At 35.7% G+C, this 144,179-nt stretch overlaps 1 protein-coding gene across 1 annotated transcript; it reads left to right on the plus strand.

Moving 5' to 3' along the window:
* Positions 1 to 20,724: 20,724 nt before the first annotated feature.
* On the plus strand, positions 20,725 to 100,019 carry Bche (butyrylcholinesterase). Its single transcript, XM_052180356.1, has 4 exons — positions 20,725 to 20,849; positions 27,194 to 28,721; positions 90,899 to 91,065; positions 99,408 to 100,019. Exons 2-4 carry the CDS (start codon positions 27,202 to 27,204, stop codon positions 99,530 to 99,532), a joined length of 1,812 nt encoding a protein of 603 aa, XP_052036316.1. The 5' UTR covers positions 20,725 to 20,849; positions 27,194 to 27,201; the 3' UTR covers positions 99,533 to 100,019.
* Positions 100,020 to 144,179: the final 44,160 nt, after the last annotated feature.

The raw sequence follows: 144,179 nt of genomic DNA on the forward strand, positions 1-144,179 counted from the left end.
ATGGCCATTGGTGACAGCACAGACCAAGGCGAGCATGGCTCTCAGTTGCATGGCTATGGACACAGATAAGACACTTGAGGCAGCATGGATCTTGGACCACTCAGATTAGTATTGTTTCCTGTGGCATCATGGTCAATGGGAATGAACGTGACATGAGTTATAGCTCAGACCAGGAATATTTGAATGGTCTTCAATGGCAACATGGTCAAGGACATCAACTCAAACTCTTGTTGCAGTAAGAACACAAGTGTATACTTGGCCCTCATAATACCTACATTGTTGCAATAAAAATTCTTATTGAAAGACTAAAGTACCCACACTTTGGTCTTCCTTCTTCTTTAGCTTCATGTAGTGTGTGATTTGTATCTTGGGGTATTCGGAGCTTTGGGGCTAATATTCATTTATGAGTGAGTACATAACATCTGTGTTCGTTTATCTTACTAAGGATCAGTCACCAAAAGCAGACAATATTGTGAATGCCAAGAAATGCATGCTGACAGGATCATGATATAGCATCTCCTGAGAGGCTCTGACAAATACAGAGGTGGATGCTCGAAACCAGCCATTGGACTGAGCATGGTGCCCTGAGTGGAGGAGTTAGAGAAAGGACTGAAGATGCTGACTGGGCTTGAAACTCCATAGGAAGAACAACAATATCAACCAACCAGACCCCTCAGAGCTCCCAGGGACTAAACTACCATCCAATGAGTACACATGGAGGGACCTATGGCTCCAGCTGCATATGTAGCAGAGAATGGCCTTATCTGGCATCAATGGGGGGACAGGTCCTTGGTCCTGTAATGGTTTGTTGCCCCAGTGTAGGGGAATACCAGGGCAGGGAGTCAGGAGGAGGTATGTGAGGGAACACCCTCATAGAAGCAGGGGGAGGGGGGATAGGATAGGTTGTTTCCAGGGGGAAAAACAGGGATAGGGGATAACATTTGAAATGCAAATAAAGAAAATATCCAATAAAAATTCTTATTGAAAATTTTGCATTTATATTTGCTCCTTTTTTCATTGAAATTCAATATATTTCTTATTGATTCAGACACATCGATTAGTATAGGCCTACATAATTTACCTCTGTATTCTTTATAAGAAAATTCAGTTATTAATAACTATGCCAGAAAAATTAGGAGTGTCCTAGAGAAATATTGTATGTACTATACTAAATACCTTAATACTAAAGTAAAACAAATCTTACCAAAACAGTTTTCAGAATATTGATTTTAAAAAACTACAAAAATTTTCGAATGTGGTGAATTTTACAAAAACCTTGTTCAAACCAATAGTACCATACCACAGTCTAATGACTGATATCTGTGTGCCAGAATGTTCCAAGGAGTATTGGTATTCTATTCCTGACTGCCATAATCAGCACAAGCCACCTTAGAGACATATCTGACCAGGTTAAGAACATCTTCCTGAAGAACCCAGGTATCCCTTAACAGAAGAGTGGATGCAAAAAAAAAATGTGGTATATATATATATATACAATGGAGTACTATTCAGCCATTAGAAACAATGAATTCATGAAATTCTTAGGCAAATGGATGGAGCTGGAGAACATCATACTAAGTCAGGTAACCCAGACTCAAAAGATGAATCATGGTATGCACTCACTAATAAGTGGATATTAACCTAGAAAACTGGAATACCCAAGACATAATCCACACATCAAATGAGGTACAAGAAGAACGGAGGAGTGGCCCCTTGTTCTGGAAAGACTCAGTGAAGCAATATAGAACAAAGTCAGAACAGGGAGGTGGGAAGGGTTGGGTGGGAAAACAGGGGGAGGGAAGGGGACTGATGGGACTTTCGGGGAGTGGGGGGCTAGAAAAGGGGAAATCATTTGAAATGTAAATAAATATATCAATAAATTAAAAACAGAATATCTTCCCAGACTTCTTATTGCTTTCCTGAGACAAAGGATTTATATCTACCCTTCAAATAAGTTGTTCTGAGAGCATCCAGTTGGAATACAAGTAGTTTTGAGTCCAATGTAGAATGGTACTGACAAAACTCCAAAGTAGATAACCATCTATAGCAGATGAAGAGTTTCAAAAGACATCCCCAGCAATGAGAAACACATTTGAACTCTTCATTTTCTCTTCATAACAACAACATCCTGTCAGAGGAAGGAGAACCCTGCACAATTAACAGTTCAAAGGAAAAGCATTCTTCATGTTTTACATATTTATTAATCTTACAAAATACTTTCAGGTTTCTCTACTATTTATATAACATGTTGCCAGACATTTGAACAGAGCTGTAAGTGGGAGACAAGCAACAGGATGGCCTTCTCGTCAAGCACAGGGCTGTGCCCAAGAAACCCAAGCTTTTCCTCAGCTGCATGCCCTTCTGTTCATTCTCTAGATACTTCCTGTACCTTATTCACAGAATTTTTTCTTTTACAATTTTTAATTCGATATATTTTTTTATTTACATTTCAAATGATTTCCCCTTTCCTGGCTCCCCACTCCCTGAAAGTCCCATAAGCCCCCTTCCCTCCACCTGTTCCCCCATCCATCCCTTCCCACTCCCCTGTTCTGGTATTGCCCTACACTGCTGCACTGAGCCTTTCCAGAACCAGGGGACACTCCTCCATTCTTCTTGTACCTCATTTGATTTATGTGGATTATGACTTGGGTATTCCAAGTTTCTAGGCTAATATCCGCTTATCAGTGAGTGCATACCATGACTGAACTTTTGAGACTGAGTTATCTCACTTAGTATGATGTTCTCCAGATCTATCTATTGGTGTAAGAATTTCACGAATTCATTGTTTTTAATAGCTGAGTAGTATTCCATAGTATAAATATACCACATTTTCTGTATCCATTCTTCCTTTGAGGGACATGTGGGTTCTTTCCAGCTTCTGGCTATTATAAATAAGGCTGCTATGAACATAGTGGAGCATGTGTCCTTATTACATGCTGGGAAATCCTCTGGGTATATGCCCAGGAGTGGTATAGTGGGATCCTTCTCTGGTAGTATCATGCCCAGTTTTCTGAGGAACCGCCAGACTGATTTCCAGAGTGGTTGTAAGATTTCATTTTTAAAATAATTTTATTGTTAATTCGAGAATTTCATACAATGTTTTTGATCATAATCAGTTCTCTTCTCTAATTCCTCCCAGATCTGTGCCCACATCCCTCCCTGCCCATCAAACAGCATGCTTTTTCTCTCTTTTAAAAAATATCCATTTACTCCAGTTTGTGCTGCTAGATAATCTTGGATGTGCAACCTGCTCTGCAAACTGTCTAATTACCAGGGGTCATATCCTTAAAGAAAACCAAATCTTTTTTTCCAGAGAGTATCAACTGCTACTAGTACCTCCGCTGTGGAAAAGGCTTCATGCCCACTATCCCCACTCCATAGTAAGATTTTGCCTGGCTTGAGATTGCAGAGTCTGTGGGTATGCTATCCTAATTGTAGTGGGTTCATATGTGTACCTGTTCTGTTGTATCCAGAAAACAGTTTTCTTGAATTCACCCTGTACCTCTGTCTCTTACAGTGTTTCTACCCTATCTTTCACCATAATACCTGAACTTTGGAAGATAGCCTAGGACAAAAACACCCTATTAGCACTCTGCAGTCCAAGGTCTCTGTGTTATTTACAATCTACTGCAAATACTCCTACTCCGATAAGGTTTAAAGGATACATTAATCTACAGGTGTAAGTATAAGCCGATAAAAGTTGTAATAGGTTCTTTTGTAGAATAACAGTATTAGTTTTCATTAAAGGTCTCTGACCTATTTATCCATAAGTTCTTGGCCTATATAATAGTATTAAATATGGGTTTCATCTAATGGAGTAGGTCATAAATCAATCAAGTTACACTTATACCATTAATTCTACAATTCACCAGTGGTCATGCCTTATCAGTAGGGTTATTATATTTAATGGGGTTTATGGCTTCACAAGCTTAATGGTTATTTTTCTCCACCAGCAGCACAAAACACATCATCTAGCAATATGAAAGTTAGCGAAGATAGATGAAGTATCCAGATCTGTCCTTGATTTTTCATGTATTTGTGACTCAGATGTGTGATGTATTTAACAGTAGGACCTTAATCTCAAGTTCTTGAGGGTGACAAAAAGCAGCAACAATAGTCTGCAGTAAGAGTAGGCCATTGAACCCATTGGTTAACAACTCAAAAAGAGGTATTGCATTCCTGGTAACAGAATTATTTGATAGAATGTGGTATCTAGTTAGGAAATTGTACCTTGATAGAGAGTAACTGCATTCCAATTCTTTACAAGTGCATATCTATTCATTTTAGAAAACTTCTTCAATAGTAGCTTTCCATATGGCATTTTCAAGAGACTTAGTGTTAGCTTTCATTCCCCACACCACCTTCCCAACACTCCCCTCCAATTATTCCATTATAGTAGCAGTGGGCATATCTTATCAGGAGAGTTATTATAGCTCACAGGGTTCATGGAAAGTTGAGATTAATGATTATTTTTTACTCCAAGAGAATATATAACATCATTCAGAACTGTAATAGCTATCAAGGAGGAATTGTTTCAATCTCTTGCCCCCTTAACCTTTTCTCCCTCAACCCTATTCTAAGTCCCATGCCACTAACTCCATCTATATTCTCTCCCACTTTCAAATTGATAGCTTCTTTTACTCAAATTGCTAAATTTATGTGTGTGTGTGTGTGTGTGTGTGTGTGTGTGTGTGTGTGCATGTATACACAAATATGTAAATATGGTAGATTCCATTTTTGTTGTTTTGTGTATATGATTTCAGGGATGACCTCATTGTATTAGGCAAGTATAGTGTGAAATATTAAAAGGCAATTCACACTACTGCCCGCATGGCACAGGCGTGCTGGCTGGCCGGTTCTCATCTGGACATACTCTCTGACCCGGAGCTCAGAAATCTCTCCACCCAGCTCGCTAAGATCCCATGGCGGGTTGCTGTCACACCAGCACCACACATCCAAATTTCCACAGTTTTTTTTTTTTGAGTGTATTTCTTGCAAACCCTTGCTTTGCCCTGCCTTCCTCTCTGCAACCCTGTTGAGGCGGCTCATGAAGGAAAACCGCCACACAATCTTGGTTTAGAATCAATAAGTAATTCAATCTCTGGGTGAAGCAACTAGCATCCTAATTTGTAAGCCATTCTAAATCTTCTGGTAGTGGATCCCAACTGATCCTCCACCTCAACCAGGGGCCTCCACTACCTACATTTTTGCCTCCATGTTCCTGTCTACCTCTCCTCTTCCCTGATCCCAATATCCGACCCAGAAGCCCCACCTACTCATACAGTGATTGGTTCCTTGAAATCTTTATTCATTAGGGGTAGGTTCACAAGAAGTCACCTGAGTAAATGATGCAGTCCCTCCTGGAAAAACGGAAGTAGCGTCAAAATACAAACAGTTCCAGGGCTATCCAAAACACTTCCTCATTTTTGTCCAATAAAAAGACTCATTGCTCAGATATATATTGCGCACAACTATTAACATTTTGTAATTTACAAAGTATAAGATATTGTAGTTGTGTTCAATTTATATCTGAGAGTAATTTGGGGCCTCATCTCTGGAAGAGGTCAATTCTTCCAATCTTAGTTGTAATCAGTTACCTATAGTTATTTGTCTAGAGGTGGAATCCCATGAGAAAAATTCATTCCGTGTGAGAATGAGTTTTGATATTGCCATTGTTCAGATCTTATTCATGATGTCATTTATATGAACAGCTGTTTCACTTGAGACATTGTTATTTTAACTCTTACACACTTCCTATGTCCACTTCGCTAAGCCATAAATGCAAGACCTATGTTGTAGATGTGTCCACTGAGCCATCCTCTGCTTTTATAATTAAATTATTTTCTTGATGCCGTTTTGTTTGTTTTTAGTTTGAGTGTTCTTTGTAAACTCTAGGTGTTTTTCCTATTCTGTAGGCTGTCACTTGAGTCCTGGTATCATCTACTGTACAGAGACATTTTAGTTTCATTTGGTTCCATGCATGAGTCGTTGGTCTGAATGCCTGTGCTGAGGGAATCCTGTTTAGAAACTCATCCTTTATACCTCAAGTGCCTTCCTAACTTTCTTTTTTATCGGATTCAGCATATCAGATCAGTCCTTGTTTCACTGGGAGTTAGGGTTTTTTTTTTTCAGTTTTTCTTTTATTTTTGAGGTTATAATAGTATAACATAATTTCTTCCTTGCCTCTTTTCTCTCAAACCCTCTAATATACTCCTTCTTCCTTTCCTTTTAAACTCATAGACTATTCATTGATTGTTATTATATGCACATATCTATACACATGCTCATATATATCCATAAATATAAGCTGGTTAGTCTGCATAATGTTACTTATTTGCATGGCTGTAGGCCTTACCATTTGGTATTGGATAATCAATTGGTGTGTTAAAGAATTCTATTTCTCCCACTATGAGAATGCCTTAGTTGCCTAAAGATGAAGCCTCCTGTTTTTTCTCTTTCTGTTTTATTTATTGCATCTGTCATTTTTCAAGACTTTGTGGGTGACACTTCATAGTCTCAGAGGAAACTCTCTGACCTTCTGGCTCCTACAATCTTCCTGTCTCTTTAACACAGTATTCCCTGAACCTTAAGTGTTTAGTGTTTTGTAGATGTTTCCATCAGGACTGAAGCAACAACTGTATTTTGATTGGTTGTAGTTCTGTGTTGTAGTCTCAACCAGTTCTAAAGAGACATTACCCTCATGAAAGTGAAAACTACATTTATCTGTGGGTATTAAGACCATTACTGTGTGAGCTCAAATATAAGTATTTCATTTCTTCTCCTACCTATACCTATTCATTCAGCACTATTTATTAAAGAGCTGATTTTTCTTCATATACTTTTTGCCATCAAAATATCAATATTCATAGCTAGGTAGATACACTAAGGTCATTAATTATATTCCATTGATTGATGTAACTGTTTTTATGCCTGTATCTATTACATAGTTTAAAGCCAGAGATTGTAAAAGTTATAGCAATTCTTTATTGGGCAGCATTACTTTGGTTATGCTTGCATTATTTGTGTTTCCATATGAAATTTAATATCTTTCAATTTCTCTCAACAATTGTATTAGAATTTGATGGTGATTCTATTGAATCTGTAAATTGATTTTGGCAGATAGGATTTGACAAAAGTTGCAGGTCAAGCAGGTGAAACTTCTCAGCCTGCAGCAAACCTTAAAAGATTAATGAATTATATTCAGAACCTACCTATATTCAGAACTCTGTGTAACTCCCATCAGGTGTAACACAAGGTTTGCTAAGTCAGTATGGGCATGCATATTATTGTGGGGGAAGGGGGTAAGGTGCAACATGTCACACCTTCCTCAGGTTTCAGTGGATGAAGTTAGGCCGATATTACCTGTTTGGCATCAGAAATCCGGTACACTATGCAGCCCCAAGTTTTCTTCTTAGTTGAGGTGAAAGACTGATTCTGTGAGATTTCTATCTGGGGTTCAGGTCACAGAACTCCACAGGGTCATGCAGTCCCCTATATATCCATTTCCTCACTGATGTTTTCTTAGTATGGTACCATTAAAAATCAATTAGAAACTTAGTTGATAATAAAAAGTTTTAGAAAATTGTCAGAATTCCATTAGCCTCAAACAAAACACCAGGTAAAGATTGTTGCCAGTCTTACTCATCCCAGGACTTAGTTCTTTGTCCTTCAACTACATTAACATCTTATGGCTAGTTTTATAAGAAATATTTGTATGATTGTAAGAAGCAATTTTCATTTTAATACATCTACAGTTGCTGTTTGCAAGGTTTAAAACATGGAGAATACTTCATTAATATTATCATAATATCTCATTCTTAAAAATTATATGGGTATAAATATTTAGGTTATTATTGCCTTTAATTTGCACCCATGATATTTTCTGATAACTGCACTGTCCATTGCATTATGTTTTGCTTATACATAGAAACATTTTCTTATATACTCTACATTTTGTACCTAGCATCTTCTTTTTCAAAGTAAATATTAAGTCAACTTACGCAATCGTTTTCAAATATTTTATTTGGACCTTGAATTTCCTGCTCAAATTTTGTTTCTAAAAACCTTCTGAGATTATGTTGCAACTTTGATTCATAGCATCAACATGCTGAATTATTTAAAAATATTCCTCAGTTCACAGTATTTAACAGGTCCACACCCACATTTAACTTTCTGTCCCTATTTGTATCATTTTGTTTAGTAATCTCTTTTTGTTCAATTTACTGTTTGTTCCACCACTTTGTATTTCAGTTTTGTAGTGCTTTGCATTTCTCTTTTCTTTCCTTCTCTACTCCTCTCTCTGTCTGTCCCTGTCTATCTCTCAGTCCATCTGTGTGTCTGTCTGTCTCTGTTTTCTTTGTGTGTGTGTGTGTGTGTGTGTGTGTGTGTTTCTATTATCAAAGACTGACTCCACCACTTTGTGCATGCTAAATACATAAGAGACTTTGCCACTGACCTACATCTGCAGCAACTGTTTTTTTGTTTGTTTGTTCTGTTTTGTTTCTTGTTTGTTTGTGTGGTTGATTGCTTTGGGTTTTGACTTTTGTTCTGTTTTGTGCTTTTGTTGTTTGCTTGTTTGTTTTTGTTTCGTTTTTCTTCATTTTTTTTTCATTTTTCATTCTTTTGTTAGATGCTTTATTCTCTTAAAAATTTACTTATTTGGGGACTGGGGAAATGGTTTATTTGGTAAAGCCATACACGTATGAAATTCTTAGTTTCAATCCCCAGATCACCCATAAAGCTGAATGTGGTAGCAGACTGTTTGCAATCCTAACTGAGACTATAGTGTGCATTAGTGTGATAGGAGGATCGCCTCACTATGAGAGGATGATATTGGAAGTGGAAATAGAAGAATTCTTGCACTCTCTTAGTCTAGCTAACTTGTTGTAAAGAACAGAATAAGATGGGCAGGTTTTGTCAAGTAAGGAAGAAACAAGAAATAACACTTAAGGCTGTTCTCAGAGCTTCATGTGATGCTAAGGATTGCACACCTTTGCACATAGAAATGATCAGACCCAATTTAAAATTTGTCTCCTTTATGGACCCTTAGATTTGCTTTCTCAGTTTCATGCTTGGAATTTCATTCCCCATGTGCTGCCTTGACTGACCTTCCAACATTGGTCTTCCTCCACAGCTGAGACCTCAAATCTTTAGCAACTCTTGATGTGTTTATTCCTAGACTTTTCTTTATGTGAGATTCCATAGTGGACTGGATTATTAAGCCCTCCCAATAACAAAATTTTTGAGTTTTCATTTGTTTCACTCATGAGTCTGCATGATTTCCTTGTCTAAAGATTATTTCTCACAAACGTTTCTTAGTGTTTATATTCTATTCACAAGAAGCATCTAGTGCCTCAGCTCTTTTAGGACACAGTCACTTATTTCTGGACAATGTAAATAGAGGAATGTTCCTGTTAGAGTTTAAGTGGATGTGCTTCTTCATTTGTTTGTGCATGTGTCTCTCTATCTGTCTGTAGTTCTGTATGTGCCTCTGTATGCTTTCAAATCAGTGAATAAATTTACACTTAGAATTCTCTACTGAAACCACATTCAGTTTAATTCACAGCATTATTTAAGAGTCTTTCAGTTTCTGACTATGTAAACCAAAATAATTTTATCATAAAATATAGGAATTATATATTAGGTCTAATACCATGTTAATAAATTAAAATTTTCCCACTCCTCTAAAGTAGGGCAAAAAGAAATTTTGTAACCTGATATATATATTTAAATATATCAGCCAGTTATGAATAAAAAACACTAAATTCTAAACTATACTTTAAACCCCAGAAGCTAATTTATGATGAATTCCTGACAGCATAAGCACACTGATAAGAAATAAGTTAGGGATATGCAATGATACATAATGTATGGCCATATGAAAATATCTTATAATAAACTTTTCTTTGCATTACTTCACAAGATTACTTTTCCCAAGATGAACTGAAATAGTAATGACAAAATGCATAGTCCTTCTCTGAGATTTGCACTAAGTGCACCAGAGAAATAGCACAAATAAAATAAAGAAGGACACATAGATATAGATAGACTACACACACACACACACACACACACACACATACACACACACAAATTCATATATGTATATGAATATCTATATGAATATATATATATATATATATATAGAGAGAGAGAGAGAGAGAGAGAGCGAGAGAGAGATTACAAAAAAAGCCTTACTATGGATAAGAAGCCATACAACATGTTATGTGTGCATCAGTGCTAAGAAAGACAGTAACATAATTTATATTGTTATAAAGTCTTAAAATCCAGACAATGTGGGAGATCTGCTAATTTCTAGGAATAGGTTAAAGGATGAATTGGTAAGGTGCAAAACCACAATTAAAAACCAGGGACTGTGTTGTTTGAGTCCAGATGGTGAATGCTCCAGCCCTGGAAGGGAGAGTGGATACTACCCTCTCTCATGCTTTTTGGCACATTTGAGCAGGTCTTCAGGGGACTGGAAAATTCAGTCCACATTGGTGTACACAGATCTGCCTTACACAACCTCCTGATTCAAATACTATATTCTTCTGGAAACATTCTTATTCATAGTTCATAACTCCTGTCTTATAAGACCAGGCTATTCATTAGCACAGTCAAACTAATACCAACAATTGCTCACTCACATGCTTTCTAAGTTTATCGATGTCAATATATCAACCCCAAATAGCCATAGCTTCATCAATGCACATGCAAATGTAAAGCAGTTGTATATGTCCATTATTCAAAAGTATTTGTGAAGACCTTTTGGTGTGGAACACTGATGTGCATGTTTTATGATACATCAATCACTTATTCAGAGGCAAAGTTCTGATTTCAAAATAACTGAGTTCTCCCTTTGGAAGATGACTCAGAGTGTAAATTGTGTGCCATGCAAGCATGACTTGTTTAATTCAGTGCCTGACCACCCATATAAAAGCCTGGTCTTACAACGTCTGCAGTCCCAGAGCTGAGAGGAATGTAAAGGCCAATCCTAGGTGACTAGTCCAAACTAGATGTCCCAGGTTTAGTGAGAAACTTAGTGTCAAAAGTAAAGACAGAGAGGGGAAAACCATACCTCATTTGACCTCAGACCTTCACATATGCACACATGATTTGAATGTACCCGAGTTACAAGAAAGGGCAAAGGTCATATTTGATAAATCCCAAAGTAAAAAGTATTACTTGGAAATAGGAAATTATTTTGTTATTGTGTCATAAACATACATAGTGATTCTATTTTGAATATACACTAAGTAAATCTATTTTATATAATAAAGGCATACTGAGACTATTATCTCTAAATGAGAAGAAATGACAAACTATGCAAATTGTAGGAGGGACAGAATTATCACTTGTGTGGTTATACTTAATTGTGCTAAAGTCCTTGTAATTCAGTGCTCAGTGAAATGTCTAGTCATAAACATAATCTCCGTGCTTGAGTTATAAAGCAGAGGTGGACTCTGCCGATCACCTCTCTGACATTTTGATACTATTATTTCACACTGCCTCCACAAAACAATACATTTGGTCACTTGTAAAGTCAATTTAAGGGAATGAACTAATGTCCTAAAGAAATAGCACAATGACATATGTGAGGAAATATGACCACATGCCATAGAAGGCAGAAAGCTCACCATCAGAAGTTAAAAAGTCATCTGAAGGGACAAATTATTAGTTTTGAAGATGATTCTCTGACATAGAAGGTGCTACTTCTAATTACAGTAGCACTACAAATGACAAAATTCATCATTTGAGGTTACTTTTATTTAAATTTATTTGACTTTTTCAAATTTAAAAATAAATATAGGTTTCAAAATGTTTCAATTCCCTACCTCTCAAATCATTTAACTACTTCACTTCATACTAAGTAAAAATTGAGTGTTTTTTTTTCTTTTCTACCAGTCTTTCATATTTAACTGGTTAGTTATGTAACCTGTGTGTCTTGAAATGGGGACAAAAAAAGATGCTCCCAGGTGCACACAGCCCACATGCACATTTGTCCCAAAACTGTTGAGAAATTTCTCCATAAGTATTGAGTATCTGAATATTATTAGGAGAGATTTATACTCTATCAAAATTTCTCAAAAGTGTTTAGGGCATGCATAGCCCACACATTACACCTAATATTTGGAAAGTCATATAATGTAAGCATATGCACTCAGATATTAATGATGTTTGGTTATTACTTTTAATTTTACATACTTTAATAAGTCTATGTCAGTTCATGTTCCTTTCATTGTTGCTTTCACTATTCCTAACTTGTTTTGCTAAACATTTATTATCTTTTCAATAGTATGAACAGGGCAACTTTGCCTTTTCCTGATTTAAGATAAATATTAAACTATTTTCTTAATGTTCAATAAAAATGACATTTAGTAGGTCATCTGAGTGTAGGCAGCCTTAAGTTAAATATTTTTATTGCAATATTTAGAATTAATGGTTATACAAAAAAAATGTTTTCCACCGCTGACAAGTGTAAAATCGAGACACAATTATTTGCAGTTAAATCTCTGCATGCTAACTATACAGCAAGTCCTGGGGTGTGCATGTGTGTATGAGTGTGTGTGTGTGTGTGTGTGTGTGTGTGCATAAATCTATTCCCTGGTGGGTTCATAATCTCCATAATGTTCTTAATATATTTTTTAAAATAAAAAATCACAACCTTTTATGAGTTAATATTTATTAATCATTTAAAATTCAAAAATTTACTATTAAAATGTCCTTTGAACCTCTTTCTGACAGAGGCGCACACTCTAGTTAATCATGTCCTTATATTTTGTCAAGGTATCCACTCACCCAATATTTCCCTATTCAGCGGAGGAAAAGACTGACTGAGAAGACTCTGATTGTATGAGCTAGCTTATGCCATTGCACGTGTCATTTTCTTATTTTTTTCCATTGAAAGTAAAATTTGAAACTTAAAACTCAAGAATGAATACATGAATGAACCAAGGGAAATTAGATAGAGCAGCTGACACTGTGTGCCAAATATTACACAGGTTTCAACACAATTGATTCCCAAATTGGCTCTGCTTGAGTTAGGGAATTCTGCATGAAGTCTGCACAGTTTCTCAGGAGTAGGAGTCCCCCTCTCTCAGTCATACACCTTGTGGAATTTATCAGCTGTTTGTTCTTTTTGAGTCAATATTTCATCAAGTTTGTATTTTTTGTTTCCAACACATTGTTTTCCCTAGAACATTTCCTTCTTTAAAAATCAGAGCTGTCCTTCAATAACAGGACAATTTTGTCTTATAACCTGTTCATTGAACTCTCGATAGAATTAACTTTGTGTAGCTCAGCCTGACAAAATTTGTAATCTTTTCTTATTGGAATGTTTGGAAATAAAGCCTCATGATAGATACAAACACATTTTAAGTAATTCAGAGAAATGCATGCATATTTGTATATTCACAGAGACAACACACACAAACACACAGAGAGGAGGGAGAAAGATATTCTTCTGTACTTCATCTGCTGATTCATCTTCTCAAATACAGATACTACTCTTTTAAACATTGATTTTGGGCTAAATGTGCACAGACATTTTCTCATCCTGATATTCTAAATATTATTATATATAGTCTTTGTAATGTAATAGGTATCATAGGTAGAAATAATTTAAAGTACATGGCCATCAGTCTTAGATTATATGCAAATATGCTACCACTTTAGATAAAATATTTGTATATTTGCATATTTTAAAATCAATGGGTGTTATTTATATGTTTTTCTCACAGAGAGTGACAGAAAACTAAACAAATTTCATTAAAATATTCTCATGTGGCTAATCTGCATAAAAACTTCATAAGAATTTATAAAATATTACCTAAAAGGCTTATAATTATATATATTATATGTGTATACATAAACTTACACTTCATAAAAGTTACAAAGATATCAAAATATGCTTGATCAGGGGAATGTGATAAAATAATTTAAAAGTTAATTTTATCAAATAAGAAAAACTGGAAAAATTGAAGCAAAAATATTTTCCTAAAAGAGGCATACATTTTCCTGTACTTTCAGTGTAAAGACTGCTAACTTTCATGTGGATAACTGATTATAAAGATCTTATCTATAAGCATAAATACCTGCTAGATAATTGTGATTTAATATATTATTTCACAAAATAGATAAAATTGCATGAATTTGCTATTTTTTTTTTAACAGAGTTACATGTACTCTATACTTTCTTCAAAATTACTATGCATCCAAGTCTGCCTTTGAACTCCTGGTTCTCCTGCTACATAAATTCTGGTATTTATAGTCCTATTTCTATGAGAATTTCCTACATTTGTAATAGAACTATATTAGCAAAACTTACAGTATATTTATTGAAACTGTTAATATGCAGACAATGAAATGAAAAAAATGATAGTGTATTGATTAGTTTTATGTCAGTTTGACACAAGCTAGAATCATCAGAGAGAAGGGAGACTCAATTGAGAAAACCCCTCCACAAGAACTGACTATAAAGCATTTTCTTAATTAGTGATTGATTGGGGGGGGTTGTTGCCTATTATGGATAGTGCCATCCCTGGGATGGTGGTCCTCTGTTCTAAAAGAAGGGTGGCTGAGTAAGGAAGCTAGTTAGCAGCACCTCTTCATGGCCTCTGAATCAGCTAGTGCCTCAAGAATCCTTCCCTGACTGAGTTTCTATGCTGACTTCCTTTGATAATGAGTAGTATATGGAAGTGTAAACCAAAAAATCTATTTCCTACCCAACTTGCTTTTTGGTCATGGTATTTGATTGCAGCAATAGAAACTCTTACTAAGACAGAGAGTGATTTGAATAAGCTTAAGATGACTATCTTAAGACACAGATAGTCACAGAATATGAGACACAGATATGAGACACAGAATATAGAGACATAGATATGAGACACAGAATAATAAACACAGATATAGACATAGACACAGATATGAGACACAGAATAATAAACCTGAAATCATTACAAATTAGCTGAAAGCAAATCAAGAACAAAGTATATACCTATTTGGATTTCACAATCTCAGTAGGCCAACTTGGAAATCTCGGTCCTGACCCACTAAAATCAAAGCAAAATGCTGAATGACTTTATGGATGGCTAATGTACACTTTGGCACAGGAACCCCATGTCTTTTAAAAAGTTTTGTACCAGTAAATTTAAGCCAATAAAAGAAAGTTAGAACCAAAATGTTAACTTGTGTTACTCTTTCATGTGTGTGAGTGTGTGTGTGTGTGTGTGTGTGTGTGTGTGTGTGTGTGTGAGTATCAGTCTTATTCCTCTTCTTTTGCAGGCCAATCAAGCTTTGGGGTTAATTGTCAGATTTTGATTCCCTCGCCTTTCTGCTTGTATAAAGCACTTCTTGATACAACTTGCCTTTCTGAGATTTGTGTGGATACAGGATTTATTTTAGTGTGCTAAGCTTTTTATTAGTTTCTGGTGTCTTCAAATCTCTTTTCAGAACTTCCTTTAAACAACCTTTATATATACATTAAAACAGCACCTTACCCCAACACACACACATTTTTTTCCTTTTCCATAACCTCAAAAGACATATGTTATCCCTCACTGAAGTCACCACCTACAGATATTTCATAATATCTGTCTGTGTTTTCTCAAAGCATTTACAATTTAATGGCTGAAAAGAAACTGCTGTGTTTGAGAAGGAAGATTCATACCATTAGATCCAGAGATATACTGAGATTTATTCTGACTACCATTAGCATTTTTATTTTATAAAAATTGTTGGAAATTACTATTCCAGACTTCTTGGAGAATGTGAGAATTCTGAAAATCTAGTTTGTACAAGGCACATTCATTAATTTGAATTCTGAAGAAATATATTAAGAAAATGAACAAAGATGAGCCATGTCTTGTCTATACAATTCCTGCCTAAAGGACTTTATTTCCTACTCCAGAGATATTCACTCATACCCATTTATTACCACCCTATTTACAATGTCTGGGAAATGGAAACAGCTGATGTTCATCAATCGATGAATGGGAGATGAAAATGTGGGGTGATAGCAAATCCTGCTAATTAAGGTTGAAGTCTACCATGTCTGTATAGCTCCCCTGAGCTTGGCACAAAATTAAGGATTCCTTTTCCAGCAAGGCTTCCTCTTCCCTACCTTATCTGGGGAGCCCCAACACCCCCACTCTATCTGAGGAATGTCACATAATTCTTGGCAAAATTACAGGTTCAATTCAACTTCCATGCAAATAAGGTATCCCAGAATGTTAAACCTCATCTCAGAAAACTACCCTAAGAAGAAACCCCAACCACTTTCCAAAATTTAAAATCCTGTTCACCCCAATAAAAGTATATGCACACAAGCTGCTTCATTGAATACTATTTGAGAGAGTTGCATTTTTGAACATCCTCTAAAAATTTGTAACATCCTAGCTGCCTAGAAGCCAGTATTCTGCTATCAGCCTTCAGATAAAGATGTGGAATTCTTAGCTCCTTCTACACCATGCCAGCCTGGATATTGCCATGTTCCCACCTTGGCAATAATGGACAGAACCTCTGAACCTGTAAACCAGCCCCAATTAAACGGTGTCCTTATAGGAGTTGCCTTAGTCATGGTATCTGCTCACAGCAATAAAACCCCAAGACAAATGTGAAGGAAAACTGAAGTAGAAAAACTGATATTGAGTGAAATACCCTGGCACAGAAAAACAAACCAGTCAAAACCAAAGCTTGACTTGAGCCTCTGAGACCTTAAAACTGTTCTCTAGTGATGCAATTCCTCTAACAACCCCAAACCTACTCCAACAAGGCCTCAACTATCTATAATGCCAGTCCTTATGAGTCAATGAAGCCATTTTCATTCAAACTGCCATAATCACTGAGCTGCATCCTGGCCCAGAAACACTGCTACTTTCTTCATACTGTTATCATCGTTATAGAGATTGAAAATACTTATGAATGCCCATGCCATGGTAGTCATTGGATTATTTCAATTGATAGTTTACATTACTAGGTAAAAAAGAAATAAGAAAGCTACAAGAAACTATGTGACTTTTTAAATGTGACTATAAAATAAGAAAGTGGTATTTTCCTGAACTGTGTTATATAAAATGCAAAAATGCAAGGTGTTTTTCTTTGTTATGGATACTTTGAAAGGAAAAGAAATTGTTCTTCTTAAAAATCAATGGAAGGGGAGAGGGCAGAATGTCACATATTGCCTGAAATCAGAAATGAGGCTATTGGGATAAGGGATGGAGGAAGAAGAAGAAAAAAAGAAGAGAGTGAAACAAGGAAGAATTGTTTGAAAAATGCTATAAAGATATGTAGTTCCTTGCAAGGTAATTAAAAATGCAGAACAACAAAATACCTCAATAAAAGGTGAAGATCAGAACAGTTTTGTTAATGACATTGCCTAAAACAGTACCTTGAGAGGTGCTGTGACTGGCTATCTAAATAACCTCATCGAGGGCAGCTGACCAGGCCAATATGAGTATTAGGAAGGAGGAGTCAAGGGTTGTTGGGTATTCCATGAGAACTACTTGTAACCAGTACAAAACATGGGCCAGAGTGCTGAGAAACACAAGGCTATGAGGCAACGGCAGGCAGCTTGGCCGCCTGACTCAACAAGCCTCAGGGTACATGACCAATATCATCACACTGGAAAAACGGGGAAACGATCACAGCACAGAAGCCAAGTGCCTGTTATGTTGTGAGCCACAAGAGAAAGATCAGTAACACAGGAAGAAGACATGCTTTAAGTAGGAACTAAGGTAGTGCACAGCAATGTGGGAGAGCTGAGACACCCAGACACAAATGGACTAAAGGAACTAATGGGCCTGGAACCTAAGTCCTTCACGGAAGTAAAAATGCTCAACAAAAGAAAAAAAATCGGTTCCTTAATCCCCTAATATTGTTTGTGATCCATTTTCAACATGAATTACAGTCTTCTAGTATATGGATTTCTTATTTTCAGGACTATTTTGTAGTTGATTAATATATAATATGGAGCAGACACGAGCAGCATGCAAAAAAGTTCAGATATATTGACTCAATAAGATCAGGCTTGCATTTATGTCAAACTTTAAACTTCTATAGAAAACAAACAAGTGTGGTTGTGTTGGGCAACATGAGAGCCTGAAAAGGAGTTGAATGAGAACAACCATAGATTTGTGGATGAAGGATGAGGAGTGGATGAAGGATGAGGAGTGGATGAAGGATGAGGAGTGGATGAAGGATGTGGAGTGGATGAAGGATGAGTAGATGAAGGAGGAGGAGTGGATGAAGGAGGAGGAGTAGATGAAGGATGTGGAGTGGATGAAGGATGAGGAGTGGATGAAGGATGTGGAGTGGATGAAGGATGAGGAGTGGATGAAGGATGAGGAGTGGATGAAGGATGAGGAGTGGATGAAGGATGTGGAGTGGATGAAGGATGTGGAGTGGATGAAGGATGAGGAGTGGGTGAAGGATGAGGAGTGGATGAAGGATGAGGAGTGGATGAAGGATGAGGAGTGGATGAAGGATGTGGAGTGGATGAAGGATGAGGAGTGGATGAAGGATGAGGAGTGGATGAAGGATGAGGAGTGGATGAAGGATGAGGAGTGGATGAAGGATGAGGAGTGGATGAAGGATGTGGAGTGGATGAAGGATGAGGAGTGGATGAAGGATGAGGAGTGGATGAAGGATGAGGAGTGGATGAAGGAAGAGGAGTGGATGAAAGATGAGGAGTAGATGAAGGATGAGGAGTGGATGAAGGATGAGGAGTGGATGAAGGATGAGGAGTGGGTGAAGGATGTGGAGTGGATGAATGATGTGGAGTGGATGAAGGATGTGGAGTGGATGAAGGATGAGGAGTGGATGAAGGATGAGGAGTGGATGAAGGATGTGGAGTGGATGAAGGATGAGGAGTGGATGAAGGATGAGGAGTGGATGAAGGATGAGGAGTGGATGAAGGATGAGGAGTGGATGAAGGATGAGGAGTGGATGAAGGATGTGGAGTGGATGAAGGATGAGGAGTGGATGAAGGATGAGGAGTGGATGAAGGATGAGGAGTGGATGAAGGAGAGCCAACCAGGCTCCAACACTACACAAACAAATAACGGACAACTAAGAAATATTGAAATTCCTTCCCTGAGGGAGACCGCACCAACTGGCATTACACTACCAAACGGTCCTCCCCGAAAGCAAACAACCAAGCATACAATATACAGACTTAGCAGGCTCACCGTACATATTTAAGAATACATATCAATATACATATATGTATGTCACAGCAATTACTGAAAGAAATAGTGCACTTCTTAATATAGGTTTGTCTTGTGACTACAAAGGCTGTGTATTATTAGATATTAGGAAAGTTTGTGATTATAATGCTTGCCATCTAATCAATATTGCCAAAGTAATACTTTCTACAGAAAAGATAAGCAGCTAATAAAAATATCTGTTATCTGGAAAGCATTTGATACAAAATGATAGAAAAATGTATAATTTGACATTTTTTATGGATTTTTTTTTTTCGAGACAGGGTTTCTCTGTGTTGCCCTGGCTGTCCTGGAACTCACTCTGTAGACCAGGCTGGCCTTGAACTCAAAAATCCACCTGCCTCTGCCTCCCCCAGTGCTGGGATTACAGGCGTGCGGAACCACCGCTAAGCTTGAAATTTTAACCCCCAAAAGTTAGTATGACTAGTAACATAGAAAGATGTTGAGATTTTGATGACATCAAATCTCAGTACCTGGAAATTTAATTAGTCATGCTAAATTCATGTTCCTTGGGTTAATATATTACATATAAATTATTAGTCATAACCACTGGCCAGAATCAAAGTTATATATTTATGTTTGAAATGTTACTTTCTATTAAAAATGAAAGCAGGCCTTCCTATAAATCTAGGTAATATGCTAAATCTCTAGTGAGCCTGAAGGCTGAGAGATTTAAGTAATGAAAGATGTCATTTACAAAAATTTAAAAGTGTAACAGCATTGAAAGTCAGCCCTTTAAAGTTTTTTTGAAGGTTATTTTTGTTTTTGTTGTTTTTTTATTGTTTTGTAAAAATATATATGTAAGGCAAAATATGTTTGAAAATGAAAATATATGTTCATAAACACTGTTACTGCCTGGCTGGAAATGTCCTTTTTTAAGTGTTTGCTGAAGAACTTTGGACTTTTAATGTGTATGATAAATCATGGGTTTTCCTCATATATCTGACCAGCAGTGACTTTTGAGAAGTTGTCAGGACCTGTGAAATCTCTAGGACTTAAATAAAGGTTGACATTTGGGGTGTAAGGAACGCGGGTGGTGGTAGTCAGTTATTCAGTTAGTGAAAGTACTCTTTTGATTTTCATAGTTTTTATTGCAATTATCTTGTTTCCTAAAAAATATTTTACAATGCTTTATGATTATATGATTTTCACAGAACTGCAGGTACACCTGATTCCAATAGCATTTCTTTAAAATACTGTGCACAAGGTTTAATACTGTAAAACTCTTAAAAGACAAAAAAAAAGGCCATGATAAACAATGAAAACAAAACAAAACTAACTAACAAAACACCAACTGTTAAAGCCCTGATAGTACAAACTAACTCACTCATTTTCTACTACTGAGGCGCCTCCCCTTCCCTCCTTCTCTCCTGGAAGCCTTTCTGTAGAGGAAGACCTGCAGCACTCTCTGAAGGAGTCACTGCTGCTTTTGTGTAAGCAGACGTCAGCCTGGCCAGAGCCAGATCAAGTTGCTGCTGCCAGCTCTCGCGAGCTTTGTCAGGAAGACTTGACTGAAATGTCAGAGCCCTGCAATTCACAGGCTGGGCAGCAGCTGCATCCCGCGTTTCCCAGAAGCATTACAAGACTGTCACTTTGCAAACTTCCTCATCCTTTTCTGCAGCGATTCCGGTGAGTTGCTCTGATTTTACAGATCTTGTGCTGAGGTTTCGGTGAAGATCCGAGCAAGAAGGGAAGGAGATGTTTTTTTTTTTTTTTCATCTCCATGTGTTTGTGGAGCCCTTTGGTGATCTCTTGGGACTAGCCCCTGAGGAGGGAATAGAACAGAAGAGTCAGGGGAGAAGGCACTATTTCAGAGCTTTCTCTTATTCCAGAAACACAAATTCAATCCCTTTTACTCTTGAGGACATAGTGAATTTGTTATATGTTGAACTAACAAAGTACCTGTAGAGTCTCTTATGTATGTATGTATGTATGTATGTATGTATGTATGTATGTATGTATGTATGTATTCCCTTTCTACAGAGACTTATTTTAGACTAGGTTATCCTTTAATGCAGAGGTTAATCAACCTCTTACCAGAAGTACTTGTTTGGGCACATGACAGTTTTCATTATCTTCTCTTTTGCAATGACATAGATTAATTTTCTCTTATTACTTAACAGGGCACTCTTACCAAGCAGCACTTTGTCCCCTGAAACTTTCACAACATCAGCTGGCAAGCAGAAATCGAAAACTCCTTCTATGCTCAAGAAAATATATTCTCTAATTTAATCTACAAAATGCTTACTTATGCATTATTGGCCAACTTTGAGTGTTTAAACTGGACTAAAATATTTTATGCTACTGTTATTTTTATAGGAATAGTATAAAAATTGAAAGTTTTGGCTCATCCTAGAATCCTGGAAATCTGTCATTATTTTATGGCATCAGCCTAAGTTCAGCCATTGACTATAAAATTTATAGGACCAAAAGAAAATTGAAACACAAACAAAATCATTTCATTAGGTTACTATGTGCTGTATACATTTTTTTTTCCTAAGCAGGTATTCTGTATCTGAAGGAATATGTTCCCACAAACAGGTGCAATGCTTCCTTTATACAGAATATAGAATACTTATAATAAATGTGACTAAAATTCACTTTGATAAAAGTCGTGTTGTTTGAAGACAGCAGGCCTTTAAAGGCAACTTAATGATTTGAATCATAAGTCTGGGAGTTTCTGTCTACAAAATACCCTCTCTTTCAGATGCCCAATAAATGTCTAGCTAGATTTACAAAGGCATGCTTTGTTCCTTTATAGTGTTATTTTTGTTGACATACAATATTCTGCATCTTGAATTGTAAGAAGATATCTGAAACTGTTTCAATATCAATATTTATAAAAAAATAAGCAAAGAAAACTTTATAGGGTATACGGATTTATTCTCCTCTAGAAATTTAGTCTTTGATTTCTTGGTCACAGTGATAATGCACTTTAAATTTCATCATTGATTTGTTTCAGTGTTTTTCTAACATCTGTTTTTTCTTACTGAAACTGTCTGTCTGTCTTATCAAATCTTGAGTTCACCGCCTTTGCCCTAAGCCAGGTTTGGCCACACAAGTCCTTATTAAATCTATTTAAAGAGCTAAACTAATAGTGGAAAGCAGAAAGGGTGGTGTGCTCAAAGTGGATACACTGGGAAGAGAGACAAAGCTTTCCCTCCCATTGACCATCTTCAGAGTCCCGAAGCAAGGCTACAGTTTAAATAGTGGCCCAAAAATGTGCTCATCCAAGCAGGCTGTTCAAATATGGTGCCATCCAGCCTTGACCCATCATTGTCTAGACTTCAGTCTCATCGTGTAAGGTGGTCCCACAAGTGGTTAGAACTGTATGGAATCTCCTTCAAGGACATAAGTTTTCTTCTGGATGATGTTTTCTTCTTGCAGCATGAGTTTTCTGGGGGAAATTCCCATCTCTTTGGGATCCATTGTTTTGACAGTATGATTGTCAGACTGAGATGACCAAGTGTATCTTTAGAATCTCTTCCTTTCTGTGAGGCAACTACAGTAAGAGGAATACAACAATAACAGACAGAAGTCACCTTCCGAAGGAAACCCGTCAAATCTAATAATTTAATGTTCAGGTTACTAATATGATCTTGTGAGTATCCATTGTGAATTTTAGTCATGAACAGACAATAGGTTCTAACAACTCCTGAACTGTTTGGATGTCTTAGCAGACATTCAATCCTCTACGGAATACCAGAACATAGTCCATTCATTAACACATTATCTCAAATTTCTTCACTTAGCCTGAACAGAACAGTACTTGATTGGGTGAAGAGACTTCTCTTTTAGTCAAATAGCATTCCAATGTTGCTTCTAGACCCTCCAAGTACTATCTAGACAGCACTTTATCAACATGGTTTACAAACCTCTATTTCCAAATAAGATCCACAGATATTAGTAATATTTTAAAAGCAGGAATATATGATACCTAAAGAACTGACTTGAGAGTCTTTTTTTTTTGACAGTTTCCCTTTTTTTCACATTTCCAGGATGGTTTATTATTTTAAATATTTGACAAAAATTACTTTGACAAATAAATGTTGATAAATAGTTTTTTATATTAGCATTTTAACATACCAATATCTTAAAATTGTAATGACATTATATATTCCCTCATAAAATTGTCTGGAGAATATAGATTTTAAATTTGAATTAAGAGTTAAAAATGGGGTATAATGTGCATTTTTATTTTAAAAAGTTAAATTTTTAAAAAGTTTGGAATTTATAAAATATTAGTGGTAAAATTTGATATCAATCAACATTTGTTAAACTTGAATTTGTTATCTAATTCCCTTTTGTTTTTGTTTTGTTTTTTACGTCTAGAACTTATTTTCTGTTGACTTATGAATAAAAACTCCCAGTCCCTTAGAAATATTAACTACAATTTAAAGGAGTGAGCTTCTCTACTTTAAGAGAGCTATATTCCATAAGAAAATTTTTCTTATTTTTTATGACAAGCTTGTGGCTCTGCATTTAATATTTTATGTTTTAGCAATTACTAGTTGCATCAGAATATATGAGAGACAAAGAAGTTTGTATGTTTTATATTATAATTGAAAATTTTTACTTTGAAATTTCTTTATTTCTGTTTTAATTGTTTAACTATGTGATAAGTACATATTAAAATATGTTTTTAACAAAGAGGTACAGTATGGTAAAACGTCAGATGGAGTAAAGAATAGAATAATGGTAATTTATGTGTAACCAATTTAGACTGTATTGAATATGGGAACATAGGCATCTTTTCATGTAACACTCCAGATTCATCAGTATGGAGAATAAACCTCAGCAGGCAGCATGCAGGGAAGAACTGCACTGACATCTTTAAATAAATGAAAGCTCTTGATGTTTGTTTCCATTGTTACATTATATCTATGTTCGAAAGAAGCTCATAGGTGTCATCATTGAGAACATGATTCTTATTCATTTAAATAGTGCTCTGGAAATTCTAAAATAAATACTAAATCACAGAAAAAACATTATATAAATATAGGTCAAGTAGAAATGCTGTGACTATTTTGGTGTGATAGTAACTGCTACAGGATATTATGAAATTACCATTGTTGTTAATTACATTCTCAGGAAATACACATTAGAGGTAATTATGCTTACTTTACAAGAAACTGCTGAAGCAATGTTTGTGTGTATGTGCAGTTGTGCACATGTTTGTGTGTGTGCACATGTTTGTGTGTGTGTGTGTGTGTGTGCCGTTCATGTTCAGTGTACTTGCATGTGAGCATGTGTGCTCAGGTATGCCCACATGTTTTATGGAGGTCAGAGATAGATATCAAAAGCCTTCCTTTCAGGTCTTTCCACTTTTCTTTCAGAAAATTTTCCCAGAGACCCAAGGCTCACAGATTCTGCTTGACAGTCTGGCCACTGAGGCCCTAGGAGCTCCTCCTGTCTCTGCCTCCTGTGCTGGGCCAGTGACACAGAGGGGAACCACCACACCTGGATATTTTTATTCGGGTCCTGAGGATCTGAACACAGGTCCTGTTTGTTCCACAGTCACATTGGCAACTGTGGCACTTTCCCAGGATCTAAACAAAAGTTTTAAATTATCAAAAACTACTAGAAATTCAAATTTCTAACAATTCCCATTAAAATTTATAAGAAAACATTTAAATAAATCAAGAGATCAACCCAGATTATCCTTGCATGGGCTAAAAAGGACAGAAAGGGAAAACCAGGGTCCAGTTGAGCTTATTGAAATGTTCTTAGAGCAGAGGCTGATTTTCAAAGACAGGAAAAGATGTTCCACATGAGTTTTTCTTTTCCACTTGTTTAAAAGGCTTTGTAATCACCAGGAATAAATGAGTCCCTGCCCCCCAAACAAAAATGCCAAAAACAGCAATCCATGACTCTTGGCCAAAATAGACATTGCCTTAATAAATGTCAGGTTACCAGACCCTTGATATTATTATTCAATTAAGTTTTATTCTCATTACTTACAAATTACACTCACTGTGAATATAAAACTTAAAAATAAATATATCCAAATTACACACATGAGTATAATGCTTAAATTATTAAAACATACTAGCCTACTCTAATAATATATTTGATGGCTCTTAACACATACCCAATTTTATCAAAACACAGAACATTTTAAAAGATCCTGTGACCTGATTTTTAAAACCTAAAAGAATCACCATAGCATTCAACTTATACATAGACTTATTTGCATAACATGAGTCTATTTTGGATAGACATAGATATCAATAAAATTATGCAAAAACATCAATAACTATGAAGTTTGAAAGTAAATGTACATTATGGTTTATTTACATATTTGTTAAGTTTTCATCACTAGATATCCTGTGAGCAGGGTAAATGATACCGGTTTAAGGTTAGCATCTTGTTATAAAGGGTGTGAAGATGTTTATGTGTGTAAAGGGTAGAAAAGAGATAAAATGTTGTGTTGTTTTCTGATCTCCAACTTATGTAGTGACATGTATCCCAGCCCACAATTACAAAAATTGATGTAATATTTGCCATGATCAGCGAACATAGCTCTCGTGTCCATTCCTTTTTCATAGCTTATCAAGACAAACCGGTTTATGCATACAGAGAGCTAAAGCCAGTGGTCTCTGCTGGTAGGATTGTTTTCCTGAACAGGCAGGCTGTACTTAAAATTAGAGCACTGGGACAAGGAACAGAAGGACAGTTGATTTGTCACTGCTGGACATTGATATGTGGATGCAAGCCAGTGCTTGTTAATGAATATTGTGATTATGTTCCTTGCAACTTCATACAAAAGTATTGATTCTTTTAAATGGTATTTTCATTACATTTTTATATTCCTTTTTATCATGTGTGCAGTTTGAATATTTGAGAAAAAAATCTCACGTCTTTGTTAAGAATTTTAATAAACCCTCGATCACACAAAAGAGTCTCTACATGACCTTAAATACTGTCTACAGTACTATATCAAATGCACACTATTTTGTAGGTTACAGAGACTACCTTTGCCCCTTCCACTTACCCCAGTAAATTTCTCAGCATTGGTCCTCTGATTTCAATGATTTTGTACACTCCAAATACATGAGTACCCATGACTCTGCTAACATATTTAACTAATTACATGGGCTTTAAGCAGTTACCAAATTAATTGTTACGTAAAAATTCCTTCTAAGCTAATATTTTCATCCACATGATTATCAGCTAGATCTCTTTCCAAGGAGATTGTGATTCAAGCAGATAAAAATAATCTTCATCTAATAAACTTCAGAGAACTTCCCTGAAACCATCAGAAACACATCTCAATAACCCATGTTTTAATGATATGCTTTCAGAGTGAAAGCTGGCCTGATAGTATTAATATTTATAAATAAATAGCAATAACTTAAATTTTTTAATTAACTTTCTGTATGTTGCCTTCATTCCCTTTTAGAAGCAAACTAAGAATGTATAGAAGAAAAGTATAAGTTTTTTTTAAAGGACTATGAAAACAATCACGGAACAGAGGAGGATGGCAAATAATCAATACCTACAGATTCTTCAAAGTTCTTAAGTGACTTTAGAGTTCTGTGAACTGTCATCCAGTCATGATATTTCAGAACGCACTTGTAATTTCTTCTACAGTCACATTTGAATCACTGCAAACATATCTACACCTAGCTAATTCTATACTTGATGTGGCTATGTATAGTACATGATGTCATATATACCTAGGACAAAGATACCCTTTTACTGTCCTGAAACTTCTTACATATCCTTAAAAATGGTATTTCAAAGACAAGATCACTAATATTTTTCTTGTTATGTGTTTCTCTTCCAAGTGGAAGCATCTCTGTTTACTTTTTAGTTTTTACACACATCCTAGGCTTGGTAACATATTTATTATTTTTCATAAATTTAGCATGTATAGGAACTACTGTATTTTAGAGATTATCATCATTGAACACAATACATAACAGCATAGACAAAGCTTCTTAAAGTCGATTTGCTTATTCTTTACTTAGAAATCAACATGCAGACTCCGCTTACCAAGGTCACAAAGACCTACTTCCTCCTACGGATTCTTCTGCTCTGCACGCCTTTTGGGAAGTCACACACTGAAGAAGACTTCATAATTACAACCAAGACTGGAAGGGTCCGAGGCCTGAGCATGCCGGTTCTTGGTGGCACAGTGACTGCTTTTCTCGGAATCCCCTATGCACAGCCTCCTCTGGGTAGCCTAAGATTCCAGAAGCCGCAACCCTTAAACAAATGGCCTGACATCCATAATGCCACTAAATATGCAAATTCTTGTTATCAGAACATAGACCAAGCCTTCCCAGGCTTCCAGGGGTCAGAAATGTGGAATCCAAACACGAACCTCAGTGAAGACTGCTTGTATCTGAACATTTGGATTCCAGTACCTAAGCCCAAAAATGCTACTGTCATGGTATGGATCTATGGTGGTGGCTTTCAAACTGGCACTTCCTCTCTACCTGTTTATGATGGGAAGTTTCTAGCTCGTGTTGAAAGAGTTATTGTAGTTTCAATGAACTATAGGGTAGGAGCCCTAGGTTTCCTAGCTTTTCCGGGAAATCCTGATGCTCCAGGAAATATGGGTTTATTTGATCAACAGTTGGCACTTCAGTGGGTCCAAAGAAATATAGGTGCTTTTGGAGGGAATCCTAAAAGCATAACAATTTTTGGAGAAAGTGCAGGGGCAGTTTCAGTTAGCTTACATTTGCTCTGTCCCCAAAGTTATCCTTTGTTTACCCGAGCCATTCTGGAAAGTGGCTCCTCTAATGCCCCCTGGGCAGTAAAGCATCCAGAGGAAGCCAGAAACAGATCCTTGACCTTAGCTAAATTTACTGGCTGCTCAAAGGAGAATGAGATGGAGATGATTAAATGCCTTCGAAGTAAAAATCCGCAGGAAATTCTTCTGAATGAAAGGTTTGTTCTCCCCTCTGATTCCATCTTAGCGATAAATTTCGGTCCCACAGTGGATGGCGATTTTCTCACTGATATGCCCCATACACTTCTCCAACTTGGAAAAGTGAAAACAGCTCAGATCTTAGTGGGCGTTAACAAAGATGAAGGGAGCGCTTTCCTGGTGTATGGTGCTCCGGGTTTCAGCAAAGACAATGAGAGTCTTATCACAAGGAAGGAATTTCAAGAAGGTTTAAATATGTATTTCCCTGGAGTGAGTGGATTGGGGAAGGAAGCAATCCTTTTCTACTACGTGGACTGGCTAGGGGACCAGGCACCAGAAGTCTATCGTGAAGCTTTGGATGATGTTATTGGAGATTACAACATCATATGCCCCGCATTGGAGTTTACCAAGAAATTTGCAGAGCTTGAAAATAATGCCTTTTTCTACTTTTTCGAACACCGATCTTCCAAACTTCCTTGGCCAGAATGGATGGGAGTCATGCATGGCTATGAAATTGAATTTGTGTTTGGCTTACCTCTGGGAAGAAGAGTTAATTATACGAGAGCTGAGGAAATCTTTAGTCGATCCATAATGAAAATTTGGGCAAATTTTGCAAAATATGGGTAAGTGCTGATTTCTCTAATTGTTGCCTGGTTTTGCTTTGCTTAGTTTTTCTTGACCTTTACTGTAGACTTCATTAAAAACAATAGATGCATTTCAAGTATTTTTCTTTGTATCTAAGCTCCCTTTGTGTCTCACTATGTGGTGAATTTTAGCTTTTTGTTTCTCAGTGCTTTAGAAAAATTACTAGATAATTTTTCTGTAAAATACTTTCTGATTTCAACTGCAAACTGTTGGAAAATACTTTAATGATGTTAACTAAGGTTTGGAAACAAATGCTTGCAGAATGTAATGAAAGAAAAAGGCTTTTCAACCTGCACTTTAAGATGGTTACTACATTTAAGAAAGAGGACAAATATATCTTCTCATTGTCCCAAGACAAGGAGGCAGTGGCATCTGATACAGCAGTAAACATGCCCCTACTTAGGAATATAAAAGAGCAAAAATGGTAAGGTATTCTACCCCAACCCCACTTAATTCTTAAAACTCATAGCACTCACTAACTGCCATTTTCTTCTAAGAGATTTTTCTCAGACCTGGTAGGAAAGCGGCATCATTTGATTTTTGAGGTCCCTGGTGTTTACCTAGATTGTTTTATTTTCCTGTTCGAAGAGTTTTTGTGGCTAACTTTCATCTTACTTTTGTAGTGTTGCTCTTGAACTCAATTGCAGAGAGATCCACTGAGGCTCATTCTGCTATAAGATAGTTCAGAGTTGATACTGTTCACTGGAAATCATACTTAGGATCTTTATATTTTTCTGGCTCAGCAATGTGAGGCATGAGAGTCTTTCAGGATGTTGGACAGCACTGGCAGTGAGAACTCAGCTCCAGCCCACACACCTCACAGCAAAGTAAACAGGCTCTTCGCATATTACCTTCCTAAGCTACAGGGTTTCCTTTAGATCTATTTTCAGTATTTCCTGCTTGCAATGTATTTGTCAGAAGATTACTCCATCATAAACCAAGAAAAATGTATAATCTCTTGGATCCCACCTTTACCTTTTTTTTTTTAAATCTTTATGATGGGTTTTCTGTATATAGCTCAAACTAGTTCAACTCAGACTTCTGCCTAAGTCTTAAAAATGCTGGCTTTCTAGGAACGTTACTGCCATACATGGCCCCAGAAGAGATTTTAAAATGTGGATTAATGTATACAAGTGAAACCCTAGTCTCTAAGTCTATAGATCCCAACGAACTATATGCATTATTGTGAATAATAAAAATTAGGACTAGCATACTAGATTCTTGAAATGAGTAGCTGTATATTTTGTAAACAGATTTGTTAGTATAATTAATGATACTTCAATAGTCTAAGAGAATATCAATTATAGGATTGATATCTGTTTTTCTTCTTTATTGCCTATTTAGACTATGAGTGTATATGTATGTATGTTTGTATGTGTGTGTGTGTGTGTGTGTGTGTGTGTGTGTGTGTATGCATGTGTGATCTGGGGAGGTCTCAGAACAGTTTACAGGAGTCAGTTCTCTCGCTCCCCCATGTGAGTCATGCGGATGGACTTGAGATAAGCAAGCTATAATACAAAGCACTTACATCCTGAGCTGTCTTATCCACTTAAAATTCTCATTTTTATCCTTAAATTAGACTTCCTCAAATTTGATGTCGCTGTGTCCTTCTACAATATCAGTTACTAGTAATCATTCCACACAGTATCACATCTGTTCATATACCCTCTTTAAATTAGAATCCTCCTGCTAAACTTTAAGGGACTTCTATATTCTTCATTCTTGTTACCGTATATATTAGCCAACAGGATTCAGCTATAATTAGGACATGTATTTAAAAAGCCGAAGCTTCAAAAGCGTACTGTATTGTGATCTGACTGTGATCACATATGACTGTGATCTGTCAGAGTAGTCCCTGTCTTGTCTATGTTCAGTCACCTATTATAAGATAATCTTTCTAAGTTATATTATAACTTAGAAATTTCTAAGTTAGCTTCTTGAAACACAAATGTCAGTATCTATGGATACTCATTAAAATCCCAGAATAAGTATATCACAATAAATGCTTGCTTAGCAGCTGAATGAGATTGAGTAATATAATTTTACTATTCCAGATATGTTAGTTATACTGTATTTCTGGCTTTACAATATGAGCCTAAATTTTTGCTCCAGGAAAGGAGTGCTTGTTTAATAGTTGTGTTAGATTTCTTAAGCCTCATTCTGTTCTCACTCCAAAGGCTGTGTCTGTAATTAGTCATTTACATATGTTCTTAATTTTTATTGCAATTCTAAAAAAAAATTAAAGAGAAATAGTCCTTTATCCCATCTGTTTCTCTAATTTTTAAATTAGAGAGTTAATATTTTCAAGTTGAAATCATCAGAAATTTTATGTTTAACCTGCCCACATTGAACAGTGTTAATAGAAATACTTAATGTCTTATTTATCACACAGACAGTACCAGATCAAAGGCAAGTCTTTGACATTTAATGGAATAGGTTGACTTTAAGTATGTCTATGGTGAGTGTGATTGCTTGGGATATATGAAGGCTGACTTATTAATTATAGTGTGAATCTTATAAGATGGTATTCATAAAAGTAATCATAGGAAAATAAAATACCCTGCAAAGTAGCATAATTATACAATACATTTCATTGGTGAGGTGATTTTTCTCAGAGGCCATATTTTACATTAGCCAAAGATATGTATGTCACATATGTTTCTAGCAGGGTTGAACAAATGATAATCTGAAGGGAACTCCAGCAGAGGCAAACTGTCCACTCTTTAAGTTAGATAAGTTTTAATTCAAAAGTTCTCAAGGATAAACTGTTTACCTAGTATACCACCCCATTGGACTTGGCGGACACTGGACACTGGAGTCTATTTTGGGGTAGGAACTGCACAGTGGGGAAGATAATATATAATGGTCAGGCCATTTTCCTGAACCAATATTTATTCATGCCAAGATGTTGGAAACACCAGGTTAAAAATCATATAATACTCTGTACTTCCAGACAATCCAAAAATATGTCAGTAGAAGGAAAATGAGTGGTATCTCTTTGTTGAAAAGCTGATGTCCATGCTGTCAGAGTAACAAGCTCTTTTCTTGGTGTTAAATTTCCTGCTTTAGGCTAAATTAAGGAGCAGAGAAGTAGGTCTTGAAACTGTAATTATATAAAGCAGAATTTTGTGTTTCCACCACTGTTCTAATAAATTACTCTTATGTGTCAGTTAAATATGTGTGTGCTGCTTATGAACTTCCTTTCATATTAGGAGCTATATAGTTTTCATACATAGTTCAATAAACTCTGACTAATACCTATAATTCATCATCTTGCAACCTCAGAGACTTCCATCCTGTTTGGTTTGCATGGATTTTTTTTTCTCATTTCTCATGCCTGTTCGGTGTAGTGTATAAACTTCATTCTGACACATTTTTCTCTACCCAATAAGCATGAAATATAAACAACAATTCAAAAGGGAGATTCTTTTGTCTGGTATTCGTGTTTATATTGAATGGACTTTGACTCATAGAGCGAGTATTGTCAGCACAGATTAAGACATTTCATTTAATAAATACATTTATTGTTTGTACTTGTGTGTATGGTGTGTGCACGCATATTGTAGTTTTTTAAGGTAGATATGACATTATGATTCTTTATGACTTTTTTCTTTTAGTGGATATTTTATTTACATTTCAAATGTTTTCCGCTTTCCAGGTCTTCCCTCCAGAAAACCCCTATCTCAGGCCCCTTTCCCCTACCTCTATAAAGGTGTCTCCCCCACACCAACCCATTATTGCCTTCCCACCCTGGCATTCCTCTACACTGGGGCAACTGACCCCCTTCAGGCTCAACAGCCACTTCTCCCACTGATGTCCAACAAGGCCATCCTCTGCCACATATGTGGCTGGAGCCATGGGTCCCTCCATGTGTACTCTTTGGTTTGTGATCCTGACTCCAGGAGCTCGGGGGCTCTGGCTGGTTAAAAATGTTGCTCTGCCCATGGAGATGCAAACCCCCTCAGCTCACTCAGTCTCTTCTCCAACTCCACCATAAGAGACCCCGTGGACAGTCCAACGGTTGACTGCAAGCATCCACCTCTGTATTTGTCAGGCTCTGACAGAGTAATTCAGGAGATAGACATATCAGGCTCCTGGCATCTGCAGTAGTATCCTTCCAACTTCTTTAAACATTCTTACAGTTATTTTACCTTCCTTTCTTTTTTTAATATTATTTTATTTATTTACATTTCAAGTGTCATTCCCCTTCCAGGTCCCACCTCCACAAGCCCCTCAATCCATCCTTCCTCCTCCTTACTTTTAAGAGAGTGTTCACCCACCCACCCACTCCTACCTCACCCTTTAGCATCCCCCTTCTCTGGGGGCATCAAGCCTCCAAATGATGAAGCTCCTCCCCTCCCACTGAGGCCAAGCCAGACAGTCCTCTCCTACACATATAGTGGGGACTACCAACCACTCCATGTATGAGCTTTGGTTGGTGGTTTAGTCCCTGGGAGCTTTATGGGGTCTGGTTAGTTGATACTGTTGTTCTGCCTATGATGTTGCAAACCCCTTCAGCTCCTTCAGTACTTCCTCTAACTCTTCCATAGGGGTCCGAGGGCACAGTCCAATGGTTGGCTCTATCTATATCTGCCTCAGTCAGGTGCTGGCAGAGCCTCTAAAAGAATAGCAATCTCATCTTCCTCTTTGCAAGCATACCTTGGCACTCACCATAATGTTGGAGTTTTGTGCCTGAGCATGGGATGGATCCCAAGTTGGGTCAGTCTCTGGATCGTGTTGCCTTAAGTCTTTGCTCCATTTTTTGTTCCCACATTTCCTTTAGACAGTATCAATTCTGGGTCAAAGAATTTGAGATGGGTGGGTGGCTACTTCCCTGAACTGGGGCCATGCTTATATACTACAGGTGGTTTCTTGAGGTTCCATCTCCCCACTGTTGGGCATTTCTGGTAATGTCATCCCCATTCAGTCCTGCGAGTCTCTCATATCCCTGGTGTCTGGGATATTCTAGGGAATACCCTTGCCCCCCACCCCCACAACCTGCGTTCATATTTCTATTCTTTCTCCAGACCATCTGGACTTCCCTCCTGTCTCACCCATACCTAATTCTGCAGCAATTTTCTCCTCTGCCACCTCACTCCCAAAAAGGTCCCCCCTTTCTCCCTCCCTCTGCCTCCTGTAATTATTCCATTACTCATTTTAAGTAGCATTGAAACCTCTCTTGGGCCTTCTGTCTTGTTAAGCTTTATATGGTCTGTGAGTTTTATCATGGGTAGTCTAAAATTTTGGCCTATTATCTACTTATCAGTGAGTACATACCATGTATATCTTTTGGCGTCTGAATTACCTCACTCAGTACAATATTTTCTAGCTCCATCCATTTGCCTACAAAGTTCATAATGTCCTAATTTTTAGTAGCTGAGTAGTACTCCATTGTGTAAATGTACCACATTTTCTGTATCTATTTTTCATTTGAAGGACATCAGGGTTGTTTCTAGCTTCTGGCTATTATGCATAAGGCTGCTATGAACATAGTGGTGCATGTGTTCTTGTGATATGGTTGATCATCTTTTAAGTATTTGTCCAGGACTTTTATAGCTGGATCTTCATGTAGAACTGTTTCCAATTTTCTGAGGAACAGCTAGACAGATTTCCAAGTGGTTGTACCAGTGTACAATCCAACTAACAATAGAGGAGGGTTCCTCTTTCTTCTCTCCTTGCCAGCATCTGCTGTTGCTTGAGTTTTGGTTATTAGTCATTCTGATTAGTGTAAGGTGGAACTTCAGAGTCCTTTTGATTTGCATTTCCCTGAAGACTAAGGATGTTGAACATTTCTTTAGGTGCTTCTTGGCCATTGGAAGTTCTTCAGTTGAGAATTCTCTGTTTAGCTCTATTTCCCAATTTTAATTGGGTCATTTGGTTTTCTGGAGTCTAACTTCTTGAGTTCTTTGTATATTTTGGATATTAGCCTTCTCTAGGTCGTAAGGTTAATGAAGATCTTTTCCCAATCTGTAAATTGCACTTTGGTTCTATTGAAAGTAACCCTTGTCTTAGAGAAGGTTTTCAATTTCCTGAGATCCCACTTGTCAATTGTTGATTTTAGAGCCTGAGCCATTTGTGCTCTCTTCAGGAATTTTTCCTGTGCAGATGTCATTGGGACTATTTCCCACTCTCTCTTATATTAGATTCAGTGTATCTAGTTTTATGTGGAGTTCCTTGATCCACTTGGACTTGAGCTTTGTAAATACTCCACTTGTACTCCACTTGTAAAAACAAGATAAATAGATCAATTTGAATTTTTCTATATACAGACTGCTAATTCTACCAGCACCGTTTGTTGAAGATGCATTCTTTTATCTACTTATGGTTTTGGCTTCTTTGTCAAAGATCAAGTGTCTATAGGTATGTGGGTTTATTTCTGGGTCTTTAATTCTATTCCATTCATTGACTTGTCTGTCTCTATACCAAAATGGTGAGATATTTTTTTATTATTACTATAGCTCTGTCATAAAGCTTGAGGTCAGGCATGGTGATTCCTCCAGAAATTATTTTATTGTTGAAAATTGTTTTCACTATCCTGGGTTGTTTGTTACTCCATATGAATTTGAGAATTGTTCTTGGTATCTCTGTGAACAATTGAGCTGGAATTTTGATGAGCATTGCATTGAATTTGTAGATTGCTCTTGGTATGATGGCCATTTTTAACTATATTAATCTTACCAATCCATGAACATGGAAGGTCTTTTCCATTTTCTGAGTTCTTAAATTTCTTTCTTCAGGTACTGGAAATTCTTTTCATGCATTTTTATTTTTACTTGCTTGATTAGAGATAAACTAAGGTATTTTATATTTGGTGTGACTATTGTGAAGAATGTTGTTTCCCCAATTTTTCCTCAGCCCATTTATCCTTTACTGATAAAGGATAAATTTAAATTTAGAGTAAGTTTACTGATTTTTTATGTAGATTTTATATCCAGACACTTGGCTGAAGTTGTTTATCAGCTGAAGGGATTCTTTGGTAGAACTTTTGGAGTCACTTATGTATAGTATCATATCATTTTCAAATAGTGATACCTTGACTTCATCCTTTCCAATTTGTATTCCTTTGACCTCCTTTTGTTATCTAATTTCTCTAGCTAGAACTTCAAGTAACGAATTGATAAAATAGGGAGAGGATAGGCAGTCTTGTCCCTGATTTTAGTGGAATTGCTTCTATTTTATTTCTTTTTAATATGTTGTTCGCTATGGGTTTGCTGTATATTGCTTTTATTATGTTTATGAATGTGCCTTGAACTCCTCTGAAAATCCTCTATCCCATCCCCCTCCCCCTACTTATCACCACCCCCCTACTTTCCTGACCTGGCATTCCCCTACACTGGGGCATCGAGCTTTCATAGGACAAATGGCCTCTCCTCTTATTGATGTCTGAAATGGCCATCCTATGCTACTGTAGCTGGAGCCACGGGGTCCCTCCATGTGTACTCTATTGTTGGTGGTTTAGTCCCTGATAGCAATGGGGGGTACTGTTGGTATAATTTTAAGTCCTCTATCATCATCATGAGATGTGATTTTAAATCAGAGTCTAGCTTTTCTGGTGTGTTGGGGTAACCAGGGCTTGCTATGGTAGAAGAACTGGGTTCTGATGATGCTAAGTAGCATTGGTTTCTGTTGCTTATGTTTTTGTTCTTGCCTTTTGCCATCTGGTTATCTCTGGTGTTAGCTGGTCTTTGACTGTGGCTTGGCAGTCCTGCAAGCCTGTGTGGCAGTACTCCTGAAAGACCAGTTCTCTCTAGGGGGAATTTAGGTATGGAGAGCTATGGCACAAGTTCAGCTCTTGGGTGCAGACAGAAACCAGAAGGATCCTGTCCCCCAGCTGATCCTTGGTTCCTGTGTCCTGATGCCTATGAGCAGGTTCCTCTTGGGACAGGATTTTGAAGAGAAGTAGTGGTCTTACCTGTGCTCGAAGGTGTGTAAGCATTACTGGGAGACCAGCTTTTTCCTAGTGGTATTTGTATATAAAGCTCTGTGACCCAGGATCAGCTCTGGGAGCAGACTGGTAAATTTGAAGACTCCTGTCCCAGGTAGCCCTTTGGTTCCTATATCCTGAAGGTTCTGGGTTGGTTCCTCTGAGCAGCAAGGGTGGTCCTACCTGCTCTCAAAGGCCTGTCTGCACTCCTAGAAGGCTAGCTTTCTTCCTGCACCACCTGGTTATAGAGCTCTATGGCAGAGGATGGTCTCTCCAGCTTCAGACAGAAACTAGAAGGTACCTGTCCCAGACTGCCCCTGGGTTCCAGTGTCCTGAGGGTTCTGGGTGTGTTCCTCTGAGCAGCAGGGGTAGTCCTACCTGCTCTCACAGGCCTGTCCGCACTCCTGGGATGTTAGCTATCTCCCTGAGCCACCTGGGTATCATGACGACAGGGTGTTGGATTTTGTCAGACTTTTCAGCATCTAGGGAGATGATCATACTTTCCTTTCTGCTTCTGAATTTGTCTCCCTTCTCTTTGTGGAGCTCCCTTTCCTGTTGTATTTATTAGCAGTTATTTTTGAAAGCAATTCTTCCATTTATATTTCTTTTATATGGGGTGTTTTGCCCTCATGTACGTGCTTCACATTTGCCTGGTGATTTCAGGGACCAAAAGACTGTGTTAGACACCTGGGTCTGTAGTTACAGACAGTTGTCAGCCACCATGTGAACACTGTGAATGGAAATCAGGTCCTTTGGAAGAACAAGAATCTCTTTTCATCACAGAGTGGATTCCAGAGTCCCTTTCTTCATCAGACAAAACTGAATTCTGTTTCTCACAGATTATACTTGACTTTTGATGTTTATATCTATAAGGGTTTTCTACTCTGGAATATTAAAAACTGCTTGTATGGATGTCTTATAAAATATTTTCTGGTGTGTTTTTTTCTTCTGAGAAATGAAGGAGGGCATAGAAGACTGGTGGGTTTATCCCAAGGACTTATTTTTATCCTCAATAGCACTTGTTGCTTCATTTTGTTTTTCATCTGTCTTATCTTTTCAAAGCATTTACTTGAGTGTTGGAGAGATAGCTAAGTACTTGAGAGCTCTTAGGACTCATTCTTAGGATCCAGGTTAAGTTAGATGCATCCACAGATGCTCAGACTCTTCTTTCTGTTCTCCATGGGTGTTATCATACATGTACCAAAAATACATATATGCACACACACACATGTACACAAAAATAATTATAATAAAAAGTTTAAAAATACAGGGCAGAAATAGTCATTAAAAATACACTTTAATATAGTTGTGACTAATTAATTTATTTAATTATTTATCTAATTTTATCTTCATCTACCTGCTTTCATAACTTACACATCTATATTATTTCTTTGTACCATATTTGCATTTAGTAAATATTTTTAATGTTGAATTTATTTTATGTTGACTTTTTATTTTTTATTTTTTTAATTTTCTCTATTCTTTGTTTGCATTCCAAATGATTTCCCCATTCCCAGTAACCTCCTCTCCATAAGTTTCATAAGCCCTCTTCCCTCTGCCCATTCCCCAATCAAACCTCTCCCAATTCTCTGTCCAGGTAATCTCCTACATTGCTGCATCAAGCCTTTCCAAGACCAGGGCCCTCTCCTTCCTTCTTCTTGAGAATGATTTGATATGTGAATTGTGTCTTGGCTATTCAGAGCTTCTGGGCTAATATCCACTTATTAGTGACTGCATTTCATGTGTGTTCTATTGTGAATAGGATACCTCACTTAGGATGATATTTTCCGTTTCCAAGCATTTACCTAAGAATTTCATGAATTCATTGTTTTTAATTGCTGAGTAGTATTCCATTGTATAAATATACCACATTTTCTGCATCCATTCCTCCACTGAAGGACATATGGGTGCTTTCCAGCTTTTGGATATTATAAATAAGGCTGCTATGAACATAGCGGTGCCTGTGTTCCTATTGCATACCAGGGGATCTTCTGGGTATATGCTCAGGAGAGGTGTAAGAGGTTCCTCTGGAAGTATCATGCCCATTTGTCTGAGGAACCACCAGACTGATTTCCAGAGTGGTTGTACCAGCTTGTATTCCCACCAGCAGTGGAGGAGTGTTCCTCTTTCTGCACATCCTTGCCAACACCTGCTGTCTCCTGAGTTTTTAATCTTAACCATTCTGACTGGTGTGAGGTGAAATCTCAGGGTTGTTTTGATTTGCATTTCCCTAATGACTAAAAATGTTGAGCATTTCTTAAGGTGCTTCTCACCCAGTCAAAGTTCTTCAGGTGAAAATGTTTTATTTAGCTCTGTACCCCATTTTATAATAGGGTTATTTAGCTCCCTGGTGTCTAACTTCTTGAGTTCTTTGTATATATTGGATATTAGTCCTCTGTTGGATGTAGGATGGGTGATCTTTTTCCAATATGTATGTTGCCATTTTGTCCTTTTGACGGTGTCCTTTGCTTTACAGAAAATTTGTAATTTTATGAGGTCCCATTTGTTAATTCATGATCTTAGAGCATAAGCTATTGGTGTTCTGTTCAGGAAATTTTCCCCTGTGCCCATGTGCTCAATGTTCTTTTCCAGTTTCTTTTTTTATTAGTTTCAGTGTGTCTGGTGTTGTGTGGAGGTGCTTGATCCATTTGGAGTTGAGCTTAGTACAAGGAGATAAGAATAGATCAATTTGCATTCTTGTGCATGCTGACCTCCAGTTGAACCAGCACATTTGTTGAAAAGGCTATCTTTTTTCCATTACCTTCTTTGTCGAATATCAAGTGACCATAGGTGTGTGGGTTCATTTTGGGGTCTTCAATTCTATTACATTGATCTACCTGCCTGTCACTGTACCAATACCATGCAGTTTTTGACATTATTGCTCCATAGTACTGCCTAAGGTCGAGGATACTGATTCCCCCAGACGTTCTTTTACTGTTGAGAATAGCTTTAGTTATTGTGGGTTTTTTGGTATTCCAGATGAATTTGAGAATTGCTCTATATAAATCTATGAAGAACTGAGTTGGGATTTTGATGGGGTTTGCATTGAATCTATATATTGCTTTTGACAGGATGGCCATTTTTACTATATTAATCCTGCCAATTAAAAAGAATGGAAGAGTTTTCTATTTTCTGAGGTCTTCTTCGAATTCCTTCATTAGAGACCTGAAGTTCTTGTCATACAGAACTTTCACTTGTTTGGTTATAGTCACACCAAGGTACTTTATATTATTTGTGGTTATTGTGAAGGGTGTCATTTCCCTAATTTCTTTCTTAGCCTGCTTATCCTTTGAGTATGGGAAGGCTACTGATTTGCTTGAGTTGATTTTATAACCAGCCACTTTGCTGAAGTTGTTTATCAGCTGTAGGAGTTCTCTGGTGGAGTTTCTTTTGGGGGGGTGTCACTTAAGTATACCATCATATTATCTGCAAATAGTGATAGTTTGAATTCTTCCTTTCCAATTTGTATCCCTTTGACCTCCTTATGTTGTCTAATTGCTCTAGGAAGAACCTTAAGTACTATATTGAAAAAATAGGGAGAGAGGGGCCAGCCTTGTCTAGTCCCTGACTTTAGTGGGATTGCTTCAAGATTCTCTCCATTTAGTTTGATGTTGGCTACCAGTTTACTGGATATTGATTTTACTATGTTGATGCATGGGCCTTTAATTCCTGTTCTTTCTAAGACTTTTAGCATGAAACGATGCAGAATTTTGTCAAATGCTTTTTCAGCATCTAATGAAATGATCATGTGGTATTTTTTTCATTGAGGTTGTTTATGTAGTGGATTGCATTGATGGATTTCCATATATTGAACCATCCCTGCATTCCTGGGATGAAGCCAGCTTGATCATGGTGAATAACCATTTTGATGTGTTCTTGGATTCATTGGCAAGAATTTTATTGAGTATTTTTGCATCGATGTTCATAAGGGAAAATGGTCTGAAGTTTTCTTTCTTTGTTGGATCTTAGTGTGGTTTTGGTATCAGTGTAATTGTGGCTCCATTGAACGAGTTGGGTAGTGTTACTTCTGTTTCTGTTTTGTGGAATATTTTGAAGAGTATCAGTGTTAAGTGTTCTTAAAGCTAAACCATCTGGTCCTGTGCTTTTTTTTGGTTGAAGATTTTCAATGACCACTTCTATTTCTTTACGGGACTGTTTAGATGAACTATTTGATCCTGTTTTAGTTTTGATGTTTGATACCTGTCTAGAAAATGGTCCATTTCCTCCAGATTTTCCAGTTGTGTTGAGTATAGGTTTTTGTAGTAGGATCTAATGATTTTTTTGAATTTCCTCACTTTCTTTTGTTATATCTCTCTTTTCATTTCTAATTTTGTTAATTTGGATACTGTCTCTGTGCCCTCTGATTAGTCTGGCTAAGGGTTTATCTATCTTGTTAATTTTTTCAAAGAAACAGGTCCCAGTTTTGTTGATTCTTTGTATGGTTCTCTTTGTTTCTACTTGATTGATTTCAGCTCTGAGTTTGATGATATCCTGTCTTTTACTCCTCTCGGGTGAAATAGCTTCTTTTTATTCCAGGGCTTTCAGGTGTGGTGTTTAGCTGCTAGTGTATGCTCTCTCCAGTTTCTTTCTTTTTTTTTTTTCTTTTTTTCTTTTCTTTTCTATATTCTTCGTTTACATTCCAAATGATTTCCCCTTTCTCGGATCCCCCCTCCCCATATGAGTTTTTCCCTTAGCACTGCTTTCATTGTGTCCCATAAATTTCAGTGTGTTGTCCCTTCATTTTCATTAATTTCTAAAAAGTTTTTGATGTCTTTCTTTATTTCTTCTTGACCAAGGTATCATTAAGTAGAGTATTGTTCAGCTTCCATGTGTATGTGGGCTTTCTGTTGTTTTTGTTGCTATTGAAGACCACTCTTACTCCATAGTGATCTGATTGGAGGCATGGGATTAGATCGATCTTCTTATATCTGTTGAGGTCTGTCTTGTGACTAATTATATGGTCGATTTGGAGAAGGTACTTTAAGGTACAGAGAAAAAGGTATATTCTTTTGCTTTAGGATGAAATGTTCTCTCTCTCTCTCTCTCTCTCTCTCTCTATATATATATATATATATATATATATATATATATATATATATATATATATATATATATATATATCTGTTAAATCCAATTGGTCCAAAGTTTCAATTAGTTTCACTGTGTCCCTGTTTAGCTTCTCTTTTCCTGATTGGTCCATTGAGGAGAGTGGAGTGTTGAAGTCACCCACAATTATTGTGTTAGGTGCACTGTGTACTTTGAGCTTTAGTAAAGTTTCTTTTATGAATGAGGGTGCCCTTGCATTTGGAGCACAGATCTTCAGAACTGAGAGTTCTTCTTGGTGGATTTTTCCTTTGACCATTGTCCTTCTGGGTTGCTTTTGATGACTTTAAGTTGAAAGTCAATTTTACCTGATATTAGAATGGTTACTCTGTCTTGTTTCCTGAGACCATTTGCTTGTAAAATTGTTTTCCAACCTTTTACTCTGAGGTAAGTTTTGTCTTTTACACTGAGGTATGTTTCCTGTATGCAGCAAAATGTAGGGCTCTGTTAATCTATGTCTTTTTATTGGGGAATTGAGTCCATTGATGCTAAGAGATATTAAAGAATAGTGATTATTACCTCCTGTTATTTTTGATGTAATTTTTATGTTTGAGTGTTTATCTTTTTTTGGGTTTGATGAAAGAAGGTTACTATATTGCTTTTTCCATGGTGTAGTTTCCCTCCTTATATTGGCGTTTTCCACCTATCATAATTTGTAGGGCTGGATTTGTGGAAAGATATTGTGTAAATTTGGTTTTATCATGGAATAGCTTGGTGTCTCCATCTATGGTGATTGAGAGTTATGGCTGGCATGTGTTTTCTCTTAGAGTCTCCATGAGATCTGCCCAGGAGTTTCTAGCTTTCATGGTCTCTGGTGAGAAATCTGGCGTAATTCTGATAGGTCTTCCTTTATATCTTACTTGGCCTTTTTCTCTTATTGCCTTTAATATTATTTCTTTGTTTAGTACATTTGGGGATTTGATTATTATGTGACGTGAGGTATTTCTGTTCTGGTCCAGTTTGTTTGGAGTTCTGTAGGCATCTTGTATGTTCATCTCTTTCTTTAGGTTAGGGAAGTTTTCTTCTGTAATTTTGTTGAAGAAATTATCCAAGCTTTAATTTTTATTTTAAATATTTTTAATTTTAAATTTAAAAAAATAAAATTTTAAAATAAATACATATAATAAAATATTTATTTATTTTAAAATCAAATAATTTAATTTTAAATTATGGAAACTCTACAACTGGCCCTTTAAGTTGTAAATCTTCACTCTCATCTATACCTATAATCCTTAGGTTTGGTCTTCTTATTGTATCCTGGATTTTCTGGATGTCTTTGGTTACATGCTTTTTGCATTTTGTACTTTCTTTGACTGTTGAGTCAATGTTTTCTATGGTATCTTCGGCTTCTGAGATTCTTTCTTCTATCTCTTTTATTCTGTTCTTGATATTTGCATCTATGTCCCCTCATTTCTTCTTAACGTTTTATATGTCCAATGTTATCTCCCTTTGTGATTTCTTAGATGTTTCTACTTCTGTTTTGAATCGGCCTTTATATTTTTCTGCAATTGATTTTGGGCAAACACTTGTTTCTGGCGACCCCATGGTCATATTAAAATTGGTTCCATTCCAACTTCACAGCATTTTATTTTTTCAAATGAATTTGTCCTTTTAACTGTTAATTTATCTTAATGCTTTATATTCATTTTCATAAATTCACAAATGCAAGAAACATTTAAAATAGTCATGCATTCATCTCTCTGCTTTCTTCTGCTTACGTGTTCACAGCAATGCCATTATCCTTAAGTGCTGTATGTTTTAAACAGTCATTTGCATTTAATATATGTATTTATTAAAGCGTTCCAGTATACTATCATCTGATATATCAAAGAATGCCTTATAGTCTATTACATTTACTGATTGGTTTAATATAACTACTTCAGCTCTCTTTTATTTACCCAAGTTTTTTTCCAATGAAAGAACATTTTTAAGGATATAGAAAGTTTGGTTATTTTTTATGAAGTTTAAAGATTCATTTCAATCCAGTCCCTAAAGTTTGGATTACATTTGGATATAAAATAAGCCTGTATTCATATTATTATCATTTTTATTGGACATTTTATTTCTTAATATTTTAAATGTTATCCCCTTTCCCATTTTCCTTTTAGAAATCACCTATCCCCTCTTTCCTTTCCCTTCTTCCATGAGGGTGTTCCTCCACACAACCACTCTTGCCTCCCTGCCCTTGCATTTCCCTACACTGGGTCATTGAGCCTTCCCAGAACCAAGGGCCTCTCTTTCCAGTGATATCTGACAAGGCCATCCCCTGTGACATGTGCAGCTGGAGCCATGGGTTCTTCCAGGTACTCTTTGGTTTGTAGTTTAATCCCTGGAAGCTCTAGATGGGTCTGGTTGGTTGATTTTGTTGCTTTTCCTGTGGGTTGCAATCCCCTTCAGCTCCTTCAGTCCTGAAATTCTTTACTTTGACATCAGTATTTTATGTTTATTTTTCTTTCTATAGCTAATCTATATTTTGGGAGTATGAATTTATCCAGAGAGAGATCATGAACTTGGAAGGGAAACAAAATACATGGTTGAGAGACATTGGAAGAGTTAGGAAGGAATGGAGAATGGGATTTTATTGAAATGATTTATAAACTGGTCAAAGAACAATGAAGCTAATTTCATTATTATATAGTTATATTACTATGTAATATAACATAGTGATATGTATTACAGAGTAAATATATTAATATTATATTCTATAGCATAGTAATATGCTAATTACATAATTAATATATTATATAATATGTTATATAAGATCCAATACCCTCTTCTGGTGTGTCTGAAGATAGCTACTTATATGTAATAAATAAGTCTTTTGAAATAAAAAAGAGAGAAAATCTCCAGATTTGATAAAATTATCTTCCCACTTTGTTTCTTAAATAAAGGTTAGTATTTTACTATCTTGTTTTGTTAGCAATGGATTTTTTGACAGATCATTGTTTTAGACTTTAGCATCATTGGATAAAAATTGTACTTCTACAAAGTACATTTACATTCTATCACAGTTTTACATGTTGATTGTCACCAAACACACCATTTTACTGTCTGTATACTTATTATAGGGAATTTTATCACAAAAGGAATAACTTATTAAATGTAGATAAAAATGTATTTCTAAGCAAACAGTTTGTTTGCATGGCATTTGAAGTAATTGAAATTAAATAGACAGCTTCTTCCTCATTTAATGTGAAGATGGTGAGATTAAATTAAATGCTAAATCCACATTTTGTAAAATAAAATGTGTACCCATGTTAATTATTTCTATTGCTGTGTTAAGACACCATAATGAAGGCAACTTATAAAATAATGAGCTTATTTTGGACTTATGTTTTCAGAGGGCTAGAGTCCATGGCTTTAGTAGGAAGATATGCTGCAGTGAGTCAAGCATGGTGCTAGTATGCTAGCTAAAAAACTTAATATATTTGTTATATAAGTGTGAGGCTGAGATCACTAATTCGTCTGCTCTTTTGAATCCTCAAAGGCCACTATCACACCAAGTAACGCACCTTCTCCAAAATAATGCAACACCTCATTTTTTCCAAACTGTTTCACTAGCTGTAAGGACAAAATATTCAAAAACATAAGGCTATCGGGACTTATCTCATTTAAACTATACTACATACTAAAGTAATATTAGAAACTATTATGTTTTACAGATGCTAAAGTGATGAAAATTCTTTTGTGATTCCATACACAATTTTATATATGTATATACATGTGTACAAACACACACACACACACACACCCCTCACACACAAAAAGAAAGGTTCATAGACCTGAGCATGACTTTATTATAAAACCAGGAATATGTCAATAATAATGTATTTTTAAAATTTATTACATCAAACATGTTTTAGTTTTGCCTTTAAAGGTATTAGTTTATAGAAATTAATTAAAATATGTATGGTGGTCTCTCTTTATTTGTAAATGAATTCACATATTTTTGGTATTCTGTTTTACTCTCCTCATGATATTCTTCAAAATGAGGACGCTATGAGGAAGACTAAAGGATTCTCCAGAGTCATCTAACCTAGAGAGTTAGTTTGCATCTACACTGAGGGTCCTGTAGTCACATGCACCGCAGCATACTTAAATGAGCTATCAACTTAATTTTAATTTGATATTCATTGTGTTTTCCACTTAAACAATAGATCCTAGAACTACTTTCAAAACACGAAATATAAACCTTAATAGGATGCACCTTTACTACAGGAAAAGCTAATTGGTTCAAGACACATTGAATAGGGGCATCAGTCTGGCAGGGTATAGAACTTGCTCTATGAATAGAATGAAGAAATAAAGCCATGCGGTGGTGGCACACGCCTTTAATCCCAGCACTTTGAAGGAAGAGACAGGCAGATTTCTGAATTCAAGGCCAGCCTGGTCTACAGAGTGAGTTCCAGGACAGCCAGGTCTATACAGAGAAACCCTGTCTCGAAAAAACAAAGCAAAATCAAAACAAAATGAAACAAAAAGAATGAAGAAATCATGAAACAGTGAAATTTCATAATTTTTAGCCTAAAAGTTGGTAGCCTATGGAAAAACAGTGAATTGGAGCTAGTTGGCAGCTGAGGAAGATGGACCAGGGCTTTCAGTTTTTCATATTATACCTTCACCATGAATATTAAAAGCAGTCATTAAGCATGCTCAGAAAATGCATTTAACTACAAACTAGTAATTTCAACATGTTAGCATGCCACTGTCATCCAGTTAGTGTTTCAGAGATAAGGACAGAGCATAGACTAAAATTAGACATCAGGAAATGTGGAAATAAGCTTAAATTTGTGCAGGGCTGTCATCTGGCCTTCTATTCCAATTTTTATCAGATTTCTAATTAGATTTTGTGATAGATAATAGTTCATGTGGTTTCCAGACTGAAGAAAATATCCTTACATTCTGATTCTATAATTATTTGTGGTACATTATCATAATTAACCCTAATGAAACATTTTGATGACTTTGCAGAAAGACCAGGACTGAAATCCCCCTGGATGTACTCTGCTGCTATCTTGACAGTTTGGGGTGTTTTACTATTTCAGGTCTCTCTACCCCTAGGAATTAGGTGAGGGATTACTTAGAAATGAATGGAACAATAAATGCTAACTGCAGCATTCCTGGAAGTTCCTATAACAGATAGAATATAAATGTAGGCTTTAAAAAAACCTGATGCATTAATAGAACTTATTTGAAAAGGACAAATTGTATTATGGAACAATTTAAATTCAAGATCATATTGCTTGGAGAGCTTTTTCATACAGCATCACTATTTTACCATCAATAATAGTTGAATGAGAGAATCAGATGTTCCCTTCCACCAAAGACAGAATCCACAAAGAAAGGTGTAAAATAAAATATCCTTCCACTAATATTTAGAACACACTATTGTTATGCTCTGAGGGAATGTGCTACATTAGTATAAGAAGACAACTAAAACCAGTAAAGAAATTAGTGGCAGCAATTTACTTGGGAATATAATGACTTATTTCATACACTTCTCCAAAAATTGCTTATATTTTGAAAGCATATAACATTTACTCATTTGTCTGTGTGTGTGTATCCATTGTAATGTTATAATGTCATATTTTAGAAATAATTATTTGAGGAATGCACATTTAATTGTATTCTAGAAGATCAGGCATATACAAAGATCGCTTTGAATATGACATAGTAACATAATACAGTAACACATTGTTACTGTGAATATATTACTGTATAAAATAGGACACATTTCTAACAGTCTTTCTGTCTAAACTGTGTTTATTTAGACTGATGACTTTCAAGAAAATCTTACTTCGCCTTATTCTAGTTTGTAACACTTGAAATCAGCATGCTAGAAATTGTTAGGGTTCTTTCCTACTTTATGTCACTATAATATGTGCTATTATATTACTCCAATGGAAATATTTATTGACTTTTTGTATAAATTAAGCATTATTATTAATGAGAGTTATATATGCAAAGGTTTTGCTATTTAATACATCCTAAAATGTAAATACATTTTGATCATAATCTTCCCTTTCCCAAGTTCTTCTAACTCCTTTCTTCCACCCACAAAGCAAAAACAGAGAAGTACAATAAAAATAATGCCCCCCAACCTAGAAAACAAAATACAAGATCCTCCTGAAAAATATGAGAAACAAAAAGAAAACACAAAAAACACAGCAACTGTAAACAAATAAAAGCACATCACACACACACACACACACACACACACGCATACACACACACACATACACACACACACACACATCATACAATTAAAAACCAAACAAATAAAACTAAACTAGATAAAAACCTAACAAAACACAAAACAGTGGAGTTAACTACTCATATACATTGTGTCTTCACAGGAGTGGTTGATGACATTGATATTGGATTGACATTGGGTACAATGTCATTCCACATGAGAAACTGATTTTCCCTCTCCAAACAGGTATAAATACCAGTTTTGATTTCAACCTTTACTGCAGTGTCTGAGTTTACATTCATTAATTAATTTTGTAAAATATAACAAAATAAAATATAATAAAGTAAAACAAAACTATCACATCAAATTTGCACAACACCCCAATTCTATTTGCAGCCCAGTTCTAAGTAACAACTCTGAGAAATATTTATGAATAGATGCCTAGTCCATACGGTTGTGCTTATTCTTTGGCTATCTCATAATTTACATAGTCTTATTATGCCAGTCTATCTATGCTACACAACTTGTTATTTTTCCTCAGTTTCATATGTCTGTCTCCTCAGAGTTTGGGTGGCAAATCTTCTGTGACTGACTAACTCCCAGAGTTCCTCTGTCTTTCCCAGATGCCCAACAGAAAGAGAAAAATTAAAAAGCTCAAAGAGCACAAGAGTTAGAGTCCCACTCGTTTTTCTGTGGGCTGAGGGATCTAGTTAGAAACACTAAACCAGAACCCACATATACATATATGTGTGTATATGTGAATGTAGATGTATGTATATGCAGAAGGTCTGTTGCAGATCACTGCAGAACCTTCACATGCTGCCTCAGACTCTGCAGTTCAAATGAGCTTTGCTTAGTTGATTCATGGAAACTTGTTGCCTTGGTATCTTCCATCCCCTCTGGCTTTTACATTCTTTGTGCTTTTTTCTTCTAAATGGTTCGCTGAACTCCGAGGGGAAAGATTATTAAAACTTCCAGTTTACAGCTGAATGTTCCAAGGTCTTTCACTCTCTGCATAGTATCTGGCTGTGCTTCTCTATCTATGTTCCCATTTGATATAAGAGGAAGCAAAACTTCTCTGATGGTAGTTGAATAAGGCCCTTATATATTGAATACAGCAGAATATTACTAGGAGTCATTTTATTAGTAAATTATATCACTATTATATAGTAATGCCTTTTTTCTCAATGATATCTAGTCTGAAGGTCACTTTCAGAATGGGACCTTACTTTCAGTTCGTGGAGACCAACCAGTCTTGGGAACAGTCTAGATATTTGGAGATTCCCATGGAGTCCATTGGGACAATAATTCAGTTAGTTATATAATTCAGTTAATAATTGAATTATAACTCAATCCCAGTACTTGATGGTTCCTTGTGATTATGTTTTCTTCATTATTTGGTGGTTTGATTTAGATCACCTTTGCATAAATATATATTTTAGGAGGATTATATTATATTAAGTTCCACAATACCCCTCAAATATCTCATATTCCCTACCACCAGCTCTTTCACCCTCCTACCCTTCTTAATCCTCCAAATCCAGACTTTCCATTTATGCATAAATACCTATTCTATTTTTATTATCTAATGAGATCTGTTTGTTCCCTTTAGCCTCTTGTTATATAATTAGCTTCCTTGGTTCCATACATTGAAACTTTGTTGTAATTGACTTAAAAGCTAGTATCCACATATACATAATACATACTCTATTTGTCTTTCTGGGTTTAGGATACCTCATTAAGTACTTTTTCTACTTCTATCACTTGAATGCAAATTTCATGTCATTTATTTTATCAGCAAGTAATATTCCACTGTGTAAATGTACATTTATTTATCCATTGTCCTACTGAAGGACTTCAAGGTTGTTTCCAATTCTGGATATTAAGAGATCAGCACTCTATATGGTTGAGTAAGGGTCTTTCTGATAGTATGAAATATCCTTATTTAAGAAGTACTGGTATCATTGGATTTTGAGGTAGTTTGATTTCCATTTTCCTGAGGACACCACCATTGTGATTTCCACAATGTCTGTAGAAGTTTGCATTCTTACCCAAAATACATAAGTGTTCCTCTTATATCATCCTTGATAGCATGAGATGTAACTTGTTTAGTTTAGCCACTCTGAAAGATATAAGACAAAACCTCAAAGTAGTTTTTGACTTGCATTTTTCTGAAGGGTAGGGATGTTGGCGATTTATTTAAATATCTCAGAGATTTGAATTTACTCTATTGAGAATTTTCTGTCTAAACCCGTACATTATATTTTGATTTGGTCATTTGTTTTCTAAATGTCTAGTTTTTTGAGTCCGTTACATATTTTATACATTAAGCCTCATTCAGATATGTAATTGGTAAAAAAAATTCTATAAACTTTCACTATATCCAAATGATGTTCTTCGGGATACAGAAGCTTCTCAGTTTCATGGGGTTGCAATTATTGTTGGTCTTAGTACCTGTGTTAACAGCATTCTGTTCAGAAAAATTTTTCCTGTGCCAATTAGTTCAAGGCTTGTTCCTGTTTTCTCTTCTGTGAGGTTCAATGTTTCTGGTTTTATGTTGAGGTCTTTGATTTGCTTTTGAGTTTTGTGCAGGAAGATATATATATATATATATATATATATATATATATATATATATATATATATATATATATATATGGATTCTTCTACATGCAGCCATACAGTTTGACAAGCACCATATTTTGAAGATGCACCATTTTCCACTGTGTATTTTTGGCTTATTTATTTTAAAAAGAACCTGTGTATATATAGGTATGTGAATTTATTTACAGGTTTTCAATTCAGTTTTTTTGATCATTGTGTCTATTTTGATGCCAATATCATGGTCTTTTTATTATTATATTTATGTTATATTGCATTTATGGTACAACTTGTAATCAAGAATAGTAATAATTAAAGCAGTTCTTTCATTATTTAGGGTTGGTTTAGCTATATTGTTTGTGTGTGCTTCTATATAAAACTAAAAATTGTCTTTTCAAGGTCTGAAGTATATTCTTTGAATTTTGATAAGGATTTCATTGAATTTGCTCATTGTTTGGTAAGGTGGACATTGTTATTATGTTACTCTTACCAAACCATGGGTATGGAAAACATTGTAATGGACTGATTTTTTAAAAAATTTATTTCTTCAATAACCTGATTTTTATCATACAAGTATGTCACTTGCTTGGTATGAGATACCCCAAGATATTTACATATATTTGAGGCTGTTGTGAAATTTGATATTTCCCTGATTCTTTCTCAGATCTTTTGTTAGCTATAGATGGGAGGGCTACTGATTTTTGTGAGTTAATGTTGTATCTATATACTTTACTGAATTTATTTATCAGGTGAACAATTTTCATAATGTGATTTTTAGTTCATTTATATACTATCATATCATCTGCAAGTAAAGATATTTTAGCTTTTTTCTTTCCAATTTCTACAATTTGATCTCCTTCAGTTGTCTTATTATTCTAGCTAAAACTTTAAGTACTATATTAAAAAGTATAGTGAGTGTACAATTTCATTTTATTCATGATTTTAATGGAATTGTTTGGAGTTTCTCTCCACTTAAGTAGATGTTGGTTATAAGTTCACTGAAACTTCCATTATTATACTAAGTCACATTTTGTTTATAAAATTAGTCATATTATTTCTAGTAAAAGAAGTTTTCTGAAAGCATGAATATTTCACAGTCTTTCAAAATATTTTTTAAATCACTGTGTCTTTTCATGGAAATATAAGTAATCACAAGTTAGGATTTGTTTAACTGTATTTTCAATCTTCCATTGACTCTCTGAAAAGTTTTTGAAATGTTTTGTATATTAAGTGTGAAGCAATATGTTTACTATATAAATAATAAATAAGCAGATAAGTAAAACTCAAAAGAGAAAAATAAACAAAAAAGTATTCGCCTTCAGCTTTCAATCTAAATATAGGAAAAAATAAAGACAAGAAAACCTATGCGCTGTTCCTATCTGTGATTTCACTCACTGTGATCTGTTTCACCAACAATTTACTGAACCTAAGTAAGAAACAATTAATTCATTGAAAATTGAAAATATAAATGTTGTTCTATCTAATTGAATATAACATTCTTGCTTGTTTCTAAGTGCCCAATATCTTTGCATTTCTCCCCCTAATGTTATATAGTTATTAGCTTTCTCAGTTTTCAGATTTAGTGTCATAAGACTAGTACTGCTGGGGTTGAGGATGCCTCTTAGCATTGCCAAATTCTGTTAGAAGTAACACAATTGTTTATTTTCCCTACATAACAAGAAAAATGGATAAGGTTTTTTTTTTTTTTTTTTTTTTTTGTCAAGAGAGATCACTCAATTATACTTTCCATTTCAGTCTATTATTATAAACATTTTAGTGTTTTATTAACTATTGTTGCTAATTTGCTAGGATGCCCTCATTTACTCTGATGTTAGACATCAAAATCAGAGGCTTATAATTACTAGGTAAGCACACTATCATTGAATTGCCTCTTCAGTCCTCCTCTACTTAATTAAAAGTAGAACATCATTATAGAATATAAAGAGGAAAATCCATATTTTATTCATTTCATTACCATCTGTGATCCTAGCAATAGCTGAGTTCCTAGACTGTTCCCATGAATAAAGTGAAAGCTTTCTCTTATCTTACATATATCACATTTGTAAGATAACTGAAAAAGATATTAAACCTAGTTAACAACAAACATATGTGATTCATGAGACACTCTACTGCTAAAGTTATTTAAGCCAAATGACAGAATTAATCATGTGTGCATGGGAATAAGCATGTCTCAGAAGAAAGAGAAGTAAGGACCAGGCCTATTGGTAAACGGTGTAAAATGCTGTAGTGGGAAGAAAGCTGGTATGACTGCAAGAAGTATGTGAAGAGAAAGTGGTGGGAGCTAATCTCAGTGACTTACAAGGGGACGTGTTACAAAGCATTCAAACTTGGATAAATCTTTAAATTTCAGTCCAAGTTCCATAATAATGTAGAGCATTAACTTGATATCAAGTTAATAGAGATCTAATGGCTAGTTAAAATGCCCATGAAATACAGTGAGGCACACAGGAGTGCCAGGAGAGGACCGGGCCAAACTTTAATGAGGCATCTGTGTTTTGGATCGGATACAAGTGGGATGAAATGGTGAAATTTAGAATACACTTTAAAGAAATATAGAACTGGGTTTAGTGTAGAAATAGATCTAGGATGAAAAAAATTTAAAAACCACCAAAGAACACAGGTATCATTTTATCAAGGGAAGGTCATGATAGACAGCTGGGGTTGAGACAGCCAAGTCTAAAGGTCAATTTTGGAGTTTTTGGATATTTTTATTTATTATTAATCAATCCATTTGTTTACATCTCAAATGATATCCCACTTCTTGGTTATAGTCTCCACCAACTCTCCATCCCATGATATCCCACTTCCTAGCTACCACTACGCCAACTTCCCCCCATCGCACATCTGCCCTCCACTCTCCCTTTTAGGAGGGTGCTTCTCCACCCACCCACACTCTCCAACCAACCACTCTAGCATCCCTCTACTCTGGGGCATCAAACCTCCCTGGGACCAAGGGCCTCCCCTCCTATTGCTGTTGGGCAAGGCCATTCTCTGCTACATATGTATCTGGGGTCAAAGAACCCTTTAGGTACACTCCTTGGTGGGTGGTCTATTCTCTGGGAGAAGTGGGTGATCAGGCCCGCCTATGTTGTTCTTCCAGTGTGATTGCAATCCCCCTCCCCTTCTCCAGTCCTTTTGCCAGCTCCCCTGCATGGTTCCCTGTGTTCAGCCTGATGGTTGGCTCCAAGCATCTGCCTCTGCATTGGTCAGTTGCTGGCCAGACATCCCCAGGAACTGCCACACTTGGTTCCTGTCCACAAGCTTCTTTTGACCCCAGCAACAGTGCTGGATTTGGTGTCTGCAGACATGATGTATCCCCAGGTGGAGCCGTTTCCTGTTTGGCCCTTCCTTCACTCTCTGTTACATTTTTGTCCCTATCCTTCCTATGGACAAGAACACTTCTGGGTTAAGAAAACTTTGAGATGTTATATGAAATATTAAAATTATTTGCTATAACATAGAAAAAGAATTTTAAAATTTCCAAAAGAGTTGAGAGAAGTAAGCTGATCTGTAATAAGCTATCACACAGGTTTATATAAATAATTGTGCTTGTAGATAGAGCAGATGTCTGATAACTCCATACTTGAAGGATAGAGGGGAAAGTGACAGAAAAATAGAGCAATAAGAGGGCCGGAGGAGAAGGTGGGAGAATAAGATATCCTTTGCTTTGATTTGAATTTATTATTTTCTGAGGGTTCATATGTTTGAGGTTTAGTCCTCATTCTGACAGTATTATAGATTCATCTTGATTTTTCAAGAACTAGAACCTGCAGAGCGGTCTTAATAACCTGTCTTCAAAGAAGTGTAGAAAGTTTTCATGAGATTCTGCTGCCAGAGCAATATTGCCCAGTGTGATGAGAGCACCCTTCTTCTTGCACAATATGAAGAGCTTAGCCGATGCCCACTCTTTCCTAAAACTTCCAGGACTCCAGGCGAAATGCTTATATTTTCTTATATGGTTGCCAGACTTCAGGTACAATTTTGCAAATAAGATGATATATTCCTGGTATGAAGTGAATACACTAATTAAGGAGTCACTGTATAAGATATGGAAGGAGAACAGCAAAGGACTAATATGTTTTTGATGGCATAGAAATGAATCATTCACATTCTAACATGAACAAGGAGAATAATATTACAGTTTGTGTCAACTTTTTCAGTGTGCTTTAATCTGAATTGGAGCAGGAAAGCAAGTTAAGGGACATGAAGACAAAAATAAACAAGAAACTTCTCTAGGTTTCCATCTGTTGTTACCAATGCACAGCACATCAGTGTAATGTAGGGGTTGTATAATTAATATGATTAATTTAATTTTATGTTGTCATAACCATCTGCCTGATTTTATTTAATTATTTGCATTTAGAAAACAGTGCTTTTACATTAAACACGAGATATTTAACTAGAACTGAAACTATCTGTATCATGGATTACAAGGAGTGCAGACGACAGAAAATGGGAGACACAAACACAAAAGAAAATAAATAAAGCACTTGGGTGCTCTACATAAAAAATAATTGACAGAAAGTTTTATTTCATATTTTATTTTGGAGGACAGAAAATGTATTGGAACTTTGACACAAGTCCTAAATACTAAGATCATTTCTGGGACTATTATTTACTTAGTTTTCTTTTAGTATGGGTATCACTTATGCTCAGATAGTGTTGACCTTGTAAGTCTAGGATTTTCTCATGCTTCTGCCTCCCTCTGGGAAAGAGAGCAAACTCATAGTTGCAAATGGAAGCCAAAGGAGAAAACTGACAACATTACACCAGAATTGAATTATCTCAAACTAATAGCAAGATAAGAACCTAAAAAAATAAAGATGGAGTATGATAAACCATCATACATACACTGATATTGAAGTGGACATAAAATAATGGCCCTGAAACCATAGACCATGTTGAGTTTTTAATATGTTCGTCAACATTCAGGGTAATGTCTACTAGAGAATTATTATTTTAAAATACAATTAGGATTAAACCTGGTCCTTAATGAAGGTTTATTTTTACTTTATAAGTAAGCAAACTTTATGTAGCCCAGTGTGCCCCAGGAGAGATCAAGAAAGTTCTCACCAATGAGCATTTGTAAAAGTCAGTTTGAGATACAGCATTGTTCCTACCATGAGTAACAGCTACTGTGTATGAGGGGCTGACAAACCCTAGCACTCTGCTTAGTATTTCATTCACTGTCAGAGCAGCACACATCACCATCAGCACGTGGAAGTATGATTGTGAGTCTTAAAAGCTTACTCAAATTTGCACACCTCTTAGTGTAAACCAGTGCTTCAAATTGAATACTGGGTAAGGTGGAGAAACCAAGGCACATCGTTCTTAAACTTTGCTCTGTTTCTGCTAAAGGTTCTGTGCATGAGTTGGGGAAGGAAAGGAGATAATAATTCCATGCATTTTAGCCTTAGATTCTTTTTTTTCTAAAATAATATTAATTTTTTTCTCTGCTGGATTGTTTCAGATATTTGAGATCTATATATAAAATACGTTAAGTTGTTCTGGTTTTAAGTGGAAATATGACATAATACACAGGACATATTTTTAAATATAAAGGTTACCTAAAAAAGAAATAATGATTAATAAAGAAACATGACACTGTTCTTCACAGAACATTCTTATTCTTAAAACTGAGAATCAATAAATATTATGACTGCACAAGACAAAACAATAGAGGTTTTCTAGCAAAGTCCAAGTATTTACTGGTCTCTTCAGTATTCTGTGTATACTTTACAAAGATATATCTCAATATTAGGAACACCAATTAATATTTATTTATTTATTTATTTAATTTATTTATTCATTTATTCACTTCATCTCCCAATACCAATGCCCTCTATCATATAGATTTCCCCTCATTCCCTCCCCCCACCTCCTCTGAGTAGAGGGACCTTCCGGGGTTCCCTTGCCATGACCTTCCCAAGACTCATCAGGTCACTGCAGGACTAGGCTCATCCTTTTCTTCTGAGGACAGAGAAGCAATACAGCTAGGAGAACACATCCACACTTAGGCAACAGATTGACAGATTCAGGGACAGCACTCACTTCAGTTGTTGGGGGACTTGACTTTCATGAAGACCAAGCTGCACTTTTGCTGCATATGAGCAGGGGGCCTAGGTTCAGGCCAAGCTTATTCTTTAGTTGGAGGTTCAGTCCCTGGGAGATCCTTGGCATCCAGGTTAGTTGACTCGTTGGTCTTTCTGTAGAGTCCTTGTCCCTTTTGCATCCTCACTCTTTCCCCCAACACTACCACAAGACTCCTCAATCCCCATTTAATGTTAGGCTTTGGGTCTCTGTATCTTTCCACTGGCTACTGAGTGAAGCCTCTCAAACAACAGTTATGATAGGCTCCTGTCTACAAGCATAACAGCATTATTAATAGTTTAATGATTGGTGTGATAGGTCAAAATTTTGGCCACTCATTGGTTGGCCATACCTTCCAACTCTCCTTCCTTTGTCCTGGCATGTATTGTAGACAGGACAAATTTTGAGTTAAAGGTTTTACAGTGGGTTGCTATTCTTTTTTTTCCATATATTTTTTATTTAAATTTCAAATGATTTCCCCTTTTCTGGATCCCCACTCCCCAGAAGTCCCATAAGCCCTCTTCCCTCCCCTTGTTCCCCCATCCACCCCTTCCCACTTCCCTGTTCTGGTTTTGCCCTATACTGCTACACTGAGTCTTTCCAGAACCAGGGACCACTCCTCTGTTCTTCCTGGACATCATTTGATGTGTGGATTATGTCTTGGGTATTCCAGTTTTCTAGGCTAATAACCACTTATTAATGAGTGCATACTATGATTGATCTTTTGAGACATACCTCACTTAGTATGATGTTCTCCAGTTCCATCCATTTGTCTAAGAATTTCATGAATTCATTGTTTCTAATGGCTGAATAGTACTCCATTGTGTATATATACCACAATTTTTTGTATCCTTTCCTCCGTTGAGTGATACCTGGCTTCTTTCCAACTTCTGGCTAGTATAAATAGGGCTCATATGAACATAGTGGAGCATGTATTCTTATTACATGCTGGGGAATCCTCTGGGTATAGGCTATTCTTATCCTTCCTTTGGGAGCCCTGCCTGGGTATAGGAAGCGGTCACTTCAGGATCCATATCCTACATTTTCAGTAGTCTCAACTAGAATCACAACTATAGTACCCAGGCCACCCACCCCTACTTCACTCACTCACGCACACATATACACAAATTCTGCTTCCTAGATCCCTGGCAAGTCCTAGAGTTGCCTCCTTCCATGCCCACTAATGATTTCTGTTCCTTCTTGCCTGTTCTCCCTATACCTACCCTGATCCCTTCCTCTTCCCTCTCCACCACCTACTTACCTCTGGCCATCTACCTCCCATAAGTATTTTATTTCCCTTCTGGAAAGAATTTGACCATCCTCCCTTGGATACTTCTTGTTATTTGGATTCTTGGGTTCTGTGGATTGTATCATGGTTATCCTGTACTTTGTGACTATTATTAATAAATTATTTGATATTTCTTCTCAGGGGAAGATTAGTGTAGTATGTTAGTATACCATGCTGCTGGCTATGGATTTAATAATTCACATGACAAGGTAGGTAGGTAGGAAGGTAGGTAGGTAGGTATTTAGGTAGATAGATAGATAGATAGATAGATAGATAGATAGATAGATAGATAGATTATAGCAAGGTAGGCAGATAGAGGATTGATAGATAATAAATAAGAATTTGCTTGTGTCATAATTAGAGAAATGTACTGTCTTTCTGTTTTGTGCTTTTTATTTCCTCTTGTACTAAGGCAAAAGCTAGGTCCCTCTTTATATCAGACAAATACCCTAGCACTAACTATATCCTTAAATTTTACCTTTACATTTAGTTGAATGTTTGTATTGTTTTTATGTTTTGAAAGCTCTGAAACCAACTTAAAATTAATAGCATAGAGAAAAGAGAAAATAACCTATAGGAACAAAGTTTGATTAAATGCAGAGCAAAGTGTCAGAGAGAATTTAGCATGGGTTGATGAGAACAAGAGAAATAAATATCTAGACACTACAAAGGGAATTGATTCTGACAAGTGGGTCGCTGCAGTGGAGACTGCAGAACAGAGTCTGAAGGGTGACACTATAGTTCATTGCTGTCCACTGTGTTTCTGAGATTGTCCAAGGCATCAGTAGGTGTCAGCATGGACAGTCCAAATTCCCAAGGGAATCTAGTGAGCTGAGGAAGGGAGGATTAATACTGGAAGGCAGGAGTTAATCTGAACTTTATAAGAGAGAGAGAGAGAGAGAGAGAGAGAGAGAGAGAGAGAGAGAGAGAGAGAGAGAGAGAGGGAGGGGGAGGGGGAGAAGGGAGGGAGAGAGAGAGAGAGAGGGAGGGAGAGGGAGAGGGAGGGGAAGTAGAGGGGGAGGGAGGGAGGGAGGGAGGGAGGGAGGGAGGGAGGGAGAGAGAGAGAGAGAGAGGGGGGGGGGATTCCTGCCCTTTAGCTGGAGTATCTTAAGCCCTCCAACTGGTTTTAAAATTTTTCAGACTTTTGTATTTACGAAAAATTAACCTCTTGGAAGTGAATGTTTTGTAGAAGTTATTTGAAAAAAAACATTGAACTCTAAAACAAAGGACACTAAAATAGAAAATTAAACCCAGTGTTTTTAAGAATATTCAGACAAACTCCTACTAGAATTTGAAGTTAGAAATATGAGAAAGCAAGTCACTGGGACTTGTAGAATAGGGAATCACCTATTTATTAAAAGGAAATCATTTCAGAAGTTAAATAGAACTAATAATTGTAAAAATGTATGTTTTCAAGATACACACATTTTCATATAGACTTTACCACAATTTGAAGTTCAAATACTCCATTAAATATTTAGACTTATAATAACCTAGAGGTAAATTGAGAGTGCTTTAAAAACTGTCTCTTCCTTAAATTGTATCAAAAGATACTCAATAGTTTCTATTTTTCATTTTAATTATTTTCTTTTCTGCTGTTAGGACAGTGTAGTCCATTTATGTAATGAGTGTATAGCTCATATTAAAAATAATTCTCAGCTTCAAAATATTAAATTCAAATTCTTTTTATCATTCTTCCTATGGAAAAAGAAATTGGCTTTCAAATAAACATAATTTTATTGCTTTTTAGTCTTATTCCTTTGGTCCAGGATATATTTGGGTGTAAATAAATGAATCAAAATACTTTGACTCATTTAGTATGCATTGTTATTATGCATTGCTTGAACATAATACATCCACAGCCAAGTTTTCTGTATGACTGAGATTCAATAACCACTATTCTTTTAAAGAAGTAATAAATTAAGTGGTTATTATTATGCTACAAGAAGTTTCCGCAGAGTGACCGCACTAAAGAGATAATACAAGGAGATAAGGAGAAAATAACAAAATAATGAAAATTTAAAAGTTATCTTCACATTTTAGTTAGGAATTCGAATATGCTCACTTAATCAAGTGGAAAAACAGGGAAGAGAGGAAATATTATTATGGTAAAATCAGGAATACAATGCAGTGATCAGTACCTGAAAATAAGAAAATTAAAACAAAGTTGTCACAGGTACATTTAAATTTCTTTTGACTTTAGATGCTATCATTGAACAGACATAGAAAACTGATGTATTATAACATTGCCAGTTTGCAATGTTATAATACATTACACCGTTTAACTTTTATTTATCGTGTTTAATTTTTGGAATGGCATTTAAAGTCCCAACCTTTAACAACTGTATCACTGGATGCTGAGATCACTGGCAGAGTAGTTGAGAATGAGACAGATAGGCAGGAGTTAGGGAGCTGTTGAAGCCCTATTACCTTTTGATGGTATCAGTAACACTTCTAGTAGTTACAGAAAACAGAAATCTGGAATAGCATTACACTCATCCTGTGTAAATGCTCTGAACCACTGTCCCTTTGAGTGGCTAAAATTTAGCACATAGAACGGAAGCTTCAGAGGACACCTTTCATCCTGTCCACCCACAGAATTCGGTCAGGCACCTAGTGAGGTAGGTTGCTTCTCAGTGCTCAGTGAAGTATTTCAGGAAGTAAAAGTGTTGATTTGGGCTGAGTGTCAGAGAATAAAGTCCTTGGTCACTTGGCTCCCATTGTTTACACAGTGATGAGGTAAAATCTCATATTGGGGAAAGTAATGTAAACAAGGTTACACACAGAGAAAGGAAGGAAGGCACCAGAGACAAGAATAGGCCTTTCAAGGCCTGTCAACAGTGAGCTATTACTGTCAAGCTGGCTCTAGTGCCTGAATTTTAACTCCTCCTAGTGGTGCTTTCAGCAATGTGTGCTCTTTTGTTTTGATTTTCTTTTGTTTTCTGTTGGATTTTTTCTTTATTTATGTTTCAAATGTTATCCCCTTTTCCTGTTTCTCCCATAACCCTAGAAATCTTCTATCCTTTTCCCCTCCCCCTGCTTCTGTGAGGTTGTTTTCCCACTCACCTACTCACGCACTCCCGCCTTCCTGCTCTCAAATTCCCCTATTCTGGGACATCCATCAAGCCCCAGTAGAGAAGACTGTGGGACTTCCATTGATGCCTGTCGAGGCCATCTTCTGCTACATGTGCAGTTGGAGTCATGGGTCCCTCTGTGTATACTTTTTGGTTCGTGGCTTAGTCCCTGGGAGCTCTTGGGGGGTCTGGTTGGTTGATGTTGTGGTTCTTCCTATGGGCTTGCAAATCCCTTCACCTCCTTCATTTCTTTCTCTAAATCCTCCATTGGGACCTGTGTTCAGTGCAATGGTTGGCTGCTAGCATCTACCTCTGCATTTGTCAGGCTCTGGCAGCAATATCAGGCTCCTTTCATCAAGCACTTCTTGGCATCCACAGTAGTGTCTGGCTTTGGGGACTGTATACAGGATGGATTCCCAGGTAGTGCAATCTCTAGACGACCTTTTCTTCAGTCTTTGCTTTACACTTTGTCTCCTTATTTGCTTCTGTGAGTATTTTGTTCAGCAATGAATCTTAATCAATCCCCTAATAGTGCAGTGTTGAGGCTGGAGCCTTCCTCTGAGTCAAGGTGCAATGGAGGTGAAGCTTTATATCATTTCCTTCCTTCCTTCTTTTCTTCCTTCCTGCCTTCCTTCCTGCCTGCCTTCCTTCCTGCCTGCCTTCCTTCCTCCTTCCCACAATTTCTCTCTCTCTCTCTCTCTCTCTCTCGCTCTCTTTTACTTTTCTTTCATATATTATATCCCAACCAATTTCCATTTTCCCTCTCTCCTCTCCTCCCAGTCCCCCCTCACTACCTTCCCTCTTCCCCATTTACCTTCAGAAAAGAGCAAACCTTCAGTGAAACATGACATGTATAATAATCAACCTGTGTGTTTATTTAAAAGTGTATTATGATTTTTAGAATTGTTAAAGATATTTTTATCCACTTTGCGATAAATAATTGTAATACAGAGACAAATGCCTTAAAAACTCCACCAGAGAACCTGTTGACTATAATAATTTTGTCATTTGTTTTTGGCAGGTCTACAAATATCAGTATACATTTTCTTGATTTCCGAGTTTTCATCTGTTGATTTATATCTAGGTATTGTTTCTGTAAGGATAAGGGTTTCAACTTTTGATGAAATTGTATCTCAAATTCAATATCAAAGTTCTGAAAATTGGTAAAAACCCAATATAGTCATTTTTGTAAGCTGCAGTTTTTTCCCAAGATAGAATTCTTTGTTTCTTCTTGAAAGTCTATGTTCACAGTGTGTAGGATCCATTTGGGGACACTGAACTATTAAAGTGAATACTAAAAGGAATGCTAGAAATGACTGATAAAGGATGAAAGAATAGAAAGTAGGCAGAGAGGCAAGCTGAACTTAACACATTTGTTCACAGTTCTGAACAAAGTTTCTTCACAGTCCTTGACCTAGTTAATTTCAGAACAATTTTTTCAAAAGTATTATACACATACATACATACACACTCACACACACATACACACATACTACACATACATATATGTACACACACACACATACACACATACACACACTTAAATTGGGTAAGATCAACTTACTAAACATGGCATGGATTCTACTTCTTATCCAATTCTGCTATACCAATAAGATCTTGTCACTCTACATTCAGGGTTTTCACTGATACTTTTCATTGTACTGAAAACTTCAAATCTGAGCCAAACCCAAATCTGCAAAAGCAAGTGTTCTTAAATGTTGAGATGTATCCTAGCACCATCAAGTAGGTACTAGAACAACTAAAACTCTTTCAAGTACTAATGTTTTTGATGTATATATGGAGATTATTTGAATAAAAATATAAGCCTACATATTTATTATTAGACAAATAAGTTTCAAGAGAAAGTGACAGCAAAGTGGTCTTTATCAAGAGAGATTACAGGTCTGGTGAGATGCCTCAGCAGTTAAGGGCACTGACTGCTCTTTAAGAGATCCTGAGTTCAATTCTCAGCAGGCACATGGTGGCTCACAACAATCTGTAATGGGATCTGACACACTCTTCTATGGTGTCTGAAGATAGCTACAGTGTACTTACATATAATAAACAAATGAATCTTTAAAAAAAGAAAGAGAGAATGCAATATAAAATGATGGGTACAATGTGAAAAATTAGACAATGAAGTACAACAGTTAAAACTCAGAAGCGTAAGTTAGGAATATCCGAAGTATAACATATCTTGAATACTTTCATTACTCTCTAAAACCTAATGACATTGACTTTTTACTTTGTCACATCTCAGTTCAATTCTTTAAAAATAAAAATTATTAACAAAGTTGTATTCTCATTCTTCCTCAAAGGAAAATGAAAATAAAAAAATTGACTTCTTAAGCCAAACCAGTTATTTTAGATATAGTGGATTTATTCAATTTATTTACCATATCTGCTAAGTCACATGCCATTATTTATAGCTACTTCTTTAAATTCCAGAGCTCTACTCATGCTATTCTCCTCTTTCTAATTAAATAATAGTTTTGCATAATAAATCAATTCTGATATTAAAATGACTTATTTTTGTAATTAAAAATATCAGAAACCTATATCTTTCATTTTGACTATTATTCAAGCATATTAAAATGAACTATATAATTATTATAGTAAACATGCAGTTAAATCATTATTTGGGCATCTGGTTCCAGCCTCTTTGTTTTATTCAGCATTATGAATACAAATACATTTATAACACAAATTTGTATTAGAATTTATGCCATATCTGTGTAATACTTTATAATTTAAGCAATTTAGCAAATATTTACAGAGTTTCAGTTATAAGTCATGTACTTGGTTACATGGCATGTTAGGTACATAAATATAGTACACTTATTCTTGGAACACAGTGGTGGATATGCAGTTTGCCTGAGTTACTGTACGACTGAGTTCTACACAGCGCACTCATTGCAGATCGTTACTTTTTAGTAACGATCCTTCTTCTCTGCTGTAACCCCAATTATGTAGGAATTTAAATATTTTTTCAGAGTCCATGCAGTACTCTATCTAAAGCTTTGGTATCTTTCACCAAGAAATCACAATTAAAAATGCCTAAACATATAATCACAAATTTGTCTGGGAATACATGAGTTCACACACACACACACACACACACACACACACACGCGTGGGGGAGGGAGAGAGAGACAGACAAACAGAGAGATAAGGTCTGATAAGCATTCTAATGAGGCTCTCACATTAAATGTGCTTGTTTCTTGGCAAGAGAACTTGAATTTGGACTAGCATCTGCTTATTAGTGAAGAACAGTTTTTGCTATCCTGGGTTTTTTGTTATTCCAGATGAATTTGAGAATTGCTCTTTCTAGATCTGTGGAGAATTGATTTGGAATTTTAATGGGGGATTGCATTGAATCTATATATTGCTTTTGGCAAGATGGCCATTTTTACTATATTGATCCTGCCAATCCATGAACATGGGAGATCTTTCCATCTTCTGAGACTCTTCAATTTCTTTCTTCAGAGGCTTAAAGTTCTTGTCATATAGACCCTTCACTTGCTTCATCAGGCATAGGAAGCTCAAGGAGAAGGAGGACTTAAGTGAGGGTGCTATGGTTCCTCTGAGAAGGGGAACATAATACAGGAGTAAGCAGAGTCGGAAGTAAAGGCCACCCAGAGTCTGCCCTACCTGGGGATTCATCCTATAAACAGTCATCAAACCCCAACACTACAACAAGAAGCAGGTACCAAAGGGAGCATGCCATGACTGTCTCCAGAGGGGCCCCACCAGAGCCCTACAAATACAGAAGCAGAAACTAGCAACCAACTATTCGACTGAGCTTGGGGTTCCCAACGGAGGATCTGGAGGTTGGTCCAGAGGAGCTGAAGGGGTTTATAGCCCCATGGGAAGAACAATGACTTCGGACACCCAGACACCCCAGAACTCCCAGGGACTGAACCATCAACCAAGGGATACACATGGTTCCAGCCAAAAATGTGGCAGAGGAATGCCTTGTTGGGCATCAGTGGGAGGAGTGGTCTTTGGTCAGGTAAAGGCTCAATAGACACCACAACAAAGGGAAATGGACTGCGGGGAGTTGGGGGGGGGGAGGTGCGAGTGTGTTGGGTAGAGGGGCATATACATGTAGGCAGGGGGTAGAAAGAAGTGGTTGGGAATCTTTGGGGAGGGGGGCTTTTGAGAGGGAGGAAATTGGGAAAGCTTTTACTATTGGCAATGTAAATGAAGAAGATACTCAATAAAAAAAAAAAAGAAAAAAATAAAGAAATGCTGATATATCTGAAAAAAAAAAAGAACTTGAATTCAATCCCAGCACTCATATGCTCTCCAATGGCCTCCTCATACAGTTGGTAGAAATGCACACACACACACACACACACTTCATCCAACTAACCAGTCCAAAAATTTTGATCCAGAACCAGGCATCATTACCGAACTATAATTTCAGCACTTGAACAGTGAAGACAAGTGGATCATAGGTTCAAGTTCATTCTCAACAGCATAGATAATTTGAAGCCATCTTATGCTACATGAAACCCTGTATCAAAACCAAAACTAACTCCACACACACAAACACACAAAGCATACAAATCTCTATATCCCTCTAGTTGCATATTTGCTCTAACCTATTCTTTACTCTCCTTATCTACATTCAGGAAGGATTCTGTGGAGCCCAATCCCCAATAACCATATTAATACTATCTAAATGCTTTTCTAGTTCCCCTCTTCTCTTGACAGTAAAACTAGAAAATTAAATATCTCCCCCCTTTGCCTATATTTCTCTCTTTGCTCCACATTTTCACTAGTCCACTATCCCTGTGACCTCATGCCACATACTTTCACAGTGTACAAACTCCTTTCTGCATTCCCAGTTGTCAGATCTTTCTTAGCCAGCTTACTTATCTGGTTTCTAGGTTATCAGCAGTATTCAGTATTGGCACATTTGCCAAGGTCCAGGTTAGGTGTGAGGAGGGTCCCGAGAAAGGTGGGAATGGGAGGGGGGTAGATGTAAGCTGTCAGCTCAGGTCCTCTCTCTGTTCCCTGAAGAATCTCATCATTCTTTCTTCCTCTCCTCTCTTCATTCTATGGCTTTCTCACCCTCCTCATGCTGTTCCCTTCTCCCAACCTGAGAGCTTTAAACCAGTTTCTTATTTACTATATCACCAAGGCTTTGATCACAATTAATAATCTCCAAATAATCCTTAAATTTACCTATATTCTATGAATCCTGAATCAATAGTCCAAACCACCACATCCTTAGAGCAAAAAATAAACACAAAGCAAAAGCACATTTCCTTATATGTTTTAACAGCCTGTTCTTCACGGATAGCTGGGCAGAGCTCTTCTGCTTTTCTGGTACAGCAGTCAGCAGGCTTTAGTAGATATTTTCATTTAAAAAGACTTCTCTTTTGATGACCAAGATCAAGAAAGCTTTATTCCAGGGATTCAGGGTTGGTTCAATATACGGAAATCCATCAATGTAATCTACTACATAAACAAAATCAAAGAAAAAAACCATATGGTCATTTCATTGGGTGCTGAAAAAGCATTTGACAAAATTCAGCATTCTTTCATGCTTAAAGTCTTGGAAAGAACAAGAATTCAAGGCCCATACCTAAACACAGTAAAAGCAATATACAGCGAACCGGTAGCCAGCATCAAACTAAATGGAGAGAAACTTGAAGCAATCCCACTAAAATCAGGGACTAGACAAGGCTGCCCCCTTTCTCCTTAACTTTTTAGTATTGTACTTGAGGTACTAGCTTGGGGAATTAGACAACATAAGGAGGTCAAAGGGATAAAAATTAGAAAGTAAGAAGTCAAAGTATCACTATTTGCAGATGATATGATAGTCTACCTGAGTGACCCAAAAAAACTCCACTAGAGAATTCCTACAGCTGATAAACAACTTCAGCAAAGTGGCAGGTTATAAAATCAACTCAAGCAAATCAGTAGCCTTCATATACTCAAAGGATAAGCAGGCTGAGAAAGAAATTAGGGAAATAACCCCCTTTGCAATAGCCACAAACAGTATAAAGCATCTTAGGGTGGCTCTTACTAAACATGTGAAAGATCTGTATGACAAGAACTTCAAGACTCTGAAGAAGGAAATAGAAGAAGACCTCAAAAAATGGGAAAACCTCCCATGCTCATAGATCGACAGGATTAATATAGTTAAAATGGCCATTTTGCCAAAAGCATTATACAGATTCAATGCAATACCCATCAAAATCCCAACTCAATAATTCATAGAGTTAGAAAGAGCAGTTCTCAATTTCATCTGGAATAACAAAAAACCCAGGATAGCTTAAACTATTCTCAACAACAAAAGAATTTCTGGGAGAATCAGTATCCCTGACCTCAAACAATATTACCGAGCAATAGTGTTAAAAACTGCATGGTATTCGTACAGTGACAGGCAGGCTGATCAATGGAACAGGATTGAAGATCCAGAAATGAACCCACACACCTACGGCCACTTGATCCTCGACAAAGGGGCTGAAAACATCCAATGGAAAAAAGATAGCCTTTTCAACAAATGGTGCTGGTTCAACTGGAGGTCAGCATTCAGAAGAATGCGAATTGATTCTTCCTTGTCTCCTTGTACTAAGCTCAACTCCAAATGGATCAAGGACCTCCACATAAAGCCAGACACTCTGAAGCTAATAGAAAAGAAACTGGGGAAGACCCTTGAGGATATCAGCACAGGGGGAATGTTCCTGAACAAAACACCAATAGCGTATGCTCTAAGATCAAGAATTGATAAATGGGACCTCATAAAATTACAAAGTTTCTGTAAAGCAAAGGACACCATCAAAAGGACAAATCGGCAACCAACAAATTGGGAAAAGATCTTCACCAACCCTACATCAGAAAGTCGGCTAATATCCAATATATACAAAGAACTCAAGAAGTTAGACCCCTAGAAAACCAAATAACCCTATTAAAAATGGGGTACAGAGTTAAACAAAGAATTCTCACCTGAAGAACTTCGGATGGAGGAGAAACATCTTAAAAAATGCTCAACTTCATTAGTCATCAGGGAAATGCAAATCAAAAAAAAACCCTGAGATTTCACCTTACACCAGTCAGAATGGCTAAGTTTAAAAACTCAGGAGACAGCAGGTGTTGGCGAGGATGTGGAGAAAGAAAAACACTCCTCCACTGCTGGTGGGTTTGCAATTTGCTACAACCACTCTGGAAATCAGTCTGGAGGTTCCTCAGAAAACTGGGCAAGTCACTTCTGAAAGATCCTGCTATACCACTCCTGGGCATATACCCAGAGGATTCCCTAGCATGTAATAAGGATATATGTTCCACTATGTTCGTAGCAGCCCTATTTATAATAGCCAGAAGCTGGAAAGAACCCAGGTCTCCCTCAACAGAAGAATGGATGCAAAAAATGTGGTGTATATATACAGAATGGAGTACTATTCAGCCATTAGAAACAATGAATTCATGAAATTCTTAGTCAAATGGATGGAGCTGGAGAACATCATACTAAGTGAGGTAACCCAGTCTCAAAACATCAATCATGGTATGCACTTACTAATAAGTGGATATTAGCCTGCAAAATTGGAATACCCCAAACATAACCCACACATCAAATGAGGTACAAGAAGAACAGAGGAGTGCCCCATGGTTCTGGAAAGACTCAGTGTAACAGTATAAGTGAAAACCAGAACAGGGAAGTGGGAAGGGGTAGGTGGGAGAACAGGGGGAGGGAAGGGAGCTTATGTGACTTTCAGGGAGTGGGGGGCCAGAAAAGGGGAAATCATTTGAAATGTATATAAAAAAATCAAATTAAAAAAAAAGAGAAGGATGACCACTACTAAAAGTAAAATGATTCTTTACAAAGTTTTGAATTCTGTATAAGTAAAGTGGATATCTGTATCTAGTATCTTTCCAGGCATTATTGTCTCCAATTCTTCAAATAGCTAGGAGAACAAACCTCTAACTTTTTATATGCTTTAAATCATCTCTTACATTTCTTATCCTTTTTTTATTCATCCTAGCCATCTCATAGCCTAGTGTTGTATCTTTCTAATAGTATTTATTCCTAAATCATATACAAATTCCTATTTTTTTTCCTATCCATACCTTTTTTTGACAACTTTAATTCTATCCCCAACCTCACCATGACTAATTAATGCAGCAGTCATTGGACCGGAGGGTACATGTATATCCTCATTATTATAAATTCAAGGCCAAGTCTTGCAATGAACTATTTCTACAAAGGACCATGTAGGCTTTTATGGCCACCTTGATTTTATTGTCTAGATCCTTTGCCATGGCCCTAAAGGCCAAGCAGAAGACCTATTCCTCCTCCTCCAGTCTTGTGACCATCTCTAGTCCTCCTTCCCGAGAACTGCATTTGTTTCATTTATTATGGTGTTCTTAGATCTGAGTAATGGGGAGTGGTATAGTCCCAGGAAAGAAAGACTGAAAATAAAGTAGTGAAAACACATCAGGTTCAGGGCAACAGCAACCATCAGCACATGTAAGGATCATGGGGATCGACAGCCTGGCAAAGTTCCAGGGACAGAATCTGTCTCACACCTGCCCTTACACAGCCATCTGGAACCTGGCACACACTCATGTCTTGAAGCATTATTTACAGATGAGTCATAGAGACCATCTTAAATTACCAGGCTTCACATTCCCTTCCTGTTTAATTTCCATTGCTGGCCTGGAGAGACTCTCAGTGTTTAAGAGCATATGCTTTCCCCCATGGGACCCTAGTTTGATTCTTAGTATCACTTCAGTTGGCTCACAAGCACATTGAACTCCAGGACCACAGGATCTGATATTCTGCGGCATCTCTTTGGGGCATCTGCACTCATACATGTACACATACACACAAACACACACACACATGCATACACACACACACACACACACACTCACATGCACTCACACAGGCACATGTGTGCACACACACATTTTAAAATGGTATGTCATTAAAAATATCTCCTTTACCATTTTCTAATTCTTGTCTCTAAAATGTATAAAGTCAAGATCATTCCTTACACAGTGTTTATGTTTTCTTTCTTTATCCCATAGAAAATATAATTCCATTTTGCTGCTCTTAATGTAAGCACTGGTGATATCCAGTTATGGCCCAGCTTGGATTTCTCCTGGAAACCCTAGGCATTATGCACAAATTCCTTTAGACATTTTTAATAAATATGTCAAACTTTATATATCTAACACATATGTTTAATAACCTTTTCACAGACTTCCCTATCTCAAAAACAACTCTGTTCTTTCCCTTGCTTATGCATGAAACAAGAGTCAGCAAGAATACATACTGCTTGAAGGATCTAGCTAAGCCTGATGACCTGAGTCCAGTGTCTGGGATTCTAGTGGTGCCAGGAGAGAACTAAATGTCACAAATCATCTTCTGAGCTACAAGCACACACACACAAGCACACACAGACACAGACACACTGACACACGCACACACACACACACACACACACACACATGCCAGTAAATAAAAAAGAAAATGAAAATATATTAACAAAATAAAACAAAAAAGACCGAACATCAATGACCCAGTTGATCTATCTCCACAGAAAGTGACCAAGTGTTTCACTACATTGTCTCTCTGACCTTTAAAAGTACAACTCATCTAGATTCCTCTTTAAAACAGTATGATTATAGTTGTGTTATTCACTGCATATCATAAAGTATAACCTTATTGTTAGATAAATTTAAGGGGTTAGTAGTAGGTTTATTAGATGTAGCAGTGCTAAATATATGTCTAAGTAGCGTTTTTTGTCTCATTTTGGTAAATGTATGCTGAATTGTTTAATAATAAAACAATATGGTTGTATAATACAACATAAAACAAATATAATGAAGTTTAAAACTTTACTGTAATATTCTACAAACAATATTTTCCTTTCGAAGGGCTAGAAAAATAGATGACATGGAATTTATGAGATGTTGCTACTCTTGAAAAAGAATAAAGTTGAGTTACTATCACTTACATTGAGCAGTTCACAACTCCATATAAAGCCAGGTGCAGGGAATCCAATGCCCTTTCCTAGCCTGCAAAATTCCCTCCTCACATATGTGCATACATAGGCTCACACATGTACACATGCACCTGAACACACATATTAATCTTTAAAAATACATCCTTTGTTTGAATCCTCTTATTAGTTACTAGTTGATCTTCCTCATCATAACTTTCATTCCCAAATATGTAAGCAAATTATTTCTGTTGTCCAAAGCTATCACAGGACTTATTAATTCTTGTGTATATACTAAGGAGTTAGAGTGGTTGCTGGAAAAAAAGTAAATAATTAGTTGGCCTCTGCTTTCCTCATTTTTGCAGAGCTTCATTTTCAGATATTTTGCAATCTTGTTTACTGCACTCTTTCTTAAATCATCTTCTTTATTGCCATGGTATAATGTATCATGGAAACTGATAAAGTTATTCATTGCTTGATAAATGTCTCATTTACTAGTGGCTTAGGAAAGAGAGGACCCTGGTTCTTGAAAAGCTTGATACAGCAATGTAGGGGATTACCAGGACAGACAAGTGAGAGGGGGGTTGATTGGGGATCAGGCGGGCAAAAGGAAGAGGGCTTATGGGACATATGGGGAGGGGAAACCGGGAAAGGGGAAATCATTTGGAATGTAAACAAGAATATAGAAAATTTAAAAAAAAACATGTATTTGCTGTGTTTAATTTTTTCTAATAGTATATCAGCAAATGTTATTAGTTCTGCCTCCAAAATATATACCATAATAATTTAGACCTTGCTCTTTTCATGGTAACATTCCTGATTTAAGCTGCCATAGAATTTTATCTCATTTACTACAATAGTCATCCTCCTTTTTTTCCCATTGTTGATGCTCAGTAGTTCAATCTCCTCATTCTTATGGGAGTGATAGTTTCAAATGTAAACCAAACCTTATAATTAGAGGTATAATAGTTTTCTGATATCTTATTATTTTATGTTTAATAAATATCAAGTTTTAATACTATCTAATATATATACATATATTTGCATAACATATTTATGACATTTTTGGGATGTTCACCCCTTCGTACATCATATTCCTGCCAGTTTAGCCCCTTATAGCACTAAGTAAATATTAAAATACGTAGGTGCCAAGAACTTACATAAATCATGCAAGATAAATTTTAACAAATTCTTGTTTCAAAAGTTTTATTTATAAACAATGTGCCCCACAATCCCTCACATTCAGGTTTCACTATTTGGAAAAGCGGTTGCATCTATAGATACCATTGACACAACCTGTTTCATAAAAATTAGATGGAAAGAACATACCACAAGTGAACAAATAAAAAATTCTGGAACTTAGTCAGAACTTTCTGTTGGTTGTCAATTCTGCTTCCTTCATATCTCCTTCTCCTCTGAGACCATTCAGTAGCCCAAGCAAATGTGCAGGGCTGATACCAAAAACAATGAGTCAGCAACTGGACAACACAGCATGAGAAGAGAGTCGGGGTGCTCAGCTGGAAGAGTATACACTGGATTTTTATAGCCTCAGCAAGGACGCAAAATGCAGAAATCACATGATTAGTTTCTAACAAAATAGGGTACTCACCTTATTTGGAAACATTCTGCTCAGTTGCCCCTGTCAATATCTAAAGATTCATTGTTACTTGCAATAAAAGTGGTGGGTCCCTAATCTCTACCTACTGAATTGCTGAATTGTGTTCTTGTTTTGTTGTTGTTTGTTCATTTATTTATTTTTTTTTTTACCTAGGAACAAGTACCTAAGTGATATTAGAATATCTTCCCTTCTAAAGGAGGGAAGTACCCCATACTCTTACCCAACTAAGATGTCTGTGAGCCACATCTGTGACTAGTATGGCATGATAATCCTAAATGTGCAATAGCATCAGGCATAGTTTGATGGTTACCCGGAGCTCTCTAATTGGACTAAGGGCTCTCTTAACAGGATGAGAATAATGCCTTGTACTGAAATATTAGCTATCTATTTAGTGCAAGTCATAGTTATTCAAAGCGAATATACAGTCATTAGTTTACTAAACCAGCATAATACCTAGCAATAATACACACACACACACACACACACACACACATACACACACACACATGTCCCTAAACTCACAAATAAATGTAATCTTAACCATTATCATGGAAACTTCACCTTACATCAGACAAAGACAATTATAGGACATCACAACCAATCCAAATGCAGAGTTGAGGAGACCATTTCCAAAAGATACATGTATAAAATACTCTGACAAAAATGACTCAGAGAACATTGATGAGGAGAGGGAAGAAAGATTGTAATATCTAGAAGATCAGAGATTTTTCTATGAGGTTGTGTCTGCTGGGAAAGTCAGAAAATACATCCATCATGCTACCAACATGAATGTCCACATATGTGCTGAGCACAGACGACACCAACGGATATGCAAAACTGGATAAGAAAAATTTGACACCTCAACCATACATAAAGAACTATAAGCAAACAAGGAAAGCTGGGAGTGAGAGGTGGTCTTCCCCAGCGATAAGTACACCAGATGTTTGTCCAGTGCACAAAGGTCAGACCTGAAAAATACATACAAACAACATCATAAGTAACAAATATAGCATACACATATATACACGTGTATATATGTGTATACATATGTAATATACATATGCATATATATGTATATATATTCTCATACACACATATGCAGGCAATAATAATTAGTGAAAAAATTCCAGTCATGAATTTGAAAGAGAAGATGAAGGGGTAATTGGAAGGGCTTGGAGGGAGGATGGAATGAAATGAAAGAGGGAAATTTAGTCATTTTATTATAATCTCAAAAAAATAAAAATATAAACATAAAATAAATAAATTACTTTATTAAAGTTCATAAACTATTCTCTAAGATAAAAAAAAGACATTCAAAAACTTGATGTTGAAGTACACGATTCATATTTAGTTAAATCTTGATGTAGATCTTACATGAATACTAAGTACATCATATTCTGGATAAATGCCAGTAGCTTGACACAAAATAATTAATTTTCTTTGCATAGTCAGACTGAAAAGTTAGACTTTTATAGTGTATAAGTAATTTATAGTGCTTTATTATTAAATGTATTTTTCCAAGTGTGTACACATGTAGAGGTCAGAGAACTTGCAAAAGTAGATTCTTTCCTCTTTCCACACTGGTCAAGGTGACAGATGTAGCTTTTCGGGCTAAGTGCAAAGCATTTTATCCCCTAAGACCCTTTGCTGGTTCATGTTGTTATTTAGTATAATCCGATGACTTTGAGGTTCTTGTCAAAATCAATAAATCTTATAGCTGGTTTACTTAATCAAGTCTTCAGGCCAATAAAATTTGTGTGAAGCAGATTTATATTGAGCATTTTAACTCTTCTAGGATAGAGAAGTGAAGAAAAGGTAATAGCTGTGTCTGCCCCATTTATGGTCTAGTTAGGTTAGTCAAACAAATGAATTGACTTTCCACAATTGAAACACACACACACACACACACTGACAAGGAGAGAAAGAAGGAACGGAGGAAGGGAAGGAAGGAAAAAGGAAGAAAGAAGAAAGGAAGGAAGACAGAATAAAAGAAAGAACAAAAAAAGAAAGAAAATAAAATACAAAAAAAAAAAAAAAACAAAATCAAAAAACAAACAAAATTTGGATTTAAAATGAATGGTCTGATCAGGCCAAATTCCGATCTGGTTTTGGTTTGTTTTCAGAGCATTTGATTTTCCAAATACTTCTGAATGTTCCAGCATCTCTTTAGAATGCAGATCTCCCAACACTAGAGGAAAGTTTATAAGAGGTTTTCTTGGCATTTATGCAACTCCTTCCTGAAACTGCTATGTGGTACGGCAAAGACTTGAACAAATAGACAAGGAGAGCAAAGCATGAAGGACTAAGCCAGTGCTGGAGGAGCCAGTTTCACGTTAGCAGTTGTTTCTTCATCTCAATTTAATGCAAAGTCTTCCCCATGATTAAATTAGAGCGCTGCTGCTATTAAGTGAATGGCCATTAGAACTATGAAAAGGATAGGGCTATAGTCCCTCTGGGGTTCAAGACTGCATCCAAATGGTGATATTTGTTTTGCTGTCACTGGAAAACTTCAGTGGAGATGAAAATCATGCATCTTTGCTTTTAGAAAATAGCTTATAAGTCTGGATATACTAGCAAAGGTAATGAAAAGGGAAGTAAACAGAAGGAGAGGGAGGATGAAGGAAGGATGAGAGAGAAGGGAAAGGTTATAAACAGAAAGATGAAAGGGGAAAGAAAGGAAGGAAGAATTTTGTTTTCTTAGTTTGAGGAGCTAAACTGCCTGATATTCGTTTTTAATGCTCCAACTTAAAAAACAAACAAACAACAAACGAAAAAACCTTCTGTCAAAATAATGTGGGAGAAAATAACCAGTAATTTCCAGACCATGAGCTATGTTCAGCCATCACACCAACAGTCCACAAATGATTTAGAAATCATTATCTGGAAACCTTTTGCCGTTTCAGCTGATGTCACAATGTCAAATACATCCCAACTTCAAAGAGCACCAGGAAGTTAAAGAAATCAATGTGTTTACATAATGCTATCCAGTTATTTTACCTGAATCCATTCTAAAGGGGTACTGGAACATTTAGAAATATTTAGGAGAGTGAGTTACATTTATGAATGTATTTTGATGCTATTTAAGAATCATATATTCTCACAAAAATATAGAAAATGTACTTTAAATTTTACATGATTTTAGTTATATGTATATGTATACATGTATGTATATATGTGTGTGTGTACATATATATATATATATATAAATGGATGCATATACATATATGTTGAAAATAGGATTTAGAAATAGAGTTTGTGGAAGATTTTAATTTTTGTTAATATTAATAATTATTTGTTAAGTAATATGTTTTATATTGAAGGAAATGAAATTTTTAATAAAATTTATTTGAACAACATCAATTAACAATACATGTAAGGCTCTACTGGTAGGACCTAGAACAAAAGAACAGGAAGGAAAACAGTACTATAGTCAGGTAAGGTGTCTCATTGCAGAGATGATCACTGTTAAAATCCTGAATGTGAATATTATTTTTAGTTTCATGGCATCCATATCACAGCATTTATTTTTAAAAGAATTATAATTTTTGTTTGCTTTCGGTCATCACTAAAGCTTGTTTTTGATATTTTACATGCCTTCAGTAGCTGTTTGCTTTCGGTCATCACTAAAGCTTGTTTTTGATATTTTACATGCCTTCAGTAGCTGTAGCTATTAATTACCTTAAAACTTGAGAGATGTGATAAGGATTACTTATTTTTCCAATATACATTTACTTTAAAAAATCATATTCTCATTTACTAAACACAGTGGAAGTAATTCTTCTAATTTTCTTTCCGTAGGAAGTCTGGCACATTGATGAGTCTTGTGTTTGATCAAATTATTTAACTGGATTATAATGTTTTGTTATTAGATATTTGTTTCATTTACATTTCAAATGTTCTTCTCTTTCCTAATTTCCCCTCTGAAAACCCCTCATCCTATTGCCCCTCCTCCCTGCTCACCAACCTACCCACTCCCACTTTCCTGACCTGCCGTTCCTCTACACTGGGGCATCAAACCTTCAAACCTGTGCTTTGAAATGTGCAAGAAATAATCAAATTATTCTTGTTTTATATAGTATAGTGAATCAAAAATGGTGAACTTAACTTGGCATTGGTAGGTCAGTTTCTATTTGAAAATGAAGTTAGTGAAGCAGTATGGACAAGAAAGGACCCTACAGCCAAATCTACCAGAATGAGTGTAGTCCTGGGACCAAAGTTGTGGATGGAGAGACATGACTCCTGTAAATTATCTTCACCCTGTGGTGAGACACACACAAATACCTGATGAATGAGTGATGAATGTATGATGAATGAATGAATGAATTAATTAATTAATAGTTGAGATATTTTTAGAGAGTGAATATTAAAACATACATATGGCATAGGACACAAAGTATTATGTGACATAAATGATACACATATCAATCTGTTATTTGAGGAATCCATTTTTTATTCGATATATTCTTCATTTACATTTTAAATGATTTCCCCTTTTTAGGCTCCCCACTCCCCGAATGTCCCATAAGCCCTCTTCCCTTCCCCTGTTCTCCCATCCACCCCTTCCAATTTCTCTGTTCTGGTATTGCCCTACACTGTTAAACTGAGCCTTTCCAGAACCAGGGGCCACTCCTTCCTTCTTCTTGGACATCATTTGATATGCGGATTATGTCTTGGGTATTCCAAAATTCTGGGCTAATATCCACTTATCAGTGAGTGCATACCATGAGTGATATTTTGAGACTGGGTTACCTCACTTAAGATGATGTTCTCTAGCTCCATCCATTTGTCTAAGAATTTCATGAATTAATTGTTTCTAATGACTGAATAGTACTTGATGTGTATATATACCACATTTTTTGTAACCATTACTCCAATGAGGGACATCTAGGTTCTTTCCAGCTTCTGGCTATTATAAATAGTGCTGTTATGAACATAGTGGAACATGTATCCTTATTATATGCTGGGGAATCCTCTGGGTGCATGCCCAGGAGTGGTATAGCAGGGTCCTCTGCAAGTGACTTGCCCAGTTTTCTGAGGAACCGCCAGACTGATTTTCAGAGTGGTTGTACCATCTAGCATTCCCACCAGCAGTGGAGGAGTGTTGCCCTTTCTCCACATCCTTGCCAAGACCTGCTATCTCCTGAGTTTTTTTTTTTTAATTTTTTTTATTCGATATAATTTATTTACATTTCAAATGATTTCCCCTTTTCTAGCCCCCCACTCCCCGAAAGTCCCGTAAGCCCCCTTCTCTTCCCCTGTCCTCCCACCCACATTCTGACTAGTGTGAGGTTGTTTTGAGTTGCATTTCCATAATGACTAATGATGTTGAGCATTTTTTAAGGTACTTGTCAGCTATCTGAAGTTCTTCAGGTAAGAATTATTTGTTTAGCTCTGCACTACATTTTTTTAATTGGGTTATTTTATTTTCTGGGGTTTAACTTCTTGAGTTCTTTGTATTTATTGGATATTAGTCCTCTGTCAGATGTACGGTTGGAGAAGATCTTTTCCCAATTTGTTGGTTGACGATTTGTCTTTTTGATGGTGTCCCTGGCCTTACAGAAACTTTGTAATTTTATGAGGTCCCATTTGTCAATTCTTGATCTTAGAGCATAAGCTATTGGTGTTCTGTTCAGGAACTTTACCCCTAAACCAATGTCCTCAAAGGTCTTCCACAGTTTCTTTTCTATTAGTTTCAGTGTGTCTGGCTTTACTTGGAGGTCCTTGATCCACTTGGAGTTGAGTTTAGTACAAGGAGATAAGAATGGATCAGTTTGCATTCTTCTGCATGCTGACCTCAAATTGAACCAGCACCATTTGTTGAAAAGGCTATCTTTTTTCCAGTGGATGTTTTCAGCTCCTTTGTCGAAGATCAAGTGACCATAAGTGTGTTGGTTCATTCATTTCTATGTTAAATTATTTTATATTTTAAAAGTGATGCTGAATTGACAAACAATACAGCCAAAGTTTTGAAGATGATTCATTCAGTTAAAACTGCAAGACTTTGGTAGGTGGATATTTTGCTTAGGCTTAGGATAGACACTGAGCATTCACAAGTAAATAAAATTTGATTTGCTCTAAAACTCTTAATTCTTAGTTATTTAACCATACATCGTAATATTATACTATATCCATATATTATAATGTTAATTAAAATGTACATATTTTATATCTTTATGTGTCTAATGTTCAATTGCATAATAAGCACATCCAGAAATTTATGTAGAAGTCTAAAATTGCACTCTTTACTTACTATACAATGAATGCTGTTTTCTCACATGTGAGTATCTAATAGCCCATCGATTTTTTCTAGGTAGTATAGTCCATATTCTCAAGAAAGAAACTGATTTCCTTGTGTCATAGAAGAACAATCTCTCTCATCTATCCTCAAAAATAAATATATCTGAAAATGAATATGAACTAAGTTGTGGGTCCTTGAAAGACAGCATATCTGCCAGTGCCTTGATTATGGCTTTAAAGGCTTTAGGTCAGTGACAAATAATTTTTACTGTTCATAAGGCACTTGGTTCATTATTCCTTGCCATGGCAATACAGACAGACTAACTTTTATATATATGTATGTATTACAAAAATAAAAAATATATTTGAATAATTCTATATGCTTTAAAATTAACTTTGTGGATGCCATGAAATTAAGAATATTAAATTTCCTAAACAGAGGATACTGCCATGGAATAAAATGGGGAGATCATACCTCAACTGTTGGCAATTGATTCATGGACTAATTATAATAAAATGTGCTTAAAATGATTCACTGGTGTTAAACTTGGTTTCAGCTGAGCAAGTAAGTAGAATAAATGTTAAAGTTAATTCATTGAACTGAAAAAAACATTGTTGATATATTTCTAAGATTGAAAACATTTTAGAGCATTTAATTTATATGAAATAAATAGTAAAACTTGCTCAAATTCATCAATATCTAACAGTAGCAGGAAATTCTCTTAGAATGAATTTAAAGTCTACTTGATGACCAAATCTAGCCTTATGAGTTTTGTTTATTAAAAATGAAATACATTAGGTGAACTTGAAGGAAACCCTATTTTTATTTTTTCATTTCTGTTTGTTATTCTCCGTTCTGTCATTTATCCTTGTCTGTTTCACTCATGTGGTTTAGACCAGAAATGTCTCCCTAAAGTTCCAATGTTGGTACTTAAGGGGCTTTGAAGTTAAGAGTGGACCAGGAGGATTCAGACTTCATCAATGTAACAGTCCATTCGTGACTTGGCAAGAAACTGTATTTGTAGAAAGGAATTGAAAGCAGAAGCAGGTTCACTGGGGTCACAGGCCAGTTGTGCATACAATGCTTGCTTCAATGTCTCCATAGTCATATACTGTGCACAATTCCAACATAGTGGTATTCTACCACTGTGCAGTCTCGAAGCAATAGAGTCATATGTTCATAAGTTGAAAACATGAATTCAAATAGAACTTTCTTTCTTTACTTGTCTTACTCCCAAAGAGCTTTAGAAATCTAACAAGACTGGTGCTCTTTATCTTCCTGAAACAAATCTATTCTATGTCTTTATTTTTACCATGGATGGAAATACTGACTATGGGTTTATTTACTATGTGAAAATTGTTTTGCCTGTTCAGGAGACAAATATGTCAAAATAACAGAAATAACATGTGAACATATTCATTATCTGGCAACTCTGGTAGTCAAGAAAGGAATGCCTTATATTCTTATATGCATACGTTGTTCAATTAGACCCTCATTACTCCTGATGTCACCAAACTCTATTTCTCACTTTTTGAAGGAGAGAGTTTAGACATAGTTTCTATGTTGTTATCAATTATTTTGTTTAAACATGAAAATATCATGGGTAGTCTATCCCACCTAGGGATCGATCCCATACACATTTACAAAGTCCAGACACAAATACCGATGCCCACAGTGCTTGCTGAACTATGCCAGATAGAGCTGTCACCTGGGAGCTAGTACATGGAATATATGAAGGGAACACTCTTCAGCCCGCCATTGAACTGAGCACAGGGTCCCCAATGGAGGAGCTAAAGAAAGGACCTGAGGAGCTGAAGGGGTTTGCAGCACCATAGGAAGGACAACAATATGAGCCATCCAGTACTCCTAGAGCTCCCAGGGACAAAACTATCAACCAAAGAGTACACATGGAGGGACCCGTAGCTCTAGACACATGGGCAGCAGGGAATGGCCTTGTTAGACACCAAAGGGCAGAAATGCCCTTGGTCCTGGCAAAGCTAGATGTAGCAGTGTAGAGGAATACCAGGACAGGGAAGCAGGAGAGGGTTGATTGGGGAACAGGGGGAGGGGAGATAGCTTTTGGGATTTTCGTGGGGTGGGAATCAGACAAGGTGATTAAAACATATATATCTTTGCCTCTATTGAATACTTTTTCAAAATTATGAGTATTTCAGTTATGTATCTTATAGTGTAGCATATAAAAATTCATGAAATGAATAAAAATTCATGATTAAATAATTGAAACTATCATTTCAACTTTTTAAACATAAAGCTAATGCATAGTAGTTTTCCATATAAAAAGTACTGTGGTACTTTAATACATGTCTACAATATGGGCTGGTCAGTTAGTACATTCAATGTGGTTTCTCCTTACATTACACTGTATTGAAACCCTAGAAACACCTTTTTATAGATATTCATACCATCTGTAGTATTAGAGCAATTGTTATCTTGTCTCACCATATGAAATCAGAGCTTAATGTTCACTCTTACTCTTCTAAATATTTATTTTCTAACCTTCTTTTAGTAACACTCTATAACTCATCTAATGCCTTAGTGATGGTAACTCTGTATTCACATAACAATACTTTAGAATTTCGGAGCAATGTGTCCATATAAATCCTCTGAGGACAACTAGGCACCTGCCCCAAATTAGCCGGAGTTGCTTCTGCATTCATTTATGTCCATCTCATACAGGGCCCCTGGGTATAATCATAGAGACTTGATCTCGTCCTATTAAACAAAATCATCACATGGACAAAATGAGACAGCTAATAATAGCATAAAGTATTAGATATAGTGTTAAAATAAAAATGACGGTTAATTACAAATACAAGCCATGAAGTGTATATTTTAAATAGCTAGAAACATTTTCACCATATAAATGTTGCTAAGAAATTGGTATGTGTATTATGTATGCATTATATAAATGCATTAAATAATCACATTATACCTCAATAATATGAAGACATTTGTAGTTCTATGTCATTTTAAACACAGAATAGTTAACTAATTTCATTTCTCATTGAGACTCATTCTCCTTTTCCTACTTTACACAGTATTAATTTGTAGTCTAGTTAATACATATTGCTAGCTAATATACAAAGTATCTAATTTATGGCATTGTCTATATTTTATATAATAGATAACAAGTTCAAGATAAAATGATTGAAGTAATATTTGACATAATAAATGAATAGGATTACTGAAGTATTTGGCCAAATGATTGAATGGGCAGCTCTAACTCTTGAATACACCCTCCAGTTTTTTGTTTGTTTTTTTTTACATTGGATACTTTATCCATTCACATTTCAAATGCCATCCCTCTTCCTGCCTCCCCACCCTCCTGAAACACTCCCTCCCATCCCTCCTTATCCTGCTTCCATGAGGGAGCTCTCCCACCCACCTACCCTCTCCTACCCACCCACCCACTCCCACCACACTGCACCAGCACTCCTCCACACTGGGGCATCAAGCCTCTACAGGTTGTAGGGCCCCTACCAGACAAGGCTTCTTAAGTTTCTTCAGTCCTCCCCCACCCCACCCTGGGGACCTCTAGATCAGTTCAATCACTGGATTCTAGCATCAGCACACTGGGGACCCCTAGATCAGTCCAATCATCAGCATTTGGATTGGTCAGGATCTAGTAGAGGCCCCCAGGAGCCACCCTCTTCAGGTTCCAGTCAGCAAGCACAACTCTTCATCCACAATAGTGTCTGGGTTTGGTGCTTGCATGTGTAATGGATCCCCAGGTAGGACACTCCCTGTCCCTGCACCTGCCCCAGACAGGAGCAATTCTGGATTAAAATTTTGGAAATGGGTGGGTGCCCCTATCTGCTAACCGGGGGACATAACCTATTGACATGGCCCTGGAAGGCTTTCCCTCCCCATTGTAGAGCATTTCATCTAATGTTATCCCAGTGTGGTCCTGGGAGGTTTCTACCCTCCTGGCATCTTAGACCTTTTGGTTGCCACCCAACCCCAGTTCCGCATCCTCCACTGCTACACACCTCTGTTCTATTTCCTTTTTAAAAAATTTTTTGGATCTATTATTTATTTACATTTCAAATGCTATCCCATATCCCAGTTTTTCCACTTCCCCAATATCCCTTATTCCATCCTCCGACCCCCTAATTCTATGAGGATGTTCCTGAACCCATCTTCTCCCACCTCTCCTCCTTCAATTACCCTATAAATGGACCTCTATTGAGCTTTCATAGGACTTCTCCTCCCCTTGATGCCTGACAAGGCAATCCTCTGCTACATATATGCAGCTAGATACATGAGTACTCCTTGGTTGATGCCTTAGTCCTTGGGAGCTCTGGGGTCTGGTGATTTGATATTGCTGTTCTTCCTATGAGGTTACAAAACGCTTTAGCACCTTTAGTTCCTTCTCTGACTCCTCCATTGGGGACCACACGCTCAGTCCAATGGCTGATTGTGAGCATCTACCACTGTATTTGTAAGGCTCTTGCAGGGCCTCTTAAGAGACATTCCTTTCAACAAGCATTTATTGGCATCTGGGATAGTGTCTGGGTTTGGTGACTGTGTATGGGATGAATCCTCAGGTTGTATAGTCTCTGGATGGCCTTTACTTCAGTCTCTTCTCTACACTTTATCTACATATTTGCTCTTGAGTGTATTTTGTTCCCCTTCTCAGAATTTCTTAACCCTCTGGGACATCTCCTCTATCTCCTCCATATCTGATTCTTCTCTTTTTCCCCTTGCCCTCTTCTTTTCCTCACATGTCCCTTACACCGCTACTTCCTTTGATTATTTTGGTTTCCTTCCTAAGTAGGACTGAAGCATCCTCTTTGGCCTTCCTTCCTCTTGAGTTTCATGTAGTCCATGAGTTGTATCCATAAGTTGTATCATGCATCCACACTTTGGCTAATATCCACATATCATACCATGTATATTCTTTTGTGACTGAAGTACCTCACTCAGGATGATATTATTTCTCTTTTTTATTTCAAAAGACTTATTTATTACATACAAGTAGCTATCTTCAGACATACCAGAAGAGGGTATCAGATCTTATTACAGTGGTTGTAAGCTATCATATGGTTTCTGGGATTTGAACTCAGGACCTCTGGAAGAGCAGCCAGTACTCTTAACCACTGAGTAATCTCTCTAGTCCCATGGATGATATTTTCTCAATCCATATATTTCCTTGTGACTTTCATTAAGTCATTGTTTTTAATACCTGAGAAGGACTCATTTGCGTAAATGTATCACATTTTCTGTATCCATTCCTCTGTTGAGGGAAATCTGGGTTGTTTCAAGATTCTGGCTATTATAAATAAGGCAGCTATAAACATAGTAGAGCATGTGTCCTTATTAAATGTTGGAGCATCTTCTGAGTATATGCCCAGGAATGGTATAAATGGGTCCTTAGGTAGTACTATGTCCACTTTTCCGAGGAACCACCAAACCAATTTCCAGAGTGGTTGTACCAGCTTGCAATACCACCAGTAATGGAGGAGTGTTCCTCTTTCTCCATAACCTCACCAGCATCTGCTGTCACCTGAGTTTTTGATCTTAGCCATTCTGACTGGTATCAGGTGGAATCTCAGGAGCTGTTTTGATTTGTATTTCCCTGATAACTAAGAGTGTTTAACATTTCTTTAGGTGCTTCTTGGCCACTCAAGTTTCTCAGTTGAGAATTCTCTGTTTAGCTCTGCTCCCCATTGTTAATAGGATTATTCAATTCTCTGGAGTTTAACTTCTTGAGTTCTTTGTGTATATTGGATATTAGCCTTCTATTGGATATAGGGTGGGTAAAGATCTTTTTCCAGTTTGTTGGTTGCCCTTTTGTACTATTAACCCTGTCCTTTGCAGTTTCATAAGGTACCATTTGTGGAATCTTGATCTTATAACATAAGTCATTGTTATTCTGTTCAGGAACTTTCCCCCTATGCCAATGTGTTCAAGGCCTTTCCCTGCTTTCTCTTCTATTAGATTCAGTGTATCTGGTTTTATGTTGAGGTCCTTGATCCACATGGACTTGAGCTTTGTACAGGAAGATAAGAATGGATCAATTTCCATTATTCTACATGTTGACCGCCAGTTAAACCAGCACCATTTGTTGAAAATGCTGTCTTTTTTCCACTGAATGGTCATATCTTCTTTGTCAAAGATCAAGTGACCATAGATGTGTGGGTTCTTTTCTAGGTCTTCAATTCTATTCCATTGAAATTCCTGCCTGTCACTGTATCCAATACAATGTAGATTTATCTCTTTTGCTCTGTAGTATCACATGAGGTCAGGGATTGTGATTCCCTCCCCCGCAAGTCATTTAATTCTTGAGAATAGTTTTCACTATCCTGGGTTACTTGTTATTCCAAATGAATTTGAGAATTGCTCTTTCTAAATCTATGAAGAATTGAGTTGGAATTTGGATGGGGATTGCATTGAATCTGTAGATTGCTTTCTGCAAGAATGGCTATATTTACTATATTAATCCTGTCAATCCATAAGCATGGGAGATCTTACCAACTTCTGAGGTATTTTTCTATTTCTTTCTTCAGAGACTTGAACTTCTTGGCCTACAGATCTTTCACTTGTTTGGTTAGAGTCACACCAAGATAATTCATATTGTTTGTGACTATTATAAAAGATGCCATTTCCCTCCTTTCTTTCTCAGCCCGTTTATTCTCTGAGTACAAGGAGACTACTGAATTGTTTGGGTTAATTTTATGTCCAGATACATTGCTGAAGCTCTTTATCAGGTTTAGGATTCTCTGTTGGAATTTTTTGGGTCACTTAAGTATACTATCATAACATCTATAAATAATGATATTTTGATTTCTTCCTTTCAAACTTATATCTATTTGACTTCCTTTTGTTGTCTAACTGTTGTCTAGCTATAACTTCAAGTAATATATTGAATAGATCAGGAAGAGAGAGTATACATTCTTGTCTAGTCCCTGATTTTAGTTTGATTGATTCAAGTTTCTCCCCATTTAGTTTGATGTCAGTTACTGGTTTGCTGTATATTACTTTTACTGTTTTCAGGTATGATCCTTGAATTCCTGATCTTTTCAAGACTTTTACCATGAAGGGACTTTGAATTTTGTTAAATTCCTTCTCAGCATCCAATGAAGCGAATATGTGTTCCCCCCCCCTCTTGAGGTTGTTTATACAGTAGATTATTTTGATGGATTTCCATATATTGAACCATCCCTATTAGTTTCCTCTACATTCATGTGATGAAGCCTACTTGATCACAGTGAATGATTGTTTTATTATGTTCTAGGATTAGGTTTGTGAACATTTTATTGAGTATTTCTGCATCAAAATTTATAAGGGAAATTGGCCTGAAATTCTCCTTCTTTGTTGGGTCTTTGTATGGTTTAGGTACAAGCCTAATTCTGGCTTCATAGAATGAATTGGGTACTATTTCTTCTGTTTCTATTTTGTGGAAATTTTTAAGAGTATTGGCATTATGTTTTCTTTGTAGGTCTGATAGAATTTTCCAATACGTCCATCTGGTCCTGGGTCTTCTTTTAGTTGGGAGACTATTAATGACTCCTTCTATTTCGTTAAGGGTTATGGTGCTGTTTAGATGATTTTTCTGATCCTGTTTTAAATTTGGCACCTGGTATCTTTCTAGGAAAATGTCCATTTCATCCAGTTTTCCAGTTTGGTTGAGTATAGGCTTTTGTAGTAGGACCTGATGATTTTTTGAATTTCCTGTTGTTATTTCTCCCCTTTTATTTCTAATTTTGTTAATTTGGATACTGTCTCTCTGCCCTCTGATTAGTCTGGCTAAGGGTTTAATTTTTCTTGTTGATTGTCTCAAAGAATCAGCTATGGGATTTGTTGATTCTTTGTAGAGTTCTTTTTGTTTCTACTTAGTTGATTTTAGCCTTGAGTTTGATTTTTTTTCCTGACATCTACTCCTTTTCGGTATATTCACTTACTTTTGTTCTAGAACTTTTAGATGTGCTGTTAAACTGCTAGTGTATGCTGTCTCTAGTTTCTTTTTGGAGGCATTTTTAGAGCTATTAGTTTTCCTCTTAGTTCTGCTTTCATTGTGTTGCATAAGTTTGGATTTGTTTTTATTACTTTTACTGTTTTCAGGTATGATCCTTGAATTCCTGATCTTTTCAAGACTTTTACCATGAAGGGACTTTGAATTTTGTTAAATTCCTTCTCAGCATCATTTTGCCTTCATTTTCATTAAATTCTAAAATGTCTTTTTTCTTTCTTTAATTTTCCTTGATTAAGCTATCATTGAGTAAAGTGTTGTTCAGCTTCCATATCTTCGTGGCCTTTCTGTTGTTTTTGTTCTTATTGAAGACCAGTCTTAATCAAATGCGATCTGATAGGATACATGGGATTATTTCAGTCTTCTGGTTTCTGTTGAGGCTTGGTTTATGACAAATTATATGATCAGTTTTGGAGAAGGTACCATGATGTATATATTTTTTTTTGAGAAGAGGTATATTTTTTTGAGAAGAGGTTTTTTTTTTTTTTTTTTTTTTTAGGATAGAATGTTCTATAAATATCTGTTAAATCCATTTGGTTAATAACTTCAGTTAGTTTTACTGTGTCCCTCTTTAGTGTCTGTTTCCATGATCTGTCCATTGATGAGAGTAGGGTGCTGAAGTCTTCCACAATTATTGTGTGAGGTGAAATGTATGCTTTGAGCTTTAGTAAAGTTTCTTTTATGAATGTGGGTGCCCTTGCATTTGGAGCATAGATATTTAGAATTGAGAGTTCATCTTTGTAGACTTTTTTTCTTTCATGTATTTGAAGTGTCTTTCATTATCTTTTTTGATAACTTTTAGTTGAAAACTGATTTTATTCACTGTTATAATGGCTACTCTAGCTTGTTTCTTGTGACCACTTGCTTGGAAAATTGTTTTCTACCCTTTTACTCTAAGGTAATATTTCTCTTTATCACTGAGGTGCATTTTCTGTATGCATCAAAATGCTGCGTCCTATTACGTATCCAGTCTGTTAGTCATTATCTTTCTATTGGAGAACTGAGTTCATTGATATTAAAAGATATTAAGATAGTTGCTTACTGTCAATTTTGTTGTTAGACGTAGAATTGTTTGTGTGGCTATCCTCATTTGGGTTTGCATTTTGAAAGAAAACTGAAATATCAAACTAAATGCTCACCATTTCTTACCAGGATAACCTACAATATTACTTATGATTTTCTTAATAAATTCCATAAATGAAACTATTAAATGTCTGACAATATGATGCAGAAAACAGTTTTGTACCATAGGCAGAAAAAATAATCACTTTGGTCGGTTAACTTGGCTGTGCTTCATAACTGTTCACATATATATAAGAGAAAATTATAATAACTGAACTTTTGAACATTTTTTATATCTCAAAGTGAAAAATACCTGACCATAAAAATAAACTTTCACTGCTTCTTGAAACATTTTATGTTATAATCACTTTTAATTCTTTATTTTGTGACAAAAGCAGAAAATATTTTACAGAAATAGAAAACTCAAGATGTTCAAATGTATCTTATAAGTGAGATCTCAATTACATCCTGCTTCAGAATCATGCATCTGGGAAATACACTGCATTTCACAAGTTTTTAATTGATACAGTCAGGAAGACAATTCTATCACTTTTTAAGTTTCAATTCCTGTGAGATTTGTTCAAATTAGAGAGTAAATTGTTCTGTCACTTGAATAGCTGCTTCAGTCATGTTTTTGAAAACCATATCTGCATCCATGAGCAGAGGAAATTTATTGCCCCAAAGTTACAATGTGGTACATTATAAGTCATTTCAAATGACAAAGCCTGCTAAGTGCTCACTGAATTTGCTATTACTGTTCCGCTCTTGAACTCAAAAAAAGAAAAAAAAAATCAGCTCTGTCTTAGGTCCCAATTGCAGGAATGAGTGTGCATTTAAAACATTTCCATAAGTTAATTAGAGAGGAATTATAATGAAAGTGGGTAGTTTAGCCGCATCAAAATTACCATTTAGAATCACACCACTGGTTCTCTTTATTTAATATCCAGCCTCCAGCAGCTGGACCTGTTGGTTTCTATAGCTTTTAAAGAAAGGTGAAGAACTCTGTGATTCTCCCAGGCAATGTGCCATCTGTGATCAGGCTACATTTTCCTCTTGACCTCCTTCAAATAATACCCTAAAGCTGGAAGCTTCAATTCTAAGTTGATACTGGTATAGCTTAAATAGCTGGTTATTAATAATCTGTACTCAATCATCCAATTCCTACATAAAATCAACTAGTCCATCAGGAAGCTATTTATTGCTAAAGTTCCTAAATTCATGCTTGAGTATTCCTGCGCCTGTGATGAAATGTGAATTTATGGGGCTTATTCAATACAAGTTCCTGGTAAAATCTGCCTCTAGATAACTGTTTTGGATGAACATCAGCTTTTCTTCCAAACTTTCATCATGCCAGAGTTTTCTCTCAATCTCAAACTTTTATATCTCCTAAAATTGCTTGCAAATGTCTTTCTCATAATAGCATGTAAATCCTATATGGATGATGGAGTTTTTCATTAGGAAGTTTATAGAAAGTTCAAGTAGATTTTTTGCTCCTGTAATTTTGCATAAGGAGAAAATCTGAGACAATAGAAAGAATTTTTAATTTGTCACCTCAAACCTCTCTTTATTAAAGAAATGCCAATACATCACAGGCTTACATAGTGTTCTACATAACACATTACAAATGAGGCCTCAGCTCCCTTGAATAAGAGTAAACATATGCAAGTAAAATACCACTGTCTTTTCAGGTTGTCAAATATAAATGTGACAAAAATAATATCCTAACTCTAAACTAGATTCTTGGCTCTAATCCTTGAAGACACTGTTTATCATTATTTGAAGTAAGTAATAGATTCATTGCTCATATTCACACTATCTCTATTCCTTCTTTGGCTTTCTCAAATATTTTTTCTGGTTCTGTTCATAATTTCCTTCCATTATTTTACGCAAAATCCATTTCTTTGGTGATTTTTTTCATGTGTGCTATTCCTGTCTCCATTAGACCTTGTTTCAGTATGATTTGCACTGATGGTTCTTTGTTTTCACAGTTGTTCTTACTCTAACATGTTAAGGAAATAAGGATGGATGTTAAAGAGAATGATTTTAATTCATACTGAATGGTTTATATACTTGAAAATACTAAGAAATGTGTTTCTATTATGTTCTTTAATTTGATCTGAATTCAAGTAAAAATTACTGAAATTTTGATTGTATTTATATATATATATATATATATATATATATATATATATATATGTGTGTGTGTGTGTGTGTGTGTGTGTGTGTGTGTGTGTGTGTGCATGTGTGTGTGCGTGTGTGTGTATCTCAAATATAATCTATGTATAAATCAACGAACAACTTTCAGGAATAAATTCGCTCCTTTTACCTAGGAAAAAATTGAAGTTATCTGATTTGGGGGCAAGTGCCTTTACCTACTGAAACATTTTGTTGGTTTCAATAAAGAATTTTTAAAGAGTAAATCAGAAGATCAATAAGAGGATTTTAAAATGAGTCATGCCCCTTTTGTAGAAGAGTAAGATCAAAGTATTATAAGGAGATGATTAATGCTATATTCAGACTATATTAATGAGAATTAGCAGAATGCGATAGGGGCCATAAGAGGATTGAATCAATGGTATTAATATTGGCTATTATAACTGGACTATTAAAATTAAAAGTAACAGTAAAACCTTTATGGCTGAGATAGAGAAAGATAACAGGGTAAAACTAACATTGTCTTTTAGGGTGTGGTTAAGTGTAAATCAAGACATATTTTCTAAAACTTAAAGTGTTTCTCATATTATACCAAAACAAATACTCTGAATTTCAGTTCCTACAATTTCATTTAACATGATAGTTCAGGATATTACAAAGGAAGTTTATTTATGCTACACATCCTGAATATCAGTTCATTTGTTGTCATCTAAATGGACCCACTATTTTTTATTTTAAAATGTTTGTTTGAAATTTATTAGCAGGTTCAGAGGACAATATTTTTATCCAACAATGATTTTATAAAAACTATATGATCTCTGTTTAATTTTCTAGAGATCCCAATGGGACCCAGGGCAACAGCACAATATGGCCTCTCTTCACAAGTACTGAACAAAAATACCTAACCCTGAACACAGAGAAATCAAAAATATACTCTAAACTCCGTGCTCCCCAATGCCAATTCTGGAGACTATTTTTTCCAAAGGTCTTGGAAATGACAGGTATGTCCTTTTCCCATTTTCTTCTTTAATAGGTTGTGCATTGTGCAAAATTATGAAATTTTTTGGGTCAAATGCCAAAATGTGATACTTTTATAAAGAGAAAAAGAGAGAAAGTTATGTCTTTGAATGGACAATGAGGTGGATCTGAGAGAAGATGAGGGCAATGAAACTTTGATCAGAATATACTGTATGCAAAATATTTTCAAAAATAAAAGAAGTATAGTGGCCTTGGTTAGATGGAAAACTCATCAGGTAAAGAGCTTGCTGAGCAAACATGAGGAACTAAGTTTTGTCCTAAGCATAACTAAGCTTATGGCAAGCACTTACCTGTAATCCTGCTGCTGGAGGGCTGAGGCAGGGGGACACCTTGGGGATGATGGTAGCTAGTCTAGAGACAGTGAGCTCCACTGTCTCTACTAGACTGTTGGTATAGGTTCTTTGAGAGAGCCTACCGCAACAAATAGAGTGTGTGCTGATATAAACACTTGTACACATGCAGAAAGAATAAGTAGTGCATTTTCTCTCAAATGCAGTTAATATTAAACATGAAATAATTGTTGCCTTAATTTTATAACTATAATTTCTAATTTTAATCTTAAGAAAATATTTAACATTTATATCTCTAAAATGCTTTATTAACTAGATATATTTTTAGCCTAACATTAGTAATTATCTTCATAAATTACAATTATATTTAATATTACTACATGTCAAAGTAAATGTTAACGGAGTGCTATTTAGTTCTACAGTGTACAATGATTCTTTATTATCAGTAGGCTTAATATTTTCTTGAACTTGCACTCATTTTTCAAGAAATTTTGTTTTTAACTCAATTTAATTTAGTCATTTTATGTTTATCTACAGAACACTTATTAATGAAACAGTGAAGGTAGCATTGTCAATTTTAATTTTTAATTATTAAATTTTATTTTGCCATTTAAATATATTGTCTTAGTGAGAAATAATTAATATTTATGATCAAATTTAAATATTTATGGATAGTATTTTAATGTTACTTTAAATCATTGGTGTTTGTTCTAAATTTAGATGTGTTTTGTTTTTATTAATATACAGAATCATTTTAATTAATAAAAAGTGACTGATTTCAACTAGCCATCACATATGGGCTATTTCTTCAATTCTTGTTGTCAAAGTATTAATGTACGCTTTTTGGTTTCTTCTTCAGAGATTTTTGGGTTAGTTTTAGAAAAAAAAAAGCCTAAGCTCCTAAGAGATAAGTGAGGTTAACATGTCCTTTGATTATGGGACATTGATCCTCAAGCTTGCAATTTTTACTCCATCTGTTGGAAAGAGGTTAATGATATATCTGTGCTGTGAGTATGACTAAATGTTCCGTGACATAATATATATCCAGAGATGGGTCTCTGTGTCCCTTGGCCGAGCAACAATGCTGTCCTTGTATCCTCCGGCTGTGAGTAACAATGAGGCAACTCAGTCTGCCAAGAAATCAAAACAGACACGATTGAACATACCACAAACCACAGATTCTAATCTCTATGCGAAGTCTGCTTAAATGATAGTGTTCGCTTCTACTTTGCAGAAAAATTAATGAGTCAGTGAGGAGATGAATGTAAATGTTGTACTTATGACAAGGCAACAGAGTTACTGTTCAAACATACAGAATCCGTAATAATTTGCTTTTTGGTGTACCATGATTGATATACCAGATGTTTTAAAAGTTTGATGCAAAATCTCCATGTGAAAAAATCTTTTCTGTCACCAAAAATGTCCATTTTTGTCAACTGCAGCTGTCTGTGAAGACAACAAACATCTTTGTAATTTAAACAAAATATGTAAAATGTCCTAATTTGCTTTGGGTTAAATTTAGTGTATATTGAACATTATTTAGTATTTAAATATATAGTAGATTCTGAATATCACTCCCGATGTTTTCAAATTAAATATATTTTAATGATGCTGGAAAAATGACTTAGTGGACAAAAAACTTACTCCATAAGCATGGAGACCCACATGAACTTTTATAAAGCTAAATATAGAAGCAAACACCCCAATCCTGGGCAATGAGGACAGAAACAAATAGATTTGGTATGGAGGACTTCTCTGGTCAGCCAGCCTATTTGAAATAACAAGTTTCAATTTCAATGAGAGACTTTACATCACATATGTATATATGTATACACATACATATGGTGGGAAGTTATGGAGGCATTAAGGAACATATCCCCACATCAAACTGTGATATGCCTCTACTCACACCCAAACAGTCAACAATAACTATACACTTATCCATGGGCACTCATACATGCACATGTGTATGCATATGTAAAATGTCCTAATTTGCTTTGGGTTAAATTTAGTGTATATTGAACATTATTTAGTATTTAAATATATAGTAGATTCTGAATATCACTCCCGATGTTTTCAAATTAAATATATTTTAATGATGCTGGAAAAATGACTTAGTGGACAAAAAACTTACTCCATAAGCATGGAGACCCACATGAACTTTTATAAAGCTAAATATAGAAGCAAACACCCCAATCCTGGGCAATGAGGACAGAAACAAATAGATTTGGTATGGAGGACTTCTCTGGTCAGCCAGCCTATTTGAAATAACAAGTTTCAATTTCAATGAGAGACTTTACATCACATATGTATATATGTATACACATACATATGGTGGGAAGTTATGGAGGCATTAAGGAACATATCCCCACATCAAACTGTGATATGCCTCTACTCACACCCAAACAGTCAACAATAACTATACACTTATCCATGGGCACTCATACATGCACATGTGTATGCAGTTTAAGGCAAATAAAATATATGTGTTTTGGAACAATGTATTCATTTAAAATTACTCCATTTAAACAAGTTTGAAGTTATATGATTTGAGTTTTAAAGCAAATAATTTTCTGGGAGATTACATTTACACAAATATATATAGTCAAGCCACAAGCCATAACCTATAATTTTCATGATTTAAACGTTTAATGATTCTTACCATTAATGTTTCACATATTATAAGGAGAATATTAAAGTTTATTTTTTCCAAATGCACCTCTACAAACAAAAGAATATTTCAAAGAGTTACTGCAGAGTACTTTTGTTGAAACAAGAAAAGCTTACTTCACTTCACATAAGAAAGCAATAAGCTTGCTAAACACCACTTCAGCCATAGTTTACATTTAAGCAATAAATGTTCTCAAAGTTATGATTCTTAAGACTTGTTTAAACATATGGATTCCAGCACTTCACTTGTAGGCTGTACTTTAGTCCATATCTTGCCATTATTACATAGACCTCAAAAAATAAAATGTTCAGTGTTTGTGTCATAAGTTCAAGTTCATATTTGCAGTAAGAATATTGAAGTATAGTACCTCCTACTTATTTTTACAAAGAGACAGAAATTATTCATTTTCATCAGTGATAGCAATAATCTCTCATTAAGAATAAAGGATGGACTTTATGAAAAATATATTAGCTTTGAATTATCTCATAAGGAAATGCATCAGACACAATGACTTCTCAACTGCTTGAATAACTGTTGAACAGTGTATCTTGCTGAATCCAAAGAAGACCGCATCTAAATTTAAGTGCACTTAGGGTTTGGGGAGAAGACTCAGTGTTTAAAGTGTTGCTTAAGCAAAGATGAGGACTGAAATTTTGATCCCCTAAATTTATGTAAGTAAGCATAGTTAGCTTTATGATTAAATCAAATTAATTTTTAATCCTTCTGTCATAGTACATGGAGCCTTTACAATACCCAACCCCATTGTAATATGACTCTCTCTCTCTCTCTCTCTCTCTCTCTCTCTCTCTGTCATCTCATTCAACATCAAAATTGTGACAGGAAAATTAATATACCTTTGACCTATTACCTAAAGAGTTATCAAATTTTAGGTTGAACTTAGACAAGTAAGGCAGTGATAGAAATTATGGTTTTTCAGTGAGCCTGTGTTCAGTTCATGAATTTGGTGATTTTTAGATCAATAGCAAAAGTCATTGTCAACTTGAATTCTTCCTCTACTTTCATGAGAAATTGTTGACATTTTTTAATTCCTTACTGTGCACTGAAATTTTGTATACTGAACTCATATGTTGAAATCCAAACTCTGAGGTCAATGGTATTAGAAGATGGGTCCTTTAGAAATGAAGTCGTTGGGAGAGTGAGGCCTTTACCTGTAAGATCAGATAGAGTTCTTATTAAAAATAAAATAAAATAATTTTTAAGAGCAAAAATTGAGAGATGGCTTCTCATTTCCTGTATGTGTAAGAACAGAATAATGAGGTATCATTCATTACCAAAACCCTCACAAAAGTTCTGGTGCCCTGAGCCACGAGTTTTATCCTCAGAAATATGAAATGTAAGTTTCAATTGTATTCAGCATATCATTGCCCAAGGGTCCAAAAACATCCCCCTTTCCTCAGTCTTAACAAAAGTATTTCAGTTTTGCTTGATGTTTGCTCATTCTTTTCATTGTTAAGACAAAGAAGAGTAATCACTTTCAAAGAAAAGAGAGTCTTATTTGCAGACGAGGCACAAATGTGAGAAGAAACGATGATTACAAAAATGAATTTAAATACAGCATCCCAGGCCTATCCACTTTGCTTTTCCATTTTTATTCCAGCAGGTCATCAAATAAACAAATAAAATTATTCATTTATACTCTCCCCTTTATCCACAACCCACCAAACATATGCAAATATAGCAAACTGTTCCTGTTTTATATCTAGTAACATAGTTTGTGCAGTTTGAAGCAATTTAAAAATGCCTAAATCACTCATAGAAACAAATTAGATAAAAATTAAATTTACTATCTGGGAGAGGGCCCAAGAGCTAATAGTATAAGCTGCTTGTGCAGAGGACCCTCTGTGCTTTCTAGCACCCATGTTGGACAACTCATAGATGCCAATAACCCCAGCTCCAGAAAATTAGATGCCTTCTTCTGCCATCTCAGTTCATTCCACTTACCTGCACAGCCTCTCCCCCAATAAAGAACTACATGCAATGAATTTTAAAAATTTTAAAATATCTTTTTTATTTTAGTACTAGGTAGAAATTGTCACAAATCAATACATACAAATAAATTAAGCTTGTTCATATTCATATGTGTAAAATCACATTATATTTATGTCCAATTAATATGCCATAGAATTTCAGATGGGGATTACTTTTCTTTTTTCAGGAAATACTTGGGTCAAAATATAACTTAAGGTGAATTGATTTATGCAAATATTATTATAAATATTCGTGTTTTCTGTTCATTTAGCACTTTGAAATTAGACAATTGTCTAGAAAATTAGACTGCATTATTTGTTATTTATCTTATTGTAAAGAACAATTTTAACTTTGCTGAATTTAATTTGATTTTACATTTGTTGTCATTGACTGTTTTCAAAAGTTTAAGGAGCTTTCTTTCATGTTTAGTATATAATTTATGTGTATATTTAAAAAGTTAATATGTTGTTAAATTGTACATTGGAATAACTAATAGTAGTGTAACATTCTTTTCAGAATATCATTCAATATTCTCACTAAAATAAACATAGGATGTTTTCTTTTTTGGGTGGCTAGGTGGCAGCTACAAGTATATAAATATATGTACATAACAAAGAAAAAAGAGGCCATGAATTTGAAAACAGGAAAGGAGCTTGGTGGTGGCGGACGCCTGCAATCCCAGCACTCTGGGAGGCAGACGCAGACAGATTTCTGAGTTTGAGGCCATCCTGGTCTACAGAATGAGTTTCAGGATAGTCAGGGCGATTCAGAGAAACCCTGTCTCAAAAAACCAACCCCCCCCAAAAAAAAACAAAAAAAGGAAAAGAAAACAGGAGAGGAGGGGCATTTGGGGGTGTTGGAGGGAGGAAAGGGATGGGGATATGATGTGATTATTATAGAATTTCAAAATTAATATAAATTCTTTTCAAAAAGAAATTGGATTTTAAAACATTAGGTAATACAAATCACACAAAATTCTTAGTATTTAAAAGATAATAAATCATGTCATAAATTATCTATAAAATACTAAAAGTTAGGAAAATAAAAATAATTTCTAAAGAACTAAGTGTTTATAGTGGGTTCATGTAGATTGTTATTCCAAAATAGTAGGCACCTAGCAATTCTGTGTAGTATAACCAAATGTTGTATGACAATATAATTTTCCTTCTTTTCATTTTCATCAATTAATATGATAACCGTATATAAGAGTGTATGTATGTATGGTCCCTTCCGAAGCCCTTGGACAGAACTGTACTGTCCATGAAGCCCCACATAAGAATGGTGCCTGCTAATTCATAATGAATTGGCAGAGGCATGGTCCAGGATGAGGAAAGTTCTTAAGAGAACACACCTGCACTGAATCTTAATAGGAAAGCCTGCTGGAGAGGGAGCCTGATTCCAGAGACCCTGAACAAAGCGTCCTGGGCATCATGCTAAGAAATTTAAATTCTGTGTTAAGCAGCTATGCCTCATCTTTCTCTAATTGTTATATACGTATATTTATATGCTTATAGCTTCCACCTAGCCATCGAAAAAACATCCTATGCTGAGATCCTTCTTGTTGATTCCTGGATTTATTGGTTTTTGCTTCATTTAGGGTTCTCCTGCTTGGCATTATTATACTCATCCTGACTTACAGTTCATTCCTCAGGCAGTGCTGCTTTTGGTTTGTTTGTTTGTTTGTATCAAGAATATGCTAGTTTTGTCATTTTGTTATATTTATTTGTACGTTTTATTTAATTTATAATAATTTTTTAAAAAGGTTTTCCAAGTATCCTTTTCTATATCAAGGAAATATTTAATGTTAATTTTGCCTATGACAAGTAATTTTTTAATTCAAGAAATAGTACAGATGACTAAACTTCTGCAATAGAATTTTCCTAATTATATGATGCATAATTAAATATAATTTTATTTCATATATTTTTATTTCTTCCGGGTAAAAAATTGTTAACACTTAATTCTAAGGATGGATAGGGCTTGTTTGTTTGTTCTTGTTTTAACTAACTGACATAGTTTGGCCCCGCATGACTTTCATAAATGTTATTAATAACTCTAATTTTTAAATTTATGTTATATATTTGTATAGGTTTTGACTTTTCTAGTTTTCTTTATTTTACATATATTAAAGAAATGAATGGATAAGTTCTCCTTTTACCATTCTTCATATCTCAAATGAAATAAATCAATTTTCATATATATATTTCCATTTAGTGACCATTATAGCACATCAGTAGAGGGAGCCTTAAAAATACTCTTTCCAGAAATTCTGAGGAAGGCTCCTCAACAGATATAATCTCTTCAAAAGGCAACCATGGCATAATATATTATAGTGCTTTGTCACATCACAATGTCCAAACCATAAAGTTTTTTTATGATAAAGAAGAAGAAATTAGAATTCTCTCTAAAAGCAACTGAAAAATACCCATAGATATCTTCTTCTGATGAAGAAAATATTGCTTTAATTTTTAATTATGTAATCAATATTTTACTATAAATTCAATCCATAAATTTACTTTCCTTTTTTATTTTCTAAATGCTTCCACTTTATCCTCTAATCCTTTCCATTTTTTAAATTTTTTTCTTTTCAAACAAATACATTTATACATGAAGAATAATGATTAATGATGTAATCATCACAGGAAAATGCTGTGATTCACAATTTACTTGAAGGTCAATATTTCCTTAGTTATTTTTCTATTTTATAAAGGAATTATTAAGCTGCTCTCACATGATCAGCAACATATGCAACTGAGTATATATGGAATGAAATGTATTTTAATGAATGTAAAATCTGTATGGTATGATAATTGCAAAACTCTCCTTATATATCAGTAAATTGTCACAAATGTAATTATGTTGACTGACGATAGCACCTTGTTTTGTATTTTGTATCATGAAGTACGAAGCTTTTCTAATAAGAGTTAAATAGTAGAAGTAATATCTACATGTCTTCCTGGAAAATAATGAAAGGACATATAATATAAATTGACATGATCCAATTTGTACTTTCACTTTATTTTCATTTCTACACATTTTATTGCATTGCTTAATGTACTACATAAAGGTATATTAAGAGTGAGAGAAGGGAGGGGGTTGATTGAGGAACATTACAAGGGGAGATGGCTTATAGGCCTTTTGGAGGGAACAGGTTGAGGGGAAATCATTTGAAATGTAAATAAAGAACATATCTAATAAAAAGAGAGTGGAAGAAGCTGATAGTGCATAATGAAAACTAAAAATCTTGCTGTGAAGTATAATGTGCAGAAAATGGCATCTATAATTAAAATTATTTTCAGGTAATGTAAATAGAGATTAAACTTTAGATTAATGCAGTGTATTCCATCTTTTACAGGAGGTATTGATGAAACAGAGCAAGAGTGGAAGGCAGGATTCCATCGCTGGAGCAATTACATGATGGACTGGAAAAATCAATTTAACGATTACACTAGCAAGAAAGAGAGCTGTACGGCTCTCTAATTAATAAATTTACCCTTTATAGAATGTTCATTTTCCTGTAGATGAAGGCAAAAATACAAGTAGCTCTCTCCATAAATACCAAGAATGCTATTACACAGCAGAGAAGAAATGCCAAATGAGAATATCGATTACTTACACTTTCACTTAGTATTTTACCTAATGTCTCAGAACTGAGTCATTAGAAGTTGTTTTTTATTAATCTTCACAATGTAAACATTCAGAAATTAATTATGTGCTGCTTTAATATTACTTTTCTGAATAACATTACAGCTTTTACCTAAAAGTTACATCATGTGCTTTTATTCAATCCTATATTTTCAGAGCTACCTACATAAGTCTATTACTAAAATCTGAATTAGATTTTGAAACAATGGATCCTGTAATTTATATTACTGTTGCCTATATTTTTCATAAGTCTAATATCAATATCAAATAGTAAAACAAACAAAAATTTGGCTATCCATATACGTAGAGGCAAGAGAGAATATAAGAGATACCACATCTTGGGAAAAGTTTTGGTGAAATAAAACATGGCCAACAACAAAAGCAAGGAATACCAGGTACTGTCGAAAATCATGACTACTGGCTCTCCTGTGAGAGAAATCATGCTTCGAGGCATCATTTTATGAGCATGATTTCTCACATGAATCATGTCCTATCCAGAATTCAACAGCCAAAGAAAATATGTGGTTCTAATATCCACAGGAATTCTAGAATAGCATCCTCTACCTCCATACTGTGCTAAAGGATGGACAAAAAAAATCAGTGTCTGGAACCTCTCAGAGATCCCAGCTTTAACATATTCACAGATCGAAAAAAAATGTTTTAAATTATTAACATGTTAAATGTCTGTAAATGCAATCTCCACATCATTCAGTATTCCTTATGGTTATAACTTGAGGAACAATTGCTCTAGCACCAAATAAAGGCATTGAAATGTCCCTTAATTTAGGTGAGTTTGTGGTTCACTGTCAAAATGTGACAAATAAGTATACTTTACATTGTATGAGAATAAGTGTTGCTAGTTAAGACAAATCAAAACATTATTTTGATCATTTACTTATATACTGAAAAATGTTTATGTTAATGGTTTAATGTTCAAATTTTTTATAATAACTAATGTAACAAGTCTCATTCTTCTAAAAAATAACTCTCTTATATTGACTTTTTCATTTTCAAAAATTATATGCTGAAGTTTATAATGATAAAGATAATTTAAAAAGTAATGTAATTAAATGTATGCCAATCATAATTGTTGGATGATTATTATTATAATTTTAGCTATGAGAGAATTAGCTCAATAACTAATGAATAGGACAATCTGCACATTGATGGAAAAATGCAAGAAAATCAAGAATTAGTGAAATTCTCTATCATGCTTGTATGTACTGTACTCAACAGCACCTGTTCTCATTACAAACTTATTTGAAAAGGGAGTATGTAGAGGGAAGGAAGCTTTGCCTAAATATACTTAATGTGAAGTGTTATTTGCCATGCCTTAAAAAGTTAATTCATGAGTAATTTCCTAAATCCTCAAATAACTTGATTGAATCATTCATATCAATCATAATCTTGTCTACATATTACCCATTTTGTATTTTTTCTACCCATTGCAAGCAGTTTACCTTTACAGATTTGTTGGTGTTAACATTAGTTAAACGCTCATACACAACTGGCCAAGCAAATCTGATTGTTTATGTTCTTCACTGTCTATTTAGTCTAGTAAAAGTCCAACTTTCTTACACAAAGGGGAAAAATATGTCACCTCCAATAGATCTAAAGATCAATACAAATTTGTATTAGAGTTTTCTAAAGGAATAGAACAGACAAAATGAATTAATGAATATATTAAAAGAGAGTTTGTTTGAGTGCTTTATGGAATATAGCTAGTATTATAACAATGTCTGCCTCACCCTGGAGAGTCCTCGAGGATAGAAGTTGTTAAATACACACATTGGAATGTGTTAGGTGTAAGCCTGGAGAATTTCTCCAGAGCATCTGTCCTTGAGTCTAGTTTTGCATCTCAAAGAAGTAGGTTCTAAGACCAGTGACAGTGTACTACTGCAAGCGGATCTATGAACTAGACATCAAAGGTTAGAGCAAGCAGGTAAAAAGCAAAATTCCCTTCTCTCATGTCCTTGGATCTATGTTGCCACTGTCAGATTCATCTCATGTTTAAGACTGGTCTTCCTATTTCAAATATCCTCATCAAGAAAATCACAGGAATGGCCTGAAACTCACTTGGATTAACTTGATTCCAGATGCTGTCAAGATACCACCATAATTATTCATTACAAATGCATCCCTTGTCAGAATGACAGAGAGCTACATTCCCTCAAGTTATGCTTTTAATTTCTAAATGAAAACAATAAGCAGGTAATAATTTCATCTAACATACTGTAACTATACCATGAACAATTGCAAATGCATTATGCATTTTAGAATAGTTAGCAAATTTGTTGGACAATGCTTAGTCTTGTGGTGTCTTACAACATAAATATGACACTATAGATTTACACTTAAACAATATTATCTTAATTGCTTTATCATTGCATGATAAATATATAGAGGGAAGAAAACAAAAAGTTATGATTGTGTGTATGTATATGTATACATGTTTTAAAATAATAAGACAGAATCATTCAAATCAATTATAATCATATCTACAACAGTGACTATATTTACTTACTAGCCATTTTGTATTTCTTCTACCTTTGCAAGCAACTGACTTTTCCAGATTTGCTGGAATTAATGTCAGTTAAACACTAGTACACATTAGGCCAAGCAAATCTGATTGTTTATATTCTTCACTGTCTATTTACTCTAGTAAAAAGCCATAGATCCCTCCAGGAAAGAACAGGAGAAAGGCTAAAAATAAAACGCTTCAGTATGTTAACATGATCCTAAATGAGGAGGAACTGACCTTGCCCTCAATCAAGAAATTCTAGGTCTTCTGACAGCCACAAGTCTGGAAACTGATGGGCAAAGATTCCTGATTTTATCCTTCCTTGAACTTATTTGAGAGCTTTTCTGCATACACAGATGAGACAAGCACTTTGTAGTATTCTCTTTCATTCCTAAAAACACTATGGTTAATTTTCCAATAGCAAAGGTCCCTCTGGGTTGGGCTATTACACATATTGCTTTGCCTACACTGTTCATTACAATACCATATTTTCTGTGTCTTGAACAATTCAATGATGCCACCTAACCTCTGTTACTCAGGGGACCAATTGAATCCTTTACAATTATTTTATTTACTGAGCATCATTATCTTCCAGAGCGAGATCAGACAAAAGAAGAACAATGGCTGTTCAAATGTACTGGTGTCTCAGCATTTGGAGTGTTAATATTTTTCATGTTACCCACTCACCATTTTCTGTAGTGAATGACATTAGGGTTTTACACTGTGACGGATTATGTTTTATACAGATTATCTACTTCAACATTCCAAATTTCCTAGTCTTAAAATTCCCTTCACTAACAGTCAGTCAGGTGTTATCAGCCATTCTACTTCTTTTTTAAATACAATATCATTTGAGAAATACACAGCCTTCCAATCAAATAAACATTAACATTAAAGGCTTCCATATTAAGTATGTAACAGCCATTCAGTGGATCCATATTAATAATTTCAGCCTGATCCAGTTTTATGATCTTTTCACCACTATTCAAGATCCTTAGGATCTATTCTCAATCATTCTCCAGAATTCTATTTGAATGTAGTATAAAGTTCATTGAATTCTTTAAAAAGTGTAGTTTACCTCACTTCTAGGGGCCTCCTAGCCTTAAGACTTCTTAAAGATTGATAAACACCAATTGATAGGCACAGAGGGACACCTGTATATCCTTCAAGGAAGGTAATTATGAATTCTGTGTACATGGAAGGATCAATTTTCTTAGTCAAGGGCAGAGTGACCAATACTAGGAGGGATATATTTGTATCCGTCCTCTACTAAGAGTGGGGAGACTACTTTTGCAAGTGAGAAAATACAGTAGTTTGAAGGAGAATGTCCCCCCACAGGCTCAGATATTTAAACACTTGATCACCAGTTGGTGCTTTTTGGTGGGTTTAAGAGGTACAGCCTTGCTGGAAGGAATGTATCACTGTGTGCAGACTTTGAGATTACATAGCATCATCTTATATCTTTTTCACCCTTCCCACTTTCTACTTGTGCTTAAAGATGTAAACTCTCAGTTTTCTGTTCAAACCACTTGCTACCTGATACTGATACTTGCTACCATACTTCCCATTGTGGACTGTTAACTTTCTGGAATCATATGCACAAAATAAAAACTTCCTTCTATAAGTTCATTTGGTCTTGGTATTTTATTACAGCTATAGAAAAGCAATATTGCATGCATGTATACACATTCATTTATACAAAGAATCTCTTAGCTTCCATCAATGAAATAGTATAAAGAAATTTATTAAGTGGCTCCATCTGATAGAAAATAGATGATGAGAAAAGCAGTATGGTGGTCACACAATATTTACCTAATTAAACATTATAACTAATATAAAATTATATAATCTACTTAATAAATGAAATACACATTCATTAAATAAATTCATTTAGTTACAAAATGTAAATAAACTTAACTTTATGTTACATTAGAACCAATTGTAGCAACTGTAGCAAATATATTCATATGTATTCAACACATACTAATACTTGCGGGCATAAAGTTTTCTTAAGCTACTCTAATGAGGGTTATACCTCTCTAGCCCGCCACCCACCAGTATAGTGGAAAAAATTATTACAACACAGTGGAAGTAGACCTGTTTAGAGATAGTTGTTTGGGGCAATTGCCATCATCATTCTTCTCAGTGTAGTCTCCTAGCACACATCAAACATTAATCAGCAGCTACAAACCACTCCATTCAGCAAGCATCACACAAAGACCAGCAAAGAAACTTCAGTTCACTCAGCAGACACCACATATGAATCAGCAACTGAAGTTCAATCCAGAAGAAACCATAAAGCTCACCAATCAGCTCGCGTCTTCAAAAACCACAGAAACCTCATAAGAAATTCTTTGGTGAGGTTCTCTATGAACTCACCAGGAATGAAGTTTAGCAACGCAATTCACGGTGAAGTAATGCATGCATATCCTCAGCAAAGAATAGCAAGGCAGAGCAAGGCAAACCAATTTTCCAGCTCCCACTGTTAGTAAGATCATATTTCTATTCCTTGTAAATATCATACATTCTTTTACATGTCTGTTATAGCAAAACATCCTTTGCCTTGTAAATATCATACATTCTTTTACATGTCTGTTATAGCAAAACATCCTTTGACCAATTGTCCCAGTAAAGAAATCATTTGACATGACTGCCTTTAAAAAGAAACCAGAAATTTCCATTTCATATGCTATTAAATATTTTTAAGCTTATTGAAATGGGTTTGTTTAAAAATTCCCCTGATCTCATACAGAAGCATAAAATTTTTCTGCCAGTTTTCCTCAGTTTTATTATACCGAAAATGCTCTCTTTCTTAAGAACACAGGAAGTAAGTTGAACATGGCAACCCTTGAACCCCTTCAATGAGATATAATGTTAGAAGATTGTTCCAATTTCTGCATTCATGAATGAGACAAACAAAACTGGACTTTGATGAACTCAAATTACCTTAGTAGATTACATAATCACATAGCAAGCCAGAGGAAACCTCTCTTAACCATGTACATCCTTCTCCATCAACCTTCTCCATCCTTCTTTGGTCCCATCACAAAGGACAACCTCAGCACTTTTAGATATTTTATCTTTTAGATCAGTATAGGGCAATACCAGAAAGGGAAAAGGGAAGGGATGAATGGAGGAATAGGGGGAGGGAAGAGGGCTTATGGGACTTTCAAGGAGTGGGACGCCAGAAAAGGGGAAATCATTTGAAATGTAAATAAAAATATATTGAATAAAAAAAAAACAAAAAAATAAACCACAAAAGTTTCCTGGGTAGGTAGTTGTCTTTATCTCTCCACTGGGATCCTGCCTGACAATAGGAGGTGACCTCTTCCAGTGCATTGTTACCATTGATAGATATCTTGGCTAAGCTCACCCCCATTGATACTTGAATGCTTCCTTTATCTCATGTCTGTCACACATCCTAGAGATATCCTCCAACCACCATAACCTGTCAGCTGCATAATTACATTCATTTTCATGGGCATCAGGCTATCTCCCCTGTTTTGCCCCATACCTGACACTGACCCCCCTCTTCATCATCCCCTTTACCACAAAGTTTTCATCCTGTTTCTGCCTCCTATGACTATTCCCACTTCGAAGTGAGATTCAAGCATCCTTACTTGTATCTTCCTTATTTAAGTTCTTCAGGTCTGCGGGGTACATCATGGATTTCCTGCACTTTGTGACTAATATCCACTTATCAGAGAGTACATAACATACATGACCTTTGGGGTCTATATTGCTTCACCCCAGATATTTTCTAGTTCCAACCATTTGACCGCAAAATTCATGTCTTTGTTTATAATAGCTGAATAGTGTTCTAATATGTAAATGAATTGCATTTATTGTAGCCGTTCATTGGCTGAAGGAATGGCCAACCAATAACCAGCTCAACTTGAGACCCATCCCACTGGCATGCACCAATTGCTGACACTATTAAACTTATTCTGCTGTGCTTGCAGAAAGGTACCTAGTGTAATTGTCTTTTGCAAGGCTCTACCTAGTAGCTGGATGAAACAGATATAGATACCCACAGCCTAACATTGGGCATAGGTTGCAGATTCTTATAGAAGAGTTGGAAAAAGGATTGGAGACCCTGAAGGGGAAAACAACTACATAAGAAGAGCAACAGAATCAATTAGCATGGACCCTGGGAGCTCTCAGAGCCTGAGCAGCAACCAAACAGTAAATGTGTAGGACCAAGGACTATGGCACATATGTAGCAGACATGTAGCTCCTTTTCCATGTGTCTCCTTCAACAACCAAAGCAGAGGCTGTCCCTAAAGCTGCCTAGCAGGGCTGCCTTGTCTGGCCTCAGTGGAAGAGGATGTTATTAATTCTGCAGAGACCTGATGTGCCAGGATGGAAAGATTGCCAGGGAATCAGCCTTTTGGAGAAGAAGGGGATGGGGAAATAGGGAAGGAATGTCTGTCATTGGGTATCAGTAATTGGAATATAACTACTTTACAAACAAACAACACCAACAATGACAAAAAAATCCTGCTTATATTTCGTTTCATGTATCTCTCTAATCAAGAGTCTTAAAAATGTCTTGATTGCCTTTATCTTTGGGTTAAACTTTAATAATAAGTAAAATCCAAAATCTAATGCTTCTTTTTTTATTAGATATTTGCTTTATTTACATTTCAAATGTTATCCCTCTTCCTCATTTCCCCTCTGAAAAACTCCCATTCCATACCCCCCTTCTCACGAACACGCCTCCCACATTCCTGACCTGATATTCCCCTACACTGGGGCATCGAGCCTTCACAGGACCAACTCCACTCATTGATCTCTGAAAAGGCCATCCTCTGCTAGAGATGTAGCTGGAGCCATGAGTTCCTCCATGAGTACTCTTTGATTGGTGGCTTAGTCCCTGGGAGCTCTGGGGTTACTGATTGGTATATATTATTGTTCCTTCTATAATGCTGCAAACCCCTTTAGCTCCTTGGGTCCTTTTTCTTGCTGCTCCATTGGGACCCTATGTTCAGTCCATTGGTTGGCTGTGTGCCATGGGTATTTTGATCCCCCTTCTAAGAAGGACCCAAGTATCCACACTTTGGTGTCCTTCTTCTTGAGCTTCCTGTGGTCTGTGAATTGTATCTTTGGTGTTCAAAGCTTTTGGGCTAATATCCACCTATCAGTATTCTTTGAATCAAGTTCTAGTTTTCATGGGCATGTGACTTTCCTGGTTGGTTGCATTTGAACAAATGTGCTCTTCACTTAGGATTCTCTTATTTTTTTCCTCTGCTCAATTTCACTCCTTCTCCTTCTTTTTATTTGGTGGAAATGGTATTATTTGTATTACTATTATTTTCTTTTTTCCTTCCTCTATTGGAGGTGTAGCTTAAGATACTGTGTGGTGCTCTAGGAATAATGGTAAGCTGAAGGCAATTTATTTATGTATCATGATGCAAGTTTATCTTAGTTACACTTAAGAATCTTCAATGTCAAAAAATCTTATTGAATCTATTGAATTAATTGTATTTGAAATATCACTTGTTTTTCATAAACAGAGGTTCCAGAAAGACATATCTCACAATATTCAAAATAAGACATAGCTGTCCTCTTCTGCCAGAAGTCCATTGCCTTTTTAGTTTTAGAGTATTCTTTTTTTCCATTGGCTATTCATTAACTTTTGTTGAAATTATCTTTTCTTTCTTTTTATGACATTGTAATGTGATAATTTGGAAACTTATCTTTTTATAGGGAAATAAGAGAATGAAAACTCAAATGCTAACATATGCAGTGGTATTTAAATTTAAACTAAATGCCTGTATAATGTTCTATCTAGCAGGTGAATTATCATTTCCACATAATCATAAAAGATCAAATTTTAATAATCTCACTTGGAGTTGTCTCTTCAAAATCTTGTGCAAAATACTAAATGAGAATTTTGTATCGTACTATTCCTTCTCATGTTTCATGTTGCAGAACTTTTCAAAGAGATGAATTGGGTAGAATAATCTTCCTTTGTTAATTGATTGTAACTGCCAATTAGAGAAGAAACATTAACGTACCCTGACACACACTGGAGGGATTCTCCTGAGGGAAGCCTCAGTTTTCAAAATACATAAGGTTTTACATATTTGCTTAACACAAGCATATGATATTTCACCATCACATGTATATTTTTCAGTGATATAAAAGATTCTGAAGTTGAATGTGTACTCTTTTAACTATTTTAACACCTGATTTATAGTATCACATTCACCAACAAAAACACAAATTTAATCTGTCACAAATGAAAGACCTGATGATAAATATTTGAAATATCTAGTCATTGTTACCATGCCTATGCCAGGGTTGTGAAGCTAGAAAACTATGTTCACTGTGGCTCTCCTCCAGATAAATTCAGTGAGGACATTTCCTTTTTATCTTAGTTATATTTGGGGACATTTCCTCTTTATCTTAGTTATATCAATCAGTCAGATTTTAACAACTACTTCAGAAAAGAGCTGCTTTGTTTCATCCAAGAAGACAATATATATTCAAAACAACTTAGTTGTGCTAATTCTTCTTTGTTAAATTGACACAAACTTAGGCATATTTGGGTACAAAGAAGTCTAATTGTAAAATGCCTCTGTAAGATTAGTATGTAGGTAAGTTTAAAGTACATTGTCCTGATTAATGATTGATGTGAAAGGTCTAAGCTTACTGTCAGTAATGGGGAACCCTTGGCAAGAGGTCCTAAAAGATATAAGAAAGAAGATTGTGGAGGCCAAGCATGGCTTTCCCCAAAGACACTGACCTCAATTGCATAAGCAAAATTGACCCTTCCTTTACCACAGTTTTTTTTAATAATATTTGTAATGGCAGAAGAGTTTGTGAGTGAGTCACTTGTAGTAATATTAAAATCATCCCTTTTTATTTCCTCATCTATAAATATGTTAATTATATAAACATTCATTTCCAAATATGTATTCATTGTAAAAGAACAAATACACTATAAATCTATAAATCTAACCATACTGGACATATATAACTTTATTATTGACTTCCTCATATGTTATCACTAACTTTCTATGTTTTAGAAAAAAGCATGCACATATCTTTCCAAATATTACACAGTGAAAACTGAACACATTTCCATCTTTCATCTAGCTATTATTATTGTTTGCTCTTATTTTAGGCACTTCTCCACAGCAGTGTCAACAAAAAAGGCTTTTGATTTCTTGGTGTTCATATTTCAGTGACAGGAGTTATACAAAGATAAAAGAAAGATCTTTGTAATTATACAATGAATAAACATAGCTTTGTCAAACTGCAAATAGAGATTTGTAGTGGACACGTTCTCTGTGCTATAGTAACAAATGATATGTCAGCCACACTATGGGAGATTAAGCTACTAAGTCATACAAGCTTAGAGAAATACCAAGTGAAACCTCCTGAGAGAAACAAAAACCGATGGTGAAAGATGAGGCAAGAATTTGAGAACTGCATATTGGAAGCCACTGTCAAGTTTTAAGCACATAGGTGAGAATATTTATTGTAGAAGGATTACTTTGGCTCCTGAAGAACTTGAAAACTGTAGGTGCTGCGGAAACTTTTGACCTATCTAGGCAAGAGAAAGGAAGGGAGCTATTAGTTTAGTTGCCATTAGAGGAGCTGGCAGTGCTGTGTTATGTACATCTCTAAGTAAATGACAACAGGATTGTCAAGAAACAGGGTAGTAAAAAATTACTCTTGACCTCAGGTAACTGGATGAATGGAATTATAAGCTTCTGAGAAACTCACTGTTGATTCAGTGAGTCTTGAGAAGAGAAATGAGAATTTTGGTCAGATATCAAGAATCAGATGCCAATGAAACACCCAAGAAGGAATCAAAAAATACTCTTGGTTAAGTGAGAGCAGAGTCCATGAGATAATATTATTTGAAGTATTATTTAACTAGGGATACTAATTTTAATGGTTGTCCTATTGTTTGGAAATACATACCACAGACAAAAGGCATTTATGCAATGAATATATATATATGTATACACACACACACACACACACACACATATATATATATATATATATATAGAGAGAGAGAGAGAGAGAGAGAGAGTATACAAAGCTGGCAACTCAACACGACACCCCACTTGGTATTTATACCCAACTTAAGACTAGTAGTTATTGCAAGTCCTCCACATATGATATTTGTTATTGAGTTACTAATCATTGTACGCCTGTACTTTAAAAGAAATTATAATAACATCTTTGATTAATGAGAGACAAAACATTCTTTTTATTGCTATGATTGTCTTTCAGTTGCTTTCTCAAATAAGGAAATTCCTGATTCAATTTATGATATTACAATTACAATAAATTCCTCTCAATTCCACAAAACTCTTTACAAAACACTTGGAAGTATTTAGATTTTCATTCTTTGCATACAGTTCATAGCTTCTGTCTATGTGCTGGAGGAAGTGTACTAACATACACAAATGCAGGCATATATGTAGACTGACTGTATAACTCCTCTAGAGAAGGTATAATCCAGCAACAAGGCTGGTCTGGCTCAATATAGACATGCCCTTAGTATACACCATTAATCCAAAACAATGTAAGTAATAGTTGGTAGAAGAAAGCAGCCATGTTCAAAAGGGACTTCTAAATAGAAGGCAGTCAAATTGACAAATCAGAGAAAGATTCAACAAAAATGGGTCAAAGATAGGAACACCAAACGCTTTGGAGAACACAAAGGAAAAGGACACTACTTAAGAGCAGTGCAGGAAAAGATAGGGGTTGGCATTTAGTTCTGTTCAGTCAGTTGAGTTCAGTGCAGTGGAATTAAGTCAGACATTTGGTAAGTTAGTTCAGTGAGTGCAGTGTAGTAGGTTAGAGTTTGTTGGTGAATTCATGCAATTCAGTGCAGGTCAACAGAGACAGTTAAAGCCAGAGAATAAGAAGGAGTGAGATTAGAAATATTACATTCATTAACCCTAATATATTTATTATAATATGTCTCAGTTACAGCAAAATTGAGAGTCCTATCAGCACTACCACAAACTAATGAAGATACTGAAGTCCTTGCTTAATGTTCTTCATATATTTTTATAAAAATGGACTCCAGAGAAAAGTTAAGGGGAACTTTGTTAGAGTTCAAGAGGGGGATAACCAAAGACTATTAAGCTAGAGAGGTTGACAGTTACCCACAGAAGGATGATGGAGAGAAGGAAGATAAAAAGACGTGTTCTTTGTTATTAGTGGTGTATCAGAAGGGGAAAGGTGACTTAGAAAAATAGTGAAAAAGCCAATTAGTCTAGGAAAACATACCCAGGGTTTCAAAAATATCTGCAGCTGAATCAGTGAATAAATAATATAAAATACAATAAAAAAGAAGCACAAGTTAGATTTTTCTTTCTAAAGGCTCCGAAGAACAAACAGAATCACCAAAATAACATTACTGAGTCAAGACTGCACATATAGCAAGAATTCTAGGGAAGAAAATTTCATTACTTCATTAAATAGATAATTATTCATCTCATCTCTTTATTATCTGTTTAATGTGAATCGGTCCTTCTAACGAATGGTCCCTTAGCCAAATTACCCCAACTTTGAAAGAAGTAGATAATGTCATATCTCCACACAGAGGTCTACTGAATTTCTTTAAATGGAAGGATGCAGCATCCTTTAATGGAGTGTTAATGCTACTGCTGCATTTATATGTTTTATTGCTACCATTGGGTGCCTTCAGAAAGACCACTCCAAGCCAAACAGTTCCATGTGAAGTTTGCTGAGAGAGGAAAGGGAAAGGTGGCAGTGGAAAGAGAAAGGAGGGGAGAGAGATCAGAGGGGCCTTTCTTTATATACAGATGGTGACATAGTCACAGGTAAAAGTGGGGCTGAGGCAAGTGGATTCTGGGAATATGGTGGCTGTTGCCTTGGCAACACGTGTGCAGGTCACACTGTTGCCTATGTGATGTCACAGGCTTCAGAGGTCCTGATACCAACATGTTAAAAGCCTTTATTATTTAGCATATATCTGTTCTCTTGGATGTGCAAGAGAAGCAAATTACAAGATCCTCACAACCCCAGCAGCTCAGTGAGAAAGCTTATTTAAAAACACACAGAAAGGGTAAGATGCTACTCAGTGATGGCATTCTTGTGTATGAGTATTAAGATACAGGATCAGACCTTGAAAACAAAACAGAACAGAACCAAGAATAAAAAGAAGATAGAAAGAATATTATTATCAATTCCATTGATTTTACCATTAAATAAGAATATCCAAAAGAACACAAAAAATAGCATATGATGTGCACTTGTATAAAGCAGGGATATGAAAATTTAGAGCATCATAGGAAATACACACGACAAAATGCTCTCAGTTCTCAGTAATGAAACCCACATTAAAATCAGTGTAACTGAAAACAATCATGGCTTAAAATAATGAAATCATTGTAGAATTAAAAAGAAATGAACTAATGGGGTTGCAATGATGACTAAGCTGTGAATTGTATATAAAACTTTTGAAAGAGATTTGAATTTGATCTAAACACCCACGCTGAGTACTTACTGTCACCTTCTCACTACAGATCCAAGATCTCACGTTTCTATCTATACATGCATGCGCGCGCACGCGCACACGCGCGTACACACACACACACATACACACACACACAAACACACACCTAAAATTAGATAAAATGAAACAGAAGAAAGATATATGGCATAGGTAAAAGTAACATATTAGATACTTAGAAAAATTAAATTCACCACTCATTACAGTAAGAGCAGTGCAATGTATACAAAATCAAGAAACATACATTAAATAAATACTTTAGCATACAAACTTCAGAAGAAATATATTTTATCAGCGTGAAGTTGTTAGAGTACTTCACTCTTCTAGAAATTTTGATAGACTGTATTGTTATTTTTTCACTATATTAGGAGTTTTACAAAGCCTTTAAATTGAGTACTAATGGAAAAGAAGGAGATTATCTGGGCCATTCATAATCTATTACAGACAACATGTAGTAGTATTAGAGAAGTCTATAGATTGATATGGAAAGTCTTCTAGACTGTTTCAGTTACATTAAATCAACATTTAGCACTATTATATAAGTTGTTAGATTTCTAATTTAAAAGCTATGTGCATGATATCCATGCTGCATACGGGCACACTGTTTCTAGAAAACTTCAAAAAGTATAATAGTGAAAGCTTGTATCCTACTTGCTATGTGTTCACTAGAATTTTGGATGATTTCTCATCTTTTCTTGTAGATTATCTTATACTTTGTAGCATTACTTATATTACATATTCATAACAAAAATTAATCTATATAGAAACCAAACCTGATTGATTATACTCATGGAAAAATGTACAGTAACTAAGTGAGAGTGCTAATGGCTTCGCAAGTATTGCTTAGCATCAAAGTGGAAGAAATAATCAAAGCTAAAGCTCTCAGTCCAGGATTTTACTATCTCACACTACTCACCCCGACACTGTAAGCAGTGGGGGACCAATTGATCCTAAAGGACTTATGAAGGCAGTACTATTAAAAATTGCACATATAGCAAGAGTTCTCATAAAGTTCTTCAGTAGCTGGTAACACCTGTCTCTAACGATTCCAGCCTCCTTCCCGACTTTGTGGTATGTACCTCTAGGATCATGACCTAGTAAAATTTTTATTTTTTATTTTATGTTTTTATTGGATATTTTATTCATTTAAATTTCAAATGTTATCCCCTTTCCGGTTTCTTCTCTGGAAACTCATTATCCCATCCTCCTTCCACTGCTTTTATGAGGGTGCTCCTCCCTCACCCACCCTACCACTCCCACCTTCCCTGGCCTTCATATGTAGCTGAGGATGACCTTAGTAGGCACCAGTGGGGTGAGAGACCATTGGTCCTGTGAATGTTCAATGGAGCCATGGGTCCCTCCGTGTGTACTCTTTGGTTGGGCCTTAGTCCCTGGGATATCTGGGGGAGTCTGGTTGGTTAATATTGTTGTTCTTCCTATGGGGTTACAAACCCCTTCAATTTCTTCAGCCCTTTCTCTAACTCCTTCATTGGGAACCCCATTTTCAATCCAATGGCTGGCCATGAGCATCTCCCTCTGTATTTGTCAGACTCTGACAGCTTGTCGGGAGACAGCTGTATCAGGCTCCTATCAGCAAGCAGTTTTTGGCATACACAATAGTGTCTGGGTTTGGTGTCTGTATATGGGATGGATCCCCAGGTGGGGCAGTCTCTGGATGGCCTTTCCTTCAGTCTCTGCTCCACATTTTGTCTCTGAATTTCCTCCCTGAGTATTTTATTCCCCCTTCTAAGAAGGAGGAATAAACATCTGCACTTTTTTCTTCCTTATTCTTGAGCTTCATGTGGTCTGTGAATTGTATCTTGGGTATTACAAGCTTTTGGGAATACCACTTATCAGTGAGTACATACCATGGGATGTTTACAGGAAATTGAAATAACCAATAGGACTCCTGGGAGGCAAACACAACTTATATTCCCTTACTTCTAAAAAATGAAAAAGATCTTTTACAGTTTGCTTCAATTAATATCTGAATATTTGTTCTAATTGATGTTAGAATCCAACTAATATTCATGACCTTCCTCTCTTTCATTGAATAAAGAACCTCTGGAAATTATCATCAAACATGACACAATGTCTTTAAACTTCATTCTACATGTACTTAAGAAGCATATTTTTTACTTATAGAAGAGGAATGGTAAATAGGCGCAAAACTTGAGACTTTCATTTCTAAGCAAATTCTTCCTCAGGTTACCCATTTTATACTGACCAGGAGAGAACAGTGTGAGCATTAGAAGTTTACTTTAGAAGTTGGTGGTCATGAAATGTCCCCAAAGAGTTAAAACTTGAGGTTGAAATGCGTACTTAGAAAGTTTTCTTTAAGTAATTGACCCATTACTTAAGTCTACAAGAAACTAAATTCAACATACTAATTTTTAATCTGTGCTTGTCTTTCTGGATGTCTCTAACTTTTCTTTTTTATTTGTTGTATTTTTATGTGTATGGTGAACAGTATACAGCCATGTGACTGAAGGTGCCACAGAGTTGAGAAGAAGACAAAAGAGTCTCTGGATATCTGGATATAGGAGGTTATACCAAGGTCTAGTGATGGAAATGGAACTCAGGTTATCTCCAAGACCATCTAAATTTCTGAACCATCTCTTAACTCTATCTTCCTTACTTCTGAAAAATAGGAATAAAATAAATTGTCCTTCATTTTTCTTCTGTACTCAACTTGAAATCCAAGCATAGAAAAGCCACACAAGAAAGAGCCTTTTTCTGTGAGAAGACAATATCTTGAAATCACTTGGTTACTAAGAGAGGAGTAACTGATGACTTTATCTGACTAATTTGCAGGGCCAGACCAAACTTTGAGAACTTATAGTGAGATGATTAGTGGCCAATGATGAGTCGGACATCACTTTGAACAACCTTGCTTGATTATACTTACCAGTTGCCCTCATTCTAATAAAAAACATCATTTCAGGTCCCTAAAGACAGGTTTGAATGTGACTAGACACATTCATCTTTCCCTCTCTCCAGTATGGTCACTGGACCATATCAGGTAAATATTTTTGTCTATTTTTCACCATCATTTTTGTCTTTATTTGGTTTAGTGGAGCGTGGCTAGCCTATAGGGCCTGCTGAATTCAAGGCTTTTGCCTAATATCTCCAGTCACAAAGGAAATAATAAGTGTGTTAGGCAATGATATAATTTCAAATCATAAGGACAAAAAATGTATTATATGTTTATAGAATAGGATAGGATTTAAATTGGCTATGGAAAATAATACCAGATAGTTAGGTTTCAGAGGGTCTTTGTGTATTATTGTAATTTCAATGGAGAACAGTTAGGATAATAGGAACAAGGAATAAATTGGATTTAGAAGTACATCCTTATTGTTCCTGTCATGTGGCATACAGAATAATGGAAAAGGCAGTCCTAGAAGAAGCAGGAAAGCTAATAACAGAGCTACTTAAATTTCCCAATGATTTTACTTTGAATGACAATAGTATTGAGTGTAAGATAAGAAAATGTAATATACACCAGAAGTGAAATCATCAAAGTCTTTACATGTATTCTTATATCTGTTATGAAGACAGTGGTCATTTTAAAAATAACTAGGATTTTACTTTAATTAATTCAGCACATTGTAGGACCCTGGAATGAGACAGGGAAAGGGAGACAGAGAAGCTTAGTTGGTAGAATAAAAATTATCCTGAGGGTAGAATTCAAATGTTCTGTGTTCTGCACATGATTATAATGTAAATTACTTTAATAAAGTCTATATTTCTTATGACAAATTATTAATCTGTTCTGATCATAGAATCTTCCTACACATCACCAGTCAACTACAAAGTAGACATGATTTTTTTTCCAAAAAACAAAGCAGTGTTAAAGAGCAGAAACCAACACTGAAGCATTTGTGTGTGGGTATGTGTGTGCTGGCATTAGGGGTTAAAATCAGAGCTTTGTGCATAAATACAAAAGTGCTCTATCATTAAGTTGTAACTCTAACCACCTCGCTAATTTAATAGCATATAGTAACTGTTTGAATTAGATTTGTGTTGTTGTTCATTTTCATACACCCATGTCATAAATGTCACAGTAATTTTATATTCTCAATTTCTTAACTCTTAACACTGTCTACTATCCTCATATTTCCTTTTCTCTTTATTTTAAATTTCTTTTCCATTTTTCCTTTCATTTTTATTACTTCCTTTCTTCTCCTTCCCTTTCACACTAATTTATTTGAGACAAGGCATCACTCTGTTTCCCAAACTGACCTAAAACTCACATTTATTCTCTGGTCTCAGCCTGTGAAATGCTAGAGGTGCAGGTATAAGCCAATTTGCTCGCCTTCGTGTACTTTTTAAATGAAGTGCTACGCATGTTATCAATTTGTAAAACATCTCTGTTTCTCTTTCTAGGTTTTCTGACACAGAGTAAAATTACTTGTTTCAAGCTGCATTCTTTCACACTTTTAAAATAGGATAATATTACACTGAGGTTCTCATTTACATGAGTTCTCATTAAAGATGAGCCAATAGAAAACTATATTTGGATTTCTGGGAACTGGTTCAGTGTCTATAGACTTACAAAATGAATATTTTGTATGTATGCAGAATGAATTTTATGTCACAGTATTATACTCAGATCTGTAGACACAGAGAAGTTATAATTACTCTCTTTTTAAAGATTTGTTTTTATTTTATTTCATTTCATTTTATTTTATTTTACTTATGTCCATGTGTGCATGTCTGTGAATATATAAAGAATATGAATGCAGGTTCCTGGAGAAGCCATATAAAGACATAAATTCCCAAAGCTGGGCAATATAAGTAGAGACTGGTGTAGGTACTGGGGACCAGTCTCAGGTCCTCTGTAAGAGCAGGAAGTATTTTAAGCACTGAGCCATCTCTTTAACCCAATAAATCACTCCTTTAAAATCATTTTTATATAGGAAACACAATTTTATATGGAAACCAATGGTATCGTTGAAAACCTAATAAGAATAGTGTTTCATCAAATAAATATTAAATGTTTCTAATTGTATTGTTAAACCTTTTTTCTTTTTACTTTTTCATTTGAAAGGTAGTACTGTCTTCAAGTTTTCACTTCCCACTGAAGGAGTTCAAGGGTTGCCATGCTTAACTTACTAATAAATGATTCAATCAAAATGTCTTACTCACAACTTGTAGATATGAGTGAAGAACCTAACAGGGATTCAGGGACTACGAGGCACTGAAAACAGTATTTCTGGCTGAGCTATAGAATCAGTGTAGAGAGAGCTAGTGCCAGTTGAATGAGGATGTGTTCTTTTTCTCTGCTTCTTTTACAAATAGAGTATCTGCCAAAAAATATATAAAGCTGGCAGGCAAGGAAAGCCCATCAAAGCACCTGTGTTGTAAAACCCAGCAATCGTGATTGCAATCAGTAATCCATCTGTGGGACTGGTACTCACCACATGTGAGCTGACTCACTTAATGTGGATTGGAAGGGAATTTGCCCTAGAGAAGGAAGGAGCAAGTTCACCATTTGATTTTTGTGAACTAAAAATGTATATCAATCATTTTAGAAAATAATAATTGTACAAATGGAAAAAGACTGATAATAACTATTGCATGGTGAATGTCAGAAATATCAAATATATTTTTGAAAGAAGTTTGCATTAATTAAATTAAAATTAAATATTTTTAACATCCCATAATGAAGAACTAAGTTTCCAAAATCTAACAAAATCTAATAAAAATATGAAAGAATGTTTGCCTTACCAAGGAAACTAAAACAAAAATTAAAGCTCCTTTGTAATTGTAGTTTCAGTAACGTGAACCTATACCAAACAAAGAGTTTTATTACCAGGAGTAAGGTGAAAGCTAAATCAATGAAATATACTTACAAAAAGTGTTCACAATAAAAGACTGGAAGAATGGATCAGTGTTTAAGGACATGTGTTGGTCTAGAAGGCAATGTGGGCTCAGTTCTCACCACCCACAGGATGGCTCACAACTGCAGGTAATTCTGGTTCCAAGGGATCTAACGGTCTTCTATCTCCTGCCAGCACCAGACACACATATAGGGAAAATATATCCATGCCCACCACAAAACACAATGTGATGAAACATAATTTTAATTATACTAACTGTTAAAATTATTAGAGGAAGAAGTTGAAAGTTCTTTGCGGGAAAAGAGACATGGTTGAACATTACAGCTGACATTACCCAAATAATACACAAATAAATGTATCATAAAACTAAAAGTTGTCACACAGCTTCTGTGGCACTTTCTGTGACTTTATGAGATGCCAAACATGTTTTATTTTAATAATTTCCTGGCTTCTACGGTTGTAAGGCCTGAGCTCACAGAAGTTATCCATTGTATCACTTCTAAAAGAGAACTTGCATAAATGTTCTTAAAAGAAGTTTAGTATTCTTTTTATCATTTTTGTGGCAGTATTTATAGTGGAGCCCATTAAGCAGTACTTGATGAACATCTCATTCCCGAAGCTAAGGAGACAGTACAATCCAATAATATTGTATTATGAACTATGTGTACAATACTGTACTAGCAGAGACAATCAATACAACATAAAATACCCATGGAATATGTCAATGAGAAGTCTAAAGTAGAAAAACAAATATTTGTCATGATAAAGTTCTGGTGGGAAACGATACATTTGGATTTGAAGAAGCAGATTCCCTGGCTAGATCAATTAACTGACAAAGATAACACTTCTGCTTATGTAAAGTTTGAAAAGAACAATTACTGAAACCAATCACAGAAGAATGTACAGTTGACATTTTCTGTAATGATTATACAAGCTGTTTGTTTTTCCAAATCTTCTTGTAATATTTCTAAAAGGCATGGTCATTCAGTATTCACTGTGGATTTAAAACACTGAAGCATCTCAAATCACATAGTGTACCGAGTGAACAAATCTCTTCAGCTGGACACTCTGAAAGTCATGACTGTAAAGTAGGTATGGAGTACTATTCTCAAGGAGATGAGAGCATTATATTTTGCTGTATTAATGACTTGATATGGCTTATGGAAATCATTAAGTACATTTATTGACTTATTAATAAAATATTCCAATGAGCAAACATATGATAATGTGATTCCTAAGACAAGGTCATGAAAGGAGACAGAGTTTCTGTCCTACAGAATGAATATGCAACAACCTGTCAGAACATGCACGAGATTTGTGCTATGCAGCTTCCTAGCAATCATACTTTGCATGTTTTACTAAGTCCTCATCTTGCCACTTCCATTGCTTGATAACTGCATTTCTGATCCCTCCCCTTCCTTGATAATTTGGGGGATAAGGAGTCCCCAAATGTATAGTAATGGCTTTTGATGACGGTCTAGGGACCCAGTAAAAAATGCTTTTATTATCCAGTTTAATTCTGTGTATTTAGGATATCTGTGTCTGAAATGGAATTCTATAAAAAAATTAGAACAACAACAAAAGTGGATCTGGCTCCACTCTTAGAAAATCTGCCTCAAGAACATGAGAGAATACTAATACTGATACTAATACTAATACTAATACTAATACTAATACTAATACTAATACTAATACTAAAACTAAAAGAAAACCATTTTTTCCATTTTAGTTTTTGTTTTTTCTGATGGTTTTTGTAACCTCCAAACCAAGCACTGTAAATAGAGTTCAGATTTGTTTGAACCCACCAAAATTCATGCAGAATTTTAGTTCTCAACATTGTTGTGTTTATGGGTGTGGTGCAAACTTTAAGAAGATGTGACTGTTGAAAAGTGTTTATTACTCAAGGTTAAGGATAGGATACCATAGGACAGGAAAGAAGACTGAAGAGAAATGAGTAGAAAGGAAAGACCATCAGTGGGTCTATAAAATGCCAGACAATTGTCGTTACATAAAAAAATCATATGCATATCATAATCTTAGGAAGTATTTTGACACATCTCAATATAAAGAAATGGTTTACATGTGTGTGTGTGTGGGGGGGAGCTGGTTGACATGATCTTTAGCGATGACTCAGGAATTAAGGACCTTTGAGCTTCTTGCAAAACTACCCAAGTTGAGTTCCAATCTCCCACATTTCAACACAATATGCTCTGTAATGTCAGCTCCAGGGACTTCAGCTCACTATTCTGGACTTTCCCAGCACTACACAAACATAGATAAGATTCAAACATGCAGAAAACCAGTAATACAAATAAAATAAAAGTAAATTTAATTTGTTTGACCCAAATGTTTAATAATGCATGAACTTGTCAAGCCATTCTATACAACAACCACTATTATGTATACTTAAAATATAGCAAACACACATATGCACACACACTCACAAGGAAAGGCAAGAGAACTTCTCTATTACATTGTGTAGGTTTCTTATATAACCATCAAAAATACACAGTATATATTTATTACTTTACATAGAAAAATAAAAATTATTGTTTTTCTGGATGACATTTTTTTTCGAATTCTGATATTCTGTGAGATTGTTTTAAGCACATGTTCAAGTCTGATTGACATGTAACTGTTGAATTGACAGAAGACATTGAGACTGTATTTGCCCTGAACACAAGAAAAATATCTGTTTTTGGTTAGACAACAATGATGGCCAACTGACATAAACTATAATACCATACAGTTCCTTTAAACAGATTCTAAGCATGTAGTTTCTATTTTGATAGAGAAGAGTCTAAACGTGAATTCTAAAGACAGTCTTCCTTGGATCTGGAAGGAGTATGTTCAGCTGCGTGTCTGAACAAAGAAGCCGACCAAAGCAGTGATAGATCATTATTGTTCCATGGCTGGTGTCATTTAATTTTCTTAGACTTTACACAAGGCTTTGGGAACTTTGATTTTTTTCTTGAACCCTGAGAACAAACTTTCCTTTCAGATTAAATATATCCTGATGGGTTTGATATTTGTAAATTTTAAAATTTTTATAGAAATTGTGGCTTGACATTAAACCTATTTTCACCCTATATTGCAATTTAGAAAGTCTGCCTGCAACATTTTCTGGCTATAATCACCCTCCTTAATAAGTAATGCCATAGAATAATGAATTTCTCTTATAGCTAGGAATGTCTGTTTGCACTCTTAAAAGTAGATAAGAGACCAAGATGGGAACAAGAGGCATTGAAGAACTATCTCACCCTCATTTAAACTATTATCCATTTTATCTCCTTCACTTTGTTTCTATAAAACATTAATAAGCCTGTAATGCTAAGCTCTTATGTCACTGTAACTGTTCATAGCTTTTGGACTTTACAGCAGATTGACTCCAAATATGGCATTTTCTTGCTACGTGAAATGTGCAAGTGAGAAGCAATAACTCATCTCTGCAAACTCTAATTCTATAATAATTTATTCCAGGGCCTTGGCAGCTCATGCTTCAAGCTCTATTAATAGAAAACTGTGCAAGTCGTGTAGGTGGTACTTTGAGTTTAGTGGTGCTCTAGTTAATTTCTTTAATTTATAAAGTACTTTTAAGTCTCATCTATGCAAAGCTGATAAAACTGTGTAGGTAGGAAGCACTTATCTCTTTATCTCACAGCCTCCTAAATTATACCCACACCACTAGCCTGGCTAATCCCTTTATGTGTCTTATTAGAATGTGTGACTTTGTTAACAGTGAGTGGTATGTCACTATAGCTTTAATGTTTCAAAAGCCCAAGTTAGCTCTTTCTTTCTCACGGTTGTGGATTAGGGAAAGGGGAAATCATTTGGAATGTAAACAAAGAATATAGAAAATAAAAATATTTAAAAAAAAGATGTGAGCTCTCACCCACCAGCTGTACCTAGCCCCCAGTTCCTCTGGTACAAATGTCGAAGATGTGCATAGAAGTCTTCAGGTGGGTCCCAAACTACAGGAGCAGGAATTATCCCTGAAAGTATTGCCTGTCTGTGTAATCTGTTCCCTTACCTCAGCTGTCTTATTTGATCACAGTGGGAGAGGAAGCACCTAGCCCTGTAGAGACTTGATTGGCTGGTTAGATGGGTTATATCTAGGTGGTCCTACACTCTCAGAGGAGAAAGGAATGGCAGATGGAAGGTGGGAGACAGTGATCTGGATGTAATGTGAATTGATAAAAAATATGTGAGCTCTACTACCATGCCTGCTCACACTAGCTTTTCATAGACTCTGGCCCTGAAATTGTAACCTCCTAATTAATGCTGCCTTTATAAGTTACCTTGGTCATGGTATCTCATCACAGCAATAAAAGAGTACCTAATAAAATAGCTTATGGAGCTGGTATATACAATCAGCAAGCCAGGTTTAATGGCTTTATGATAGTTTGGCACTGGGTAGCACAAAATAAACGTTACAAGTAAATTCAGTATTTATAGTTTATCTCATCTGCTCAGTTGGTACTCTTTTACTAAATTGACCAAGAAAATTCATTTTGAAAACGTGGGAAACTTGGGGAAAACACTATATTATATGTATTATATTTAAACCTAATATTAAACTTTAGTGATGCCAAAGTGGTACATAGAATAATAAGAGGTACAGAATTTATATATAATAACATGCAGCTTAACATATATAGCTGAAAGATTCTCATATGGCTATATCTTCAAATCACCATCTCAATAAGGCAGTATTTTATTTATTTTCATCAAAATCATTGGTCATGGGGCTCTAATTTATTGTTAGAGACATGTAAGATATTGAGTTGGGAATATAGCTCTGGTTGTTAACTGCATGTCTTTTTTTTCTATATTCTTTGTTTGCATTACGAATGCTTTCCCCTTTCCTGGTTCCCCCCTCCCCATCAGTCTCATAAGTCCTCTTCCCTCCGCCCATTTCCCAATCACCACCCTTCCATTTCCCTGAAAAATATTACCCTAAGTGAGGTAACCCAATCACAAAAGGATACACGTGGAATGCAATCACTGGTAAGTGGATATTAATTAGCCCAGAAACTCTGAATTCTCAAGACACAGTTAGCATATCAAATGATAACCAAGAAGAGGCAAAGAGAGAGTCCTGTGTCTGAAAAGAGTTGATCCAACATTGTAGGGGAATACCAGGACTGCACGTCTTACATGTAGAAATCTTTGTGCTTAGTCCCAAACACTGCATGAACCAGGTGATATGACATCATCCTGTAGTCCTAGAAATAGGGATGTGAAAACAAGATCTTAAGGTCTTGGTAATCCTTAAATAAGTAATAATATCCACACCATCCTGGACTATATGAAACCTTACCTCAAAAAAGCTACAGCAAAACAGCTGTAAAATAAAACAACAACAAAGTGAAGTTCTGATGTGCATCATTGTACAATGTCACAGTTGACAATGCTAAGACACTGTTTATTCAAAATTTGGAAGAAATAGTATGAAATTTGAATAGAGTGTCTACAAAGATTCATACTAACCCTGCACATATACAACAAAACATCACATAGTGCTTCACAAATATGTGTGAATTTATGTTTTATAAAATATTACAATAAATTTTAAAAGATTACAATAGAATTCAATGTTCTAAATGCATTGAAATAAAATTATATATAACCTCTTTCACTAGTATTTGTGAACTCCCTCCCTCCCATCTACACTATATCTTTTGCACCCCTCTTTCCTCCTTTTTCTGTTAGGCACTGCTTTATCTGTAAATATTCTCTTATTTTTGGTATATTCTAATATTATTGATGTGTTGGAATTTAATTATACCTTTGTGTAAATTTTCTTCTATTATGAAATACCATGTTCACTTTTCTGTTTTAAAATTTAAACCTGGGGATCCTAAACCATACAGACAGGCAACTAGCCTTAGAGAGTCTCCACCCAGCAGCTGTCTCAGACAGATGCAGACACCCAGAGGCCAACAGTGGATGGATATTGGAGACCCTTATGGAAGAACAGGAGGAAAGAATGCTGTGTCTAAGGAGATACGAACTCCACAGAAGACTAACAAAATCCACTGACCTGAATCCTTGGTGCTGTCAGAGACTGAACCACCAACCAAAAATATATGCAGGCTGGACACAGGACTCTCCATCTCTATATAACAGATGTGCAGCTTGCTCTTCATATGGGTCCTGAACAACTTGGGTAGGGGATAACCCAAAAGCTATTGCCTTTACGTGGGATATGTTCTTCTACTTGGACTGCTTTATCTGACCTCAGTGGGAGAGGATGCACCTAACTTCATGGAGATTCGATGAGCCAGGGTAGAGCAATACACAGAGGGCCCTACCTGGTTAAACAAAAGAAGGGTGGAATGGGGAGAAGAATTGAAGAAGTGGTGACCTGGAGGGAGCAGTGAGCAAGATAAGACGTGAATAAGTTAAAAAATAATAAATATATTTCAAAACAAAATAATAAAATTTAATCTTCTCTCATATATTATAGGCCAACTGCAGTTTCTTCTCCCTCCACTCCTCCCAACTTTACCACCAAACATCACCAGATCTACTCTTCATCTGTTTCCTTTCAGAAAACAACTGACCTTGAGGGATGCCAATAGAGCATAGAATAAGAAGATACAATAAGACTGGTATAGTATTTCATATCATGGCTAATCAAGGCAACACAGGGTCCCTAAAATAGTGAGAGTCAGGCTCATCACGATCCCATTGTTAGTGGTCTGATAAAATTAGCAAGCTAATAACCGTAAATTTTTTCAGAGAACCTATAGTTTCTACTGCACTAGTTTCAACATTGCTTCCCAAATGACCTCCAATTTCAGTCATCCCTTCCCACATTCTCATTTTCCAACCCTCCTCTCTATATGAACTGTCATCTTTCCATTTCCACACCATGTTTGTTCTTCAGGATATGGGTTACTTCACTCAGGATTATTTTGTTTCTTGTTCCATCTATTTGCCCAAATATTTCTTGTGACATTTTGTCCCTTACCAGCAAAGTAATACTCTATTATACAAATGTACCACATTTTCTTCATCTATTCATTCACTGAAAGACATCTAGGTTGTTTCCAGTTTTTCCCTACTATGAATAAAGCTACTATGAACACACTTGCATAAGTATATTTGTAGTAGGATAAAGTGTCCTTTGTGTATCTATCCAGGAGTGGTATAACTGGGTCTTGAGGTAGATTGATCCCCAGTTTTCTAAGAGACCACCAAATTGGTTACTAAAGTGACTGTAAAAGTTTACACTCCCAACATCATAGATGCTTCATGCCATTATCAGTATGAGCTGATACTTTAGTTTTTGATCTTAGCCAATCATTCAGGTGTAATTCAGAACTGCAGAGTCATTTTGATTTGCATGTCTATGGTTATTAAACATCTCTTTGTATGTTCCTCAGCAATTTAAGATTTCCCTCTTGAGAATTTTCTGATTAGATTTGTACTTCACTTATTTTTAGTATTCTTTCTTTTTATTGGTTATTATATTTATTTAGAATTCAAATGTTATCCTCCTTCCTTGTTACCCCTCCACAAACCCACTATCCCATCCCCCATAAGCCCCCTGCTTCTATGATGGTGCTCCACCCACCAACTCCTGTCTCACCACCCTGGCATTCCCTACACTGGAACATCAAGGCTTTACAGGACCAAGGGCTTACCCTCCCATTGATGCCCTATAAGGCAATCCACTGCTACATGCAGCTGGAGTCATGGTTCTCTTTTGTTGAGGTTTAGTCCCTGAGAGCTCTAGGGAGTCTAGTTGGTTGATACTGTTTTTCTTTTTATGGAGCTGCAAATGATTTCAGTTCCTTTAGTCCTTTCCCTAACTTCTCCATTTGGGTTTCTTGCTTAGTCTGATGGTTGGCTGCAAGCATCCACATCTGTATTGGTCGGCCTCTGGCACAGCCTCTCAGAAGACAGCTATATCAGGTTCCTGTCATCAAGCAGTTTTTGCCAACAGCAATAGTGTCTGGTTTTGGTGTTTGCAAATGGAATAGATCCCAATGGGGGGCATTCATTGGATGGCCTTTCCTTTAGTCTCTGCTCCACTCTATGTCCCTGTATTTCCTTTAGAGAAGAGCAATTCTGGATTAATACGTTTGAGATGGGTAGGAGGCCCCATCGCTTAACCAGGGGTCATGCAGAACCTCTTGATATGGTCTCTACAGGTTTTATCTCCTCTTTATTTGGTATTTTAGCTAATGTCATCCCAGTTGGGTCCTAGGAACCTCTTGCTATCCTAACATCTGGAACTTTCTAGTAGATATGCCCAGTTCCCCATCCCCTACTGTTACACACCTCTGTTCAATTCCCTGTCCCTCTGTGCATCTCCCCTGTCTCCTTCCATACCTAATCCTGCCCCCCTTCCTTCCCACTCCTTTCCATCTCTCAAGTCTCTCCCTCCCTCTGCCTCCTGCGATTATTTAATTGCATTATTTGATTGGATAATGTCCAATTTCTTGTGTACTTTAAATATTTTATATTTCAATATTCGCTCTAATGAGATGTGGAGTTGGTGAAGAGTTTTTCCCATTTTGCAGGCTATCATTATGCGATACCATACCATTCATAGTTGTTCTCCTTTACTGTTCTTTGGTGGCTTTTTTCTCATAAAGTACACTCTAAGCACGGCTTCCCTTCTCTCTACTACTTTCAGTTTTCCCTATCCTCTCTTCCCCAGATCAATTCCTTCCATGGATCAACCCCCAACACAGGAAAAAAACAGGCCTGTGAAGAACATCTTCTGAACATGGTGAATATGTTACAATAAGACCAGGAACAAACACTCACATTAGGGCTAGGTGATATAATTCAACAGAGGGAAAAGGATCTCAAGAACAGACAAAAGAGTCAGAAATGACCCTACTCCCAATTTTTGAGACTTCCCAACAAAACCACCAAACCAATAGTCATAACACATGAGCAGAGGACCTAGTATAGATCCAGGCAGGCTCTGTGTTTGCCTCTTCCATTTCTGTGAACCTCCATGAGACCTGCTCACTTGATTATGAATCCTATTCTTTTACATTATCCTCTACCCCTTTGGCTCCCATACTTTCTCATCTCCATCTTCTGCTTGGTTCTCTCAACTGTGAGGAAAGGGAACTAATGGAGACTAATATAATATATGTGCCTTATATTACTCTCAGATGATAGAAGTAGCCTTTCCGATGAAGACTAGACTAGATACTCAGCTACAAATATAGAAGAACATCATTAGGAATAGTTGACTTTATTTTAAAGAAGAATAGACTAGTTTTACAATTCCTCCTTACTGTTATAAAGAATTGTATTAACTCTAATAAAATTTCATAGTAATTATTTCATAATTATGTTTTTACTTTTCTTCCATGTTCAATGATTATCAACTTACAAAAGTGAATTATTTGCAGTCTTGTATTCATCAATTCTATTTATTTGCTTTACATTTGTTTCAATACTATTAATTATGTGATGATTAAATTTTATTAGAAAACTACTTAATTTTCCATAATTTTATAGAATAACTTTATATATATATATACATATATGTATATATATATATTGCAAATGGGTAGGGGGACACCTATGCAGACACACCAATAGATGAGATGTTGATCAAAGAAGTCTACCTCCATCACTTTACACCATGCTCCTTGAAGCAGAGTCTCTCATTGAACATACAGCTAAATAATTTTTCTAGCCTGGCTGATCAGTAATTTACTGAGGTTTGTACTTATGTACTAGACACCAAAATTAAGAACCTCATGTTTGTCCAACAATATCACCAACTACATCTTCTGGAGTCCTGCTTGTTTATTTAGCTTGTTATTGATAACTATGTTCAGAAATTATTTCATTGTTCTCTAGATTGTACTAATTTTATTGAGAAATTATCTTTTTTGGTCATTGTTTTTCTTATGTTTCACATTTTTATTGCTTTGTTTCTCTGCCTTGATTCAAGAAGTTCCTTTACATATGAATGCCAGTAGTTTGACAATGTTCTTTTCTGATTTTCAGTTTTTTTATCTAGCTTGAAATATTCTTTCTCTTTGTAAATTTGGTCTAATGTATGAAATTTTATTCTATATTGACATTTTCTCTCTGCCAATTGATTATTATTTTTACCAATTAAATTACTAAGGATTAAGTCAATCTGTCTCTTTGTAATAGGAAAGGTTCACAGAGATCTAATATGATAAATAGAAAGTAAAAAGAAATTTATTAGGGTAATTCATTGAGTCAATGAATGCTGGAATCTCACAATATGCTACTTGTAGGTTAGAAACCTTAAATTGCTGTGGTGTGCATTAAAGAACACTCATGGAATAACTCTCTATTCACAGCTAGAAAGTATTGTCTTGGATCCCTCAATTAAAGAGAAAAAGAGTTCTTTATATATATTGGATATTAAGAACTCAAGAAGTTAGACTCCAGAAAACCAAACAACCCTATTAAAAAATGGGGTACAGAGTTAAACAAAGAATTCTCACCTGAAGAACTTCGGATGGCAGAGAAGCATCTTAAAAAATGCTAAACTTCATTATTCATTAGGGAAATGCAAATCAAAACAACCCTGAGATTTCACCTTACACCAGTCAGAATGGCTAAGATTAAAAATTCAGGAGACAGCAGGTGTTGGAGAAGGCGTGGAGAAAGAGGAACACTCCTCCACTACTGGTGGGGTTGCAAATTGGTACAACCACTCTGGAAATCAGTCTGGAGGTTCCTCCGAAAACTGGGCACCTCACTTCAAGAAGATCCTGCTATACCACTCCTGGGCATATACCCAGAGGATTCCCCACCATGTAATAAGGATACATGCTCTACTATGTTCATAGAAGCCCTATTTATAATTGCCAGATGCTGGAAAGAACCCAGGTATCCCTCAACAGAAGAGTGGATGCAAAAAATGCAGTATATCTACACAATGGAGTACTATTCAGCCATTAGAAACAATGAATTCATGAAATTCTTAGGCAAATGGATGGAGCTAGAGAACATCATACTAAGTGAGGTAACCCAGACTCAAAAGGTGAATCATGGTATGCACTCACTAATAAGTGGCTATTAACCTAGAAAATTGGAATACCCAAACATAATCCATACATCAAATGAGGTACAAGAAGAAAGGAGGAGTGGCCCCTTGTTCTGGAAAGACTCAGTGAAGTAGTATTGGGCAAAACCAGAACGGGGAATTGGGAAGGGGTGGGTTGGAGGACAGGGGGAGAGAAGGGTGCTTAAGGGACTTTCGGGGAGTGGGGGGCTTGAAAAGGGGAAATCATTTGAATTGTAAATAAAAACTATATCGAATAAAAAAAAGAGAGAGAAAAAGAATCCAAAGATCAGAGACTCAAAGGAAAGAGAAAGTAATTTAGGTCCCAAAGAGTAAGAAGTTATTCATACTTTGTTTTTGATCAATATTTTATAGTGGTGATAAAATTCTAGAAATCACCATCTTGATTGGTCTATTTTCACCCATTCTTCGAGTTCTTATTTGTTTCTTCAGTGTCTATGGTTCTGTGATGAGGCTGAGCATCACTGATGAAAGGGATGATGGTGAAGTAATTACTTGTCACATGATGGACAGGACACATAGGTGGAAGAAACTGTAGCAGGCTAACTTATCTTAGTTCTTCCTCTGAGGGAGCTGCCTCAAAACTTCACCAAAGGAGTATTTTACTAAACTTCAAGTTTTACAACTAAAGTTAACCATCACAAATCTATTGTTTTTCATTGTTAAATACAAACATAACTGCTATTCATAAGCTCCAAATAATAATAACAAAGTCATAATTCTGCCTGATTAGATTTAACAATGATGCAGTTGAAAATGTGTTCATATCTTCTTCAACGTATTTTTATTTTGCAATAAAGTGATTATTTTTTGAAATGATCCCCCAATTCTTCTGAAATTTTGTCTTTCAGTCTATTCATTTTTTTTAGTATATCATATTTTCTGGTAACTAATTTAATATATCCTACTGTGTTGTTTTGAGTCTTTGTCTGCTAATTACAGCATATGTGTAACGAACCTGAAAATATTTCACTCCAAATATATAAAAAAGTAGCATCACTTGGGTGATGTCAAAGTCTTTCATGTTCTTAGATAGTAGTCAGGTTCTGAATCAGTTAACTCCCTTCTTGTCTTGAACTTAGGTGGGTGGAACTTGTATTTTTCCTGAGATGTCATGAGGCATGTTTCTATTTTCTTAATGTGTATATGTGTATACCTCAGTTTTAGTAGGGCAGACTCATTAAATTTCATATGTACATAGGAAGCAGAGAATGAGAACAGGAAGTAAGGGGAGGCTATGAAGTGTAAATTCTGTATGCAGTTGCTTATTTCATCCTGCCAGACTCCATCTACTAAAAGCTTCTTTAGTCTCCCCAGTAATAACGCCCAGCTGAGTACCCAAGTGTTCAAACACAAGCTCTTACGTAATGCTTCATACTGAAACCACCTCAGAATCTCTCTGTCCAATCACGTTGACTGTCACATCCTCTGCTCTGAATTCCTCAATCAATTGAATGGCTCTTGCTTGGAATGAAGGAGAATTTTATCAATCTCCTGTTTGCTCAGCATTCTCAAATAAATTTTATTCAGATATAATATCTATTCATACATATTGTTTTAAGTTGTTTTAGTTTTTGAAATGTTTTCCTATCTTTTGAAACCTGAAACTGTGTTTTAGTCGATTAATTTTTCTGGTAATTTTCACATGATTATATTTTTTTCTATTTCCTTGTTTTCTCCTCTGAGTAGATTTCACTTTTGTTCTTCTTCAAATTACTTGCATATTTCAAATACATGTTTAAAATATAGATGATTCCTTGTTTCATTTTCACCTGAAGTATGTTTCTACACAGAAATCACATTAGGAGTAGATCATTTTTGTATTTTGTCAAGCCTTTTGTTTGGGCTCTGTTAAGTGAAATCCACTCTGGCTCTATTAATCCTGCATGACTAGCATGTATCTTAAGAAAGGCTTAAAAACGTAAAGCCCAAACTGTCTGCTTGTCATCAGGGTTCTTGACATCCTCTGTGAAGTATATCAACTTCACAGAAATTAATCTCTAGTTTCTGACTTTGTAGATTGGGAAGATATTGAAGTCTCTGAGCTTTTATTTTCCTGTACCCACTATTTCCTTCCAATTCCTTCATTTTGCAGTTTGATCACTAATGCTTTTAATAACTTTCCATCTTACAATGGTGTAGGTTTTGCATTTATAAGAAACTTTTATTTATATATTCATCTATCTTACCTCAATATTTCTCATAGTGATCATAATTTATCCATATTTGTTATCTTGAGAATTAGACTATTGCACATGTAATTTCAAATTACCAGCAAAAAAATAGCTCCCCTTCTTTCCATTGTATAAAAGTCATGGGAAGTTTTAAGAAGTGAAAATTTATTGTGAGAGAGAAGTCCCTAAGTGATGTTTAGAGTACAGCATGAATTTTATCATATTAACAGAAAGTCATGGGAGAAAAAAAACCCAAATTTGGATAGTGTCAGTGTGACCAAGAAAATAATAATGTGTGTGGAAAGGGTGGCTAGGTGGCATGCTGTTAAAAACACCAATGCAGTTTACAAAGAGCAAGTTTCATTGTTGAGAGATAATTGAACAAGGCTGCAATGCAATCTCTTAATTCTTCGACATTCTCTTTTTTACCACAGCCTAAGGACTTTAAAGTAAAAATTGTTTTAAAAAAGGACCCCAAATTAATATTCCCAGATTCTTGTTTTCTAATGCCTTCTTATGATCGTTTTTCCTATTTCACAGTATAGAAGCCAGATTTGTAGCACTGTGATAAAAAATACTTCAGAGAAATCAAGTAGAAGGAAGACAGGTTTCCATTAGCCACATTCTAGAGGTTTCCACTATGACGACTTGACTTCTTTGTTTCTAGGGGAACAATAAGGCAGAGCACCTTAGTATGAAACATGATGGAGCACAGAAGTTTTGCTGTGTAGAATGTAGAGTGTAGAAGAGGAAGGAACCTGGAATAAGATATTTTGACTCGGGACATACCTCCAGTGACTTCTCCACTCAAATTAGACAATGCATATTAGACTGTCCACTGTCTTAAAATTCAGTAATTAAACCATGAGCTCAACAATGTATTAATAAATTGATGAAGTTTATGCTTCTTTATTCAGATGCCTTTTATAAAATCCAAAAAACTGTATATCAAGCATCCCCAAACATTTGATAAGTGAACCCTCAAGGACACAGTATCCAAACAAATAAAATGGACTCTAGAATATTTCAGGGCCACAAACATCATTCCAGAAGATGTGGTTGTAATTAATGTCTAGGTGGAATCTTGAAACTCATGATATGCACTATTCCCAAACCACATTCTGAGATAATGGCACCTTCCAGCACAGCTCTAGAGGAATCCTAGAAACCAAGCATAAGTTTACAACCAGCTGACTATCCTAAGGAACCAATATAGAGTGCAATGGTTAAAAAGGCGCTTTGGATACACCTAGAGTAGACACACTAAAAAAAAGGATATACCTGTCAACAGCATTCAAAAGACACTGGAAACTTGAGGACCCCAGAGGGGATAGGTATTCTATAGGAAGACCAACAGAGTTAACTAACATTGACCATTGATGGCTTCCAGAGATTGAACTATGAACAAAAGAATATATATGGACTGGATCTAGGCTCACCACACATGTAGCAGATGTATAATTTGGTCTTCATGTCGATCCCCCAACAACTGATGCCAGGCTTTACTCTGACACTGTTACCTGCCTGTGGGTACTGTTCCCCTAACTGGGCTGCCTTGTCAGGCCTCCATAGAAAAGGATATACCTAGTTCTGCAGTGACTCGGGTTGCCAGGGTGAGTTTGTAATAAGAAAGGCAGCTCTCATCAGAAGAAAAGGGATAGGGAAGAAATGATAAGAAGAGAAGGGGGATGTGATTAGGATGTAGAGTGAATAAAGATGTAAATTAATGGGAAAATACACTGAATTTATGAAAGACAACTTGCAAAATTATTGTTGTTGAGGCATCATGTGGTTTTTGACCCACATCATCACAATGAGAGAAGACTGCCTCAGCTTTCACTGAAGTCTGCACAAAGTACTGCTCTTGTAGTTTAGAACTTAATATCTTCTCTTCTTGGCTTTTGCTTTTTCATAGAACCAGGTGCCTTTATCCCCAAGCCTGTTCTGACTTTTACAGAGTATTAATGATGTACTTGTACCAAAATTTTGTATTAGAAATAGCTCATAATATTTTGACTTTTTTTTATTCTAAGACTTTTGAATCAGTGGTAAAGTCCGTTAAGACAGGAATCATTGTTAGAATCATTGTAGTTTGTATTGAGAAAAGATTGTAACTTTGAGAATATAGTACAAAAGTCTGTGATTTGAATATAGTATTGCTGTTCTTTATAGGAATCTTTATGATAAAATATATAGCAAACAAAGTGAGGTTTTCAAAGTATGGAAACAATCCAATTATCCTACTTTTAAAATGTGATTTGAGATACTATAAAGCCACAGTAGTAGAGTCTTCTAACTGAAAACTTGTAGGGAGAGAGAGAACATATGGGGGGGGCGGATAGAAACAGAGAGAGACAGAGAAAGAAACAGAAAAATTTCTAGATGACATAGCTCTAAAGTGTATGTCTCCATCAAATGCAGAAAACAGATTCAGGAATTCTACATTTAAATAAGTCTAGATCAGGTAAACTGTCTAAATAATCCTATAATGACTGGTGAAAAAAAAGGAGTCATTAAAAACCTCACTCATAAAGGCCAGGGCCACATGGTTTTAATGCAAAATTCTACCGACCTTCAAAGAAGAGCTAATATTAACATTTCTCAAACTATTCCTCAAAATAGAAACAGAGGCATGCAACTTAATTTCTTCTATGAAGCTAGTTACCCCCCTGCCTAAATCTCGCAAACATCTAACAAAGAAAGAGAAATGCAGGTCAATTTTGCTTATGAAATCAACACAAAATAATAAAATTCTCAATAACCAAATAGAAGAACACATCAAAAATTTCATTCACCACAGTAATAGAGGCCATTCTATGTATGTAGGGAGGGTTCAGTATATGAAAATCTATCAATGTAATGCACTATATAAACAAACTCAAGTTCCTTTATTGTTAAGAATTGATTTTGTTTTCCTCGGATTTTTGGTTTTCCATATGAAACTGAGAATAACAACTTCAAAAAAATGGCTGAATATAAAATTAACTCAAACAAATCAGTAGTCTTTCTTTACATAAATGATAAATGGACTAAAAAGAAAGTAAGGAAACAATACCCTCCATAATAGTCATAAATAATATAAAATATCTTGGGATAACTCTAGCCAAATAAGTGAAAGATTTGTATGAGAAGAACTTCAAGTCTTACAAGAAAGAAAATGAAGAAGACCTTCAGATAATGGAGAGATCTCCCATGCTCATGAATTGTAGGATTAACATAGTAAAAATTGGTCATCCTACCGAAAACAATCTACAGATTCAAGGCAATCCCCATTGAAATTCTAACATAATTCTTCACAGACATGGGTTGTATGTATTTTACTAGTTTATTGGGGTAAGAAATTACTGTAATAATGTGTTTCATTTACACAATACAATACTATTTTAGCTATTAAAAACAAGAGCATCATGACGTTTACAGGCAAATGGATGGAACTAGACTATATTCTCCTGAATGAGGTAACCCAGACCCAAAAGGACATGCATTATGGCATGTACTCATTGATAAGTGGATATTAGACAAAATGTAAGGATATACCCTACAGATCCAAAGAAGTTGAGCAAAAGGAAAGCCCAAGTGAGAATGTTTAAATCCCGCTTAGAATAGCGAATAAAATAATGACTTGAGGGAGAAACTTTCGTTGGAGAGGTGAGGGAGAAAGGGGAGGAGAATAGAGGAGAAATATTAGTTATCAGGAAATAGGAGTCTCAGAGGGTCAGGAGAATGAATGGAAATATTTAGTTGCTGTGGGAGGGGATTAGGAGGAATCTCTAGGAATCCCAGAGACCTGGAGTGGAGGAGACTCAATGATGGTGACCATAGCCATGGTGTGAGACTATGGATATATCAACCTGAAGAGACAACCTTGAATTGCCAGTCAGGACTCCCAGTGGAGGGATGGGAACATCAGCCTACCTATGATGCTTTTGACTCAAAATTGGTCCTTTCTGAAAGATATGCAGGGAAAAGGTGGAGCAGAGAATAAAGACATTGCCATCTACTGTCCAGCCAAACTTGGAATCCATTCCATGGGTGGGCACCAAACACCAAATTACTGATGCTACACAATGGTTGCAGACAGGAGCCTACCATGGCTGTCTTCCAAGAGGTTCTACCAGCAGCTGACTGAGAAAAATACAGATATTTATAGCCAACCATTGGACTGAGGTTGGGCACCCCTATGAAAGAGTTACAGAAGGATCAAAGGAGCTGGAGTGGATGACAGATTCTTAGGACTACCAATGGTATTCCTCTGGCTCCCAGAACCTCAGCCACCATCTATAGATGATACATGGGATGGTGCAGGGGCCCACTGTAGAAGACTGCCTTGTCTGACCTCAGAGGGAGAGGATGTGCCTAATCCTGTACAGACCTGATGCCCCAGAGAAAGGGGATGCCAAGGGGCAGGTCACCTGCTCAGAGGTACGGAATGGGGTGGATGAAATAAAGAACTTTAAGGGGGGAACAGAAGACAACATTTGGGATATAAGTAAATAAGATCATCACAAAAAATTAAAAGTATCACTTCTAATTTGTGTCATTAACATATGTAATTATATATAACTATATAGAATCCAATAAACACAAATGAAAGTTTAAAAAAAGAAAAGTGGTTTCTTTCACTGTAGCCACAAACAATATAAAGTATATTGGTGTGACTCCAAACAAACAAGTGAAAGATCTGTATGACAGGAACTTCAAGTCTTTGAAGAAAGAAAGCAAAGAAGACTTTAGAAGATGGAAAAATCTTCCATCCTCTTGGACTAAAATGATTAATATAGTAAAAATAGCCATCTTGCCAAAAGCAATATACAGATTCAATGCAATCCTCATCAAAATCCAAACCCAATTCTTCTTAGAGTCAGGAAGAGCAATTTTCAAAATCATCTGGAATAAGAAAATACCCAGGATAGCTAAAACTATTTTACTCAACAGTATAAGAACTTCTGGGGAAATCAGTATCTCAGAACTCAAGCAAAAACTGCATGGTATCGGTACAGTGACAGGCAGGTAGAGGAATGGAATAGAATTGAAGACCCAGAAATGAACCCACACACCTATGGTCACTTGATCTTCAACAAGGGAGCTATAACCATCCAGTGGAAATAAGCCTTTTCAATAAATGGTGCTGGTTCAACTGGAGGTCAGCATGCAGAAGAATGGAAATTGATCCATTCTTATCTCCTTGTACTAAGGTCAACTCCAAGTGAATCAAGGACCTCCACATAAAACCAGACTCACTGAAACTAATAGAAAAGAAACTGGGGAAGAGCCTTGAGCACAGGGTCACAGGGGAAATTTTCCTTAACAGAACACCAATAGTTTATGCTCTAAGATCAGGAATTGACAAATGGGAAATCATAAAATTACAAATTTTCAGTAAGGCAAAGGATACTGTCAAAAGGACAAAGCAGCAACAACAAATAAGGAAAAGATCTTTACCAACCCTACATCTGACAGAGGGCTAATATCCAAGATATACAAAGAACTCAAGAGAGCCATATAACCCTATTAAAAATAGGGTACTGAGGTAAACAAATAATTTTCACCTGAGGATTATGGAATGTCTGAGACAAACCTAAAGAAATGTTAAACATCCTTAGGCATCAGGGAAATGCAAATCAAAACAACCCTGAAATTTCACCTCATAGCAGTAAGAATGGCTAAGATCAAAAACTCAGTAGAAAACAGGTGCTGGCAAGGATGTGGGAAAAGAAAAGCACTCCTTCACTGCTGGTGGTGTTGCAAGCTGGTACAACCACTCTGGAAATCAGTCTGGTGGTTCCTCAGAAACCTGGGTATGATACTACTGGAGGACTCTGTTATACCACTCCTGGGCATTTATGCAGAGGATTCACCAGCATTTAATAAGGACACATGCTCCACTATGTTCATAGCAGCCTTATTTATAATAGCCAGAAGCTGGAAAGAACCCAGATGTCCCTCAATGGAGGAATGGGTTCAGAAAATGTTGTATATTTACACTATGGAATAATACTTATCTATTAAAAACAATGAATTCATGAAATTTTTAGGCAAGTGGGTGGAATTGGAGAATGCCATCCTGAGTGAGATACCAGTCACAAAAGAACACATATGGTATGCACTCACTGAGAAGCAGATAATAGCTCAGAAGCTCAGAATACCCAAGAAACTATTCAGATATCAAATGATGTCCAAGAAAAAGGAAGGAGAGGCCCCTGGCCCTGGAAAGGCTCAGTACAGCATTGTAGAGGAGTACCAGGACAGAGAAGCTGGAAGGGATTGATTGGGGATCAAGGGGAGGGAAGACAGCTTAGGGAACTTTCAGGTAGGGGAGAACCTCCAGGGGTGAAATCATTTGAAATATAAATAAAGAATGTATCATATAAAAAATAAATCCAAAATGAGTATACAATGAATATGTATATATATATATGTCATTTTTAGAAAGCTATGTATTTCAAAATTTCTTCCTTAAATTTTAATAATTAGTAACCATTTGCTTTATTTCCATAATGACCATACCATAAAATAATAGTTAAAATTTTGTATTATACTTAACTACATTTAATAAGCTTTCCAAAATAAATAATATAGAAATATCATATAACTGAATTCAATTCATTTTCTGTTGCCCTTCTTTGTATACTAAGAATTCATGTTAGCTCCCTACAACAGTTCCTTTAGTAAACACACAAAGTACATCTCATACAATTATGCAAAAAGATAATTATTTATCCCAATAATTTAAGTAAATAAATATAATTGTCAAAGAAAAGAAAAGAAAAGTGGTTTCTTGACTGGAATGCAACAAAAAGTGATTAAAGAAAGCCAAGGAGTTTTAAGGGCTTTAAGTTAGGATTTCATTATCAAAAGAGATATAAAAGGCTCAAATTTATTAAGAATATAAATAAAATAGAGTCAACAGCATAAACATAGGCTAAGGCCTTTAGGAAGCTATAAAGCATAACTTTTAATATGAATAATGTGGTTGATTTGAGCATAAACTAGGTGATGGTAGTAGGAGGCATGACAACATAAATAAATTATACAGGTAAAGAAATAGTAATCATTCCATATATAGATTTCATATGTGTGATTGGAACCTGTAAGCTAATGACTAGGATCTTTTCTAACTCTATCTTCAGAATATGTGATAATCATATCGAAATAATAAAATTGATTAGAACTAACTTAGTGGCCTACAAACTCCATTAAGAAAATTAAACAAGTATTTGGGAATATAGAAAACAAAAATAAGCCTTTGGGAATGCGATATTTGAGGATTAGTGCACAAGCATGAAAATGAGAGTTCCATTTCATGGCATACAATTAAAGATCCAGCCATAGCTTCATGCTGTAACCACAATGAAATGGGCAATGCAGATAGGATATCCAGGGTTTTCTGGCAGCCAGTCTTCTCTACATTAGGTGTCAGGTTCAGTATTAATGGGGAATAAGAGAACAGGACTCATAATGTGCCTCAGCAGAAACAGGTGCACATCACAAACACACACACACACACACACACACGCATTCGCACATGCACATGCACACACACATGCACATACATGCACACACAAAGAAGCACAGGAACTAAAATTAATATTGAAGATACCTAGGATTTTAGTAATAAACTTAATTGGAATTAGTTTTAAAACTCCAAACCTAAACAAAAAGTCAGAAATGGGAAAGAAATACAAAATTTTGTATACATACAAAACAAATAAAATTATAATGAATTAAAATACAAATAACAACTTCTTTAAATACAAAGTGTTCTATGATGGCTAAGGTCAAAAATTCAGGAGACAGCAGGTATTGGTGAGGATGTGGAGAAAGAGGAACACTCCTCCACTGCTGGTGGGGCTGTAAGATGGTACAACCATTTTGGAAATCAGTCTGGAGGGTCCTCAGAAAACTGAACATGACACTTCCGGAGGACCCTGCTATACATCTCCTGGGCATTTTAGTAATAAACTTAATTGACCCAAAGGATTCCCCGGCATACAATAAAGACACATGCTCCATTATGTTCATAGCAGCCTTATTTATAATAGCCAGAAGCTGGAAAGAACCCAGATGTCCCTCAAAGGAGGAATGGATACAGAAAATGTGGTATATTTACACAATGGAATACTACTCAGCAATTAGAAACAATGAATTCACAAAACTTTTAGGCAAATGGTTTGATCTGGAAAATATCATCCTAAGTGAGGTAACCCAATCACAAAAGAATACACATGGAATGCAATCTTTGGTTAGTGGATATTAATTCGCCCAGAAGCTCTGAATACCCAAGGCACAAATCGCATAACAAATGACTCCCATGAAGAAGTATGGAGAGGGTCTTGATCCTGAAAAGAATTGATCTAGGGTTGGAGGGGAATACAAGGACAGAGAAAAAGGAGGGAGGTTATTGGAGAATGAGTGAAGAGAAGAAGGTTTATGGGACATATGGGGAGGGGGGACCTGGGAAAGGGGAAATCATTTGGAATGTAAACAAAGAATAGGGAAAATAAAAATATTAAAAAGAACAAAAAAAAACCAAAGTGTTCTATGCACTACAAGTATAAAAGTAGACTTTTAGAAAAATAGGTTTGTAAAACAGAATAACAAGAAGTAAATTCAGGGTATACAGGGCACTCAATATAAAATTCACATTTTCCTTAAATGAATGGGGATTGATAAACATGAAACCATTAGTAAAAAAAATGCTTTATCTCTCTTATAAACAGTAAAGAAACAAATTTTAGAAGAATGCTCTTAATATAATGTGAAAATTTGTGATGATGATGGACTGGTTTTTCCAAGAAAAGCATAGCAAACATATCTGTATGGGCATCTGAGATATTCCTAAACATGAATTAACAAAACTGCATTGAAGAAAAATATAAATGTAATTGAAGGTTATGAAACTTTTTGATTGAAGAAATTATCAGATAACAATAAATAATGAGGAAGAAGCTATGAATAACAAGATAAACCAACTGCACCTAAAGACCGTGCAACACTATATTCAATATCAAAACACATTATTCCAGAAACACAGAAAACATTTTAAAATCCTGACATACTAATTGTTCTTATGTCAGTCTTTCTGTGTCTCCACGTAAAAGTAGTGTTTTTGAGATTTTGAGATATGAATAAATTATATCATCCCTCCAAAATATTTCTCATGTCCCTTGGTCATAATCTATTTCCTACAGTTGCCAATAAACAGTCACTTATACTCAGCTCAATACATAGAACAATATTATAATTATTTCTGTTCATGATACCAGCAAGAGTATATATGCCAGCATTTTCTGAGTAAAACATATCTCACAGATATCTAAAAATTAAAAATCTATCTGTTTGATAACCAGAGAGACAGATACACATTCAAAAAGTAAAACAGTCAAAGCAGTTATTATGAAGCTATTATCTAAGGGCAAGGTTACCTCAACCTTCTGAAGATATAATTTCTTTCTTATAGCAGGTCACTTTATGTCTATATTTGAACTTTTGTTTTACCAAGATGTATGTGGTTATTTATGTACCTTTGGACATCATTATTCAACAATTTAATGTGCCAACAAATTTAACATTTTGGCTATTTCAAAGACTACATTCTTCACATTGTTAACTGCTATTGTGCTTGGCATTCTTAGTATTATTAGAGATTTCATTATTAATGTGTGATGACTGAATAAAATCCATGTGTATGTAGATCAATGAGTTTGGATCATTATGGAGTAAGTTTGCTTGCAGAAAAGGATGGTGGATGCAAACAGAAAATTGCCAGATCAAAGAAAAAGAAACAATGTTCTAAAATAAAGCCTTGGTGGCATGAACAGCTAAGGAGGAGTTATTGGCCAATAATTGTACTGCCTGAGGCAATATGTTTGTTCACTCCATTATTTATATTAACGAGCTTTTTAGCACCCTCATCTCCGCCTGTGAACACAGACTTGTGAGTATGAACACCTCAGCAAGCTTGGTGTATAACTGTGACTTAATGACAGACTATTTTTAGCGAATCCCGGAGACACTGCAAAATTAATAGTGCCACATACATGATATGAAGAACTGTGTCACTTTGAATTTGCTGCTTGAGCAATTTTGCTTATAAAGAGTGTATAAATTGCGCAGTGGTTTTTAATGAGATGAGACATTTGCCTTGATATTTACCCTTTAATGTCCTTTAAAGATGATCCCAAATGTATTTTAAATCTTTATTGTGATAGATTCTTGTGTGTGTGTGGTGTGGTGTGGTGTGTGTGTGTGTGTGTGTGTGTGTGTGGTGTGGTATGTGTGGTGTGGTATGTGCGGTGTGGTATGTGTGTGTGTGTGTGTGTGTGTGTGTGTGGTGTGGTATGAATGTGGTGTGTGTGTATTATGTGTGCAGTGTGTGTGTGTGTGTGTGTGTGTGCTACAGTATTATTGTGAAAGCCAGATTACTAATTCTAGGAGTCAGTTTGTTTCTTTGACCATAGGATCCTGTATTTAATTCAGGCTGTCGGGCTTATGGGAAAAACACTTTTCCTACCAAGCCATATTTCAGGTTCATAATTTTCATAAATAATAAATCTATAAACATTTACATGCCCAGCTACTATCCATCAGTCCATTTCTTTTCAATGGAAAGATATGTGTGGTTCCAAAGCCTAATTGTTTATATCCATGAAAATTCTTTCATGTCAATGAAAGTGTTAAAATATTATTGTATTAGTAGTACAATAATATTGTCTCAGAACACTAACAATATTAATAAAGAACACTTATATTACTTTTATGATTTAGAGAGTTCATGTGTACCTTACTCTACTTGGGTTGAAATTACATCAACTGAAAAGGAAGCGGGATGTCCCCATTTTAAATGAGAAAGAAAGAACACCCTTAGACTATATGAGACTTTCACTTTGTTATATAGACAGAATTTGTTTTCAGGGTTAGATATGGTGGAATATCAATTTGGCTTCCAGTATAATACTAATATTCTTGTTTGAAAAAAGACAAGACTGCACTTTATATATGGATTGTTCTTTTATTTAAAAGTAAATATGATACATCTATCTATGTTACATTATAATTTCTTTATAGAACACCAAATTACATTTAATTTTTATTTTTCTACATGATTAGGTATTGAAGTGCTTTCTCAGAAATAAAAGTACCAGAATTCTGAGTGATGATTTAGACTGTGAGGACAGATTTCTACTGGTATAAACAAATTTTCATGCTGAGATCTTTAAAGCAATCTATTTATTATTTCACACATTGAACAGATAGGATCAGTGGTAGGGTGTAGGAAAAAAATCATTGTAGAAACTTCATTTATGTAAGCAACACAAAGGGTTCCATAGTCTTCTGAACCTGAATGTTAACTATAAACAACATACACATTTTTCTAATTTGTATTAAAACTGGAGATGAGATAGGAGAAACACGGAACTTTTATTTTTGCTCTAGTAAGTATATTAAATGTATTAATAAGAAGGAAATAATGAAGTCTATAAAGGTAATATCTATTTTTTGGTGAAATTACATGACAGTCTATCACCTGTTCAATCTACATGAAGATGGATTTCATAATCGGTTAGCAGATTCATCATCATAAGCAGGCATACATTTTCTCTGTGACCCATGATTAGCCACCACCAACACTCTTTATGATTGCAAATTTGGTGAAATTATCATAATCAAACATATTTCACAAGTGAAAACACCTGCTCCCCTCTTTCCACCTAATGCTCTCCATTGCCACCCTCCCACACTTAAGGTGAGCATGTGCTGTGTTTTCTGGACTTCGCCTGCTTTTCTTACCTGTTCCTATTCCTGCACTTGTGTCACCATACCATTAAATCTGACAATTTTGAAATAGGAAACCACTCATTCTCTGTTACATGCTTCTTTTCCTATCTGATCGATGTGTATGCTTAGAGGTCAGACATCCCTGCCAAATGTCTTCCTGGATCTCTCTCCGCCATAGCTTTTGAGACAGTCTGTCCATGAACTCAGTGTTCCCCCACTTGCCTAGAAGACTGGGCTAGAAAGTTCTGCAATCTAATCAGTTTGTTTCCACTACCCAAGCACTAGGACTTCAGAGGTATGCAACCATACTTGGATTTACATGGTGGACACTGGAGAGGTCAAATTAGAACTTCAGGGAGCATGTACTGTTCCAACTGAGCCATTACTCCACGCTTCATTTCAGAGTTGTTTGTTATCTATTTAATATATACTTTAGCTAAACTAGTTACTGGCCACATTTATTGTGTAATCATATTCTACTTATTTAGAAAGTCACAACTTAATATAAGACTCAAAAGTTTTGCTCTTCCCCTACCCCAGTTTTAAAATGTTTAAGTGAGCATTAATTTTCATTTTAATGAATTTATCTTAAAATTATAA

This window comes from Apodemus sylvaticus, chromosome 4 (genome assembly GCF_947179515.1).
Source record: "Apodemus sylvaticus chromosome 4, mApoSyl1.1, whole genome shotgun sequence".
Lineage (NCBI taxonomy): Eukaryota > Metazoa > Chordata > Mammalia > Rodentia > Muridae > Apodemus > Apodemus sylvaticus.

Bases quoted from the DNA above. Each gene is read 5' to 3' on its own strand.
- Bche (XM_052180356.1), top strand. From the start codon at position 27,202: ATGCAGACTCCGCTTACCAAGGTCACAAAGACCTACTTCCTCCTACGG. The intron at 28,722-90,898 runs GTAAGTGCTGAT...TTAATTTTCTAG, and splicing joins GCAAATTTTGCAAAATATGG to AGATCCCAATGGGACCCAGG. The intron at 91,066-99,407 runs GTATGTCCTTTT...CATCTTTTACAG, and splicing joins AAAGGTCTTGGAAATGACAG to GAGGTATTGATGAAACAGAG.